Genomic DNA, 141140 nt, shown 5'->3' on the forward strand with positions numbered 1-141140 from the left:
AGGATCCGCCGCCATCAACGCCTCAGGCCTAGGCTCGATCCTGACGCAGCAGGAAGGGGATTAAGATCAAGGAGCTAAGGCGGCTAGCAGCGACAGGTCTCTGCCGCCCGCAGGGTAGCCAAGGACGCGGCCTAGTCCACTAGAGGGCGCGCGCCCCCAGGGGACCTTCCAGCGCTCCCGCGTCCCACGGCGGCGGAGGCAGGCGAGCTGCCCCGTGCTGTCCCAGCTCTAGCCGCAACCCCGGCCGACGCCCCCAGTGGCTCGGGCGGGAAGCGAAGGGTCCGGGGCCCGGCCTTTGGGTCCTGTCTCTGTCATGCCGTTCTTCGTACCTCTCCTGACCTCCTTCAGACCTTCGAGGCTGCAGCCTTGGTCATCGAACAGGGAGTTTGTCCCTGAGGTTAGGGGCGGGAGATAAACTCTGGACAGGTCAGCAGTTCAGTTTGCCCAGGACAAGAGAAAGGTGGCTTGGGTGCCCCTGTCCCGGCAGGCGTCATCTCGCCTACTAGCCCTCGGGCCGGCCCTGCGTCGCCCCCAGCTCCTCACGGGTTAACACCCCTCGCCGCCCGCTCGCTTCCCAGTGCCAAAGTGGGTGTTGCTGGAATTCCTCTCTCCCTCTCCCTTAATGAGGGGGCTGAGCTGTCCCTCCGAGGAGGGGGCACGGTGTGGATAAAAGAGACGAAAAATCGGGGGGAGGTTTCCAAAAATAAAACCCTCCGGTTCCCATTCAGAAGGCTACAGTGACGGGGAGAAGGCGCGGCGGTGCGACAGCGGTGCCCACCCAGCTAGAGACGGAGCGCGGCCGCCGGGCTCATTGCACGCAGCCCCGGGCCGCTCCAGCAGCCTGGCCCTCGCTCCACGGAGAGCCTGGCCCGCAGTCTGATTCGGGGCCCCCTAGACGGGGAGAGGCGGGCCACCGAGAGGGGACCGGAGCGCAGCCAGAGGGCGGCCGGGCGCACAGACTGCGAGCCCCGGGGCAGTTACCCGCGCGCGCCGCTTTCCGGGCGCCCCAGCGCCATGAGGCTCCCAACCACCACCCGCTGCCCCGGGCGCGTCCTTCGGAACCCCTGGAGGAGCTTCTTGCCTCTCACCCTGGCTCTCTTCGTGGGCATGGGTCATGCTCAGAGGGACCCGTTGGGCAGATACGAGCCGGCTGGAAGGGACGCGAGTCGGCTGCGGCGCCCCGGGGGCAGCCACCCCGCAGCGGATACAGCCAAGGTGTACAGTCTGTTCCGGGAGCAGAACGTGCCCGTTCCGGGTTTGCCGCCCGCGGAGCGGCCCCAACCTGCCTGGGGGAGCCCCAGCAGGCCCGCCGAGGCGGAGGCCAGGAGGTCGCCCCGCGCGCAGCAGCCGCGGCGAGTCCAGCCACCTGCGCAGACCTGGAGAAGCCGGCCCCTGAGCCAGCAGCAGTCCGCACCCCGGGCCCAGGCCCCCCCGGCTCTCCCGCGCCTCGGGACCGCGCAGCGGCCGCGGGCTGCGCGAGGGCGGCTAACGGGGTGAGCACTGGAGAGGGAAGCATGGGGGCTGGGGGAGCGAGGGCCGGTCTCCCGTACGCTCGTTCGTGGAGGGATGTGCTGGCTAGAGGACAGGGCGCCGGGCTCTGCCTTTCGTCCCTCTGTCCTCAGTACTGCGGAGGAACAGACCGAGGTCCCGGAGCTGGGGCTCCATCTGACCCACTCTCAAAGAGTTGAGAGGAAAGAGAAGCATCATCCACACCCTTTCGTACCAGCTCGCCCAGACCCGACGTTAATCCTTTCCCAAGGCGCCAGAGCATTCGCCCGCTCTCCTCCCTCCCGCCTCCAACCGGTGCCTGCTGACGCCCGTAGCGGTGCGGGGATCTGAAAGGGATCGGGGAGAGGGCAGCGGGGTGGGCGTTCCACGCGCTTGAGGCCCAGGGGAAGCTGAGCGGGCGTAGAGCGCGGGTAGGTGGAGGACGTCGGGGGCTCCAGAGCGCGAGGGCAGATGCATCTCCAGGAAGGAGGTTGGCAGCAAAGCCTGCGCGGGGGAACGAGTCTGTGGGTTGCGGCAGAGGTCGGCCTGGGCCCGCGGATGGCTGGACGTGGAAGTGGGCATGGGATCGGGGGCACTTTGGGCAGGAAGCCTGCTCGCGATGTGGCTGTGGCACTGTGGGTCCGTGGGGGAGTGGGTCTGTGTGTGCCCCTATGCAGCTAGGTGTCAGCGCGACTCGCGCACTTTGCGGGGCTAAGTCTCCCCCCTACCCTGAGACGACCAGCTGCTTGCCGGGGGCTCCCTCGCAGCGTGGGAGAGGTTCCCCAGTAACCCCCGGCCCCGCTGAAGATCCTCATGGCTGCGGGAGGCTCAGTCTTGCCTGAGTAGGACAGGTATCTCCAGAATGGAGGGCACTGGAGGCCCGGGCAGTGTGGGGATGCGTGGGGACACCATCGGGGAGGCTGGGAAGGAAGCTGGCAGCCCTTCTCGGCTTGGGCCCTATTTGCCAGTTGGGTTCAGTCCCCTGGCTCATAGCGTGAAGGACACTGCAACCCCTGTTCTACTCCCGAGGATATTCTTACTGCCTCTCCACTCACTATTTTCCTAGGCTGCAGCACTCTTCTCCTGTATTTCTCTGCTTAGAGAGACCTTCCTGACTACTCCTGCCCCACCCTCTCTCTTCCTTCACCCTGCTCTACGTTTCTTCATAGCACTTATTCCCATTGGACATATTATGTTTCTGTTTCTGCGTTTATGGTCTGGTCTCCCAGCCCACGCTAATGTAAGCTCTATAAAAAGAGAGGCTTTGTTTTGTGCATTGCTGTGTCACCGGTGCCTAGAACAGTGCTCGTATATAGTTGCTGCTTGTTAAGTATCTGTTGAGTGAGTGAATGAATTCCCCGCTGCCCTTGGAAGGCCCAGCTTAAGGCAGACAGAGTAGACCCGAGCACTGCCAAGTCGCTTACACAGAGGATCAGTCAGAGGGTGGTAATGGCCTGTGCAAGTGAATACATACTTCTTAAGAGCAAGTGTGCAGGGCCTGGGATAGGGGATTGGGCCCCGAGACAAAGACATTGTTCCTGCCAGGAGGGCAACTCAATTACTTCAAATCGAATTGGAGAAATGGACAGATAGGCACTGGTGAACATGCTTTCTAGTAGCAGAAGCTTCATGTTAAGCATAAAGGAATGGACGGCTGTGGCTGACGAGCCTGGAGGAGAAGGAGGCCCTGGGGTTCGATGGGCAGCATGCGGGGAAGCAGAGGGGAAGTGGCAGGAGTGGGGTCCCGAGTTGTAGCACTGCCCAAAGACAAGGGCTTTTCACTGTTGGCACTGGCCTCGGGGCAGGACTGCACCCTGGTGTAGGGGAGCCACAGGGCTGAGGCTGGAGGCATAGGTTGAGCCGGATCATGGAGGAGCTTATACTGTCGGCGTTCGGGTGGGAGTTGGGGGGAGATGGGATAGTGGAGTGGGGGTGGGAGGGTGCACTCTTCGCAGTTGTGAAATGAGGTGGTGATGAGCAAAGCAGATTGTCACCCTGATAAGGCTGGTAGATGTACACAGGTGTGTAAGGACCTGGGCTGGCTGCCACCCACAATCACTTGCCATATACAGGTGCACACATCACATCACATGCTGGGGTGGCTCCTCCCCCAGATTATTTTCTGCAGCTTTGATAAAGGGTGGGTTCCTCTGGCACTGCAGCTAGCCACTCCAAGTCATCTGGGGAGGGGCTGAGTGGCAGTCTTGTCCATCGGCTTCATCTCCCCAAGTCCATTCTAGCTCCTGGCTTCTGGCCAGGCTGGCCTCTCTGGCAGTTGCCTTGTGAATTGCTCAGGGCCAAGGACTAAGTGCCACCTGCTGGTAAAGCTTGGAATTGCATCACCACTACTGGGGATTCTTCATTCAACAAACGTTTGGAAGGTCTCCTATATGCCCGGCACTTTGCTGGACCATGGGGATACAGCAGTGGCCAAGACAGCCTCTGTCTCCGTGGAACTTGCAATGTAGTGGGGTTTTATTGCACATAATGAAGATTTTAAATGTGCGCCAGGCACAGTGCTAGGTGTCTGGGACACAGTGTAACCAGAGCAGAAAATTCTTGCACTATTGAAATTCACAGTCCACAGGGGACTTTTTAAGCCATTGTTCCCCAGCATTCAGTGTTTCTTAAGCTTAGCCTCACAGCATACCACCTTAATAATATTTTCCTCTATCTTTTCCTCCTTGTTCTATTATTTTCTTAAATTTATAAACTTAAATTTATAAACTGTTAAAATAATACTTTATTAAAATAAAATAAAGTATTTTATATTATGAAGTTTTATACAAACCTACAAAAAGTATTGGAAATAATACAACTAACAATCCAGCTTTTTCAAACCTTAATATTTGGGCCTATTTTGCTTCTGATATTTTTAGTCGAAATATCGTCTATAAATTTGTCTCCCTCTCTCCCCAGAGCTAACCACCACCTTGAATTTACCCATGATTCCAATCTAGGTTTTTATAGATGCATGCATCCGTAACATATACAATATTGTTTTGCATATTTTAAACTTAGATAAGTGGTGCTATGCTGCATTATCCCTCTAAAATTTGCTTTTCCAATCCTCATTAGATGTTTGAAATTTAACTACATTAATATAATCAGCTCAAGTTTATTCATTTTAATTGTTGGTCATTATGTCATTGTCTGAATATACCACAGTTTATTTATCCATCCTTCTGTTTTGGGACACTTAGATGAGTTACATATTTTGGTATTACAAACAGTGCTTGGCATTTTTCTACATAAGTAAATCCATTTTCAAGGACACTTTGTATCACTATCATAAGCTGAAAATAGTACCACTTGTCATAAAGAGGAAACTGTAGGAAAACTGAAATGAAAACAAAATGTTCTCAAAGTCTAGTCAAATACAATTATCATAGGAAGTTCAGCCCCGTAGTTCTCCCTACTGGAAATGGCAATTGGCAAGGGCTGGAGAGAGACCCTGGCGTGAAGACCCAACCTCCGACAGAGATTTTTTCCCACTGGTCTAATCACACTAGAACGATCACTAAAAAGGGAATCACTTTCTCGCTGTGTGATTCAGCATTGCTGCATGTTGTGATTATGGAAACGTCACACTTCCTTTCCTACCAGAAGGGTGTTGGGAAACATTGGATTAAGTGAAACAAAGAGGTATTAAAAGTACACCACATGTCAGCCACTGTGTTAGACTCTAGGGGCACAAAGAGGAATAAGAAAGAGCCCTCAAGGTACTCAAGACAGAGACATACACCAACAGCCTGAGGTAATCAGTGCTAAATGGTGTGGCGGCTGGAGAATGGGGAAGGCTGGGTAGATGGCAGGAGAGGTTTCACACAAAGGAGGTGACGTTCGATCTGGAAGTCTTGGAGCGAGCCACGGATCTCAGTCGGCAAAGGAGAGAGGGAAGGCAGTCTACGCAGAGAGAGCAGCTTAAGCAAGGGCATCAAAACGTGCCCACACACAGTGCAGCTGGGGGACAACAAACTTCGTATATCTGGAGGATCATAGTTTTGGTTGTAGGTGGCCATGGAGATAAGGGGGGAAGGGGGGCAATTAGACTCCACAGGCAGAAGGGGTCCGGTTGGCTTTGTAGAGGCCAGTGGAGAGCCTTGAGGCGTCTATAACAAAGGACCAGTATGACCAGATTTGTTCCAGGTGGAACAGCAGCTGTCCTAGGCTGTTAGCCAGATGGGTTGGGCAATGATGTTGGATACTGGGCTAATGTTTGCTGAGTGGTGTGGCCTGGAAGGCTGGGCTTACATAATCTCTGAGTCGTATCTTCCAGAGACTCAGAGCCACTGAGTCTTTGGCCCCAGCTAGTCAGGCTCATTTGCTCTCTCCAGATAGCCAGAGCTCACGGAATGGTCATCTCCCATCGGGCACCTCCCTGAGCCTGTACCCAAGACTCTGGCTGGGCTCCTGTATCCCTCTTGAGTGCCCGCTTTGCCAAGCCCTGCCCCCCTGCTTGGCATCTTTGATTCTGACCAGTTCTCACTGTGGCCCCGACGGCCTTGAGGGCTCTACCGTGGTCAGCAGGGCATGCCGAGCTGCTGCCTTCCTACAGTCAGCTCCGTAGCCATTCTGAAGGCATCTAGGGTACCAGCAGGCTCAGGGGGGCCTCCTTGAGCTGGGCTCCACGCCATGACCTCTCAGCCAAGTGGGCCCCTCAGTCCGTGCTCTCTGGACTCCCACAGACCCTAGTTTTTAGAAAACTCCCAGGGCATGCTGTCTGCTTCCTTCTCAAAGACCTCTCAGGCCTCTAAGAGGCCTTGCCACCACCAGAGGGGGTAATGACTCACCAGTGGGTGGGCAGTCCCCCCTCCCACCAGGGCACACACTCAGAAGCCCTGGCTGTGAGGACCAGCCCCTTCCCCAGAACCTAGTGACTTGGGCCCTGATGGGGAATAGGCAGCGGTGCAGAGGGGCTTCGAGGTGGCTGAAATGGCACAGCCCTTGGGTGGGAGGGCATTCTGGGGCCTCCCTGGGAGGCAGCTCCCCACAGCTTTGGGCCAAAGGGCCAGGAATGGGCCTCAGCTTTTTCAAGCTGAAGGAATTTATTTTGAATGTTTCATAAGGTTTCAAAAACCACACAAGCTTTGGGGGCCACACAAATGTCAAACCAACTCCTAAGTGGGACCAGATGCTCACCACGCCGGCCACGAAGGTCACAGGAAGGGCCCCCTGGTGTGTCCTTCACCCCACTCTTGGGCTCCGTACCTCTGCTGCCCCGCTCACCCTGAGCTTCAGCGAGCGCTGAGTAGAGAATTTCTGATGGTAATGATGGGGTCTGTGAAGCAGAGCCAGGCCCAGCCTGAGCTGAGAAGTCAGGGCCCCAGAGGTCTTCTCCAGATAGAGCCCTTCTCGGGAAGTCACCTCTGTCCGGGCATTTGGGTTTTAGATTGACAGTCAGGGTGGGTGAAGGATACTCCACACCTGAGGGCAGAGTTCGGGTGAGTTAGGTGAGTGGCCCTGGTGGCAACTGCTGGTCAGTGTCTCCTGCAGGTGTCTGGGTGCCAGCCCTAAGGAGTAGCTGGGGGAAGGGCTATCTCCCACCGAGTAAGTTCCATCAGCCTGCCCCAGTAAAAAGCGTGCTCAGCGTGCAGTGCAGCTTATCCCGAGTCCCCAGCCCCACCTTCCTACCAGCTTGCCACTTCCTCAGCTCCTCTTAAAGAGAAATTCTGGAGCTCCGGCTCCTTCTGTCCCAGCCAGTGCTCCGTCTGACCGTGCACCAGCCTGCCAGAGGGCTGAGGCTCCTCCCAGTGTGCATGTGTTGGCAGGTGCTGCACATGTATGTCCTTAAGGCTGTTTTGGGTACGTTTTCCAGCTTCCCTTGGATTATCAGTGTTTGTTGGCAAGGGCCATGGTGATAATTTTTTGGTGAGAGGCCATGCGGAGCTGGAGCGTGACTTAGAGTTGGGTCAACTGAGGTTTGAATCTGGCTCTGACATTTACTTATTGTTTAGTCTTGGAAAGTGACTGAGACACTCTGAACTGGCTTTTTGATCATCTTCGTGATCCCTGTGCCAGTGTGTTGGGGGCTATATATCCTATCTCATTTAATCCTCACAACAACGTTAAGCAGGTATTATTATCTCCATTGTACAGATGAAAAGAATGAGGCTTCCCGAGCTCATGCAGAGAATGGCAGAGTCAGGATTCAATCTTAGATGTGAAGGAGCCCAAAGCGCCCGCCCATGGGCCACGAGGCCTCCCTAGAGAAGGGGGACAGTGCCCAGCCTGGCAGAGATCCCCCAGGCCCTGCCTGTAGAGGGTGGGACCGTCAGTAGGGCTCTGTGAATAGTCGCGCTCTGAGCACCCTACGCTGACCCTGTTTTGGTGACCCCGCAGGAGGAATGTCTGCGGGGGACAGTGCTGCCCAGGATGGACAACAGCAAACAGTACCAACCACTGTATCAAACGTGAGTGCCTCCACTGCATCCACCCTCTCCCTATCTCTGCCTTGAGCTGGGCGGGGCATGGGGACTCCAGAATCTGTGCGGGGAGCACAAGCGTCTTCCCCAATCTGTCTCCTGAGCAGGTAGCCCCTTTCCAGGGGGGAGGCAGTGGAAGAGAGGAGATTGAAAAATGCCTCCAGGGCATTCCCTGGTGGTCTGGTGGTTAGGACTGGCGCTTTCATTGCCAAGGGCCTGGGTTCAATCCCTGGTTGGGGAACTAAGATCCCACAAGCTGCACGGCATGGCGAAAAAAAAAAAGGCTCCAACTGAAGATGACTTTTCAAATAAAATCCCCTCTCTTGTTTGTAAAGTTTCCTGTATTCCCCACCTGCTGCTCCACTGTGTTGGGGCTCCTCCCCAACTTGCCCTGTGGTGCTCACATACCCCTGTGGTCTGCGGAACACACCTGGCCCCAGAGCCTCTGCATCGCACATTCCTGGGGGGACCACTCCCAGCGCCATGCTAGGGGAGTCCACCTCTGCTCTGGCCCCTGGCCCCTGGCGGGCATCCTACCAGGACGGTCAGATGAGGCTTTGATCCTGTGTCTGGAGCAGTCTTCCTTTCAACCACTCCAAAGCCTGGCAGGCTGGCCCAGATGAGAAAAAAGAGGGTAGTCATCTTAGTTATGTGGAGACCAAGGAGTGAGGTAGGAATAGCCGGGCTCTGTGCCCTAGCCTCCACTGATGGTACCCTCGGAGGAGGTGACAGCAACACGAGAGCCAGGAGCTATGCAGCTCTGTGCAAGACTCACTTCACACGTCCTGTGGGGCGGGGAGAGCCACTCACATTTTGGCAGGTGAGGAAACTGGGGCACAGACAAGTCACGTGCTCAAGGTCACATGGCCTAGAAATGGCAGGATATGAACTCAGGTAACCTGACTCTAGGGTCCCTCTTCTTTTTTTTTTTTTTTTGGCGGTACATGGGCCTCTCACTGTTGTGGCCTCTCCCGTTTCGGAGCACAGGCTCCGGACGCGCAGGCTCAGCGGCCATGGCCCACGGGCCCAGCCACTCCGCGGCATGTGGTATCTTCCCAGACCGGGGCACGAACCCGTGTCCCCTGCATTGGCAGGCGGACTCTCAACCACTGCGCCACCAGGGAAGCCCAAGGGTCGCTCTTCTTAATCTCCACACTCTGCTGCCAGATATCTTACCTCATCTTCCTGGACCTCACTTTCTGCATCTGTGAACTGGGGATGGCCGTGTACTGCTGTTTCCTTTTTGACTCCTCCTCTACCTCCTATTACTACTACCACCATCACCTCTACCATTACTACTACTACTGTTACCTCTACTACCATCACTACTGCTACAGCTGCTGCTGCTACCACTACTACCACCATTACTACTATAACAATGACTACTACTGCTAGCTAACAGCCGAGGATTTACTATATGCCCAACACTGCGCTAAGCTCTTCACATACGTCACCTTAGTTGTCTTCCAATCCTATAACATGAGTATTTACTGATCATCTATCCTACTTATAGTCGAGGAAACTGAGGCTCAGTTTGGTTAGGAAATGTGCCCGAGGAGACAGTAGTACTCCGAGTCCTGGAGCTGAGGCCTGGGGTGGGATGTGGGGCTGGAGGTGAAGAGGAGAGCCCCTAAGTTCTATTGAGCTTAGCAGAGAGTGTTGCTGAGGTTTGAGTTGAGGTTGGGGAGGGTGGCTTCAGGGCGGGTGGGCATGGGCCTCGCTCTGGCCCTTCAGCCCTGAAGGTTCTCAGTTTCCTAACTTTCTCATGACTTTCCAGCGTCATTCTCTGCCAATCTGGAGTTTCAACACTGGAAACTCGAGGTTGGGTGAGTCTGCAGCTTGTCAGAACTGACGTGCGTGTGCACCCTCGTGCCCTGATCCGGGGGTGCCGCTCCAGCCTGCTGTCGGTATCCACTCCACCCCGGGGGGCCTCAGCCCCATTGTTTCTCTCCCCGGCCCTCCGCTGCTCCCCTGGTCATACCTGTGGCCCTGGCACACGGGCTGGCAGCGCTCCTGGAGGAATTGCCACTGGGCGTTAGCCTTTCCCACACGAAGCTGGCTCCGCACTGAAGGCCTGTGTGCTAATTAGCTGGGCCCAGCGCTGTTTGCTTGTTGCTGTTTTGCTGCTAATGAGCTTGATGAGAACCACGTGGGCAGTGGGGTGTTGGCCCTGGATGGCTAGGTCCGGAGCTCTGTCAAATATGGGACTCTTGGTCCCACGCCCTGTCAGCTGGCTCTCCTGCTTCCCCCGTGGTTTGCGTCTCCCTATCCCCTCCCCACAGCTGCCCTTCTGGCTGGAGCAGAGGCTGCCAACGCCGGGGAATGCTCATGACTCTGGCCTAGTGGTTTCCCACATGTGGGGTGCCTCTCCTGGCCTGGCCGCGGCAGGGGTGGTGACAGGGAGGGGTGTGTGACATCCCCCCAACTGCCAAGATTAAAGTCTAGTCCCAGAACAGTGTGGGGACTCAATCCATCCCCTGGTCTCTCCCAGATATCTGTAGGTCCAGCCCACTGCCCCTGCATAGCGAGTGATGGCCTTTGTCCCCTGGCCCACCCCCGACTCCCACTTGCTCCCTCTCACAGACTCCTAGGTTGCTGTAACATACCAGCCATCTCCTTGGCAGGCCCCTTTCTTCATCCCTGCGCAGTCACTGGACCTTGGGGACCCACTGTGTCTGCAGGTGTCCACTGCTAGAAGCCCAGCTGCTCTCTGCGCCCTGGAGGGGTCTGGAGCTGTGCCCCCATCTCCTCCTCTGGTCTTGGTATCTGCCTTTCCTTCTGCGGCTTTGCCAGCTCGCCACACAATTTGTGTGTTTACGTATTTGTGGAGGCAGCTGAGTGGGGCCTGCCAGCCCGCTCAGCTGAGGGGAAGCAATGTAGGGTGTGGGGTACCAGGGTCCTGTTTACAGTTAGGGCCTCTGGAAGACTGTCCCGTCTTCCCAGACTGGCTCGCCCCAGTGCACACACAGCCTTTGGGAGGCTTCTGAAGGCTTACACTGGGGAAGAGGATTTGAAGAATTCTTCGGCTTCTTGTTTTATCTCGGCTTAGATGCACGGGGGCTGGGGCTGTTCTGGGGAGAAGTCTATTGAGGAGGGGGCTAGGTGGATTACCATCTTCCCCTCCCCCCAGCAGGAAGGCCCCAAGTTAAGAGCATGTGCTTTAGATTCTGGTGCCCGATTCAAGGCGTCATGGGTTTGAATCCCAGCTCTGTGTCCTCAGGCAAGTGCCTGGCCCTCTTCCAGCCACAGTGCCTCACCTGTTAAGTGGGTATAACAATCTTTATAGAGCTGTTTTTGAGAATGAATAATAATAACACACTGTAGCTCTTACAGTGTGTTCTGTGCGTCAGAACTTTATTATTAATTTTTCATCCTCACAACAGCCCTGTAAACTAGAGTTGATCTTTATCCCCACTTACAGATGAGGTTAACTATTTGTCCAAGTCACGCAGCTGGCAATCAGTAGAGCCTGGGTGTGAATCCAGGTAGCCTGCTCCAGAGGAGAGGGCTTAACACCGTGCTCCTGGGAAACGAGCACGTGTGTGTAGAGAGCCTGGAACATGGTAAGTTTAGTTGTTATTTTAACCTAGATCCAGGAGGCTGTGCTGCCTGCCTGTGTTTCAATGCCGACTCCATCACTTAGCTACAGGACCCTGGGCAAGTTGCTCAAGCTCTCTGTGCCTCAGTTTCTTTTCCTGTGAAACAGGACTAATATTAGTCCCTGCCTCAGAGAATTCTGAGGAACAAATGAGATAACTTAGGGCAAGTGTTTAGTTCAAGGCCTGGCACGTTCTGTGTGTTCTGTACATGTCTGGCCTTGCTGTTGCGAGCAGGGACTGTGTCTGCCAGCCCACACCATGCAGCACAGTGGCAAGTGTTCACCGGATACAAGGTAAAGGCTCAACAAGAATGTACTGAATGACACAGGGCCTTTCCCAGGCCTGTGCAGAGAAGTCCCCTTCTGCTGCCCCAGATTCATCGGCCCTTTTGGAAAACTCCCCACGGTGCTCAGGAGACCCTGGAATGGCCTAGGCATTTGTGCTTGCCTTTTAGTCCCAAGCCTGTGTGCGCATGGGGCCATTAGAACCACATGCCTTCTAGGCCACAACTCAGTGCTGTGAAGACCCTCATCCCTCCTGATCTGGGCTTCTCCTGGGCTTCCCTGAGGGAGTTCCCCTGGCCCACCCATCCCAGCCCTGTAAATGACCCCACCCAAAGGGCAAGACTATAGCCACCCAACTTTGGAGCCAGAATCCCCGAGTTCAAACCCTTGCTCCATCATTTACTAGCATGGTGATCTCAGGCACATTGCTCGACTGCTCTAAGCCTCAGTTTCTCCGTATGTCAAATGAGGATCAGAATAGCACCTGTAGTAGTTATAAGAATCTACAGAGGAGATGTATGCAAAGAAATCGACCTCATAATGGTAAGTGCTGAACAAATGTTGGGGAAAAGGGTCAGGGCAGGGGTGGGATTTGCAGGTTCTTTACTGACTGGTTAGGAGCTGCCAGGAGCCAGAGGCTTGAGTCTACATATGGCTCGTCTCTGGATGAACCATCCGATGAAACTCAGTAGCTGGTGGGAGTGGTGGAGAGGAAAGTGGAAGGGGTTAAGGGGAATAATCACATGACTTCAGTGGAGACCCAACTAACACGAAGGGTACAGACCTAGCAAGAGACACTGCCCCTCTCTCCCCTGACCATGTAGAGGTACCTTAGACCTTTTTGGTAAGCAGGTGTATGCCCCCAAGGCTTTTTGCTTAAAGGAGTATTTAGGAGATGCTTTTATCCCAGGGGCTGTATCCTGTTGATACCAGCAGAGTGCCTATTTGATACGTGTTTGTTAAAGGACTGAGTGGGTGAATGATTTCACAGGTGACCTGGAGGTTTTCTTCTGCCATTCTCAGCTGCCTCTTCTCACCTCCTTGGTTGGCTTCTCCTTTTCTACTTAACATCTTTTTTTTTTTTAAGCCAAGTTCTTTTTTTTTTTTAATTTTATTTAAATTTTATTTATTTATTTATTTTTGGCTGTGTTGGGTCTTTGTTTCTGTGCGTGGGCTTTCTCTAGTTGCGGCGAGCGGGGGCCACTCTTCATCGCGGCACGCGGGCCTCTCACTGTCGCGGCCTCTCTTGCTGCGGAGTACAAGCTCCAGACGCGCAGGCTCAGTAGTTGTGGCTCACGGGCCTAGTCGCTCTGCGGCATGTGGGATCTTCCCAGACCAGGGCTCAAACCCGTGTCCCCTGCATTGGCAGGCAGATTCTCAACCACTGCACCACCAGGGAAGCCCTCTACCTAACATCTTGATGTTGGGCTGCCTCAGGACTTTCCCCAGATCTTCTAAATCCCCCCCACAAAGAGGGGGCCATATGAAGCAAGCAGAGCATTACTGAGTACCAGTAGACGCTGTGCCAGACAATTAACACGCAACAGTAAGAGCGGCCGTGCTCACTCTGTGCCAGGGACCACACTAAACCCTTCACCTCCCTTCCCCCTGTGAGTGGCCATCACATCACGCTCTGTCCTGGCCCCTCCTGTGTCCCTGGCTACTGCTTCTCCTCTACCTGCTACTAAACACTGGGTGTCCCAGGGCCGAGTTCTGGGTCCTCTCCTTTTCTTTCTCACTGCACTGCTCCTGGAATGATCTAATGCATTCCCATGGATGTAAACATCATCTTGGGGCTGATGACACTCAGATTTATATATATCTTCAGCCAGTCCTCTGCTCCAACCTCCAGGCTCCTTTCGTCCCGCCGCCTCCTCAACATCTGCTCTTGATGCCTCCCAGCCACCCCCACCCCAACTTGTCTCAAGCGAGCGCATCGTTTCCCTCCCTCTGAGCCCATATCCCTGCCCAGGTCTTACCCATCCTGTCAGAGGCATCTCCATCTATATGAATGCTTAAGCCAGACCATTCAGGACACCTCCTCTTGCTCAGGCTTCTATCCAGTTCATCCCTGAGCCCTGTTTGCTTTACTTCCTAAATCTCTTGAGAGTCTGTTTGCTTCCCGCCCCCCACACCCCCACCCCCGGCTGCTTCTCTAGTCCCGGGCACCAGCACGCTCTCCTGGGTGACTGCTGCAGCTGGCTGACTGCTCCCACTGTCCCCCTTACTCTCCAGTTCTTTCTCTGTAAATTAGATCATAACACATCCCTATTGAAACCTTCCTGTGGCGGTGTGTCCAGCCTTGTCTGTCAGCCCCTCACTCACCAGATCCAGCCTGGGTTCCTGGAATGTGCTGCCCCCGGGCTGTTGCACATGCTGCTCTCTCTGTTTGCTTTTCCTGTCTCTTTATGTGGCTGCTCCCTGTCTTCGTTTCCAGCTCCCCCTAACCGCTCTGTCTAGAGCTGCCCCCAGCAGCCTTGTTACTCTGGATCCCAGCCCCTGTATTGTTTCTTCCACCATTCATATCCCAATTTCTCTTCCTCTGCTTGTTTTTCTGCTTGTTTTATGAATTTCTCTAAGTTGGAGGCTCCATGAAGAAAAAGACACTGTCTGTCTTGCTTACTATCCTAAGCAAACAGTAAATGTTGGACGCACGACCACTTTCTAGACACTGAGACTTGCAGAGGTGAAGGAACTTGCCTGAGGTCGTGGGGTTGGAATTCAAACGCAGGTCTCTTTGACTATAAGGCTGCTCTCTCCGCCACACTTCTGCCCCCACCTTCTTTGAGTTGTAAATGGCAATGGTGTATTCCTTCCCTCTCAACCTTCATGGGTCCTGGGCACGGAGCTGGTGTGGCTGCAGAAGGGCTTGGATGGCTCCGTGTTAGCCACAGAACTGTCTTGCACGCCCTGGGGCTGCTCCCCTGGAAAAGGCTGGGTCCCCGGGCTTGTCCCTGATGGGGGCTGCTCCAGGACCCCATCTTCTCTCATCTCCCTGGCCTCTCTGGCACTGAGACCTTTAAATCCCTGCCTCCTCCCAGACAAAGCCCTCAGGGCTGTGATGGGGATGGACAGGTGACTCATCTGCTCTAGGGCAGGAGCTAGAGGCAAACCCACGCCTCTGCCCTGGGCCACAAGCCCTGCCCAGTGGTCCCCTCCTCATGCCTGCTGGAGCCAGTGGGAATTGGGGCTGCTCTCTGCCCCAGCCCCTGGCCCCCAACTGGCCCAGTATCTCGGTGTTTGTTAATGCAATTAGCAGGGCGGTCCATGCTGATGGGCCGGGGCCAAGTTCTGACTCACAACCCTCCTTCCTCCCCTCCGGCCGCCAAACGGTAGAGGCCCTCTCGGCCTGCCAGACAGCGTCTGCAGAGCGTGCGCAAGGGGCCAAGAACGGCATCTTTCTCTCATTAAAGGCTTTTATGTGAACACAACTGCAATTTTGGAGCAGGGCGCTTGGCTGGCCCCTGAGCCCCAGTGCTGTTTCCAGCCATCCTGAGCTGTGATCCCAGCACAGCTGTGGTGGGAATGGGCCGAATCCTTGAGGACCTGACTTCTCCCACAGCCTGGGGGCTTGGGGCTGAGGTCGGGGCTTGGGGGACACAGCCCGTGGGCAGAGCTTAGGTGTGGAGAGGATGAGTCCTCGGTGGATTCTGAGGGTGTGTGAAGGCCAGTGAGGGATTTCCTGGCCTCGGGGAGCTCTGACATCAGGGTCCCCTTTCTGTGGAAACCAAAGGTCAAGGCTGTGGAGAAGAAACAGCTCAGGGTCACAGGTAGACCCCCAGTTACGTGAATTCCAAGGGCAACCTGAGGCCTCCAGGTAGGGGTCTAAGGTGAGGGGCGGGCCCAGGGAAGGGCAGCACTGAGGGTGGTGGGTGACCGTCCTGCCTAGAAACGCCTCTGGGTGTGGAAGGGACAGGGCCCCATCCTGAGGGAGGGATCAGGTACTCAGTGGGGAGGTCCTTAGTGTCCCACTGACACAGAGTTTAGGAAAGATGGAGCTTTAATCTGAGGAGCAGCTGAGCCTCAGGTATGGGGGTGCTGGGCCCAGAGTCTAATCTGGAAGGTAGGTTCATCTCCCAGACAGGAGGGCCTGGTACTGGAGGCCTCGGAGGAGGGCACAGGCTCAAGGGGCCCACCCTAAAGTCGGTGCCTCACCTAATGGAATTGACGGAGGGAGAAGGCATCTCTAGATCCCAGGAGAGAGAGCTGATGACAGAAGCCCTACCTGGCTGGGGTGGAAGGAGGTAGAGAGGGGACGGGCTGTATTTAACACCTGAAGAGCAGCCCTGCCTCTGCACCACAGTGTTTGGGGCATCTCTCTAACCAGGGCCTGCCTTGTCATTGCCTTTTCCTGGGGAAAAGGTCATGGCAGAGAAGTTCAGAAGCCCTCTTGCTTCTGCCACTAGGTGTGTGCATTTTTTGTTTTTTAACTTAGCATTGATGCCCAATACAACTTTCTGTGGAAACTTTCTGTGGAAATGTTCTATATCTTGCCATCCAACATGGTAGCCGTGAGCCACATGTGGCTACTGAGCCCTTGAAATGTGTCTAGTGCAACTGAGGAACTGAATTTTAAATTTTATTTAATCAATTTCCATTTCAACAGCCATATAGAGCTCATGGCTACAGCATTGGACAGCACAGCTTTAGAGAGTACAAAGTACTTCCGTGATCTCTGTTGAGACTCACACAACTCTTGGAGGCAGGAATTGTCAGACCCATTTTATGATGAGACAGCTGAGGCACTGGTTGAGGCGTCTCAGTGAGATGAGACGCGCCCAAGGTCACGCAGCTGGGATGTGGCTGAGCGGGGCGGGGGTCAAACCAAATCTTTCTGACTCCCGACCCCATGTTCTTTTTGCTACCAAGTCTCTGGTCTCAAGGGCTCTGAGTGGATGGTGGGAGCAGCCTACACGTTGGGAGCTGTTTCCAGACTCTCCCCCAGGCCTGCCCATTCTTCATTTGGTCTCCTCCCAAAGGCAGGGGTTTTGTTTGGAAAATGTGAGCGAACCTCTGCTTGACTGTTCTGGAGCAGCGTGAAGGTAGAAGGGGCACAGCCAGGAGGGGGGTGTTGGGGAGAACGAAGCCTTCTATTTCTTGTTTCAAAGTAATTTCGGGAGTTTTCTTTTTTATTCCCCTGTCTTTTGGCATACGGCTACCTCCACAGAGCTGAACTCCCAAAGCTGAAACTTTCCACATATCCAATCCTCAGTGAGAAAGAGAGTGCCAGGGGAGTGTGGAGAAGCCAGAGTTCAGGTAGAGCCCAAATTATGAATGGCTAAAGGCTGGCATTGGTGAGCGGGCACAGGGAGGCTGGAAGCAGCATCACCTTCGGGCTCTGAGGATGCCAGCCCCTGACAGGGAGGGGCTGGGTGTGTCCTCGATGGCTAAACACGGACCTCGTGGTATCGTGCTTGATAACCTCTCACCAATCATCAATCACCGAAGACTCACTAAAGCCATATACCCCATCCTGTGCTGATTTCTCAATCATAAGGCATGACCTCTGCCCTTGTGGGAAAATGGGAGGAATGAGTCTCCAAGAGCAAAGCATGAAGACTGCCCAGCCTGCCATGGTTGGGAATTTTCTCTCTTAAAATTCCCACAGCACTGCACGAAATTGCGTCTCCGGGGTGCCTCGGCATTTCCGTCCTTGCTTCATGCAACAGCCCCTACCATGCGGCGATTCTGCGATGGCTGATCCCCTTTCTGACACTTCAGTTTTGAAATCTGTGCTCGTTTGACTTAGGAATATTTTGCTTCAGTTTCCTTTAAATGAAAGGCACATGACCGCTATCACCCCCCTCCTTCCCCAAGGGTTCCAAACTTTTGGATTTCACGCACCAGTAAATATCCCCAAACATCTTAGGTACCAAAGTACAATAGCCAGCTTTTCCTTTTGCTAAGTGAGGATATTAGAAAAACAAACTACCATTTGCCATCACCTTTAATTTTAAAAGAACATTTTAACACCAAAAAAGTAATACAATAATAATCTCAAAATAAAAAACACATTTTAAGTGGGAAAAAATAGCATCACAAGAAACACAGAAAACTGTTTTTATTTTTCTTGTTTCACGGCAGACCAGTGAACACTGTCCTAAGAATGCCGCCTTTCATAGACAGGCACTTGGAGCCACCATTTGGGGCCATTGGCGGGGTGGCTTTTGGGGGAGTGGAGAGAGAGGAGAGGAGTTTATGCTCCAATCCCATAATGCAGATGCTTGGCTCAGAACAAAACGCTTGAACACTGTAGTGAGGAAATCACTTCCTGCTGAGACTTATGGAGACAACTCAGAGGAAGATACAAATGAAGTTGGTGAGAGCTGGCTCTGAAAACATAGCACTTGGAGGACCTTTCTTAGCAGATCTGGCCTCTGTGCAGTTTCATAAACGATTGGTCCAGAAAGGTTATCTTCCCAAACGGGTTTATTTCTGCCAACAAGTCTGGCTGGTTTGGAAGCCTTTTAGAACTTTTATCAACCACAATATTACATGCATATGTAAATGCCAGTTTTATAGTTTCCCCCCAAACACCCACTTTCTGTGAGCTGTTCATCATACCAACCAAAGTCTGCCAACCCTTGTCCTCATTGAGGACCTAAGTGCCTGGGGGCAAGGGGCTTCCATGATTCTGAGAACCCTCCCACCTGGCAGAGCTTCCTCCACCCAGGGACCAGCCTTGTTGTCTTTGTACCCCCCGACACCCAGTCTGACCGAGAGAGGATGCTCACTAAATGTTTGCGGATGTATTGGCGAATAAGGCAGAACCAGAAGTAAGCGAGTCTCAGGAAGACATGGGCTCGGCTTGCAAGATTTGGGGCCTTGGGTTTCTAGACAGAGAAAGATCTTACTGTTGGAGTCAAGGATGGGCCATCCTTGGGGCCCAGGAGGGGAAGGACAGAAGCTAAATTAGTTTTGAAGGCTGTCTTAAGGGCAGGGACCACCCACACAGAGGTAGAAGAGACACGGAGACTGGGAGGGGCTGTGCGACCTTCCCTTCACCCACGCCAGGCTTTGCTGGCAGAGGCGTGTGGATCTGAGGGGCTAGGAGTGATGTAGCATCTGTGGTCCACATGGGAAACCACTCAGGCCCTCCCTTTCTACTCCCTCCCTAAAATAAACCAGGGCTGACACCTGTCCTGGGCAAACCTGCTTCCCCAGTGTTCGCTGGCCCTGGTTTGGCTACAGGGCTGGCCCCAGCAGACCGTGTCTCTGGTGGTGGTGGTGACAGTGGCCTGGCGTGTGGTCAGGTGGGGGCTGACTCTGCTTGGGCAGGTGGAGTGGCAGCCAGGTGATAGGCCAAAATCCTGCCAAGGTGGCAGTTTGTGTTTGGGGAAATGCTCAGGTTTACAATTCTCTCACACAGTCTGCTTACCTGGAGGCCTGGGGCTGCCAGGAAGGGATGCCCAAGCACTGAGGAAAATGCTCTAGCCTCAGGATCTAGCTCATGGTTGGAATCCTGCAGCGAGACCTATGATTTCCCCACTCTCCCCTGAGTAGACAGGCTGCCTTTGTTTGACACGATGCCCAATCTACTCATCCTTGCTGTCTCTGGTCAGCATCACCACCTCCAGGAAGCCTTCCCTGATTTTCCCTTTCTTGCCTCAGCCTGGGTTAGAGGCTCTGGCCGACACTTATCACATGACCTGTGTCCTGGCTTCCATGTGAAACAGGACACTCTTTGAGAGAGGGATCCTCTTTACTACAAGTCTCTCACCTAGTGAGTGCTCGGTTAATGTTCACTGAATGAATGCAGGAGTTGGTAAACATCCTCCCTCAATCTAAGATTGACTGTATGGGCTTTGGAGAGAGATGGGTTTGAGGGTCTGTGGTCTCCACCACCAGAGCCAACCTGGGACGTGCAGCTTCCCAGGCCAAGGGTGCATTCGGTGGCTGACTTGAAGCCAACAGATCCCTTTTGTTTCATCATCACCTCCAGGCCAAGGTTTAGAGATGGTTCAGCCCTGCTGGGAGGCAGTGGGGTGGAAAGAGCTTGGGCTTTGCCATCAAACAGACCTGGACTGGATCCTCGATCCACCATTGCCTGGCTGGGTGACCTCAGGCACATCTTTTAACCTCTCCAAGCTTCAGAGTCATCATTTGTAAAATGAGGATCATAATCACACTTGCTGCATAGGATTGTTTTAAGCTTAAATGAGACAGTGTGTGCAGAGCACAGTTCCTCGCATGTTGTAGCACTGAACAGATAGTAGTTGCCGTAATAAAAATAATATTGATTGTGTCATTGTTAGGCATATGCTAGGAGTTAAGGAGGCAAAGAGGTGTAAGGAACAGTCACTGCGCTTGAGGGCGCTGACCATATTAGTTAGGGAGTTGAGACACATAAATAACAAACCCATCACACTGATGGTGGCCTATAGGGCCTGAGTGCCGTGCAAGGAGAACACTCGTCCTAGCTGTTCGGAGGAGGGAGCAGTTGCTGGAGGCAGGTCATCAGGGATGGGGAGGGGGCCTGGAGGGAACAGTAGCACTTAGGTAAGTGGAGAGGAAAGGGAAACAGCTCCAGGGAGGGGAAGCAGCTCACACAAAGGCAGAGAGAAGAGGAAGCCACACCAGCAGGCCAGGTCCCCAGATGGACAGACAACAAAAAGGGAGCACTTAAGTATATGTACAACCCAATGTTGGGTGTTCTGCCGGGGGTGCTGGTGTGACGGGTCACCCAGTCTTTGATGGGTTGTCCGACGCTGACAGGCGACCCTCACCCTCTCCCTGTCTCTCCAGCTGTGTGCCAGCCGCCCTGCCAGAACAGGGGCTCCTGCAGCCGGCCCCAGCTCTGCGTGTGCCGCTCCGGCTTCCGCGGAGCCCGCTGTGAAGAGGTCATTCCTGAGGAGGAATTCGACCCCCAGAACTCCAGGCTGGCACCCCGACGCTCAGCCCAGGGGTCTCCCAACCTGCGCAGGAGCAGTGCGGCCAGAGAAAGCACCACGGCCAGAGCGCGGCCGCCAGCACCACAGCCGCCGCTGGCCAGGTGAGTCCCCTCCTCAGCGGGGCCTCCGGTCTGGGGGCGCAGCCTCTCTGGAGGGGCTTCTTCCTTCGGCCCGTTTGGTGAAGACCCTGGTGGAGAAGGCCGGAGAGTCCTCCTTTCCCTTCTGCTCCACCAGAGGGGCGGCGAGCAGGGCAGCAGGTACGGGGGTGGCATAGGCTCTGGCAGGGTGCCCAGGGGAGGTGGGAGGGGAAGTCTTTACTCTCCAGGCCCCGGGGAGAGAGCTGAGGAGGGCACATCCCTGGGACCAGGCTCTCTTGTTTCGAATCCTGGTGTTGCCACTTCCTAGGTGGGTGACCTTGGGCAAGTTACTTATCTCTCTGATTCCTCATCAGTAAGTTGGGGGAAATGATGATAATCATAGTCATGGTATTGTAAGGGTTAAGTTAGTGACTATGAGGAAAATGCTTAGAACAGTGCCTGGCACACAGTAAACTCTATAAATGTTTGTTTCCGCCTCCCCCTTCTCTGCCTGTGGTCCCTGTGATGCAGGAAGGACTCCTTGGCCAGAAAAAGCCCCTTCAGTTCAGTCACCACCAGTGCTAACCTGTCTCCTCGGAGGGGCAGCTGGAGCACGTAGTGGAAGCGAGAAGATTAAAAAGTGGGAAGGGGTGTGTTCATGGGCAGGATTCCCTGGCCTGCGTGCCAGCCAACCTGGCTAGACATTTCCTAGCTCAGCTCAGGAAATCTGAACTTTGTAAACTGGTCCATTTCTGGGGGCTGTGTTTTCCTTGTGGTTTTTCAGGTTACTTTTTCCATTCGCTTCCTACTTAGGAACTTCTTTCTGAAATGTTTGAACCTTGTCTTGCTGAATTCAGCGAAAAAAGGATTTGCCCTCCCAGAGGAAGCTGGGAGAATCAGGGAGAAGAGGCTGACCTCGAGGCCAGGTCCCCAGCGGGGAAAGCTCAGGAGAGAAAGGAAAGGAGCTCAAGGTTGTCCAGCAACTCTGAAGGGGGAGGGGCAATGGGGGCCAGGCCAGACCAGGGTCTCAGTAAGGGGGTTTCCAGGGCCCTGGCCACCCAAACAAGCAGGTGGTTTCCGAGAGCAGCCAGGAGCAGAAAAAACAGAAGGATGAACTTGGGTCAAGGCCTAGGGAGCCCCAAAGTTAAAACCAGAAGAGCCAAACTCTTTCACCAAGGCCTTAGGATGCTGGGGCAGAGATGGGGGGCAGAGCTAAGGGCCAGGTGGACAATGCAGGGGGCAGGGCGAACTGCCTGGGATTGGCTGTGACCAGTTGGGCAGGGCCTGAGCCTTGTTCTCATTGGTCCCGGCTCTGGGTCCAAGGTGGGTGGGCCTGGTGTGAAGGCACTTGGAGGAGCCCCAGAGGTGGCAGCTCCAGGGCCAGCCCCGGGGCAGGGTGGGAGCAGAGTCCTTCCAGCCTGGCTTTCCCCCTGCAAGCTCTTTTTTGGCTTGTGGGGTTCATTCATTTTATAATGCATTTATCCCCTGTGTGCATGCACAAGTGAGTGCTGGGGGTGGTTGCTTGGCAGGTCATTCTGTTCCTTGTACCCTTGAGTCAGAAGGCTTTTGACATCCCCTGCCCCATCTTCCCAGCCTATCCCGCTTCTAGTTTTCAAGGCCCAGTCCCACTTCCTCCAAAAAGCACCTACTCCCTCATATCCACCAGGCTCTGACCCCCTGCAGCGCACACGTGGCACACACATCGCTGTGAGTCTGCACCCTGAGCCTGCAATCAGACGGTGTGGCCTGCGCCCTGGAAGGCAGCGCCTGAGTCTCACACTGGATTTCCCCACAGTGCCTCCTGCAGTCCCAGCTTGCAGGAAGTGCTCAATCTGCATTGCTTTCTGTCGCTCGCTCCCAAACGAAGACTTACCTAACCAAGGACCCATTTGGCCCCGAACCCTCACCCTGCCCTGGAACCAAGGGCACCACCGCAGTGGTGTTCAGAGTGCGGGAGGACGGGCGGCTCCATGCTTCCCCAGGGTCACGCTTTTCACTCTGCCTCGGGACAGTCAGTGCATTTGCTCACTGGACCAGGAGCTCCGTGAGAGCAGGGACTACTGTGTCCTCCTCTTTCATGAACATGTCCCTGGCACCTAATACCACACCTGGTACCCTGTAGGTGCTCAGTCAACACAAGTTGAATGAAGAAATGGACGAGGCTCGATGCTGGGCGGGGAGGAGGCTGGGAGGGAAGGAGGACCAGCTCTGTGAGGCTTCGGTCCCCCCGCGAAGGTGTGCGAGAGGCAGGGGAGGGTGAGGGCCTGGGCTGAGGTCTCCGGCCCACAGCAGGGCTGTCCCTTTTGAGCTTCACAGGCTCCCTGGCCAGGGGCTACTGTGATGTTTTTAATGAGCTGCAGCCTCCAGGCCAGCCCAGTCTCTCTCTCTCTCTCTCTCTCCATGTCTCTCTCTCTCTCTCTCTCTCCATGTCTCTCTCTCTCTCTCTCTCTGCCTTGGCGTGTCAATGCCATGAAATCTGGGAAAGTCCGAGCGGCCCACTGTTGGCCCAGCTGTGTTTTGCTTTGGGAGGCCAAATCCCACTTGCCTGGTCGTGTCAGACATTTCCTGTGAACTTGGCCAGCTTTCCCAAGCAGCCGCTGGACTCTCTCCTGATGGCAACTTGGACAGGCCCTTGGTGTCCAGATAAGGGAGTGACATAAACGCAGAGGGCATTCTTGGTGGGGGGTGGGGGACGGTGCAAAATGTCCAGGGAGGAGAGACACTGCAGGGACTGGTGATGGCCAGAGGCCACGTTCAGGAGAGCACTAGACAGAGGCCAAGAGACTTGTGTCTCAGAAAGAAGACGAGAGGGAGGGGTCAGGAGAGTCTCGGGCAGCAGGCAGCACGCCCTGCAGAGAGCCAGACGCGGATTGATGTTGTCCAGCTGCAGCCTGGACTGGCCGCGGGGGGCCTGCAGACTCCCTCCGAGCCCGGGGCTCAGGCTTCTTCCCCAGGCTGGGCAGAGAGCCTACCCCACCTGTGGAGCAAGACCGAGGCAGCTGGGAAGGGCCTTGAGAGACTGGGGGAGGAGGTGGTTACAACAGTCGAGGACCAGCAGGCCTTGGAAAACAGCGCTCCACACCGTGCTTCTCAGACTGAAACAGGCACGTGAATCACCTGGGAACGTGTTAACATGCAGCTTCTGACGCGGCCGGTCTGGGGTGAGCATCTCTAACGTGGTCTCCGGTGACGCTGATGCTGCTGGCCCACGGACCACCCCTGGAGGAGTGAGGTTCTGAGCCTGGGCTTCGGATTCAGGGAATCCTGGAGTCCAATTCTGGACTTACCGGCTGTGTGACATCAGGCAAAATAGCCTAACAGCTCTGAGTCGATAGTCTCCACCTGGTAGGGTTGCAGAGCGGGTGAAATGAGACCCTTTGAGTAGAACACCTAGTAGGGTGCCCGATACGGGTTAGTGGTCAGTACATGTTAGCCATCAGCAGGCTGGTTCTCTTTGCCATGAGGACTTGTGTGGCACAAAGCAGACAGAAAACTGGGGTGCGTGTGTGTGTGTGTGTGTGTGTGTGTGTGTGTGTGCAGACCTGCTCTGGGGAGAAGTTAGAGCCCAGGCCCAGTCTTGGGGGTGGTGTGATCCAGCAGTAGCACCAATAGTGGCTTTTGGCTGGCTTGGGTATTCCACCAAGGCCGTCTCACCAGCCCTATGGGGGCGGGGGGGAGGGAGGTGTCACAACAATTCTCCGAATGGGCGGGACCTCCACTGGGTTTACTCCTTAGTCTGACCGGAGGACCTAGAGGTGGAGCCCTGGGGACATCCTCGGCGGGCTTGATCAGCACTTGGACAACAAGGGGCCTGGAGGACAGTGTTAAGGTAGACAGGCGGGGCTGGCAGGGAGATGCTGGGAAGCTGTGGGCCCCGTGATCGTGGCTCTTAGCGGGCTGTCCCCTGAGAAGGCAGCTGGGGTCAGCCTTCCTTTTATTGTCCCCGTCGGTCTCTCCCTCTTCTTCTCGATCTCCTGCTCCCTGCACACCCCACAAATTTAGCTGCTTAAAACAATGCACATGCATTATCCCACAGTTCTGTAGGTCAAACATCTGACACGGGGCTCACCAGGCTAAAGTCAAGTTATCTGCAGGGCTGAGTTCCCCGAGGCTCTTGGGAGAATCTGTTTTCTTGATCATTCAGGTTGTTTGTTGGCAGAATTCACTTCCTTGCAGTTGTAGGACTGAGGGCCTCACTTCCTTGCTGGCTGTCACTTGAGGGCCATCACATCTAGAAGCCACCCACATTCCTTGGCTTGTGGCCACCTTCCTCTCTTCAAAGCCAGCAACAGAGGGTGAACTCTTCATGTTTTAACTCTGCCCTGTGTCTCCCTCTTCAGCGGAATCTCTCACTGACTCTTCTGCCTCCTTCCACTTTTAAGGGCCCCCTGATAACCCAGGACACTCTCCCCTATTTTAAGGTCAGCTAATTAGCAGCTATAATTCCACCTGCAGCCTTGATTTCCTTTTGCCATTTATATACATATTCAAAGGCATAATACCAGGGAACAAAGATCACGGGGGTCACCCACACACTGCAGCCCACGCCAGTTGGGACCGTCCATCTGCAGTGTAATAGCTCCTCTTATCTAGGGCTTGCCACAAGGACAGCCCTACATGAATCATCTGGCCCGCAAAACCTTTCTGACATCTCCAGCATCAGCTCTCACCACTCGCTCCCCTCATTCACTCTGCTTCTGCCACACTGGCCAACTGGTTTTTCCTCAGATATGCTAGAGATGCTCCCACCTCAGGGCCTTTGTACTTGCTGTCCCCCCTCCCTGGAGCCCTGTGTTCCTTTCCTAGGGCTGCCATAGTGAATGACCACAAACAGGACAGCTTAAAACAACAGAAATGTATTCTCTCACAGTTCAGGAGGGCAGAGCCCAAAATTGAAGTGTTGGTAGGATTGTTCCTTTGGGAAACTCCAAGGGAGAATCTGTCCTATGCCTCTGCCCTGGCATTTGATGACTTCCTGCAGTCCTTGGTGTCCCCTGGCTGGTGGCTGCCTCACCCTAATCTCTGCCTCTGTCGTCACATATTGTGTGTGTGTGTGTGTGTGTGTGTGTGTGTGTTGGCGGGGTATTCTTTTTATAAGGACACCAGTCATTGGATTTAGGGTCCACTGTAATCCAGTATAATCTCCTCTAACCCTAACTAGTTACATCTGCAAAGACCCTACGTCCAAATAAGTTCATATTCATAGGTTGGCAGTTAGGACTTCAAGAAATCTTTTGGGGGGTCGGGGACCCAATTCAACCGACATTAAACCCTCTTCCCAGATACACCCATGGCTTGGTTCCTTCCCCCTTCCAGGTCTGCTCTTCTCAGTGGGAACCCCACCTATGCTCACCTGATTTTACACTGCACACCCGCAAACACTCCCTACTCCTATCCAAGCACTAACGTCTTGTGTATTTTACTTATGTATTTATTTCTTACCTCAGTAAAACGTCAGGCCCAGGAGGACAGGGCTGTTATGTTTTCTTTGCCAGTGTATCTCCAGCACCTCGAACACGACAGGTCCAGAGTAGAGTGGAGTCAACCTGGCTGAGGCAGCTTGGCTGTCTCCCCGGGGTCTCTCCTTCACTCTCACAAGCCCTGCAATGGGTTCCCAATGTCCCCATTCTGCTGACAAGGCTCCGAGGTGGGGGTGGCCGGCCTCTCGGGGGGGCCTTTGTCAGTGGGGAGAGGGAAGAAGGGCAGGGGCACTAGTGCAGCTCCTGCCGCAGGCCTGGCCTCGGGGGTGGGCACTGGGCCACTGGGTACGGGTGGGTGGCATAGGACTCGCCTCCCCAACAGGACCCGGCATTGTTCAGCCCCACGTCGTCGCCACTCGGGCCCTCGTGGGCTTCCCAATGTGTGACCTTTAACCTGCTGTGGTGGAGGGTGAGGCCACAGGTTTCCTGCGGGAGTGCGGCCTCCCCTCACCCCCAGGCCTTGCCAGGCCTCCTGCAGGGGGTGCGGGGACTCTGCCCCAAGGGGTGGTCTCTGCCAGTCTGCACCGAGACCCGCCGCAGGGGGGACCCAGGCATCCTTCCTGACAGAAGGGCAAGGCATTTGCCTAGGAGATGGATGACCCAGAATCAAATGAGGTACCTGGGGAGAGGGCAGCAGGTGCAAGGAGGCGACCCCGGCGTATGTGCCGGGGAAGAGCTGGGCTTTGCAGTCAGGCAGTATTTAAACCCTAGTGTCCTCACAAACTAGTCGTGCAAGTCGCTTCGCCTCACTGAAACTCAGGTTCTCTGAAGTGGGAAAACAGATGCTCATCTCAGAGGGTGGTTTCGAGAATTCACTGAAATAACGCACATAGAGAGGTCAGTAGGGTGTCTGAAAAACGTGAAACGTCTTACCATGCCTGCGTACTCCCCCATGCCCATGGCAAATCAGTCAGATGCCCTGCTCGCCAGAAGGGGTTTTCTTCTCCAACCCACAATCTGGGCTTATAGATGGGGAAACTGAGGCAGGACGAAGGTTGGCAGCTAGATGGTGGGCCTGCCCTGGGAACCCAGGAGATCCTGACTCTGGGCCAGTCTGAAGGCTTGCCAGGGTCCTCTGAGCCTTGCTCCAGCTGCGGCCGCCTCCCTCCCACTCCCTTCCTCCGCTCTGGGCTCCAGCATGCTGCCACACAACTTTGCTCACGCCTCTGGGCCACATAATCCCCTGTAGGTCCTCCCTCCTCCTTATTCCAGTCCCTCGGACCCAAGGCTATTCTCCGATACACCTGGGACCTGATGAGAGACCAACTCATGCTAGGAAATCTTGGAAAAGTCCCTTGTCCTCCCTGGGCCTCAGTTTCTATATTTGTAAATCAGAAGCAACAAGTGGATCTTCTCTGAGGTCGAGAGTTAATGGTCTCAGTCTCTGGCCTCCAGCCTGGTCATTTTCCATCCCCGATGGTGAAATGTGCTTACTCCCCCTTTACCCGCTTCCAAGGTCGTTACAAGGACACGTGATGCCTTTCACCAGGGCAGACCTTAGCTCTCCCTGACGGTAAGCCTCAAGTCCTCGGCAAGGCTGCAGTGGGGTTAATCAGCCTACATCTTTCATCCTGCGTCACCTGCTTCCTCAGGGCCACCAAGTGGTGCCTCTGTGCTGGGTTGACTCAACCCTACAATCCTGACTAAGTCAAGCTTTCAGGACCTCCTGACAGTGGGCTGGGATACTTATTTATGCCTTCTGTACATGCCTGGCTCAGTTTCAGGAGCAGCTCCTCACTGAGGCCCTCCCTGACCACCTTTGTAAGGTTTTAACCTTAGAATTAGCCTAAGCCACTGGACACAACACTAGGGGATGTGCTTCACATCATAGTCTCTGGGACGGGTACGGCGCAGTTGTGCAGTGCACAACCTGTGCCACTGTATGTGGTGACCCTGAAACTGGCTCTTTCCCAGGAGGGAGATGTCTCCTATTTTCCTATCGTTTAATATTATAAACCCCCAACTTGAGGATGCCCTCATCTGGTTCACCTTTTAATTTCCACAGTGCTTTCTATTTTCTGCTTCCTAACATAACATATAATTTAATTATTATGCTTATTGTGTACTGTCTGTTTTTCCCCAAGTACAGTGTGAGCTGTTTTGTTCACTGACATATCCCCAGCTCCTAGAATAGTACTCAATAAATAATGGTAAGCACTCAATAAATAAATAAACAACTATCTACTGAATGAGCATCCCTGTCACCATGTATCCTCTGTTGCTGCCTGGAGCAAAGAAAGTTGGTCTCAGGTCCCTTCCCTTCTGAGCTGACACTCAGCCCATCCCCTGGCATGTTGTTCATCAGGAAGGGGGCTCTCCCAATCCTCCCAGCAGGTGGGTACCTGCTTGCCCTGTGCCCCTTGGTCTTGGGGGTCTGGAGCCAGGCAGGCAGAGAGCAATGCTTCTCTCCTAAGGGTGACTGGAGCACAGCCAGAGCAGGGCTTAGCAAACCCTTAGGAGTTCCAGGAGTCTGTCAGGGGCTGCCACAGCTGTAAAGGGGTCTCCTCCCAGTTTCTTCTATCTCTTGGGCCTTAGAAGAGTCCCATGCCTGCTCTTCCCTGGGGCTGCGGGTTTGGAAGAGGGAGGGCTCAAAGGGGAGTAGTCAGAGGGAGATGCTCACTCATGGGCCTCCAGCCAGAACAAATGGAAAGGCTTTTGTTTTCCCAAATCTGAAATCACAGAAGCCCTGCTGCTGCTTTCTGAAGACAATAGAAGAGAACTGTGTCTCAGCTGAGCGCTTCCTTCACCACCCTGTCCCCCTCCCTGCTGTTTGCAGAGGGTTCTGGAAACACTGCCACTTTAAGGTTTGTGTAAGGTTCCTTGGCACTTAACCCCTGCCAGCCCCACCCATCCCTGCCCAGCAGAGACTGCTTGGAGTAGCGGGGTGGGTCTGAAGCATTCCATTTCCACCCAGGAGGAGAAGGAGGCAGGCTGTGTGTGCTGGACCTTTCAGTCCCTGGACACACACCAGGAGATGTCTGTCACATTCATAGTCTCTATGACAGGTACTCCAAGAATTGTGCAGTGCACAGCCTGTGCAGCTGTATGTGGTGACCCTGGACCTGGCTTCTTCCCAAGAGGGAAATGTCTCCCATTTCCCCCACAAAGCATGTTGCTTCAAAGCAGTCCTCTCCAGCTGGGTTTGGCTGCTGAGGCCCCTCCTAGGTTTCTCCGAAAGGGAGGTGGACCCCTGGACTTTGTAGAGTATTAACATGCACCTCTCTAACCCACACAAATACCCGAGGCCCACGGAGCTCAGGGCCACAGCTGGCCTTAGGGTACTTGAGTGTAGAAACAAAAGGACACAGGCTCTGGATGGACGCAGTCTTGCAATGCTTTCGCTTTCGCTCTAGGCCGAGAGAGCCCGACAGAGGCCGTGAGGAGGGAGGGGCCGGTGTGCCTTCTCTCCAAGCAGTGGAGCCTGCAAATCCTCTTCCTTCCACCATGCTTGGCCCAGGGCAGACACTTCTGGGTCGATGAAGAGGCCAAGCTCAGGCCTCCTTATGCTCAAGGGAGAAAGGGGCCCAGGGCCTTCTAACACCTCTCCGCTCCCCACGCAGTGAAGTGGGCAGATTCCAGGGAAATGGTGTCTGCTTCCTGCATACTTCTCTTCTCTTCCTGCCTCTCGTATTGAAGCTTGAAAGTGGACATCTGGCCCGAGGTGGCCCCGAAGTCTCTGATGGAGGCTGCCTGACTCCCTTTTCTAGGATAATCCCAGAGCTGAGGGTTATCAAGACCCTCCCTAGGGTGGCTTCCAGAGAGGGCCTCCCTCCCAGCCCAGGCCTGGCCCCAGCCCTCTACAGATCTCTGAGATGAGAGCTGTTCACCTCCTGTTTGCCCAGAGCCGGCAGCCAAGTGATGCAGGAGCCAGGAGCACTTCGTCTTCTAATTCTCCTTTCTCATCATCACCACCAACAGGATTTATTGGCGCCTCTGCTCTGTCCCAGGCCTCGTGTAGGTGCTCTGCCCTCCTGGTTCTCCCCACACCAAAGTCACCAGTCAGTTACATGAGGCAAGCGGATGTTGCACAAATGCCTCTGGCCAGTTGTGTCGAGTCCAACGAGGGGCGGACAGATGGAGTGGGATGTGGGATGTTCCTGCCGCTGGGAGGGGGCAAGCTCCCAGGTGCGGAGGGCAGAGAGGCTCCCCATTCTCTCCACAGCCCTGATCTTAGCCTCCCCTGGTGGTTATGCTGAGGAATGTTTGGGTTACGAAGGGTGGGATGAAGACTGTGGTCGAGGTGACTTTCTATTTCACAATAGGGTGGTGGTTCGGTTAGCCTGGAGCGCAACTTTAGTGTGGTATTAGAACGAGGGTTCCACCTTAGGACTGTGGCTAGGGCGGGGCTAGCGTTGCGCTGGAGTAGACTTTAGGACTGTGGGTTTTCTGAGTGCGGTATAGCTGTTATTTTAAGCTACCATGGGTGGGGCTTTATTGAGTCAGCCGGCCCTACTGTGCAAAGCACTTTACAGGCACCACCTCACTTGATACCGGGGACCATACAGCATAGCGGTCATGAGTCAGACCTCGGCTTCATCTGATTCTGTTGCTCCCCAGCTGCTTGACGTTGTGTGAGTCTCTTCACTTCCATGAGTCAAAGTGGATAAAGTGCCGAGTCACATCGCTGAGGGCTCAATACTTGATAGCTGAGACCCTTTCTTTTCTGTATCAGTCAGGGTTCCAGCAGGAAACAGATGGTACACTCAGTGAGGACAATTTGATAAAGGGTCTATTTGCAAAGGTGTGGACAGGGTCAAAGGAAACAACAAGGGAAGCAGAGTATAGGGAAGCCCTTAGCCCTGCAGGTCTAAGAGACAAGGGGTCAGCGGTTACTGGAACCCAGAGTAGCTCCAGCCACAGGAGAGGACCACAACAGGGCTGTGACCTCTGGCAGAGGAATAGAGCCACCACTACCCACAGTGGCCCGTCAGGAGGGAACTGGGGGATCAATACCTCCGCTCCGTCTGCTGCCCTCTGCCCTCTTGCTGGGGTCCCATGTGGGCTGAACAGGACTGGAAGACAGAGGGTGAAGGAGCCTCCTAGGGCCCAGAATGGGACAGAGAAAGGTCCACAGAGACAAGTGGAAGATCTCCAGCACCTTAACCATTCCTCACAAGGATCCTATGAGGAGGATACTCCACCAGGAGGAAACTGACAGGAGGGGCCATTCTAGCCCAGCTCCACTCAGGACTCTGGAACCCGTGCTCGTAGCCATTTGGCTAAGTAGCCCCGAGAGCAGGTGAGCTCAGGCCAGTGCAGAGCAGCAAGCTTGGTGTGGGAGCTGCCGAGGACTGGGTCAGGCAACGCAACTTGTGTCTTTTCAGGAAACTCCAGAAAGCTGGCGAGAGCCTGGAGGAGTTGTTGGGGCATTAAAACGTTAATGTATACAGTTTCCAGCATCCGACCAAAAAAAGTAGTAACGATGAACATTTTGAGCTTGTGGCTGTACTGACCTAAGTCCTCTAGGATTTTCGTTTGAAAGGAAAGGTTAGGGAGAGATGAAGCCACAAGGTAACAGAAAGACAGTCAATGCTCTTTTTCAGATGCCCCAGGGGGATGCCCATCCCATCCGGTTGCTTTGTACGGAACTGGCTGCTCAGTGAATGTAGCCCTCTGGGGTGGGGTGTGTGTGTGTGGAGAGAGAGAGAGAGAGAGAGAGAGAGAGAGAGAGAGAGAGAGAGAGAGAAAGATGTGCAGAGAGAACATGCCTCAAAAATCATAATCATAATGGAGATTTTTCAGGCCCTGTGAATTCTCCTTTTGAGCTCAAGGTTTTCAAATATATATCAGGTTTCACCCCTTGTCTGGGATGCAGAGGAAGTTTCTGATTTATGGGTCCAGTAGTTTTTCCAGTTATGCAATCTGTAAATCTGCCATCAGTTAATTAATTTGCCACTGTCAGAAAAGGCACTGTAAGCTTCCCAGGTGAAAATCACTTTACCAAAGTAAAGTGCTATTATGATAATATTAATAAAAAAGGGACTGTGAAATGTATACTTGTTTCCACTTGTGGAATTAACTGAATCAATGTCTCAGCATTCCTCCTCCAATCACTGGCAGGCACACATGTGCACACACACCCCACCTCCGGAGAGGGGCTAAGGAGGAAGATTTAAGCCTTGCTGTGTAATTTCCCAGAAAAGGATTAGAAAGGGAAAATGGGTGGAATGCAAAGTTATCTGATGACCGAGGTTGTAAGATTGACGGCTTAGGACCCAGAGGCGTGTGTCTGCGCGTCTATTTGTCTGTCTGTCTGCAGATGACATAGTGAAGATTGCTAAATGATTTCCAATAACAAGATATGAAAACACATAGTTCCTTTGTTAGCCACATAGCTGTGGTTTTGTGTCCGTGATTCAATGTGGAAGTGAGTAGCTGTGACAGGCATTTTGTGGGGGATTTTTTCCTTCTTTTTTCTCCTAAAAAAATATTTGTGAAAGGTCTAAAATTCAAGGAAATCCACTGCTTTTTGAAAAGAAAAAAAATCCCCATTCCTTGCAAAATGAAGATCGCAAATCAAAACCTCTGGAGATACCATATTTCTGCTTCCAGCCAGTCGCCCACGCTCGGTTTCCTCCCAGAGCCTGGGCTCCTCACTGCTACCTAATGTGTCCACCCAAGGGTGCACCCAGCCAGCGGGGGTGGGGAGGTGGGGGGGTGGGGGTGGGTAGGGGTTGCATCAGAGGCCTCTGGAGGGAATCTTGTACTCCAAGGGGCGGGGGTATCCTCTTGAGACGCCAGCCAAGCCACACCCTTGAGGAACAAACTGATTCCACATTTCTTTCTTTTTTTTGGAGGTTCTTGGGTCAAGGTCAGAGCCCCTACAGCAGGCAATAGTGTGTGAGGGAGCAACTGTGGCATAATTGATGTCTTATTGTTAGATACGTCTGGGTTTGAATCTCAGCTCTGCCACTTAATAGTTATGCTGCCCAGAGCAAGTGATTTAACCTCACGAGCCTCAGTTTTCTCATCTGTAAGATGGGGATGCCTGCCACTAATAGAATTGTCGGGAAGATTTACTAACATATGTAAATGCATATACGCACCTTTTAGGTGTCCTATGAATGGCACCAACTCTTATTTGTCCCTAGACTCTGGGATTACCTGAGCCCTTTGTTTATAGGGACAGCGGTAACTGGAAACTCTGAGAGTTTCCCCAGACCACTTGAAGGTGTTTCTGGCTCTGGTGAGGTTTCCTATCTTAGCCAAGGGTGAGCAGCATGCTGGGGACTGTCATCCACCAGAGGTACAGAGCTCAAGCCTTGAGAGCCCATCCCAGCACCTCCCTGCCCGGTGGTGATAGTGGGCAAGTAAACAGCTTCTCTGTGCCTCAGTTTTCTCTTCTGTAAAATGGGGAATGATAGTTTTTATAGCATAGGTTTGCACTAATCAAGTAAAGCGTAGAAAAATCACACTCTCAAGCGTAAAGAGCCTAGTAAAAATTTTAAAATGAAGTGTCTGTAGCAGGTATATGGTACATAATTGGTTGGTAGGTTTGGGATGAGCGAAGGCTTCTCAGATTGGGCGCCCAGGTCTTTTAGAAATCTCCTTTTGTTTATGGTCCTGGGGAAGAGTTCCAGGCCCTGGAAGAGCAGGCTGGCTGAAGGCTGCCAAGACTTTGACCAGCCCCTGAGAAGCATATCCTTGACCCAGGCACCAGCTGCCTTTGTCTACAATGGGCCTGTCCGGGTGGGGTAAACTCATCTGAAGTCACAGGCCTGTGTTTGCTGTCCTATAAGGCAGGCCAGCTAAGCTCTGTGTATGTGTGTGTGTGTGTGTGTGTGTGTGCGTGAGCCTGGGCACACGTGCCCGCCAGGGGTTGGGGGAACATACATGGAAGGAAGATGGGTCCCAAAGACCACAGGCTGGGAACTCGGGGTTCAAGAGGTGGGCGTCTCATGGCCCATTTGGTGGTGGCGAGACGTACCAAGTTCTTCATGGCTTTGGGAAGTGGTCCAAACTCAATCCCCTCAGCCTCAAGTTCTCTCCTCTGATCTGTAGCACTTTCCAGGTGCCCATACGCCCTGACTCGTGTTTTCTTTCCCTTCACCTCTTCACCCCTCCAACCACTTCCTTTTTTCACTTGCTTCTCTGTCACTCATGCAGCAGCAGCTTGTGGTGAGAGTGAGGGTGCAGTGCTGGGAGGAGTGTGATAGACCTGGTTTGAATCCTGGGTTTTGCCATTCATGAGACACGTGAGCTAGGGCCAGAGACTGACTGTCTCTGCACCGCAAGTGCTTCACAGGTGCTGTGGGGATCGTGAGAGCCGCCTTGCAGGGCACTGGGGACCTTTCTAAAGTGATGTTTGTTCTGTGCCTGAGTTTCCGTAAACAGAGCAGTTACTTGAACCAGTGGGTGTGTGTGGAGTACTGTGGCTCCACAGACTTCCCTGCCTCACCTCTGCCTCACCCTGGGGACCACAGATGCCCTGAGAAAATGTCTGGGGGGCAGGGGTGGGGGAGGAGAGCACTCTTGGCCAGGCACCTGGGTGGTCAGTGTGGGTGGGAGCTCCAGGGAGGAGTTGTCCATGATCGCCTTCCTAAGAGACCATTTTTAACCTTGTTCCTTCCTGGTAAAAACACCTTCCTTCAAGGCTTCCCTTTTATACATGAGACCCAAAGGATAAGGCTCTAAAGCTCGGACCCAAAGCATAGCTCTCAAGCCACGATATAGTGTAGAGGTTTAGAGTACAGGCTCGGGAACGAGACGCAGATGCAGGCCTCCTGTGTCGGATCCCCAGCTCTGTTAGTCATTGGCTCTGTGACCTTAGGCAAGTTACCTAGCAACTCTGTGCCTCACCTGTAAAATGGGGATAATCATAATACCTACTTCCTCATATAATGACGATTAAATTAGTTGATATACATAAAGTGCTTAGAACAGTACCTGGCAAATAAATGTAGCTATTTGCTGTTATTTGTTGTCATCCTTGGCCCTTCCTTTTTTCCCTTTAACCAGACACACCTCCTTACCCCCTGAGCACCATCACCAGCACATTCTTGCTTTTGTCCCTTTGCACTCGTGGTTCTCTCACCCTTGGGTGGACTCTGTCCTCCCCATGCCTTCCTCCAGCTGACACCACACAACTTCTAGAAAGTCTTCCCCAGGCATCCAGACCCAGGGCTACACCTGCGTAGGGAGGCCTGGAGCATCTTGGCCAGGCAGCTCACCTGACTACCTGCTGCTTTTCCACTCTTGGATTGTAGGAAACACTCATGTGCAGGGTCTTCTCCCAGGACCACTGTGCATGGTGTGGGGCAGGGGGCGCGTTGCACTCTACACAAAGGTCAGGAGATGAATGGGGCTAAACTCTAGCCTACGTTCCGCTTGCCCAGCCCTGGCACCATGCTACGTCAGCCTGAAGGAAGCAGGGCAGCCTCTGTAAACTGGCTGCCCAGGGCCCCTTTTGTAATCCACACAAAGGAACCAGGTGTGCCAGCCCTCCCCTGCCTCCTGCTTCCCTGCCTGCATTGTAAGCCCTCGGTGGGCCAGATGCTTTTCCCTCAGTGCCCATGTGGGACCACGCACCATCCGAGGTGCTCACAAGTGGACCTTGGAAGTGGTTAGATGATGAATTCATGACATCCAGGTTCCCCACAAGCTGACACGTCTTCCTGGGGGAACTTGGAGCCAAAGGCTTCAGACTGTTCATGGGCCCTGGATGGCTGTGGAGTGGGACCTGGCCTGGGCTGGGGAGATGCTCCAGTGAGGCCGGAGTGCTGGGAGCCACAGAGTTCAATGTTCAGTGTGATGACTATCTGGGGGGCGGCAGCTGTCTGCCCAGCGCTGTGATGACTCCATGAAGGATATAAAGAGGGTAAGGGGCTGCCCTGGTGGCGCAGTGGTTGAGAGTCCGCCTGCCAATGCAGGGGACACGGGTTCGTGCCCCGGTCCGGGAAGATCCCACATGCCACGGAGCGGCTGGGCCCGTGAGCCATGGCCGCTGAGCCTGCGCGTCCGGAGCCTGTGCTCCGCAACGCGAGAGGCCACAGCAGTGAGAGACCCGCGTATCGCAAAAAAAAGAAAAAAAAAAAAAAGAGGGTAAGATCCGGTCCCCTCCTTTCCCCTCTCGGGGTCTGTATCCCTGGCCATGCTGCAGCCCTTTGGGTGGTCTTGCTGGGCCCAGAAGGAGGCAGAGGAGCTCCTGGAGGGGTCCTTCCTTTATCTCCTTCCTGGCTGGAGGGAGAGGGCGATCGCTCAGCAGTTTGACACTTGGACAAAATGAAACTTACGTAGAAAATGAGGGGCATTTCCTGGGGCCCTGGGCAGCCCTTCAGGGCACCTCCTCCTCCCCTCTCTGCCCCCTGAGGTGCCCTAGGTGTGATCCCCGGGCCTGGGCAGCCCACTCCAGCTTCCTGCCCAGCACCCTGGCCCATCCAGGAGAGAAGAAAGGCAATGCAGAGTCTCAGGGAGCAAGGGCTTGGCGGCCCGTGAGGCAGGCCGCTCAGTGGCGAAGCGTTCGCAGCTGACCAAGGCATGAGGGGTCTGGAGGGTGGAGGGGCGTGAGGAGGCTCAGAGGGGTCTCTGGACACCTGGGACACTGAGGCAGCACCTACGTAATGCTGCTCTAGAGGTGGGAGCCAGGCCTCAGGCCCGGGCTCGGTGTCCCACAGACGATGCCCCAGACGTGCACAGCTCCACCAGCCTCCGCCTCTTATCCGCCTGCAAGGAAGCAGGGTGCTGTGTTCTCTCCCCAGCTACTGGGCGAGCGGAGCAGGGTGCAGTTCCGAGCAGGTGAGGCTCCCTGGGTTCTGCCCCCTCCCCACCCTCAGCCTGGCAGGGGCATCCCCTGGGGTCTGTGAGCCCGAGCTCCGGACCTCTCAGACCTGGCTGTGGCCACGGAAAAAAGCTAAAGGTGCAGACCCCAGAGCAGGGGGCTATGACTCACAGGCGGCCGGTGGGGGGGCCTCAGGCAGACCGGTGAGGCCGAAGGGGCGGGCAAGTGGGCACAGCAGGACCGGCAGCAGGAGAAGTCTTGAGACATGCAGGGGAGGCCAGCTCTCGGCCCTTCCGGGAGGGCAGCAGGGTATGAGGGTCCCAGTGTTGGGGATGCCGGAACTGTGTGCCAGGCAATGGGAAGGGGCTGGGTCCCCCAGGACTGCCCCACTGAGCGTGCCACCCTACTTGTCTCTCAGATGTCACGGGCCCAGAGCCCCGCCCTGAGCAGGAATGGCTGCTGCTTCCTTTCTGGCACGGGGTTGGGGGGTGGGGGGTTAGAGGCGAGGACCCAGGTCCTCGATCCCAAGGACAAGGTGCTCAGGCCTCTCCAGGGACCACCATGTCGCCAGGCAACCCTGGCTTTTTAGACATCCTTCCTCAGGCCATGCTGAACCCTGCTCCCCCGTGACCTGGTCCTGGGTCCATGTCTTCCGGAAATCCAGTCTCTTTCCTGCCACATCCTCAGGACAGCAAGGTTTAAAAGGGTGCTGATTCCCCTAGGCCAGGACAGTCAGGGAACCCAAGTGCCTGGGGACAAAGAATGCAGTGAGGGTAGCCGGGGAAACTTTTAACCACATAGCCAAGATAGACTTTCCCGGTTCAAATCCAGACTCCTCCATTTTCTATGCTGTGCTGTCCAATGCAGTAGCCATCAGCCACAAAGGGACTACTTAAATTTAATTTAATGTAAACTCAGTCACACCAGCTGCATTTCCAAGTGCTTCAAAGCCACAGTGGCTAGTAGCTAGCACACTGGATGGCACAGACTATAGAGCATTTCCGTCACCACAGGAAGTTCTACTGGACAGTGCAATTCTAGATGAATGACCTTGGACAAGTCCTTAACCTCTCTGTGCCTCAGTTTCACTTTCTGAAAAACTGGGGTTAATAACAGTACCTAGCCCCTTAAGGTGGTTGTGAAGATTCGATAACATATGCAAATAGAACAATTAATACACAGCACAGAGTTAGTGCTCAATAAATGTTCATTATTACTGTCTAGGACAAGAGGGGCAGAGTTCAAGTCTTCCCCTCCTTACAGTGACACCTGGGGACCCACCAACCTGGCACCTCTGATACCCAGAGGCTGGGGAGTGATGGCTGCTGTCTTAGCCCAGCCTGGGCCACACCTGCTCAGGCCCCCAAACTATGCATCACCTAGAATCAGCAGGCTCCTCGCTTTGTGCCAAGGCCGTGGTGTCCCCTCCTCTTCGCCCACCAAGGCTGGGTGCCCCCTTGTTCCCTGCCGGGGCAGGGCAGGTTTGCAGCAGGGGCTAGAGCGTGATGTCTGGAAACACTACCTTGGGTCCCTGGGGATTAGGCACAAGGGCCACCTGACTGTGGCCTGGGCTTGAGGCCTGGACAGCGAGGAGGAGAGAAGGAGCAGAGCTCTGCGAGGGCTTCCCCCTGCCTCTCCAGGACCCAGATTCTCAGGGGAGACTGAGCCACTTGGGAGGCGCCAAGGTGTGTTCGATTGTAACGAGCTGGGCCTGCAGTTACAGGAAGGCCCGGAGCAGGGATAGAGTTCAAGGAGCGCCCTCCTGTCTTGGTGCTCTCTCCCTGTCCCCTCCTACCTCTCTGACATCTCCACAGCCTCTTTCTTGGTCTGCCCCTCAAGCCTTGTTGCTCCCCAGACCCCCTCCTCTGCCCTTATTTATTCTCTCTTTGCTCCTGTATTTCTCAAAGTGTTTCCGTGTCAGAGCATCTGGCAGTCATAAGGGATACCATGAGCTATCAATGTAATTAATTCCATAATTAGAACTGGGAACAGTTTTACTAGCAGAAACTATGATGATCATCTGTGTGTGCAAAATAAAAACCCGCTATAGGCACACGCACGTAGCCATGTAGACAGCAAGCTGTCGAGTGAAGTGTGATGGGCTGTTGCCACATTTTCCCGTCAGTGTTCCTTTTTGGCTTGTCAGTTGCTTTATCGCACGCTAGCAGGCAAGCGGTAGCAGGCACCAAAGGTTGGAGACAAATTTATGGGAGCAAAGCCCAACACGGGGACCAGTCTCTTCATTAACACATTTCCCTTTTTGAAACAGGCAAGTGTAAGCAGAGTCCAGCAGTGGAACTCTGAGTCGTGGTTTGTTATGAATACTCTCCCCGAGTAATATGGTCCCTGCAGCCCCACCTCTCCACCAGGACTCCCTTGACTGTGTCTGCAGTCTGTGTCTGCAGCCTCTCTCCTGAGTGCTGCCTCCTGGGTATTTCCATCTGCTTCTGACATCCATCCTGAGGCACCAGCACTCACCATGTCCCAAACTGAGTCACTTCTTGGATCACTCCTTGAGATCTTGGAATGTCCTCCACCCATTTGTCTAAGCCACAGCTGGGAACTCTCTATGTATTAAATATCCCCTGAATCCCGATCCTCTTCTTGGTCCCATCCTTGGTCCCTGCTAGCCTAGAGCCCAGCCAAAGCCTTCCAGCTGGCCTCCAGCCCTCCCCTCTCTGGTCTATCCACCACCAGGTAATCTTTCATCAAAGTAATAAACATTTGAAAAGGCCCATCCCACCATGTCCTAGACCTGCTTGAAGACCACCTGCACCTCAAGGCTAATGTATGGCTCCCGCTGTACCTCCACACATGTGCTGGGATGCTGGTTCCTTTGCTCAGTCTCCACTGGAGCAGAGAGGGCAAGAGAGTCTTTGCCACCCTTGGACCTGGATACCTGGCACGTGGCAGGCATTCAGTAAGTGCTTCTTGAATGCATGAAAGAGGGTGGGCTTCTCCAAAATCTCTAGGGACTCCCCCTTACCCATTCAGTACAGCCCAGACACCTCCCTGATATTTCAAGCCCTCCACGATATGGACCCGAACCTATTCTTCTTTAATCCCTCACAGCCTCAGTGAAATGGCGATAGAGAAATGACAAATGGTGGGGTGGCTTGAGGATGGACTTACCTGGTTTGGTAACCTGGCTTCCGCACTTAGGAGTTCTGCGACCTTCAGCAAGGTATAGAACCTCCCTACCCTCTGTTTTCTTGACTGTAAAATGGGGGATAATGAGTATCTAACTCTTAGGGTTACGGAGAGGATTTCATGAGATAATGCATGTGACATGCATTGTTGGCATGCAGCCAGGCACAGCACAAGCATTCATCAAATTGTAGCACCAGTTTCTTCCCCATGCATCCACTTCCCACTCCCCCCCAACACACACACACACACACACACACACACACACACACAGGAAACCACTTATTAATTCTCAGGGTATCCTTCCAAGGTTGCTTTATGAATATGCAAATAAATTCATGCTTATTTTCTCTATTTTTACACAAAAGTTTACATGCCCCACACCAGGAGTCAGCAAACTTCTTCCACAAAAAGCCAGATAGTAAATATTTTAGGCTTTGTACAACATATGGTGTCTGCAACTACTCAGCTCTGCCACTGTAGAGCAAAAGCAGTTTTAGACAATGAGTGTGACTGTGTTCCAGTTAAACTGTATTTATGGAAACAAATTTGAATTTCATATCGCTTTCTCATGTCATGAAATATTATTCTTCGTTTGATTTTTTCCAACCATTAAAAAGTATAAAAAACCATTGTTAGGTCACAGTCTGTACAAAAACAGTCGGTGGGCCAGATTTGGGCTGTTTTTTCACTTTTCTATATATCTTGGAGAGCTTTTCTGTGGATGTAAAAGGGCTGCATCTTTCTGTTTTGAGGGCATAGCACTCCATCCCGTGGATGTCTCTTAGTTTGTTTAACCAATCCCCTACTAAGGGACACTTAAATTGTTTCTATTCTTTACAAAATATTTTGCTATTACAAAACAGTGCTACTATGAATAATCTTGTTCATCCATCATTGTGGACGTTTACAAGTGTCTTAGGTCAGTTCCCCCTAGAGGCGGAGCTGGGACGTGAATTCAGGTGTGTGTGTGATTTACTCGGGAAGGGCTAAGGGCGGGAGGGAAGCAGAATGGAAAGGCGGAAAGAGCCAAGCAAGGATTGGTCCCGGGAAAATCAAGCCAAAGCCTAACAGAGGGCGGAGCTTGGACAGCTGTCCCACCTTGAAGCAAGGAGGCGGGGCTTTTAAACTTCCGGTTCAGTCAGTCATTGGCTTCGTGGTCATGATGGTGGGAGGAGCTTGTCAGGTGGTTGTCTTCCGTCCGGAGCACAGCTCAGGGGGAGCCAGTGTGGGGTGCACCGGCCGCAAAGGGGACTGGGCAGGGCGGCAGCAGTGCCTACCACAGCAGGTGTATCTGCAGCACAGCCTCGGAGGTGGACCTGCAGGGGCAAAGCATTGATGCATTGCGGTGTGGATAGACATTGCCAAATTGCTCTCCAAATGGGCTGTGTCGACTTACATTCCTACCAGCAACATCTGAGTGTCTGTTTCTGCACAATCTCACCAAATTAGTCTATTATTAAACTTTTGGATTTTTTGCTAATCTGATGGACTGAAAAATGCTATCTCAAAGTAGTTTTCATTTGCACATCCCTTAGAATGAGAAAAGTTGAGCCTACTTTCATGTGTTTAAGAAACATTTGGGGCGGTGGGAGCACATCCGCTCGCCACCTGGGGACCCGCGCCGCGCTCCCCGACCCCGCCCACCCGACGCCCATTCCCCTGCCCTCCGCTCGCCCGGGTTATAATTGCCTCTCCCCACCCGTAGGGGTTATTTTGGGGGTGGTTGGAGGTGGCGGCGGAGGCGAGGAGGGGAATTGTGTCTCCTTTCCCGGGACGGGGGAGCGGCGTCGGAGGCCACGGTTTCCAGGGTCCCTACCTATGGGAGGAGTACTTCCTTCTTTCCATTGACACCAAGCTTGGCCATGGGACTTGACCAAAGTCAATGGAAGATGAGAAGTGATATAGGTCATGTCTAAGAAGAAGCTTTGGAAGCCAATGCATGAATTTATTTTGCTCATTTTCCTCTGCCACAGGAAAAACAGTTGCCAGATAAAGGCTTTTTCTTTTGCCAGGATTCCAGAATGAAGATACCTGTAACCAACCCAAAGTCAACATAACAAAAATGAGAAATATATTTTTGTTCTAGTAAAACAGTAGTTCTCAAAGTGCTATCTGTTAGCCCAAGACCCTTTAAGGGTTAGAACTATTTTAATAATAATACTAAGTTCCTTTTTCATTGTGTTGACAATTGCACTATGGTTCATAAGCCGTGGTGGGGAAAACGGCTGGTGCCTTAGGAAAAGTCAGTGCAGTTCCTTCAAACTGTGCTCTTTGTCACCATATATTTATAGTAAACAAAAAAAATTATACTTGAGAAGGTACTTGATGAAGCAATGAAACATTAATTTTTAAAAATCTTGATCTTGAAAAAAAGAGAAACGTTTGGGTTTTTTTTTCTGTGAACAGTTCATATTCCTTTGCTGACTTTTCTTCTAGGGCTATTGGTTTGGTCTGTCTTTTCTGTTTCTAGGAGCTCTTTAAATATTATGGAGATTGGTTCTTTATCGTGATATGAATTGCACATATTTTTCCCATTTTGTCTTTTGTCTTTTTACTTTGTTTAAAGTCATTTTGGCCAAGCAGAGGTTTTTGATCATAGGGTTGGTTGTTTGGACAAGTAAATGATATGTTATGTAAAACACCTAGAATGATGTCCACTACTTGGTAGGCACTGAATGGATGTTATTTTCCTTCTCTCCCTTCCCTTCCATTCTATGCTTTATCCAACTGTGCTCATTATCCTTCCTTAAATATGGCCCATGCTTCCCACCTTCACGTGTTTTCTTATGTTACTTTTCTTATCTGGAATGTCTTCCCCCTCATTTTGGACTGTGAAATTCCTACCCTTCTCTTAAGCCCCAGCTCAAATGTCATGGTCCTGCTTACATCTGAACTCCTGTACCTCTGTTAGCCATCAGAGTCCACCTTGGATCCTAGTAATATACACACATTTATCACGCTTTTCCTGAGCCTCAATTTCCTTACCTATAAATTGGAGTTGCTGGGGAAAATAGAGATTTATTTTTATTACAACATAATGCATGTTTACTGTAAAACTGTAAAAAAAATTTTTTTACTGAAAAAACTCTAAAAATATGAAAACATAAAGTTTAAAACAGTAGTTACACATACCTAGGCATTCTCATCCCCAAGGGGCAGCCACTGTTTACAGATCCTTCCAGACCTTTCCTATGCCTATATAAATATCTGTAGGGAAGAGAGAGAGGTTTTTCTTCAAACAAAAACCTGGAAGTATTACTGTCCATATTATTCTGCAACTTACTTTTTTCATTCAATAAAATAACATGAATAAGATGATGCATTTAAAAAAAAAAGATGATGCATTTAAAGTACATCCTTCAGTGCTCTGTCCATGGGAGCTGTAATTATTCTATGTACCTTGCAGTGATGTTTTTAAACTTTCTTTTGGCAGCAGAACACTTAGCAAACAAAATAGTATGTGGAAACCCAGTTATCAATTAGATAGAGTGGAGCCACCAGGCTAAGGTGAAAGTGGGTGGGAAGGAGGGCACGGAGCCCCTCACCCACTCGTCTCCCCATCACTGTTTGAGAACCTTAGTGAGTTGGGCAGAATATGGGGGCAACATGTTCAGCTGAGTGGCATTATCATGGGTATGCACTGTCCAGGGAGTTTCCACGCAGGTCTGAAGATCCCAGCCAGCTGGGATGGAAGGTTTTTTCCCAAGTTAGTTGAAAGAGCCGGAGAGTCCTCAGGCCAGAGCACATCTTGGTGGATCATACCCAGTGGCTCCTCCTTGGCTCCATGACGGTCTGTGATGAGAGTTTTCATTGGTCCATGAAAAAATGAAAAAAATTAAGCGAATGAGGTGAGATTTCCACAAAGTTAAGCTTATTCAAATATTTCTTATTGGCATTGAAATGTCTTTTCTTTCATAAAATTATGGTGGTAATAATTGGGAGTTGTGTGTGTGTGTGTGTGTGTGTGTGTGTGTGTGTGTGTGTGTGTGTTTTAATGTCTTACCTAAATAAAAAGTTGGCAACTTTATCTTGGTCCCCTACATTTGTTTCAAAATTTTACTGATCCGTGAAATCCTGAAGTCTAGAGAGATGGATGTTCCAGTCAATTGTGGCAGCTCTGCCAGGACCTCCTTGGAACAATCCCAGAGAGATAATCTTGGGCCAGGCGAGTCTGAGAACATTTATGCTATCCTTTAACGAAATCAAAGTGGTTCTTCCAAAGCTGAGAGTGGACAGAGCCCCGCTCCGGGGACTTTAGTCAAAGAAAGTCACCTTCCCAGTGCAGCTCTCACTTGCCTCTGTTGCTACCACTCTCTAGGAGCCAGAGCTGAGCTGAGGACCTGAAGCTCTTCACACATGGGGTGGGGGGCCCTCCCTCCCTGTCCACCTCCAAGGACTGGTCTGGGGTTTATGAAGGGAGATAGCTGACTCTTTAGAGGGGTGTTTTCAGTGTAAGACATAGGACCTATCAAAGAACCAAGACTTCCTTCTTTACTTGGCTGTGAGCCTCTCAGAAGGTAGGACTTTTTGATTTGTATCGTTTAACCCGAAATCCCCATCACAGCAGTAGATGACAATGGATTGAGCTCAGAAGGCTGTGGTTGTTAAAAATGTATTGACACCAGATTAGTCCCTTGGCCTTTTATATGTAAGGATGCTTGGGCAGTATAACAAGATATTTGAGGTGTCTTTTATTCCTCTTAGATGAAGAAGAATTTTTAGTGGCTTGGGGAGAGGTATTTTGTCTGAACTATAGCTAGCACTTTCTTTTCTTTGTTCATGTGATTTTAAAGTTCTGGTATAGTTTTCGACTTGTGACCACTTACTCATATTTTCAAAATAATCACATGGTGTCACTGTTCCCCTTGGTCCTCACCATAGCCCGGTGAGGTGGGTGTCACTATTCCTGTTTTATTGATTAGGAATCTGAGTTTCAGGGGATCTCAGTGACTGGTCAAGTAGGAGGCAGAACTGACATCTGCCTGGCCCAACTCCTGTCCTCTCTTCTCTGCAGACAGGTCCTTTCTACAACTAGGGAAGACATTTTTTTCTTCTCTGCAAAGTTAAACCCTTGGCCCTTAAGGGATTTGAACTCAGGAATCTTGGGGCCATTAGCATTGAGTTCCAACTAGAGAAACAAGTGATGGCAACAGTAACAACAGTGACAGCAAACGACCAAGAAAGAACCCTTTGAGTTTCCACCTTGACCAGACTGGAGAGCTCTGTGTCAGCATCAAGTTCAGAAATGTCCCAGGTGATCCGGGCAGAACCTGAACTACTCCCTTTAGCTCCCTGGGTGCTCTGTGACGCTGACACTAAGCTGAGCCATGGCACTGGCTTGGTACCACCAGGAGGAGACTTCCACCGACCCACCAGCTCACTTACCTCTCACTCTTTGGTGAACTCTTGGAAGCCATTGGAAGGATTGTGTTTTCTGCTGCAGCTGGCTGTGCTGACCTTCTCCTCGGAGTTAGGAGCAGGTGCCTGAGGGTGGAGCCCCCAAATCTGGTCCATTACAGCTCCCAGAGCTTCTGGGGTGGCTAACGGGCCCTCTCTCTCACTCCAGCCTTCAAACTCGGGGAGCAGGCTGGGGCATGTTTGGGGCTGTCAGGGTGAGTATTTGCTGCTGGTCGCACTGGAAGAAGCGCAGTGGTGAAGCTCACGGGAGACAAGTCCCAGGCCAACAGGGCTGGGGAAGGGCTGGAAGGTGCCCAACTCTGACACCTGTGCTGCTCTGGCTTCTGCCAGGAAGGGATGAGAGGGAGATTGCTCATGGCCTGGACACCCGGGGCCAACAGAACAGGAGTAGGGACAATGGAGGGAGAGGGTCCCAGGACCCACTTGGGCAAAGAATCCAGTGGAGAGGCTAGGGGTGGGACCTACAGGAGGAAAGAGCACCACCCCAGGCCTGAGCAGAGGCTTCTAGGCTGAGTTTCTGTCATGGTCTGGGCTGCTCTGTTGGGTGGCACAGGAGTCAAGCTCTGCTGGATTGGAGTCCTGGGGCCTGAGTTACCTGTTGTATAACCTTGGGCAAGTAATTACTCTCTCAGCTTCAGTGTCTACAATGTGCTCACACCCACCACAGTCCAGACACTGTCATGTATACAGAGGTTCATATACATTTTGACAGTGACAGAGTATTTGCAACAAGGCTGCCTTGTAGAATGACCTGCCTTATAATAAACACATAAAGAACCGTTCAAGTTTATGAGCAAACAACTCAAATAGTTAAGATATCAAAGGACATGAGCAGAAAATTTTCCCAAGTGGTAAATAGATGTATGAAAAAAATTCAACCTCAGAAATGATTAAAAAAGGTAGCTAAAGCAACATTGAAGTATCATTTATGATGATGAAAAATTAATAATACACTGGCGAGGCTGTGTATAATATAATAATGCTGGCGAGACTGCACTCTGAATGGGACATTTATACAACCTTTTGGAGAGCAGTCCTCCAGTGTATACCTAGAGCCATAAATGTAACCTCTGATATGATCATTCTAGTCCACAGAATTAATCCTAAAATAATAAGCCTTTTCAAAATGTTTCTTATAAATATTTTTCAAATATACAGAATAAAAACAGTTTAATGGATCCCCCTATACTAAAGGAATATTATTTTTATTTATTTATTTTTTTGCGGTACGCGGGCCTCTCACTGCTGTGGCCTCCCCCGCCGTGGAGCACAGGCTCCGGACGCTCAGGCTCAGCGGCCATGGCTCACGGGCCCAGCCGCTCTGCGGCATGTGGGATCCTCCCGGACCGGGGCACGAACCCGCGTCCCCTGCATCGGCAGGCGGACTCTCAACCACTGCGCCACCAGGGACGCCCTAAAGGAATATTTTAACCGAAGAAAAAAATCCATATGAGTCAGGATGTCCACAGTTAAAAATTAAAAAAAAAATCTAAGTATATAACAGGAGAATGTCTGAATAAATTGTGATTCATCTTCAGATAGACTACCTTGTAGCAATTAAGATGATCAATACGAAAATTGTGGAATTGTATAAAGTACGATCTAACGTTAAGTGAAAAATCAGAATTTAGATGGTATCTGCAAGTGACGACAATAGTGTAAGAACACGTACTTGAGCCAAGGTTGAAAGGGGATATGCTGAAGTATTTGCCGTGTGGGGTAGGAGGAGGATGAATTCATTTCTTTCTCCTTGAACATTGTTGTTATATTATTTTTACAATAACATTAATCAGAGGGATATTCAGGGCTCTGCCCCCAAATCAATCTGTTAACGTGTATTTGCTGGGCACGTGTTCCACAAGCAATTTGTATGAAAGGTTGTATTAAGAAGTGGCAAGAAGCAGGCACAGGACTCAGTTTTAGGGCAAGGGCTGGTCCATCAGAGTCTCAAACTCTTCAAATGTCAGAGCTACATGGGACCAATCTAACACCTTTATTTTGCAGTCGAGGGCCCTGAGGCCCAGGGAGGCTCAGTGACTTGCCCAGAATACCCAGCCAAAGCCTGGCAGTTCTACATAGGGGTAGGCACTCCCACCAAACTAGCCAGCTGGCCTTAGCCCTGTTCCCCTGTCTCAGGGCATCTCCGTTTTCCTGGAGTTGGCAAGAAGGCAGCCAGAGAACACTCTACTAGTGCAGAGGCGGGGGTGACGTCCTGAAGAGGAAGGGCACAGAGACACTGTTCCTGGGATGCAAACCCCATGCCCCGGTTGTCTCCACAGGACCCTGAGTGGGCTCAGCCAGACACACGCCACCCAGCAGCACGTGGGGCTGTCCCAGACTGTCCGACTTTATCTGGCCACTGCGGCCAATGGCCAGCTGACCTCCAATGCCCTGCCCATGGGGCCAGGCCCTGAACGGAAGGATGGTGCCCAGCAGGCAACATATCTGGGCCACCCGTCATCCTCCTGGGGTAAGGACACCCTGGCTCCAGGTCCTCGAAGAGCAGGGCATCTAAATCTTGGACCTCCTTCTCCCCATCTTTGCTTCCCCCTTCACCCTCTCAGAAGGGCTGAGTTGTGACCCTGTCTCTTATCTTTTCAGCCAATGATCAAAACAGTTGTCAAGCATCTGCTTTATGTTGGACTCCAGGGGTCCTAAACCAGCTGTTGGAGGCTTTGCCCCTTTGAGACACCTAGACCTTGCTTGCTCCATTTCTGCCCCATCTGTCACCTGTTCTGCCTTTGCTTCCCTCATATCCGTTGTGAACCTCACCTCCCTGGCGCCGGTCCTTCCACCTCATCCTTCCTGTAAACCCCTTGTTACCTACAGCGGGGCCTCTGCTTCCCAGAGGAGAGAGCTGAGCATCCCTGAGGATTCAAGCCTCCACACATTCTTGCTCGTTGCCCAGCCATCCTTCCCGGTGTGCCTGGACACTTTCTCTCATTCCTCAGAGCAGCTACTCCAAGCTGCCGCCACCTTCCCCAGCCCCATCCCATGGCCATGCTTTCCACTCCCCAGAGTCCTCACCTTCCGCCCATTTTAAAGTGTACACATCAGTGATGTTTAGCATATCCACAATTTTGTGCATCCACGATCTAATTACAGAACATTGCCATCACTGCCAGAAGAAGCCCCGTGCCCATTAAGCAGTCACTCCCTTCCCCACTCCCACCCTCGCCTCGGCCCCTGGTCCCACTAATCTACTCCCTGTCCTTATAGATTTGCGTATCCTGGACATTTCATATAAACGGAATCGTGCAATACGTGGCCTTCTGTGTCTGGCTCTTTCACTTAGTGTAATGTTTTTGAGGTTTATCCATGCTGTGGACAGCATGCATCAGTGTCCTTTTTATAGCTGATGACCTTTCTTGCCATCTTGAGAAGGAAGTGCCCCTCTTCCTGTCTAAGGCACATCCCACTGTTTCTTGACTCTTCTGGAACCCTAGGCTGTCACCTGCCCTCCCCCCACCCCGGTTCTCCTCCCCCTTCAACCTGTCCCCCCACTCAGCCCTTTCCCTAGAGCATATACAGTTACTTACAGCTCTCCCATTCACACACACACACACACACACACACACACACACACACACACACACGCATGGCTATTTCTCCACTTCCCTCTGCCTTCCTTTCTATCTCTCCTCCCTTCACAGTCAAGTCTCCATAGACCTTTTATACTTCCCTTCTCAACCCCTCCGCCTCCTGGCTTCCCCGCTGGGCCCCCTATACAGAATGAATACCCCTCTTTGTATTTCCACTTGTGTTAAATGAAGCGACCTCAGCTCACACTGCTACAAAGACCTCCCAACCAGTCACCCTGTCTCTGCATCCACCTGCACACCCCAGCTCAGATGGCATTACCCTCCCCCCACTTCGTCTTTGATCGCTCACTGAAAATTTTCAATGATTTCCCACCACCAACTGAATAAAGTTCCCTATCCTTGTTCTGGCCATTAGGGCCTCCAACACCCGACTCTAAATCATTCTTTCAGGTGTTCTCTTGGAAAACTCTCTTCTCTGGCAAGTCTGAGCTACATTCTGTTCTCTGCCCTTTGGTGCAAAGCCCAGATGCAGCCCTTGCTAGCTGTGTGACTTGGGATGCAACCCATCCTTCTCTGAACCTCAGTTTCCTTAACTGTCAGATGGAAATATTAGGTTAGATATAAGAACGTTGCCAATATTCAACCATTTTAACCTACAAAAATGGCAATTTCTAGTGGCTCAACCTAAAATAATACTCAACAGGGTTGAGAGTTATTGTGCATAAGGCATGAACTCAGTTGCTGGCCTGTCGGCATCCCTCAGTAGATGTTGGCCTGTGAGCTGTTACTCGGCCCCCGCTATGGAACCTCGCATCCAGGAGGTACTTAGCAAATGCCCTTGGGATGGATTCAACCCAGTCCCGTGGGCCTTTCTAACCAGCATCTAGAGGTCACAGCTGTGCCTCTCAGCCTTGCCCCCTGGACCCAAGACCTCTCTCTGCAGGGCTGAATCTCACGGAGAAAATCAAGAAGATCAAGATCGTCTTCACTCCCACCGTCTGCAAGCAGACCTGTGCCCATGGGCGCTGTGCCAGCAGCTGCGAGCGTGGCGACACCACCACCCTGTACAGCCAGAGCGGCCACGGGCATGACCCCAAGTCTGGTTTCCGAATCTGTGAGTCCATTCCCCGCTCACATGGTTCCTGGCTGGCCCTGGGGCTGGGTGCAGGGGTAGCCAGAAGGACAGGCCTGCCTTGGGCTGGATCCCAGCTCTTCTGCAGGAAGGAGGCCGGGTGCCCTCGTACCGTGGCTCCTGTGAATGGTCTCCAACCACACAGTGCTGAGTTCTCACCCAGCTCTGTCACATGTGACTCTGAGCAAGTCTCACAACCTCGCTGAATCCAAGTTTCCTCCACAGAAAAGTGAAGGCGTTAACAGTGCCACTCCCCCCAAGCCCCCCACTCCCGTCCCATCCCCCAGGTTACTGCAGGGTGGAGGAAAGGCAAGGCCTGTTATTATCCATCCTCCTTCACCCTCCCAGGCCTCCTGGAAAGTCCCTGCATTTCAGGGGGTGCCCGGTTCCCAAAGCCATCCAGATTTGGGGGTCTTGCTCCCCCTGCTTCCCTGTTGTCACCCAGCGGCCACATAGTAGGTGCTGCTGTGTTCTTCCACCACGTCACCTTGAGGTCGATGTTGTAGATTTCTGCCAGATCCCCTGCCTGAATGGAGGCCGCTGCATTGGTAGGGACGAATGCTGGTGCCCCACCAACTCCACTGGGAAGTTCTGCCACCTGCCCGCTCCCAATCTGGACAGGGAGCCTCCAGAGAGGGGGGTCCACCACAGGGCCTCGCCACAGGGCCCCTTGAAGCAGTCCACCTTCACGCTGCCTCTCTCCAACCAGATGGGTGAGTGTGGGCCTGGGAGGCGACGTGGGTAACGCGTAGGGTGGGTGCTGGCATCTTCATGGAGGGGACGGGAAGCTGTGTCCAGCCCTTCCTTCTCCTCTACCCTTAGCGCTCAGTTTCATTCCCTAAGTTTTTCTCTGCCCTTCCATCTGAGTTCATCAATTTTTTTTTTTTTTTTTTTTTTTTTTTTGCTCTTATCCCCTATTGGGTGCGATGGGGGAAACAAAAGAGTATAAGGGTAGGGTCCTGATTTCAAGGAACCCATGGCTCTGAACAATAGAGAGAGGATGCATGAGAAAGAATAGCATCATAAAACATTTCCTTTCCTCTGCCTTCCGTTATTAGGTGCCAAATAAAGGGTACAAAAAATACAGAATTTTGTAGGAGATCAGGGGATGGAGAGCCCCAAGCCTGGGGAGTTCAGGGAAGGCTGCATGGGGGAGGTGGACTTCAGTTAGGCCTTAAACAATGCATAGGCTTTGGTTAAGCAGAGGGGAGTGGAGGGCTTCCTGGGCAGAGGGACTGGTGTGAACAAAGGCATATAGTGGGGACGATGCAGGGTCTGTTGGGCTGGAGCTCGAAGGTTGTGCAGGATCATGGGGGGAGGTGGAATCAGGAAGGTAGTTTGGAAATTGGTAATGAAGGTTTTTCAAGAAAAGGTATGGGGCTTCCCTGGTGGCACAGTGGTTGAGAGTCTGCCTGCCGATGCAGGGGACACGGGTTCGGGCCCCGGTCCGGGAAGATCCCACATGCCACGGAGCGGCTGGGCCCGTGAGCCATGGCCGCTGAGCCTGCGCGTCCGGAGCCTGTGCTAAGGTGTGGAGGGAAGGAGCCTGTGCTTGGGCCTGTCCTCCCTGGGGTATTGTTCTGGGTTTTGAGTAGAGAGTGAAGAAATGGAGGCGAGTTTTGGGGAGACACAGCCAGTGGCTTGCCTGGCCCAGGGCTGCTGCACTCCTCAGAGGGTGGGGCCCTGTTTCCCCACCTCTGACCCCAGCCCCTGTGCCCAGCCTCTGTGAACCCCTCCTTGGTGAAGGTGCACATCCACCACCCGCCTGAGGCCTCCGTGCAGGTCCACCAGGTGGCTCGGGTACGGGGCGAGGTCGAGGAGGCCCCAGAGGAGAACAGCGTGGAGACCAGACCCTCGCCCTGGCTCCCCGCCAGCCCCGGCCATGGTCACTGGGACAGCAACAGCATCCCGGCTCGGTCTGGAGTGGTTCCTCGGCCGCCACCCCCGGTGGTGCCCAGGCCTCCGGCACTGCTGGGCCGGTGCTACCTGAGTGCTGTGAATGGACAGGTGAGAAGGCAGCTCCTGCCCCAGCCCCGGGGTCTTCTGGGACCACGACTGCTTCCTGCAGTGCCCCTCCTCCTTCTCTCTCTCCTCCATGTTCTTGAGGAATGTGAACCTACAGGGTCTCCCATTCCCCACATGGGAAAACTCAGGGCATAAAATTGCCCGAGTGTAGAGAGGTTAAGCCTCCTACTTGGTCGCCGCTGGGTACCTGTCAGTGCCGGGCACACAGAAGAGGACCCAAGAGAGGCCCCCTCTGGAGGGGACCAAGCGTCCTTGTGTCCTAGCAAATCCTGGGCTCTCCTGGAGCTGAGTGTGGGACTCCCGGGGCGTGGGTAGTGGGGCTGTTAGGTCTGGCGAGAAGGAGTTGGTCTTTAGTTAAGGGTGGAGTCACAGAGATGTGAAATTAGCAAATGCAGGTTATACCCCACAGCCTTGGCGGTGCAAAGATAAGACACTCCACCCCCCCTACCCCCGGTGGCATCCTCCGTCGGTGATGGGAAATCATGTAAGCTTTTCTGAGTCCAGGCACCTAAGGATAGAGGCTAAGCCAGACCCAGGATGGTTTTCCCTAGGATTGCAGTTTGGCGTTCCCAGAAACCCCTCCTCGGAACTGGGGGAGGTAGTGAGTAGCCAAGGGATAGGGGCTCCGAGTCCGCAGCTCCTCCCCACCTGTCAGCTGTGGTGTCGCTGAGCATGGACCCTGCTCACGGAGGTGGCCCTGGCATACCCTGGAGTTTGATGGAGGAAAGCCCAACCTCTGTGGGCTGGGAACATGGATGGGGGCAGCTTGCAGACTTCACAGACAAGATCTTATCTGGATGTGTTCCTGCCACTCCCCTCCCAAGTTTAGGGTCTGGCAGAGTGGACTCTGGGTTTCACTGCTTCCTTCCGGGACAACTCCTCCCCTCTCCTCCCCTCCCTTTGGGTGGGGGCATTCTCTGCAGGATGTGAGTGGTGAGCTCATGTCTCAGACTTTCCTGCGACATCTCTGTGCACAGCAGGGGAGGGAAGCAGGTGATGAGTGTCCATGGGCTTTTTTCCAGTGTGCCAACCCCCTGCTGGAGCTGACTGCCCAAGAGGACTGCTGTGGCAGTGTGGGAGCCTTCTGGGGAGTGACCTCCTGTGCCCCGTGTCCACCCAGACCAGGTGAGTGCTGGGTGCCAGGGTCCAGGGTTGTCAGCAAAGCTCTCCCAGGGCCTGGCCTCTGCTGCAGGCACCAGCCCCCGCATTTCCCACCAGGGCCTCAGAGGCCAGGCAGGTAGAACAGGCTGGTAAACTAGGAAAGCTTTCCAAATCGACCTTGAGTGTGCTTTTGGCTGGTGGCAGAGGCTACTGACGGCACAGACCCATTGCCAGGTGCAGCGTGGCCTGCCTGCTCGGTCTGATGGCCTGGAATGGGTTACTCTCTTTTGCCAGTTGTTCTTCCTCAGATTTTAGGAATTACATCCCATGCTGGGCCCTCTTTTACCCCTCAACCCCCTTCCACATACCCCCTGCCCAGATACCAGGGGCCCAGAGGTCTTGATTTAGTGACTCAGTGTTTCTCTCACTCTCTCCCTGGAGGGACCCCTAGGCCCCCTCCTCAGCTGTTTCCTGTCTCTCAGCCTTTGAATCAGTGTTGGGCATCTGTCCCCGAATGTCCTCGGCCTTGGGGTATGGGAAACTCAGCTCCCAGCCCTCTTTTTTGTGGTGGGAAAACCTAACATATTCATTTATTCATTCAGCAAATACTCACCAGGTGCCTTGCCTATACTGAGCACTGAGAATTCAGGAGTGAGCAAAATGCCACTCTCATAGGCACTGATCTTAAAGTTGGGAGACAGGTGACGAGGTACCTATGCCTGAGTGTGGCTCCTGCCCGCTTAGCCTGTCTTCCTCTTGCAGGCCTCACTCCTGGGCTTGGGTCCAGGCCTGGCATGTATTTCTTTTGCCTGTCAAAAGTCAACTCGGGGGCTTTCCTGGTGGTGCAGTGGTTGAGAGTCTGCCTGCCAATGCAGGGGACACGGGTTCGTGCCCCGGTCCGGGAAGATCCCACATGCCACGGAGCGGCTGGGCCCGTGAGCCATGGCCGCTGAGCCTGCGCGTCCAGAGCCTGTGCTCCGCAACGGGAGAGGCCACAACAGTGAGCGGCCCGCGTACCGCAAAAAAAAAAAAAAAAAAAAAAGTCAACTCAGTGAGTCAGCTTTGTGGGGGGCCTGGCCCACAGCCCGAAGGGGGGAATGGCAGGGCTGTTCCTAACTTCAGACTCGGCTGTGGAGCAGTGACCATATTCTCCAAACTAAAAATAAATGTGGACAGTTTCACAGTGTGATAGAATTTTTGGTGAAGCACCGAAGGGTAGTATTACGCTTTCAGGCTTGAGCATCCAATACATGGCAGGTACCAGTCCCAGCTCTGCCTGCTGACCTCTCTCTGCCCCATCTCCCATCTGTGAAATGGAGACAGTAATAGGGCCAGCCTCATAAGGCCCCTGTGGAGAGTAAATGAGATGGCACCTGTACTTAGCATTAGGTCAGTAAGTGGTAGCTGTTATAATTACTGTTAGAAGTATCCCTCCAAGAAAGGAAGAGGGACTGGACCCACTGCCCCATGGGGAGGAGTGTGTGGAGCTGCTCAGCATCACCCCCTGCAGGCCAAAGATGTTTTACCACTTTTATTCCTCCTGGTCAGACCCACCCTTGAGACTTCCATATCCCACACTCCACTCAGCCAGCAAATATTTTCATTGATGAAGTACCCATTTGAAGTACCCATAGTGTGTAGGCCTTAACAGTGGAGAATGAGGTAGAAACAGTGCCTCCCCTCTCCAAGCTTACAGGCTGGTGGGGGAGGGGGGCGCAGACAGCAGAACCGGGACCACCTTTGTGCAAATTGGAGAAAGGTGCCCCTTCCATGTGTTCAAAATAGTCTTTATAATTGGACAAATCCAGGATGCCAATGATTCTGTTAGATGTGGAGCTTTTGTGCAGTGCACAACCTGCACATCTGTACACCGTGGGGTAGGAGATCCATTCCCAAACTTGTGGATCAGGGAAAGCTTCTTGTAGAGGTGACATCCAGGATGAGGTCTGAAGAATTATTAGAGTAGGGCTTCCCTGGTGGCGCAGTGGTTAAGAATCCACCTGCCAATGCAGGGGACATGGGTTCAAGCCCCGGTCCGGGAAGATCCCACATGCCGCGGAGCAACTAAGCCCATGCGCCACAACTACTGAGCCTGCACTCTAGAGCCACGAGGCACAACTACTGAGCCTGCGCGCCTAGAGCCCGTGCTCCACAACAACGGAAGCCACTGCAATGAGAAGGCCCTGCTCACTACAACTAAAGAAAGCCCGCGCGACTACAAAGACCCAATGCAGCCAAAAATTAAATAAATAAATAATTTATTTTTAAAAAATAGAATTATTAGAGGGGGCCAAAGAGATGGGAAAGAGCTTAACAACCCAAGGAAATTGCACAGGCAGGTGAGATCAAGAGAGTGAGAACATTTCCTGGAGCATAGCACACCCAAGGCTGAGCACCCACCCCCTCCCTGTCCCCTGCTCGTACCACCCCTCACTGTGTTCAGCACACCTCAGCAAGCTGGGCACAAGGGTGCAGACCCTGGAATGTTAGGCATTCCCCACACTGAGCAAGAAATTGCAAAGGGCAATGTAAACATTTAAAATGCATTAAAGTGCAGCTGGGCATTGTAGAGAGAAGGGGCAAGATGCTGGGGAACCTTGTTTGTGTTGACAGGGTGCCAGATACCTAGCTCCAGTCCCAGGCCTGGGGCCGGGGTGGGGAATGTTTCTTTACGTAGGCAAGACAGGCAAGTTACTGTGCAAGACTCTAGAAAAAAAGGCGAGCTGCTGGGGTAGGTTTGGGAATGGTTGGCAAGACAGGCATACTCCTGAGTTCTGGAACATTCTCAGCCCTGATGGCTCTGCCCCTCTGAACCTCTATTTCTCTTCTGATAAAATAAGGCTGTGCCCCTCAGGGAAGGGCTTTGTCATCCCCAACAAGGTGGTCTAGTAGAATCAGGGGGTGAGGGGAGTGATGGAGCCAACAGCAGGGGGAACTACGTGACTTCATGGCTTCCGCTAAATCAGCTTTGGCTTCTGAGGCTGTACAGGACGATTGAAGAAGGTCCCTGCAGTGTTGCTATTTCTGACATGGGAAAGGACTGCCTTGAAGTCTCAGTTACATGGCACAGACAAATCCCGTTTCTTCCAGAAAAATTCCTCAGTGCCTTCTTAGGGAAACGGCTCAGAGAGTCAATCTAGGTCAGCCTCTGGTCCCCCCACCTTTCTCCCTTCACTCTGAGTGACAGATGCAGCTGACCTGCCAGAACCTGGCCTGAGCCACATCCTCCTGACCCCTGGGGAGTTATCAAAAGTCGCAGCTCAGAGCTTCTGCAGGGTCTGGAGAGCACACGGCTCTCAAAAGCCACTTTGACTGAGACCACATTTTTGAGTTTTCATCTGAGAAAGACAGACATCTGGGTTGACTGGAAAGTTGGCCGCTGCCCCATCTGGCTTGGCACCAGCTGTGTCAACCCCAAGGCCCCTTTGCTGGGGCAGGCTGGGCTGGCACACGGCGCGCAGCCCACAGTGGTGGGCCCCGGCTGTTTGCCACGAGACCATCTCTCCGTCTGCCTGGCGTAGGATGAGTTCACCGCAGAATCCAGGCCCCTCCCTGTGTCTCCAGGGAGAGCTGATTCTCTTGCTCGTCCCCTTCAAGGAATTCTGCGTCTTTCTCTCTTAAAAACAATAAGAGCTGCCAGGTACTGAAGTTTTACGCTATGCCGTGCTTTGCACCTACGTGATCTCATTTCATTGTCACAACCAGTGGCAAGCTAAGGATCTTTATCCCCATTTGACGGAGGAGAAAAATGTAGCTCAGAGAGGGCTGAGGAACTCGTCCAAGGTCACACAGCTAGGATAGGGGAGCTGGGATTCAAATCACAGTGTGTCTGATTCTTAGGGGACAAGGATCTCCCTAATCATTCTGGGGAGGGGGGCGTTGGGGCAACCTGAAGACAATACAAATCAGGATGCTAGACCAGGATTTTACAGTCAAGAGGGTGCATCCCAGGACTGTATTCCACGTATACATGAAGGACAACATCCTGCCAGAAGATTGGATTGAACAGACAGGCAGGGAAGCAACCTGCAGTGCAGGCCTGAATTAACAGAGATGCTTTGAAAGAAACATCCGGGGGTTGGGGGAGTGGGCAGGCTTGTTCCGTGTGGTTTCAGGGCGTGGGCAAAAGCCGATGTGTGGATGTTTCTAGTAGGCAGAACTCAACTGGAAACTGAGCAGTAGGGACAACTTATTAAAAACTGCAGCTGCCCAGCAATATAACGGGATGTTTCCAGAAGTACTGAACTCCCTGCCACGAGGAGTATGCCTACCAAGAACAGGTGTGTGGAAAGGAAATTGATTTTTGAGGGAATATAGGTTTATATATACATCTGAACATTTATTTGAAACTCTCAATAGAAGGAAAGCCTTGGTTTGGCTGGGTTTTGCCATGGCCCTTGCCCACAAGGAGTGTTCCAGGTGTAGGTCTGTGACGCCAGCCCCCGAGGAGAGTGGGCATGTGAAGGTGATGTCTGAGGAGGCTGGAGCAGAGAACCCTAGGGCGAGTCATGGCAGCATCACTCTCATCACGTCCTCATTAGCAGCCCTTTACTCAGAGGATGTAATACGCGCCAAGCCCCACACTAAGTTTGTTCTCATTTCCTTGCCTCTTAACAACATCTCTAGGTGGGTGTTACTATCTCCATTTTGCAGATGAAGAAATTGGGCCTGAAACTCCAGGTCTATGTGACCCCAGAGCCCTGCTTCTAATCGCTCTGTAATTCCCTTCCTCTGCTTCTTGGCTTACGCATTCAATGAGCTAGAGGACCCCGGCTGGGGGGACAGCTGTGCCGGGGTGGGGCTCCTGTTCTCTGTAACTCTGGGTCAGACACCCAGTCTCCTGCCCTAAAGAAATGAGATTTTCAGAATTCCAGTTGTTGGGCTGATAAAAGCCGTGATTCTTTGGCTCGAAGCCTCCTGGGAATTGTGACTCAGCTCCAGTTAGCACCCTCCCTACCCTAGCAGGGGTGTCACTGACACGTGGCATCTCTGGCCTGGAGAGCCCTGGGAGGGATAGGGTTAGGGTGGCGGAAGCGGCGCCTGTCTGAGCCAGGGCTCTGACCAGACCCCTCTCCACCTCACTGGTCATGGTGACCAAGACACCCGCTCTGGCTCCGGAGCCTCCCGAGGAAGCAGTCAGAGCCTGTCTTTGGGTGGCATTTCTACAATCATTGCAGGATCCATTAGGACTTCACCAAGGAGGAAGATCTGGAGTAATGGACATTATTATAATTACCAATATGTGACAAGCATCATGCTCCGGGTTTTGCACGCCTGTTTAGTGTTCACAGTAACCCTCTGAGAAAGGAAAAGTCATCCCCATTTGCTGATAAGAAAGCCAAGGCTCAGAGAGTAACTTGCCCAAGTGTCTCCAGCCAGTGAGGGGCAGCAGGCCACCTTGCTTTCCTCGAAACTGTGTTTCTGGAAGGAAGGAAGGAAAGAAGGAAGGAAGGAAGGAAGGAAGGAAGGAAGGAAGGGAGGGAGGGAGGGAGGAAGGAAGGAAGGAAGGAAGGGGGGGAGGGAGGAAGGGAGGGAGGGAGAAAGGAAGGAAGCAAGGGAGGGAGGGAGGAAGGAAGGAAGGAAGGGGGTAGGGAGGGAGGGAGGGAGAAAGGAAGGAAGGGAGGGAGGGAGGGAGGGAGAGAAGGAGGGAGGGAGGGAGAAAGGAAGGAAGGGAGGGAGGGAGGGAGGGAGACAGGAAGGAAGGAAGGGAGGGAGGGAGGCTTGAGGAATACTTACAGGTACTGTGCCAGGCATTATCATTATGCTAGTTTCAGTCTGACATTGGTTGTTTCAGTAAACAGCCAGTTAATCCTCACAACAACCCACGAACTGAGTTTCTGTCCCCACTTCTACAGGTGAAAAATTTAAGACCGAGGGAGGTTAAGAAGTGTGCCCAGGTCACACGGCTAGTCGGAGTGGAGCCAGGAACCAGGCGCTAGTCTGGCTGCCCCAGCACCCACACTCTTTCCACTGCTCCCGGGGAGTCGAAGTTTCTATCCAGCTTACCCACCTGAAGCTTACAGATCAGGGGTTCAGCTCCAGCCTGCTCACGTGCCCCTGTGCATCAAACTTAGCCTCGTCCAGTGTGTGTGTGTGTGTGTGTGTGTGTGTGTGTATCTGTTCTCTGGGCAGAAGGGTGTGTGGCAAGGGACCCTCCACATCTCCCTGCTGCAGCCATCTGTCATCACAGATTGAGATCAGCATGGCTTGTAAACAGCCCGGTGGCCAGACATATGTCTCCACCGTCTCCTCCCCGAGCTCTGTCTCGGAGTCAGGGCCAAAACTGTCTCCAGCAATCAGTTTGCTCTCATTGAGGCCTCCTTGGGAATTCCAGCAGCCAAGGGTGAGAATCCGCAGGGTGGGGGCAGGCTGCAGCCAGGGGACCCTCTGCTTCCTTCCCCATCTGTGAGCAACCAAGGTGCAGCAGTGAGTGGACAGGGCTGGGGTCCGGGGCCAGAAGACCTGAGTTCCAGGCCCGCATGGTCCAGGTTTCCTGACCAGGAAAGTCATGCATGTCTGTCCTATGTGCTTCACAGGCACTTGGTGATGTTCAGACTCCTTGGAGTTGAGGTTGAGTCCAGCTGACCCCTCACAGCTGTTTTGGCTTCTCAGGTCAAAGTCCAAAAGCTGCAAGACCACTTCCCAAAAGAGCCTCTCTGAAGCACCCACAGGAATCCCAGATCAGCCACTCTCTTTTTCCAGATCCACAAGTCCTCTGCTCTCTGACCCTTGACTTATCCTTGATCTGGCTGAGGGGCCATGGGAGGAGTACATGTTCTTCACTATTTCCTTTACCGATTCTACATGACGCTTTGGTTGTACACATTACGGAGCACCTGCCCAGCATCTGATTACTTCTTCTGACCTCCTTCTGGGTGTCCCTGCCTTTTTTTCCCCACTCACTCTCCTGATTCCTTGTTTTATAAAAGGGAGAGGAGGAGTTCCCAGGAAGGGTCATATGCTTCCTGCTGGGCAGGCATCTCCCTGTGGCCTCTGGACCCTAAGATTCTTGGCCCAGACAACTCCTAAGGCTCGTCATGAATTCGTTCGTTCATTTATTTATTTGTAGGCAGTAGAGGGGAATAGTTCAGAATTTATCCTCTGGAAGCAGGTGCATAATCCCAGCTCAATCCATCAGCTGGCTGACCTTGGGCATGTTTCCTAACCTCTCTGTACCTCAGTTTGCTCATCTGTAAAATGGGGATAATATTAGTATCTCCAAGGCCTGTTATGAGGATTAGATAAGCTATTACCTGTAAAGCCTTTATAATAGGACCTAGCCCATAGTATGAGCTATTTTAGTGTCTGCTATTATTACTCATTCCATTTTGATTGCCTATACTATTCCGTGTGCTGTGCTTGACTCCAGAGACATAGCAATGACAAAGAAGGCAAGGTCCCTGTCCTCACAGAGCTTATGCACTAGCAGGGGAGATGGACAAACAAACAGGCAGCCACAGCACAGTCCATTAAGCATTACAGCAAGGGAAGGCCTACGTGTGCTGGGAGCACTTGGGAGGTGCGTCTGGTGATACCCGCCCTCCCCCATCACTGCCGAAATCTCGCTCAGAGCCGTGGGTGAGTGCTGAATTCTCACCCCAAGCCAAGGTTTCTCCCTTCCGTGTGCTCATCTCAACTTCGACTTTCTTTCCCCCAAAGAGATATAAGCAGATTTTTCTGGATTGGCTGCTGCACTTGGTCTTACAGAAGCTGGGATCCAGCCCCCTATAGGAGGCCTCTGTGAGGTTTGAGGAAGGGGGCTGAGGGCCCTGGTTCAGGGTGGGTGGGGTGCAGGGTGCTGGCAAAAATGGGTGTCTCACGAGGAACGCTGGTTTTGACACTTCTTTCTCTCTAGAAGTCTGCCCTCACCAAGGGCTGTCCAGCCGACAGTTTCTCTTCAGGCCAGTGAGAAGGCAGAGTCCTCTCAGGAGGAAATCACCCTCTAGAAAAAGCGCATGTTTCCAGACTAACGGATGAGCCCCACTCCTCTTAGTTCACACATTGCTCAGCTTCTCGGGGTACCCTGCAGGTGCCACAGCTGGTGCCCAGCCTTGCTGTGATCCCAGCTCTCTGCCACCCCTCTCCTGCTCCGTAAAGAAGCAAGGTCCTTCTGCCTACACCACCGTGCTGCCCTGGCCTCCTGGCTCCCCCCTCCCTTCCTCTCTGGCTGTAGGAGGGACATGCCCTTGGCAGCCAGAAGCTTGGTTGCAACCCCGACTAGGCCCCCTCTGAGCTTCACCTTCCTTCCTAACCTGTGAAACAGACAGGAAACAGACAGGAGAAACAGACAGGACAATACGCACCAAAGGCCTCAGGCCTCCGAAGCCCTGTCCAGATGTCCCCTTGTCTCAGTTCTCCCGGCCCCCGGCATCAGCCTCAAGATATTCCTTCCCACCTTCCGCGCCTGCATCTAATCAGCTTGCTTTCTGAGTTTCTCCAAACAACTTCCCCTCTTTCTTTCTTCCTCCCGGTCTTCAGTTCATGCCACCAGGCCCCGGGCCAGGCGCTCACATTTCCTGGCCTCACCCCATCCTTTTTCTCAATGTCAGCATTTTCAGAATACTCACTTATCGCCACACAGCGGCCTTTTAGGCTGAAGCCTAGTTCCCATGTGGAAGAACATGCAAACCCTGGGGAATACCATCTGTGGCAAAAAAGAAAAAATTACAACTTCAATTTACAGTTCTTTAATCTTAAAAAAAAAAAATGAAGCTTTACTCATTTATGTCCTCACTTGATCTCTATGTCAGACTGTTGCAAGTGTCCTCAGGGAAGTGTGGGGCTTCCAGGGAAACACGGCACCTCCTCATGTTTGTCTTTGGTATCACAACATGTAATGCACGACAATGCTCTGTTTGTGGGGTTCTTCAGTTAGGTTGTCTAGTTTTAAATAAAGCAGCCCTCACCAAGTGGAGAAAGGACTCTAAAAAATTCTTGCAGAGAAACAGGATTTAAAATAATATGAGGGGCTTCCCTGGTGGCTCAGTGGTTAAGAATCCGCCTGCCAATGCAGGGGACATAAGTTCGAGCCCTGGTCCAGGAAGATCCCACATGCCGCGGAGCAACTAAGCCCGTGCGCCACAACTCCTGAGCCTGCGCTCTAGAGCCAGCAAGCCACAACTACTGAGCCTGCGCACCTGGAACCTGTGCTCCACAACAAGAGAAGCCGCCGCAGTGAGAAGCCCGCACACCGCAACAAAGAGTCACCCCCGCTCGCCACAACTAAAGAAGGCCCGCATGCAGCAACGAAGACCCAACGCAGCCAAAACTTAATTAATTATTTAAAAATCCTCTTTTAAAAAATAAGTAAATAAAATAAAATAATATGAATAATCCTAAGCGATCCTTTAAAAATGCAATGCTGACACTTCTCCTCTGACACGTAATCGGCCATATTCCGAGGTAAAAATAATGATGACCTCTCAGATGGGACCCAAAATGGACCCCAGGAGTCAAATGATCAAGAAGTCTATATAAAATACAGCTTAAAAAAAATACAGCTTATATCTACTATCGTTAATACCAGACTTTGCCTTCAGTGTATAATGTGCCCAGAGATAACAGCTAATGACAGAGTAAAAGCTATCTTGATTAGAAAAACATTTTAGAAACTTCCCTGGCAGTCCGGTGGCTAAGACTCCGCTTCCAATGCAAGGGGCCCAGGTTCGATCCCTGGTCAGGGAACTGGATCCCGCATGAATGCCACAACTAAAGATCCTGCATGCCACAACGAATATCTCGCACGTGGCAACAAAGATCCCATGTGCCCCAACTAAGACCCGATGCAGCCAAATAAATAAACAGATAAATGTTCAAAAAAAAAAAAAGAAAACATTTTAAAACACTGAGACACTCACATTTTGCTGTATAACTGGATGAAGGTATAGGTATTATTAACATGTCTCTTGGTATTTGCAAGAATCTATTTCAGCAATAAAATATATGAAGAACTATCTATTGCATAAGCCACTAAAGGTTGAACCTGTTTAGAAGATAGAAGACCTATATTCTCCACAGTAAATGACTTCTTGGATAAAAATAAGGTTTACCCAATAACTCTATAAGTACAGCGGCTGATGTTAGGATCAGCAAGGCAATGGAGCTGGGGAATGCTAACTGGAAAGTCCCCTCCCCGTACCCTTCATAGCCAAGGTTTTGCCACAAAGAAGTCAAAGCTGGGAGAAGACAAGCTGTCACAGGAAGTCATCATGCGGTTAACTTCATAAAACAAGATCTTTAAAGTATAAAGGTATCTTTACGGAGCTTCATAGTGTCTGTGGAAATGCCTGTGCCCCTTGAGAATTACTGGCTATGTCTTGGCAAAGGAATCATCAAACTGAAAAAGCAGTCCTTCTTCATTTTTTTTAAACAAAAAGATGGGTGTTCCACATTTGCTGCCTTTTTCTGTGATCACAGGTAGCTGTCAATAGTATACTACCTGCTAGCACTTTTCAAGAAAAAACATCTTCAAAAAAAAAAACACCTTCAAAGCACTTCTTTGGAGGTTGACATACGAGTCTGTCCCTCCAAGGTAGTGGAGATGTTTTCCCTGTTTTTACTGAACGTCAGTTGTTTTTGTTTCTTTGTTTGTTTTTGTTTTTAAGCACACTTTCTCTCTCTCTCTCTCTCTCTCTCTCTTTAAAGCAAGAGGAATGGTGTGAAATCAAGATAGGACATGTATCAGCACCAAAATACTGACAGTTATTGCATTATTGGCCCGTCTGGACTCAGACCACTGCCCAGTTTTGTTATAAACTTTAAGCGGGGCTGCTTTTCAAGGAAGTTGTGGTGGGACAGAGCCTTTTGAAAATGAATGTTTGGAAAAAATTCCATCATCCTGTAATTTGCTGCTATAAATCCTCTCCACTTGCATACTTGAAAAACTCAAGAACTGGGATATTCTAACTCTTTTTGACTTTGTAAAAACAACTAACTGACCTCAGGGAACGTGAAAATTACTAACCAAATTTCAACAACAACATCCCATGGTTGGTGAATGTGAGTGAATGGATATCATGGATTTATAAGTGCAATCGACGGTGAGCTTCTTCCAGGATCGGGGGGCTTTGTCAGCTAGGGTGGCACTCAAACCAAGTATCAGAATAAACTGAACTTAGAACCAGACTGTGAATTGTCATATTCAGATGTTTAAAAACTAACAAAACAACTAGAGTTGTGTAAGATGCACATTGGGAGAAAGTGGGTGATGGAAGCACAGGACCTCACTGTACTATTTTTTGCAACTTCCTGCAAATCCATAATTACTTCAAAAACAAAAAGTAAAAAAAACAAAACACACAAATTTGTTCAATCACATGTTATATTGTATAACATTGATATCATATAATATATACTGTATCTAATAACTATATGACTATATTATTATAACTATATATACAAGATATATAGTCACTAGGTATCATTTTTAGTAATAGCAAGTGGGCTGAGAGTAGCCTGGTGAGAGCCAGGGAAGGGAGTTCAGCTAAGGAGGTGCAGCCACCCAGGGCAATGGCTTGGGGGGATGGGGCCTCACAGCTGCAGAGTGGGACATCCAGACTGCACCCCACTTCCCAGCATGGGTGACAGAGGAGCCCAAGGGCCCTCCAGTGAAACCTGTCTGTATCCTCAATCCTTAGCCTTCCCAGTGATTGAAAATGGCCAGTTGGAGTGTCCCCAGGGGTACAAGAGACTGAACCTCACTCACTGCCAAGGTAAGAATAACCAGGGACAGGGCTGGGCTTGGGGAGCAGAAATAACAGAGGCTTGATGATGCGGGGAGACTCCCACATCCCCAGATAGAAGGAGCAGCTGCCACTGTCTGAGTGGTCTCCACTGGGCACCTCTAAGCCCCAGCTTGGGGGAGCTATGGGGGCTGCTGCTTCCAGGGGCCCAAGGAAGTCAGAGGATAGTGATGGTGCAGCTGAGAAAGCGCCTGGGAGCCAAGCCCTCCCCTCCTCCCCATCTCTACCCACCCCCACCCAGATCTGGGTGTGTGACTCTGTAGGGCTGTGTTGTGCTCTATCTCAAGGTGCTCCACGGTCCCCGCACATCCACTCACCTCCTGGGCTGCTCTCCCTGGAATGGGAAGACTTTTAACTCCAGGGTGGGAGATCAAGTCAGTCTGAGTTGGTGGGGACCACTATGGACTCTTCCCAGCAAAGCACCTCAGCTGCTCAGGCCTCCTTCCCGCAGCGGAGCGGGGAGGGCACAGGTGGAGGGGATGGAGGGGGAGTGGGGGAGGGGGACCATAAAGCACAGTCCTTGGCCTTGCTGGCCTGGCTGGTAGGCTCTGTAAGGCCAGCTGAGGCCCAGGTGCTCTGCATTAGAGGCCCCCAGAGGGGCAAGGCCCAGGGACACCTCAGGACAGAAGAGTGGGCAGGGGGGAGCTCAGCCATGGCTCTGAGCAGGGAGCCCTTGTTGGCTGTGGACCTGGCAATAGGTGAGATATGAGCTGGGCCTTCCAGCCAGTGGGAGGCTCCTGGGGTTGAGGCAGCTGCCCCTTTGGGGAGCTTTGGGAACTGGACAAATCGCTGTCTGTGCAGTTCACTTTGCTTGAAGCTAGGTTAGAGACGGGATTGACCCAGATGGTCTCCTAGGTCCCCTCCCCGTGGAGGCTTCAGGAGAGAGGAGTCTGGGGCGGCTGAGCTATCTGCCTGTGGGGATTTCTGGCCCATGGATAAGAACAGGGGCTTGGACCCGGAAAAAGGGAAGACCTCTGACCCAGCCGAGCCCAGGCTTAGCCTCCCTCCAGGACAATGAGGCAAGGACCTCACGGACAGTGGGTGTGGGGAGAAGTTGGTATTTTTGCCCTTAGAGAGTGCGATGGGGCTGCTCGTATCTAAACTGTCCTCAGTGGCCTCTCCACCTGGCAGGTTTCCTAGTCTGCAGTGTTAAAGTTATTCCCAGGATCTCGAATGTGCTCTCTGTCCTTCCTCCACCAAGCCCACAGAATTCAGGATGCCAAGGTGCCCTCCCCAGGAGGCCCTGCCCCTGAAACCTCCCCCTTCCCATGTCTGTGGCTGTGGTCTCCCTGTCTGGGATGGGACCCGCTCATCTCTGCACCTGCAGGCACCATCCCTCCTCTCTCCATCCTTCTCTCCTACTTCCACAGGCTAATTTTGGGGTATTGCTATGATCTGCATACACTGTGCTAGGTGTTAGTTCACAGTGATGGATGAGACACAGCTGCTGCCCCAGGTGAAGACAGATGCCTTAACAATTACACGCTATGAGAGAAGTGCTCTCGATAGAAAGAGGCACTGGGTGCTATGGGATCCTATGGTGGGGCCCCTTCCCAGACTGGAGGATCAGGGAAGGTTTCAGGTGATACCTGACCTAGACTTAAAAAATGAATGGAGTTGGCCAGCTAGAAGGGGATGCGGGCATTCCAGGCCGAGGGACGAGTATGAGCGAAGGAGCAGTTTGGGCCGGCTGGAGTACAGCCAGTGCACCCACAGGAGATAACAAGTGCATCCCAGGGTCTCATCAGAGCCACCGGCCCACACACAGGTTTTTGGAAAATGGTGGAGGACATTGGATACCAGGTGAGGGTTTAGAAGCTCCCTCTAGGAGGTGAGGGGGAGCCCAGAAGCTTCTCAAGCAGACAGGAGGCAAGTCAGATTTGAGTTTAGACATCACTCTGGCCATAAACTGGAGGCAAACGGATCAGTTCCCCGTCCCAGCTCTCCCTCCCAATAGAACATCCTGCTAAGTAGTGGTTCCCCTTGGTGCCCAAGCTGAGTCATCCTGCAGCCCCTTTACTCCTGTACTCAGTGCCGATTTCCCCAAAGCCTGTGAATGAGCAGGCGGCCCTGGTGACACTGGGCTGCCATGTGTTATCTCCTGGCACTGGAGGTGGGCGGCCATCACAGATCTTCCATGCTCACCATCAGCAGCAAAGGTGCCATCGCTAAGAGGGCCCCTGACTTCTTGGAGCTCAGAGTGTGAGCACTGTGATTTCCCCTGTCCTCTTAAACCTCTGCTCCACCTCCCAGCACCTGCCTCCATCCTCCCGCCTCCTCGTCCTTGCTGGGGCCCCTCCATCCTGCAGCTTCTCGCTGTGGACATGGTCCCTGGATCTTGGGTCCCGCAGAGATGCTTCAGGGTCTCTCAAGGAAGACTGAATAGGAGGGACTGGGCAGCCTGTTCTCCACCCTCCAGCTCAAACTCTGCCCTCATCTACTCCCCCTGTTACATCCCAGGATGCTGCTTACTAGTTGAGTGACTTTGGGCAAGTTACTCCTCACTTACAAAATGAGGCTGTGTGGACCTACCTGATAAAACTGTGAGAATTAAATAAGGTATCATATGCAATCCACCTGGCATACTACCTGGCACGAGGCACTCAATAAACATTAGCTCTTAATATTATGACCATTATTACCAGTTCCTGGACCCAGCGATTTGCAATTTTTATCTCATTTTATCCCCCTAACAGGACTACATCGTCGTTACTATTATTATCCCCACTTTACAAATAAGAAACTGAGGCCCAGAGAGAGGGATCACACTTAGTAAACGGCAGCTCTCTTATTGCTGTCCTTCTATTTGGAGAATCATAGGAGAACTCTGCCCCGACCCCTCCCCTCCATCAGGCCTGGGTCGGGGGGCGCTTGGTCATCTCCGCCAACCCTGCAGATATCAACGAGTGCCTGACCCTGGGCCTGTGCGAGGACTCGGATTGCGTGAACACCAGGGGCAGCTACCTGTGCACCTGCAGACCCGGCCTCCTGCTGGATCCATCCAGGAGTCGCTGTGTGTGTGAGTGCAGGTGGGACCCAGGGTGGGGACGCTGAGACGCGAGATGGGACCCTCAAGGTCCACGGGCCAGACTGAGAGCAGAAGTGCCCCTAGACCCTATCGCAGGGTCCAGGGGCTGCTCCTCACCTGGAACTGGGCCCTAAGTACCAAACCTGATCCCTCATCCTGCTGGGATGGAGACAGTCACTGCTTCTCTGTTTTCTTTATGTATTTCTTTGAGGGCTTTGCAGTTTGGGATTTTCTACCTCCTCTGTTTTTTCTCTCATCATTACTGTCCCATCTGTTGCCTCATCTGCTTTGGGAGGATGTGTGTTGTCCCTGCTGTGACGTCTGGCTGAGCTGTGGCTGCCTCTTCCAGTGCCTGAGCTTAGCAGCCTGGTCCTTTCACTGCAGACCTTTCTTAAGGAGCCTGCCCATAACAGGAGCAGCACTGCTGCCGGCCCCGGGGCCTTTCCGTAATCCTGCGGTCCCCGTGTGTCCGTGAGCGCGTACATGTCACTAGTCGTATCAGCATCGTGTCCATGTGTGTGCATGTGTGAACACCCAGGCAGCTGTTTCCAGTGACCTCTGTGGTTTCCAGCTGGGAGAGGCCCAGGCTGGCAGTGCCCCCCTCCACCCACCACTCCCCATGGCAGAGCTGACGGCACAGCCAGACCAGGGAGGCCTGACCAGTACTGAATAAAACCAGTCCCGACTGGCCTCTGCAAAGTAGCCACCCAGGTCAGGTGGGCCACCCAGGGCTCAGGAGAGTTCCCTGTGGCCGGCCAAGCCCTCAGTTTGTGAACCGCCAGGTACTGGGTCTGGGGAGGCCACAAGATGAACAGACTCCAGCACCACCCAGAGGGAGCACCCATGTGAGGGAAAGACTGGACCCAGCATCCCCAGGGCAAGGAGGTAGTAAGAGCCTTAGGTAGTAAGAGCCTTAAAGGGACAGCAGAGAACGAGGGGACCCAGAATGGGGAGAACCCATCTGGCCACTCTCAGGAAGAGTTCATGGTGACTTATTTATTAGTTCTGGATAGAGACCCTTCATGCAGGGAGGCAGGGTTGGCCCTTGGTGTTGTTATTTTCTAAACCCAGCATGGCTTACACTCACTGCAGTCCATGGGATTTTGATTCATGGCTCCAGCCAGGCAGCCATCAATCTAGAGAGTATTTACTGAGTATCTACATGCGCCCGACATTGCCCAGGGTGTCTGGGCTGCAAAGACGACCAAGACAGGGCCTGGTCCTCCAAGCTCCCCATCAGGCCTGTGGTTCTCGCCTCGTCTCATCTCCCCAGGGAGACTGTGGCCCTCAGAGCACACTGCTCCTCCCTCGTGCTCCCCAGGATGGGCTTTTGTAAACACGTATAGACTCAGAATCTGGAGACAAGCAGAGACATCCACATTTCCTGCTCTTAGCTTCCCCACATGAGGGTGAGAGTCAAGGGTCGCCTCAAACAGATAACACGAGGAGGTGCTAAAAGCATTCCTGCAGCTCCTCTTCCTAATGTTCTGTGAGCATTTTCAGGGCCCCAACTTCTACACTGAGATGCAGGCCAAGCCAATCTGAACGCACGTGGCCAGTCACTCCTCCACCCACTGCCTTTCCCCTCCCGCTGGCCACCTGCCCATCCCCACCTGCCGTGTCTGTTGCAGCGGACAAGGCCATCTCCATGCAGCAGGGGCTGTGCTACCGGTTGCTGGGGCCCGGCACCTGCACCCTGCCTTTGGCCCAGCAGATCACCAAGCAGATATGCTGCTGCAGCCGAGTGGGCAAAGCCTGGGGCAGCAAGTGTGAGGAGTGCCCCCTGCCTGGCACAGGTAACCCTCTGTCCTCATCTCAGCCCCGGCCGCCGAAGGGCTTCCTCCAAGCCAGTGGCCAGTTTCCCCTACCTGACCTAACGTCAGGCCAGAAGACTCTTAATTTTCCTTCCTGTTCAACTCCTTAACCCAACCTGGGGCCCCTCCCTCCTTGCTGCCACAGTTGCCCTGTCCCTCAAAAGGCAGGGAAAGGAGGGCCCTGGGTTCCTGCGGGAGCAGCACCCCTCAGCTTGTCCACTGACTGTTGAACTTGCAGAGGCCTTCAAAGAGATCTGCCCTGCCGGCCACGGCTACACCTACTCAAGCTCAGACATCCGTCTGTCCATGAGGAAAGCTGAGGAGGAGGAACTGACCAGGCCCTCAAGGCGACAGGGGCAGAAGAGCAATGGGACCCTGCCCAGACCAGCAGAGAGGCAACCACTCCAGGAGGCCACCGGCACCTGGCTGGAGGCCAGGACCATCCCTGACAAAGGTATCTGGGTTGGGGAAGATGCCTGAGAGGTTCCCCCTCCCCTCGGGTTACAGCACCTCAAAGAGCCACTGGACCCATGGCATTCCATCTCTGGGGCATTAGAAAAAGGAGTTCAGAGCAGCAGCACAGCCCTGGGAACGTGCTCTCATGGCCTGGCCTGATGACATGGCCTCACCTCCTCTTTCTCCTATATAGGGTCAAGAGGTACCCATGTCCCAGGGAGCTGCTGCTGGGGGTGGGAGAGGCCCGCCGCATCCTCCACTCCAGCTGACCAGGCCTTTCCATCCCTGGCCCCCGGCCACGCAGCTTCTGGGGCTGGTGCTCGCTGCCAAGCCTGAAGCGTCGGCAGGTGGATCCTGGGGAATCTGGGGGCTTTATATCCCCTCCCATGGCCTTAGAGTCAGAGCACTGGCTCCAGCTCAATCGCCTTGGGCCCAGGAGGCGTGGGGCTGGAAAGAGACTGGACTCTAGGCACCCCGGCAGGTGCCCTGGGAAACCACGCAGAAGGCAAGCCCGGGTTACTGGTAGCACAGGGTGCAGGAGGCCAAGGACATATGAGGACCAGGAGAACTAAGTGATGGCCAAAGTGCTCCAGGAATTGGGAACAGACAGACACGGAAGTCAGGCAGAGCCCCAGTCATCATGGAAACCAGACACTGGCCAGGCCAGGAGCAACTCCTCCCCTTCCTAGAACTGTTGCCCTGGCCTGTAGCCTGGGGCAGGGGCGGAGTGACCCGATGTGGTGGGGAGGGAGGAGGTGGCAGTGCAAGGAGGGTTGCAGCGAGGATGGGGTGGCAGTCCACCCATGGGGTGGACTGGCCCGGAGCGGGTGGGACTCCTGTCACCGGGGGCATCAAAGGAGCCCCGGAGGTTTCCTCTCACCAACTGACCGCTTTGTAGGCCTTCCAGACCTGGGATTCTGGGATCTGGGCTGGCCAGTGCCAGAAGGGTGGCAGGGGCAGAGGCAGGTAAGAAGGGTCTGGGCTCTCTCTACCACTGAGCCTGCGGGGGACGAGGTCAGGAGGTCACGGACTGAACCAGCCCTGGCCGTGGGTGGGAGGGAGAAGGCAGCCAGACCCTCCTCCCTGAGCTCACGCTCTCACCTTTCCTTCCCAGGTGACTCTCAGGCTGGCCAGGTAAGCGAGTCCTCCCACCAGCAAGTCGCGCAAGGGTGGCAGAGAGCAGGACGTGGTAGCACTGAGGCCGCAGGGCAGCGTCCCGTGAGGGAGGGAGGGGAGAAAGATGGGGTGTACGTAGGATTTTACTTGCAGAGAAGCCGTGGTGGGAGAGTTGAGCCAAAGACCCAGTTTTACCCTAAAGGAAGTAATAACAACAGCTCCTGTTTTTCCAGCAGCTGCTGTGCAAGTACTCTCATTCGGGAAGCTCTGGGGCCCCCTTCAGAAAGGAAGCAGGAACGTGTCCTGTTAGTCCTGGCTGTCACTCAGGCTTTCATCACAGCAGATGAGGTCTAGAACTGGTTCCAGATTAATTCCGGATTCAGCACTTTCTGAGCCTGACTTGCTTAAGGTCTCAGGTCTCCTCTGTGAGTGGCTCGTGGGGAAGTAGAAGCAGAGCTGTGAATAGCCTCAAACCACTTCATTGAGAAAGGGGGATCCCACCCCCTCTCCTGAGCCCAGGATTTCCCTGTAACGAACTGAGTGTCCTCCTAGAAAAACATTCCAGAAGAGTGAAGCTGCTTCTTCCCTCATCAGTCTGCCAATCCCTACCCTATCCCTTGGCCCCTCCAACCTGCATCCCTGACTCTCCGCAAATATTGTTTCCCCAGGGAGCTTCTTCTCTCCCTGGAGAAGCATGCATTGTCTCCCAGACCAAAGTTCTTCCGTGTCCTCCCAGCCCCAGCCGTGCTCCTGGCCCTCTGCCATCCCCTGCCCATTTTTCTTTCCCCTGCTCCCCACAGCTCCTCTACCTCTGTCCCTGGGCTATGGTGAGAGACACCAGGTGTGGCCTGGGGTCCCAGCTTCACCACACTGGCCCTGTGACCCTCGGTAGACTGGTTAACGTCTAAAGCTTCTGCTGCTGTCTGAGATGTGGAGATCATAGCACTGATACGATACTTGTTGCTGTAACGCTGAGCTGGCCCATTCCGTACATCGGCTCCTTTGATCATCACAGCCTTCTACCAGAGGATAGTTGAGAAGATTCATTAAGACAGTAGACATAAAGTGCCTGGCAGAATGCCAGGGTGCAGTAAGAACTCATCAACACCTGGAATGAATGAAAGACTGAAAGAGGGAGTTAGTTGGACGGGGAGCCTGGAAGCAGGGGTGAGTGTGGAGGAAGGAAGCACATCATGGGGGTGACAGGGAAGCCAACAGTGACCTCCTCCCGTTTCTGTGCAGGTCACAACCAGTGTTACCCAGCTATCTGCCTGGGTCCCAGGTGAGTGCCTCCTCCTAGTGGTGCCCAGCAAACAAAGGGAGGGAAGGAGAGACCTTAATCTAGGAGTGGAGATAGTACCCGGGAGCTGGTGCAAGGCTCAAATCAGCTGAGGTTATAGATGATGAGACGTGTGATCAGTTTTCCTGGGAGCTCTGTCTGCGGAAGGTGTTATAGGTCAGTGAAAGGCACCGCGATGCCTTACAAATACCTCCGCAGCCACGACACTCTTTCTGCCCTTCATGGTGCTGGTCAGCAAATAAACAAGACCAAAGAGGAAGGTCTGGCTGAAGCAGGGGCGGGTCAGGTACCCAGAGCTCTGCCCCCAGCCTGTCTTCCCTCAGGAAATGATTAGAGCTCCACAGAGCCCAGCTTGCCGGTCCCTGGGGCTGCAGACAGGGCACTGTTCAGAAGTCGGCTTCAGCTTCCTCTACTATGATGTGGACACGAATGCCTGCCTCTTAAGGCAGATGAGACACTGGTGGTCCAGGCAGAGCTCTGTAAACTGTAAAGAACTCTGCAGACAGAAGGAGAGTGCTGAAGTAGGAGTCAGGAGACCCGGGCTACGGCTCCATCCCCAACAAGCTATCGGCCTTGGACAAGTGGCCATTCCCACGAGCCTCCACCTCCTTCCCTGCGGAGTGGAGCCAGGAGACCAGATGTGCTCTAAGCCCCGTCAGGGCTCTCAGATTCTCTGACTCTGTTTGGGGCCAGGTTAAGTTTCAGGAGACTAAGAGGCAGGGGGGATGACCCGCCCTAGGTTCCACCCCTTGTTCTCAGAGCCCGATGGACTGGAGGGCAGGGAGGAGGACAGGGCACTGCACCTCTGCAGGGGATGTTGTCCAGGGGGTGGGAAAGCGGGCAGTCAAGGGGCTGAGGCCCACTCGCTCCCCCCGCCCCTTTCCCCTCCGCAGGAGACGCCACAGAAAGACCAACGCCGCCACTGCCTGGACAGGGGATCCTGGAGGCCCAGGCAGAAGAGCAAGTGACCGCCCCCACCGATGTGCTGGTGACCCCGGCCCCGTCAGGTACCTGCAACAGCCCCATGAGGTGTGGGTGGCCAGAGCCAACTCCAGGGCTCTCCCACCGGATGCACAGTGTCCAGTGAACTCCCGCCGGGGTCAGCGGCCCCGGCCGCATTCCGCAGAGAGCACAGGGTGCCCCTAGTGACCGGGGGAGTCCCGTCTGGAGCAACGGTCAAGCCAGGCAGGAGAAAGAGAAGGGGTGCCTTCCAGGAGAATCCACGGGGCCTTCTCAAGGAAGGCGAGCACATGGGGCCTCCGGGAGCCTGGCTCTTCCAGGCTGTTGACCCTGGGTCAGCTGAGTACCCTGGCGGTGGGCAGTATCCTGCCCACAGGGAGGGCCGACTTTAGGGAAGGAAAATGGTTCTATTTCTCACAGTTGTTTAGCTGCCCTGGAGCCTGCGTTCCCCAGGCTCTGGCCGCTGCAGTGGTTGCGGGGTGGTGTGGGGAGATCCCCGGCACATCCACCTTGCTCTGGAATGCACCCTCCTCAAAGGCTCGTTGTCTGGGGACTTGGTTCAAGAGAAGCCGGTGTTGCTGCAGCTGTTCCCTGCACACGTGCGTGCTCACGTGTGTGTGCTCGTGCGTGTGTTCCCACGAGCGTCCTCATCAGGGCCTTGCTGCTTGTACCCTCATAGACTGAGGTCACTTTGGGGTGAGGGGTATTTCCAGATCTCCTCCAGCAGAGGGAGAGACCCTGCAGGTTGGTGGAACAGTCCAGAGAGTGTGGGTGGGGCTGGGAGCTTGGCCTTCCTAGGCCTGAACCAGGGCGTCCCTGCTGCCCTCCCCCAGGACCCCTCTTCTCTGGGCTCAGTGCGCTGCTCCAACGAGTGTCCTCGGCCCCCCTCCGCTCGGCAGGCAAGATGAGCTGGGTTAAGGGGCTCAGCTGGGGATTCAGCTATGTGGGGACAGAATCCCTCCCACGATCTATAGACTTTCGCCTGATCCCTCTTCCCCCTTGCCATCCCCCAACCCCACCCCTCTGGGAGGACATTTAGAACCTGGCTGGAGGTCCTCCTGAGCCCCCAGGCTGACACAAACTTGGAGCCAGGCCAGGGGCAGGGTAGCCCGACAAACAGGCCGGTGTGCACGTTCAGTTCAGTCCAATTTAGCAAACGTTGTGAAGCCCCGCTGTGCACCACCACAGGCCACATCCTGACCCATTTCCTTGGGTCTCTGGGGTTCCCTCAGTGCTGTGGGGCAGGGCTGGGAGCGTGGGTGTGTGGGCTTCCGGCTGAGACCTGGAGTGAGAGCATCGCTCATTCATTCAGTCATTTGTCCATTCGGCATGTTTTAAGCGCCAGGTACTTTGCTGGTATTATGGACACAGTTCAAAAGACCTATAATCTCTTGCTCTCTATGCAGCCTCAGCCCTGAGTCCTGGCGAGTCTCCAAACTGTTTCTGAATTCAGTTTCCATCTCCCATTTTTACCCATTACCACCACCCAAGGCAGTTCTTGTTTAATTCATTTCAACAGGTTTCTAGGGGCCCTCTGTGCCTCCCCTCCCACCCCAGTCCATCTGCCATCTTGCTGCCTTTCTGAACAAGATGACATGCAAGATGCGTGGTCTTTCTGAGACAGTTCTGATCACACCCCACCTCCCATGACCCCCTTGCTTACAGGCCTGTCTCAACATGGCACTCAAGGCCCTGCTCAGTTAGCCCGCGCCCACCCCTCCCCTCTTCCCCTGGCAGTTGTCCCAAGACCCCCCTCACCAGATCTGTCTGTCTGCCTAAGAAAAACTGGTCAGGAGTTGCCAGGGAAGGGAAGCACTCGCTGTGGATGAGAGCTGTCCCCGTATTCAGGGTGAGGTCAGGCTGGAGGCCTCAGCAGGGGAGCCCCTTTGCTGGGACGCGGGACACAGGTTACTGGAACCCCCTGGGTCTCGGTCAGAGGGATGCAGTGCCTCAAGTTCCATCCTGGTAGGGCTCGGGGCCCTGGGAGGAGGGGCCGTGGGTTCTTACACAGGCCACGCTATACGTGGATGTGGGAGGGCCCAGCTAAGGCTGGGGAGAGGCTTCTGTGGTCCTCTGAGGCCCGTGTGCCCTGCCCCCACCCCACTCCACTGCTTTCACCCATCCGCACCCCACCATAACCTCTGCTTTGCTCCATCACCCACAGGCATTGACAGATGCGCTGCTGGAGCCACCAACATCTGTGGCCCGGGAACCTGTGTGAACCTCCCTGATGGATACAGATGCATCTGCAGCCCCGGCTACCGGCTGCACCCCAGCCAGGCCTACTGCGCAGGTATCCACGTGGGCAGCCTGGGCTCACTCAGTGGCTGGGGTGGGTGGAGGCAGGGCTGGAGGACAGTTCAGAGTCCAGGCAGCCGAAAGCCCGAGCAGTGCTCTGTGGTGGATGGACTGAGGAGAGCAATCCCTATGGACAAAGCTAACCTTAACCTCAGGGAGAGCGGTCTCTGGGAGCACCATCTGATGAGTCCCCAGGACTTCAGGAGGATGGGAAGCCACCCCAGGGTCCCCTGACTGGTACTTGGAGCCTTCAGCTCTGAGATCAGCCCACCCCTCAGTCTGCATAGCAGACTGAAGCCACGGCCATCCCTGGGGGAGAGGTTCGGAGGCATAACACATAAATCATCCAGTGTGGGCCTCATCCACTCCCCCAGTATTCTTATACAAGGGAGACACATCCACTGTGCCTTGAAGGAGAAAGGAAGTTATCACCGGGCCACTGGGGGAGGGGGACACGGGGCAGGGGGGAGGTGCGGGGCCACTGCCCCAGGCCCTTGGTTCTTGAATGGGCCCAATGAACCGACTTCATGGCCCTCAGCCTTAGAGATTTTTCAACTCCCAGCCTCCTCTGCTCCCTCATCCCCTCCTAGCCCCACAGCACCATTCCCTGTCCAGTCCTTAGCATGGCAGGTGGCTGGCAGGTGCCCAAAGGAAGGCCTCCCTGACTGTCCTTCTCACCTCCCTCCATTCAGATGACGATGAGTGTCTGAAGGACCCCTGCAAGGGAAGGGGGCGCTGTGTCAACCACGTGGGCTCCTACTCCTGCTTCTGCTACCCTGGCTACACGCTGGCCACCTCGGGGGCCACACAGGAATGCCAAGGTAAGGTGAGCCACCTTTGCCCCTGGGAGGGGCACAGGACCGCACAGGTAGTGTTGGGGTGGAAGAGGATCCAGGCATTCACAGCACCCAGTGACACAGCTGCAGAGTGTGGGGAATACGGGGGCCGCAGGAACCAAGACCAGGGCTCTAACCTGGACCTGGGAGGAAGCAGACCCTGCGCTGAGGCTGAGGTCGCTGAGACCAGATGGAGGAATAGGAATCTGAAAGGCAGCAACATTCACCAACGCTCCAAGGAACTGTGACTGGAGCCAAGAGTGTGAGGGGTCTGGGGACATGGCTGGAGATGAAGACGAAAAACCAGGTCCCCAAATCCTGAGTGACAAGGAGCTTCTTTCCTATTGGATAAAGAGGGTGACCCGTGAGGACACCAACTGGGATTCCAGGCAGCCTCGGGAGCAGGCTTGCCCTTGCTGGGAAATGCCTGAAGGCTTTAAGCTTCCCTGGGAAGCTCTGCATGGGGCCGCTGGACAAAGACGCTTCCAAGAAAGGCCCTTTAATACGCGGCATTTACACCACATACGAAACACTCCACATACTTTTTTACGAACTACAGAGAATAGGGTGCAGCGCTTTCGAAGCAGTGCTGTAAGATCCGTAACCGAGCTGGGATCCTTCACCTAGAGAATGACACTGCTGTTCTTGGGGCTCACGTTGCTGGTTCTGGCCTGGGCGCTGTGTGAGCTCTAGGGTCACTGCAATGAGTGAGGTGTGAACGTTGGCACTGTGGGATGAGGAAGCACTGGTTCTGTATGGAGGAATGTGGGAAGGTTTCCCAAAGGGGCGTTTGAGTGGGGACAGAATAATAACAACTACCATTTAATGAGCACTTCTCATATGGCAGCACCGTCCTAAGCCCTTTATTTATGAAGCTCATCATCCCAACCCCATGCAGCACAAATCCTTATCCCCATTTTACAGTTCAGCAAACTGAGGCTCAGAGAGGTGAATTGAACCACCCAGAGACCTCACACCTAGAGCCGTGGCAGAGCTGGAAACAGAATCAAAGTCACCCTGGCCCCAAAACATGGTTTGCTTCCAACACCTTCCCTTACACACACGGTGAAGGGAAGGAGGGAGCAGAGGGTATTTCGGGGAAACGGAACCATTTCTGCAGAGGGCAGAGCAATGAACAAGCCTGGCGTGCTCTGGGAATAATGATAAATCCAGTGTGATGGGAGCGCGGGGTATGCAGAGGAAGTGTCAGGAGCCGGCGCCAGTTTGCGAAGTGTCTTGAGTGCCAGGCTGAAGTGCTTGGTCGCTGTCCCGCAGACAGTGGCAGCCAATAGAGGTTTGTAAGCAGAGGGCGGCGATGCGGTCAGCCAGCTTTCAGGGAGATGACTCAGGCAGCAGTGCTCAGAACAGTCTGGAGTTATCAACGGCAGAGGCCGGGAGCAAGGGGCTTCTCTGGGCTTCGCAGCCTTGGCACGTGTTGTGGGCCAGAGGCACTGCTCCCTGCAGGCCCGGCCCGCGATGCTGGCCTGGGACAAGCAGTGACTGCTGCACGGAAGGGTGTCGCCAGGACTGGCCCAGACAAAGGGTCCTGCCTCGTGCCAGCCTGGGCGTCCAGATGTCTCTGCCAACCCGACAGCTGGGGGAGGAGGCAGGAAGGTCAAGGTCAGCTGTCAGAGCTTCTCCCAGTGGGGTCTGGCTGTGGTGTGATGAGGCCTCATCCAGGGTAACATCCACTTTCTAAATTTTGCTGCTCTGGTAAAACAATACCTCCTTATGTTAAATATTTACTTTATTCTTATTTATAAATTATTTAATTAATTTATATAATTAATAGAAGGCATTACAATTTCTAGAATTGAAATTAATATAAATATAAATAATTGATTAAGATAAATTATTTGATTATTAAATATTTAAAATAACGTTTACTTTACTAGTATCTATGAGCATCTTTTCGTATATGAGCCTTTGGGTTTCCTTATCTAGAAACTGCTTGTTCTTATCTTTTTTTTTTTTTTTTTTTTTTTTTTTTGTGGTACGCGGGCCTCTCGCTGTTGTGGCCTCTCCCGTTGCGGAGCACAGGCTCCGGACGCGCAGGCTCAGCGGCCATGGCTCACGGGCCCAGCCGCTCCGCGGCATGTGGGATCTTCCCGGACCGGGGCACGAACCCGTGTCCCCTGCATCGGCAGGCGGACTCTCATCCACTGCGCCACCAGGGAAGCCCTTGTTCTTATCTTTTGCTCTCTTTTCCAGTGGCCTTTGGTTGCTTTTCCTTGTGGCTCCTTAGGAGTTCCTTATAGATTCCAGATACTTGCCTGGGTTTAGATATGACAACTCTTCCACCTTGTCCTCTGTCCATTGACCTTATCCACATGTTCTTTCTTTAACAGAAATCATTAATTCTGATATATTGAAATTCACCTTTTTGCCTTATTTTTTATGCTTTGGGAGCTTTAGTTAACAAGTCCTTCCCCACTCTTAATTCACAAAGATATTCTCCTACACCTTCTTTCATTAAAGTTACAGATTTGCCTTTCACGACATGTTTTAGTCCATCTGGAGTCCATCCTTGCATGGGTGTTAAGATCGGGTCTTTTCCATTTCCATTTTTCTCCATAGAACAAGTCAGCTTTCCCAGGCTTATCTATCAGGCAGTCATCCTGGCCCTACCAGTTTGTGGGTCCTTTATCAGGTTCTCTTTAGCTTCCCAAAGGGAGGACCAGTTATTTCAGAATTGCCTGGAGAGTTATTAAAATGCAGGTTCCTGGGCCCGCCCAGTACTGCTGCATCAGAATCTCTGGACATGGGCCTGGGAGTGTACATTTTATACCATCTGCCAGTGACTCTACTGTGCACTAAAGTGTCATGAAGTATTGCTCATGTCTGTAAACAAATGCTTACTATTCCATTCATGCAATAAGTGCTTTGGGGGGGTCTGGGCTAGGTACTAAGGACACTAGGATAATAAGGCACATTCTCAGCAGTCAGGGAGAAAAAAAAGCAGTTACTATTCAATATAAGGGTTGATTCCTAAGGGAACCCTGGGAAGGGCCATATGGGTTGGAGGGGCGAGGGCAGCCTCACTGAGAGATGAGAAGGAAACAGCCAAGCTGGTGGGTGGGAAGCCACTCCAGGCGAGGGAACAGCATGTGCAGAAGCTCCTTAGGCTAAACTCCTCAGGCTTATCCTGTTGGCCTCAAAAATATCGAGCAGTTGTATTGCCTGTGTACCTCCTCATTACTATAGTAATCATGTGACTACTATATGTGCTCTTATTTGGGATGAACACGATGAGTACCTCTCCACTCAACTCCATTCACGCAATCACAGATAAATATGCCAGAAATCGACAGCAGAAGAATTACCAAGAAGAGGCCATCTCAGCATTAAGAGATATTCCTATTAGTGAAGTAAACCAAGTGTTTTTTCGTGAGGCCAAAGAACTCTACACCAAAAACTGAATTGTATGTGGACTAATACCAAACATTTATAAGTTTTTGACATTAAAATTTTGACCATAAAAGAAAAAGAAGGAGGCATGTGGGAAGCAGCAACCCAGGTGAGAGAACCAGGCGGGGCTAGGTCACAAAAGGTCTCACATGCCAGACTGAGGAGCTTGGATTTTATAGGGTAGGTTTAATGCTAGAATAAAAATAATAATAGCTAACATTTCTTCAGTGCTCACCTTGTGTCAGGCAGGCACTGTGCTAAGCCCTTTACCTGGATTATCTCATTTCATCTGCACAAAGCCTCTGTGAAGTGTTTGAACCATTGCTATGGGTTGGGGCAAGGGTGAGTCCTCCATTAATTTGACTGTGGGGGGCAGGGAATGGGGAGTGGCCAGAGTGACCTGGAGTTGACAAATTGAACCCACCTTTTTTTTTTAAATTTATGTTTATTCTATTTATTTTTGGCTGTTTTGGGTCTTCGTTTCGGTGCACGAGCTTCTCATTGCAGTGGGTTCTCTTGTTGCTGAGCACGGGCTCTAGGCACGCAGGTTTCAGTAGTTGTGGCATGCCGGCTCAGTAGTTGTGGCACACGGGCTTAGTTGCTCCACGGCATGTGGGATCTTCCCGGAACAGGGGTTGAACACGTGTCCACTGCACTGGCAGACGGATTCTTAACCATTGCACCACCAGGGAAGCCCTGAACCCATCCTTGGAATGGGAGTAGGGCTCTGCAGGCCATCAAACCAAGCAGAGGCATTTGTGTGAACAAAGGCTTGGAGGCTGGACCAGTGGGGATCAGCACAAACAGCAAGGCTGGGGTGAGGCCTTGTGAGGCAGGCTGAGCAGCAGGGAACCCAGCAGGGGAGGGGCATGACCAGGCTTGGGCTTTCAAGCCATCACAGGGCACCATTATGCTTTGGGACAATGGCAGAAACCAAAGGGACAGATCCACAGCTGCCTAAGATGCTGTCTCTCACTGGCTACTTAATCCCTAAACTTATTTTTTTGGGGGGTGGGGGGGCATACCACGTGGCTTGTGGGATCTTAGTTCCCCTGACCAGGGATCGAACCAGGGCCCCTGGCAGTGAAAGCACCATCCTGGTCCTAACCACTGGACCGCCAGGGAATTCCAATCCCTAACCTTTAGGAAGGCCCCTAGGAACTCTAGGAGCAGACTTCTGGGGGGTTTATTGGGGTCAAGAGGGGGACTTCGTTGGCTTCCTCAGATACTGCCATAGGCACAGCCACCTGACCTAAAGACCAGCCCTTGCACTGGGGTAAGGAGACAGCTGTGAGAGTCCCCATGGGCCCCCAAAGTAGCCGTCTCCTCCAGGAGAAAGGAACTCAGGAGTTTGCAGGGGCCTGAGCTAGGTCAGTCTCACACCCTGCCATTCATCGCTGCAGCAAGGATGCCTTCCCTGCCTGGGCCTCAGCATGGCTGTCCTTGGCCTTGGCCTCTGAACAGATGTCCCAGGACCCCCTGCAGGGCTGGCCCCAACTCAGGACTTTTCTGTGTGTTCACAGACATAGACGAGTGTGGACAGCCCGAGGTGTGCAGCGGGGGGCGGTGCACCAACACGGAGGGTTCCTACCACTGCGAGTGTGACCAGGGCTACGCGATGGTCAGGAAGGGCCATTGCCAAGGTAAGGAATGGGGTGCCGCTCTTCCCTCTCCTAGCCCCTCCCCGGGCACTGCCCACCACCAGCTCCCCTTCCAGCTTATCCCCGACTGGGCCCCTTGATGCCGAGCCCCCTCCTTCACACAGAGAGACCGATCTGTGGATTCTGGAGCCCTTCTGTCCCCTCAGTGGGATTTTGACATCCTGTCTGTCCCGGCAGCATGGAGCACAGTAACTTTATGTACATGAGATCCCGGGAGCACCCCTCCGTGCACCTCTGCCCCTCACCTTGAGTCATGCGGCAGAGGGAAGGTTGATCTATCTGGGAGGTGCCTGGGGCCTTGGGCTTGGCCTACCTGCTAAAGCTTTAAGGCTGTGAGCTCCTCAGAGCTGGACCATATCCTTAGATGACCATGCATGGACACCTGACAAATGTCCATGTGTTGGACACCCCAACAAATGCTAGTGGAATAAATGAACAAATGAGCCCTCATCCTGGCCCCCTTTCCCAGGCCCTGCCATAAGGTGGCTGTGTCATTGCCAACTGATGTCCTCACAGATTGGCTTGAACCTGCCACCATCATGTCAGCTCCTGGCAGCCCTGCCACTTCCAACCCCCTGCCAGGCTGGGGCTCTCAGTTGCTTGCAAGAGGCCTGGGTCATGTGCTCCCAAGACTGGCTGAGACAGGAAGGGGTGAGGGGGAATCCAGGCTCTCTCTGGAAGGAAGTCCTGCCCTGGATCCAAGGTTAGGCCCAGACGCCTCCCTGCCTCCAGGTTTCCCCGGGCCAGGATTCAGAGGGTCCTAGAGGCGAGAGATGAGCTTCTGTGTCTGGTGAAGGGAGCCCACCCCCTTCCCAATGCCACTACCACAGAAGCAGAGTCCAGAGCCCTGGCAGGTCTTGGCAAAGGGGAGAGGTCACTAGGGATGTAGGACAGACAATACTCTGTCTGCATCCCTGGCGCGTTACTTTCCCCTCTCAATGCCTCCCCGTTTAAACTCAGGCCCACTTATGATCCAAACCTGAACCCACTTCCCTTATCCTCACTAACTTACTGGGGACAGACATCCTGGCATGTTCCGGGAGAAGGGAGAGTGAAGGGAGTTAGCATTTGATGTGTGCCTGCTACGTGCCAGGTGCTGTGCTAGGGATCTGATAGACTGCCTCATTTAAGCATTGAACATTATTAATTTGGCATTAGACTTTGTTAAAAAGTAAAGCAAAACTAAAGGAAATGAACTAAGAAAAATACCAGGACATTAAAAATATCAAATTTATACTAACCAGTCCGTGCAAGAGCACAGGCTCTGGCGGAGACAGGCCTGGGTTTGGCTCTTGTCTCAATGTCTGAAAATAGAAACCATAATGCCCATCTTAGGGGCTCTTGTGAGTACTGAATAACCTGCCACATACAAAGCGCACGTGCAACCCTACAGCGAGTAGGGGGCGGCACTACTGTCTGAGGACCCGTTCTCTCGCACGTCTAATCTCCCCTCAACGCCAGGTTCCAGACACACACCTCGGCTGGGAGGTCAGGCTGAGTTCCTGGCCCAGGGCAGACACTGAGTCTGCTGAGAGAAAAACGGATGTAGCCTGCACACTTCCCCAGGTTTCCATCCATAACCACAGACCCGGCCCATCACCCCGAGAGCCCAGTGAATTTCCTCTCCTTCTTTCTTCTTCTTCCAACTAAGAAATCACTCTCTCCACTTAAACTTCAAGTATCTGGTGAAAGGCCCGAGTGGTCTGGACAGCAGCCCATCCAAAGTCTCGATGGCATTTCCATCGTACCAGGACTCTGGGTTCCCATGGAAAGGGGTCAGATTCCCCTGCAGACTGCCAGGGCTCTGCTGTCCCCACCCACGTCCAAGGTCACCTGAGCGTCTGGCGCCTGAGTGAGCACCCTCCCCACCCTGTGCTCTCACGAGGAACAGAGGCAGCACCCTCACATTTCCTCACGCAGAGGCTGCAGTGCTGGTCAGAGAAGCTCCAGGATCCTCCCAGTGTACAGACAGCAGGCTGGCAAGCTGGTCCCTGGGGTGACTGTTTCCTTGGGTCTTCTGGGATCTCTTCAGCAGCCTCATACCAAGAGGATGGGAAGGTTTAGTTAGTCACATGGTCTCATTCTTCGGTCAGCAAACACTTGTTGAGCGCCAGCTGGGTCCCAGCCATGGGCTAGGAATATAGCAATAAAAAGACAGACAGCTCCTGCCCCCCGAGGACCAGGGTAAAAGCTACCAAAGCATATCATAAGCTTAGATTAAAATTCAAACCCTAGACTAGGCAGGAAAATCTGGCTCCAGGCACCAAGAGGCTGGTGGAACGGCCTCAAGATATCTGGTGACGTCAGAGCCTGTGCCTTTCACATGGAACCCACTTCATCCAGAATCGTTATCTGGCTCCTGTAATCGGCTAGGCTAGTGGCTCTGTTATATCCACCCCCACTTAGAAGAGGCCTGCCCTGGCTCAGGTGGAGACTGTGGGCTGCTCTGACCCTCTGCCCTCCCTCTCTCACCTGCTGACAGACTTCTCGTACATGATCATCGCTGGCTGGGGCTCTGGTCTGAGGAAGGTGTGCCAGGTGTGCCAGTGGTGGGTGTGCCAGGACAGGCCAGGTTACACTACATGAACAACCAACCTCAACCTTAGTGATTTAGGACACCGCAAACTTGATATCTGACCAAGGCCACATGTCCATCATGAGGAAACATCCTGCCCCACGTTTCCTCACCCTAGAACCTGGCTAAAGGAATGGCCGGCATCTTGAATGTGGCCAGTGTTCATGGAAGAAAGAAAGAGCACCCTGCGGGGTTGCACACAAATAAATGTTTGGGCCCATGAATTACACACGTCATAGCTACTGGCCAGCACTAGTCCCCTGGCCCCATCCAACCACAAGGGATGAGGAGGCACAGCCCACCGTGGCCCAGAAGTGGAGAGCTGGAATTCTCAGTGAACAGCATTCGTCCTGCAAGTCTCCTAACGCCCAGTGTGAAACAGTTCGGGCACCACCTCCACAGATGTGCCCAGAACATTCGGGGCAGGGCAGACCTCAGGGCCCTTTGCTCCTGGTAAATCTAATCTCCTTCCTGTCCTGCCTGATCCCTGCAGCAGAGGTCCAAAGACTCCGTTTTTCCTCAGTGTGGTCTTAGAGGAGGATCCTTGCCTCATTCTTTCTCTTCATCCCGGAGTCTCACATCCCTGAAGCAGGAATTGTGGATAATTCCCAATGGCTTTGCCCATTTTCCTTTGGTACCCAGCCAAGGCCAGCGGGCCATGGTGCTGGCCAAAGTTGGTGGCCCTAGGACCTTCATTTCCTCCACCTCTGCCTCATTCTCTCCATCTCTGTCTTTACAGAAGCCCTTAGAATAGTTTAGCCTGGTGTCACCACAGCCCAGCTAGGGGCTCTTGGCTGCCCTCTTTCCAGAGGTGAGCCTTATCTCAGTGTCCCCAAGATTGCCCGGGAGTTCTGGGTATCTCCTTACACACACCACCTGAAAAACCACCCGCCCTGTGTATGTCTTCCTCATGTGGACCCTCAGGGCGAAGTTTTGACCTTGAGAGGTACTGGTTCCCTGGGACAGAGGGCTTTGATGTACCCGGTCTTCTGTAGACCAAACAACCTCAGAGGAGATTCGTATTCACCCTCCACTTCCGGGCCCATGTCCTGTTCTATTATGACAGCTGCTGGCTTGGGTCCCTTTGCAGAAAGCCTGTGTTCTGACCCTTGGCCCTGCTTCCCGCCTTTCTTTCCTCCACGGGTGCTGAGTAGGTCTTCCTCCTGGGCAATAGGGTCTCTGAATCTACATGAACTGGTGGCCTCCCTGCAGGAGAATGACAGTTATCCACATAGGGAGGGTAAATCTGGCACTCGGTCAATCTGTCTGTCATGAATAGTTCTGTCTGTCATGAATAGAGACTGGGAGCCTCGACACTGGGCCAGAGGAGCAGAATGTCCTCCTGCAGTCCTGACCCAGAGTTCAATCCCTGCGTCACAACCTCCCTAACTCAGCCCAGGTCGCCTGGGTGCCTTGGATGGTGGACTCCCCAGTATGCAAGCTTCATGCTGGGAAGAGCCCTGCATGCAGTTCCTGGGAGAGAGCTCACCCTCCCGCTCCCTGTCACTCTCCCAGGACTGGCTGCTCTCTCTCCATGGATCACCCCTTCCCCTACTTGTCCGGTTGGTGCTCAGACTCATCCTTTCTGGCTGACTTTCCTGGATCTCACCAGAGTGGGTGCTGGAGCTCTATGTGGTTCTCAGCTAGAAGAAAAGTCTCCTCTCCAGCTGAGAAGCCTTGCCAGCCTCCACCCTTCACTCTGCATCAGCCTCAGGGCTGGTCTTGGCCACATCTAAGATTGGGGGATCACGCTCAGTCCTCATTTCCTGGTGCAGGGAAGCCCATTTGGCCCTCATTGCCCAGCTGGGATCTATTCTGGGGCCTCTGGGATCTGCCAAGCACGTCCAAACACGTCATTGTCACCCCTTGTAAAGGAACAAGGGAGATACGAAGGCCCTTCCCAAGAGTCCAGCTCATGAATTCAAGCTCTCTCACCCTCCCCTAGCTAGTGGAAGGGCAGCCTCCTTCACCAGGGAGTCTCCCTTCCTAAAGGTCTTCCATCTCTCTTTTGTCCAGGACAGTGGATGGGAGGTGGGGTTGGGAACACAGGACAGCACTCACTTTTTCCTAGTTTCCATCAGTACAGAAACTGACATCCCTCTTTCTCCCCAGCCAAGGGCAGGGTCAAGGATTTGCTTCTTCACAGCCCACCCATGTGCCGTGGTTCGCAGACATGACCAAGGCGGGCGGGGTTGTTATTTTGCAGATATCGACGAATGCCATCACCCCGGCACCTGCCCTGACGGGAGATGCGTCAACTCCCCTGGCTCCTACACTTGCCTGCCCTGCGAGGAGGGCTACAGGGGCCAGAGTGGGAGCTGTGTAGGTGAGGGCTGCTTGCCAAGGCACTGAGGGGGCTGTTTGGCCTTGGGACCCCTGGATGAGCCCACAACAGGAAGGGGAAGGGGTGGGCAGAGGGAAGTGGCTTGGAGGCTATTGTCCTCCATGACCTGGCTGGGTTCCCAGATGACGCTGGGGCTGAGATGGGTGTGCTTCAGTTACGGGTGCTCTGCCCTCTGAATCAGCCGGGGGTGGGGGGTGCCTGTCAGCTCCTTGGCCACATCCATCCTTGGGCTACAGCCCAAGGTCCCAGCGGCTTCTGTGGCTGGATCCTGCTAGGCAGAGTGAGGTACCAAGCGTCTTTGGAAGAGGCTGACACCAGTGGTGTGTTTCCCAGGGAGGAGTGGTCTTCTGCTCTTCTGCATCTCAATGTCTCAGTGTCTAACAGCAACACCTAACTGAACAGCGGGTGCTCTTCTCCCTCCAGGGGGAGGGGTGCTGCATGTCATCTGTAGGAGGAATGCTCTTTCCCCTCAGCCCCTACAGGAAGAAGGACCCAGGGTTCAGAATGCCAGGAGGGACTGAGTTGTGAATAGACGCTTTGAGGCTCTGGAGAGGGCAGACGTTTCCCAGGCCCTTGAGACCGCCACTCAGCCACCCAGGCATAACTTGCCCTCTCTCTACGCTGCCCACTCGCCTATTGAACCTGGTGGGTGGGCTGGGAACATGAGATAATGCCAGTCTGCTTGGCGGGTAGGAGACCAGAGAGGTTCAGACTCACTATAAGGTGAGTCAAGGGTCTTAGACACTTGCCTGCAGGTGTCCTCAGATGGGCCAAACCAGTCCCAGGGCTGCGGGACCCGGCCCCCTTTTCTAGGAATTTGCAGGATGCTCTGTGTCACTAGATAGAGCTGAAGTGAGCTCGGTGGGGGGAAGTGAGCTCAGGGGAGAAGGGTACCCTGTCTAAGTAGGTGGGCCCAGGAACAGGAAGGACCTCATGCCCTTCCCAGGGTGCCTATGGCCCCTCTGAATGCTGATTCCCTGGCCTCATAATTGAGATGCTCTCAGCCTGATGATGGAGGCCGCGTGAGGGAGATGAGGCCAGCCCGCCATCCTGGACTTCTCTCCCGCAGATGTGAATGAGTGTCTGACCCCCGGGGTCTGCACCCGTGGAACGTGCATCAACCTGGAGGGCTCCTTTAGATGCTCTTGTGAGCCGGGCTATGAGGTCACCTCAGACGAGAAGGGCTGCCAAGGTACGAAGAAGATCTGAAGCACGCTTTGTCCGCAGCGAGTCAGCCTGCAGCTCCCTCCCTCTGGCCCCCATCCCTGAGCACGCTGACCCAACGTGTGGCTGCGAGACCCGTCCTTTCCCCCACCCTGCCCCATTCCCGCCCCCCTGGTCTCTGGCTAGCCTGGCGTGTCTGTCCTGCAGAGCCCCACACAGAGCTCAATGGCCTGTTTCAGATGTTGACGAGTGTGCCAGCCGGGCCTCGTGCCCTGCGGGCCTCTGCCTCAACACGGAGGGCTCCTTCACCTGCTCGGCCTGCGAGAGTGGGTACTGGGTGAATGAGGACGGCACCGCCTGCGAAGGTAACCCGGGGGAGGGGGGATGGCAGAGAGGGACCGAGAACACAGGCCCTCTTACCTCTCAAAGAGCACTCCACTTGTCCCCCAGCTTGGGGCTGATGCCGAGGGTCTCCAGGCTAGGCTAGAGGACCCTGTGAATGGACTTGGCCCCAGGGACAGCTTCTATTTCCTCCTCCATGAGGACAGGAGGAAAAGGGAGTCACGGAGGCAAGAGGGAAGCTGACGGTAGAGCTGCCCCAGGAGCATCCCGGGGAGAGGGTACTGGGGTTGCCCTACAGAAGGCTCACAGCCAGGGCCTCCCCTTCCCCAGGGACCCCCAGAAAGTCCTATGAGCTCAGAGAGGGAGCCAGAGGCGTGGGGTGCTTCCTGCCTCACCAGGTGGAGGGAGGCCTCCTAGGCCCCCGGGGACTGGCTGGCTGTCTGCCCCAGAACTAGACGAGTGTGCCCTTCTGGGAGTCTGCCCCACGGGAGTCTGCACCAACACTGCCGGCTCCTTCTCCTGCAGCGACTGCGAGCGGGGCTACCGGCCCAGCACCCTGGGCCACACCTGTGACGTGAGAGGCCCCCCCGCCGTGAGGGAGAAGAGTGCAGACTAACCCATCACCCTTAGAGAAGGGCGCTCACCTCAGATGGTGGGCCAGCTGGGGACACCTATTCTTGCCCCTCCCCCAACAGCAGTTGGAAAGGCGACTGCAGAACTGGGTCTAGGGGACCACTGAGCCACTGGATCACAAGCTTCAGCGCGTGTCAGAATCGCTGGGAGAGTTTGTTCAACAGGCAGCTTCCCGGGGCCTTGTCCCAGACCTACTAAATCCACCTCTGTCGGGGGCCCTTGAGATCTGTCATCTAAGAAGGTCCTCAAGGGTTCCTTGTAAGGGTGGGTGCTGGGACCATATTCTGAAAAACCTTGGCCTGTACCAGGCAATCTGTAGCCAATTTAAATAATCTAGTTTCGGGCTTCCCTGGTGGCGCAGTGGTTGAGAGTCCGCCTGCTGATGCAGGGGACACGGGTTCGTCCCCCGGTCCGGGAAGATCCCGCATGCCGCGGAGCGGCTGGGCCCGTGAGCCATGGCCGCTGAGCCTGCGCATCCAGAGCCTGTGCTCCACAACGGGAGAGGCCACAACAGTGAGAGGCCCGCGTTTCCCCCCCCCCCCAAAAAAATAGTAATAATAATCTAGTTTCTGTTACCTTCTCAGGTTCTCTGTATCTGCTTCCTCGGCTTATTTCTCATTTGCCTTCCCAATTGTTTCTCAGCGAAATCTCAGCCATCTCAGCCATGATGAGGGCAGTGGGGTTCGGCCACCCTAGGCCAGGGTTGCCGGGATAGGCCAACTGTCCCCAAGGTGGGGGAGCTGGGACAGAAGGAGGGAGCTGCAGTTATCCCGCTCCCCAAAGGCTCCCTCGCCAGCTTCTCCCAGCTGTGCTGCTTTACAAGGGAACGATGCCCCTATGGGTCCAGTCTCCTCAGGCAGGTGCCAGGTGCTCTGGAGACCTCCCCGTTGGCTCCTGCCCTTGGGAGGTGCTGCCATCGGCTGCCCTCCTCCCTGTGTGACCCTGCAGATGTGGATGAGTGTGAAGACCCCCAGAGGAGCTGCCTGGGAGGCGAGTGCAAGAACACGGCTGGCTCCTACCAGTGCCTCTGCCCCCCGGGCTTCCAGCTGGCCAATGGCACTGTGTGTGAGGGTGAGTGGCTCAGGTCTCCCCACCGGGGACGGGGGCAGAGTGCGCGGGGAGGCGGGAGCGTCCCCGGGAGACAGCACAGCCCATCTTCTCCCTACAGACGTGGACGAGTGCGTGGGAGAGGAGTACTGCGCACCGCGCGGCGAGTGCCTCAACAGCCACGGGTCCTTTTTCTGTCTCTGCGCCCCCGGCTTTGCCAGTGCAGAGGGGGGCGCCAGCTGCCAGGGTGAGGAGCCAGCAGCAGGGGGCGCTAGAGGCTATCTAGAGTACTGAAATAAAATGCTCACGGTCCCACCCAGGATGGGAAGATAGGAGGCTAGTGATGAGACGGGAGGCAGGTGTCAGGAGGGTCTCAGTCTTCCTCCAGGGCCTCTCCATGGTGTCTATGGCAGGTGCCCTCACCCTCTCTCCCCTTGACACAGCCCCAGTTCCAGGGCTCCACCCCCCAGTCGGGCCTCTGGCTTCCAGCTCTGGACTCTCCCTGGGACCTTCCAGCACTTTCCTACTTCGAGCCACTCCCTGGCCCTCCTATGGGCTCCTCAGGGCCCAGAGGAAGCTGCACAGGGCCCTGGGGACCCATGGCTGGTCCTGCTGACAGATGTCTCTATTCTAGATGTGGACGAGTGTGCAGTCACTGACCGGTGTCTCGGGGGGCAATGTGTCAACACTGAGGGCTCCTTCAACTGTCTGTGCAAGACTGGCTTCCAGACCTCCGCAGAGAGTGGGGAGTGTGTGGGTAAGGGCTCTGGGGGGAGCGAACGGGGCCCCTCCCCACATCTGTCTCCTCCACTCTGCCTCCTCCTCAGCTCCCTGGGACCTGGACCCCCAGCTTCCAGGAAGCAGAGAACTTTCCACAGATTAATCATCCAATGCATTTATTGAGCCTCTGCTGACTCAGGGACTCCTTGTGCTAGCAGAGCACATAATCTAGTTTTTAAAGCCAAACTGATGCAATAGATATTTATTAAACACCACCTGGGTTTAATGTCTTTTGCTGGAACAAATAGACAGTTATGGACAATCTTGAAATTGACCAAGGGAGACAGATATGAAGACGATTCTCCATAATACACTTTGGGGAAGGTTTTCTATAAAGAGAAGTCGAAAGTGCTCTGCTGTAGAGAGCAGGGTGTGGGGGACAGGAGTGTCACAGAGGCTGAGAGCTCGGTGCTCTCCTAAATAGCAGAGCTCTCACCTCCTAGACGCTCAGCCCTGCGGGTCAGGGGAAATGATCCTGAACTTGATGCTTGGGGGTTGACACGAGCACACCAATTTGGAACAGATCAAAGACCCCAGAGATTGTGGGGCATGACCTTTTAATGCCAGAGAGGTGGGGCCAGAGTAGTGACCCGGCCGCTTCTGTCCCCTCTCATGACTCTGGGGACAGACACTGATGAGTGTGAGGACTTCGGAGGCTCGGCGTGTGGGGCCTGGAGGTGTGAGAACAGCCCCGGCTCCTACCGCTGTGTCCCGGGCTGCCAGCCCGGCTTCCATGTGGCCCCGACTGGAGACTGTGCTGGTGAGTCGGGAGCGGGTGTCCAGGGTGAGAAGCCTGAGGACACCTATTTTTCATGTATCCAGCTAGAAACTATTTTTTGCTGCTGTTTGAAGTTTGTGTATTTTCCATACAGCAGTGCTTACACAAAAATTGAAGAGGAATGTCAGTGTTAGAGTTTTCCTTTCCTGTATTCAGAAGTTAGCTTTCAGAAATCTTGGTGTTAGTAGACCAAATAAATAAGAATTCCCAGAGAATAGAGAGCACACCCTACACTGTAGCCTCCCCTGTCCCACAGACATAGACGAGTGTGCCAACGACACCATGTGTGGGAGCCACGGTTTCTGCGACAACACCGAAGGCTCCTTCCGCTGCCTCTGTGACCAGGGCTTCGAGACCTCGCCCTCCGGCTGGGACTGCATTGGTGAGAAGCCTGAGCCAGGGAAGGGAAGGCCCTTGGGCCCTTGATCCCATCTCCGCAGATCTTGGCTGCCCTGCAGAGAGGGGCCCTAGGGCCCTCCTCCTGAAATGTTCAGGGTCTAACAAGGCTCCATAAGGGGTCCTCACAGAGTGGCAAGGGAGGGAGATTTCAGCCCCACCCTACAGGGGCACCTTGGCCAGGTTGGTCAAGGAAGCGAGGCCACCTTCAACCAGCAGGGGAAGCAAGCACGCCAGTGAAGTCACCACCCTTCCCCAGAGACCCTAAGGTCTCAAGGGGCACATGTGGGGACCGTGCGGAGGGAGGAACCCTTCCTCTTTGTCCACTTACGGACTCTTTTCTGCCACCCTTCTCCTTCTTCCTCTTCCTTCCCATGCCCTCTGCTCATCTGTTCCTCCTTCCTGCTAACTCATACCCACTTCCACTCTTGCCCCAAGGCCTAGCCTGTTTCTTTGGGGGGGATGAGACAAGGATCTGCCTGCTGGGCTTGAGGCAGGGGCAGGGGTGCCTGGGCTGCCTCTCCTCTGCCCACGAGTCTGTCCTCCTGCCTGGCAGACGTGAATGAGTGCGAGCTCATGCTGGCGGTATGCGGGGCGGCACTCTGCGAGAACGTGGAGGGCTCCTTCCTGTGCCTCTGCGCCAGCGACCTGGAGGAGTATGACGCTCAGGAGGGGCGCTGCCGACCGCGGGTGGCTGGAGGTGAGCCCCGGACCCCACCCCGTCGTTGTGCACCACCACTCCATGGCTTACAAAGCACTTCCACTGCTCCAGCTCTTAGGGATGTGGGCCGGCCGGGCTGCAGCTCAGGGATGGAGTGCCGAGCGGTGAGGGGTCTGAGAGTGCGGTGCCGAGTCTGCTCCAGGCCAGGGAACTTCCAGGAGGCTGCAGGGTTGTGACGACCCTACAGGAGGCTCAAGAAGCTATAATGCCAATTTAGGGGGGCCTCAGGGATCTCAGACTGAGCCTTGGAGGGACCCTCGATCCAACCCCGGGGAGCTGTTGGCTGAGGGAGACTCTGAAGCTAAGTTCGACGCTCCCCGTCCCACTCCACCGAGGGACGCTGCTGGGCTCAGCCTCTCAGCCCTGGCGGGATGGGACTCAGCTGGACTTCTCTGACTTGGGGAAAAGCAAGCAGGACTTAGGACAAGGAAGGGTGGGAGGGTCAGGGGTACAGTGTGAAGCAGAGGAATGGGCAGAGAGGGCTGCCCATACGGTATGCCAGGGACTGGGGGCGCCCCACTGCAGTGGAGGGAGGCAGGATGGTACGCTGGAAGGAGCGGGGGTTTGGCACCAGAGGAACGGGGGTCAACTCTCTGCTAAGCCACTAGGTGGCTTTGGCAAGTCACCTAGCTTCTCGAAGCCTCGGTTGCCTCTTCTAGGACAGATGGCCTCGGGTGAGCTCTCCGTACGGGTGTGAAGAGCATCAGGCGAGACGATGGAAGCATTTCGCACACTGTAAAGCGCTATATAAATGGTTAAATTTTAAAATAAATTCAAAGGCTAGGGTGCCCCAGGGGGCCATGAACAGACAATAATAAGGGGCTTCTATCGCAAATAGGTCACAGGATCCCTGAGGCCCCGGCAGGGGAACACCCCCCAGGCCCCATCCGCATGGGATGCTACTCTGGGCAAAAGGGCCAGCCGCCCTGCTCCAGTCTTCTGGGCCGGAACACCACGCAGGCCGAGTGCTGCTGCACCCAGGGCACCGGCTGGGGAGATGCCTGTGAGCTGTGCCCAGCCGAGGACTCAGGTAAGGCCCCCAAGGGTCCCAAATCCTCTCAGGGTCAGCTCTGCAGGGTGACACTGAAAGAAGGGGGGAGAGGAAGGGGGGTGGCAGAACCCTTCTCCCTCTGAGCTTGGATGCCTCCCTGCACAGTCGAATTCAGCGAGATCTGCCCTAGTGGGAAAGGCTACATCCCTGTGGAAGGAGCCTGGATGTTTGGACAGACCACATACACAGGTAACCTCCCTACAGACCCTCCTTCCCGAACGCCACTCACCTGACTAGGCCCGGCCTCGTCCTCCAGGAGGCCCCCAGGGAAACTCTGCATGCAGTCCCTGCCTCTCAGGGTGCTTCCAACCAACGTTCCTGTCCCAGGGCTGCAGATTTTTAGCTGGAAGTTCTGACCTGAGCTCCTCCTGAAGTGTCTATACAACCCCATTTTGGTTTCTCTGCTCACTCGAGGCTGAACCCTCCAAGGAACAAACTATGATGCCTTGACTAACCCAGTCACAGGGCATAGGGACACAGGCCAGAGGCAGCTGCTGGTCTCCCTGGCCCCACTTACGAAGCCCAAAACTTTGGGGAACTCACACTCAGGAAGGGTGGTTCAGGAATGGGCTCACACCTGAAACCGGAAAAGGAAATAACAGAAATGGAAGTAGTTCCCCTTGAATGCTTGCTACGTGCCAAGCACCGTGTTAAGCCCCTTACATGTACTAACCTTTTAATCCTCATCATAACTCTAAGAGGTTACGTAGTGGTATCCGTATTTTCTAGGTAGGAAACTGAGGCAAGGAGAACTTAAGCAATTTGCCCGAAGTCACCCACCTAGCAAGTGGCAAGGCCGGGATTCGACCCCAGCCAGTCTGGCTTTGGAACCCCTAGTCCTAAGAACTGCCCCATCCTGCTTCTCGCCTTCCCCTCGCCTCAGCTCTGCCCTCCCACAGATGCCGACGAGTGTGTGATGTTTGGGCCTGGTCTCTGCCAGAACGGCCGGTGCCTCAACACGGTGCCTGGCTACATCTGCCTGTGCGATCCTGGCTACCACTACGACGCTGCCCGCAGGAAGTGTGAGGGTGAGACACCTAGCACCCCTCCCCACCCTGGGGCCCAGAGCTGAGTGCTCACCCACCCCTGCCAGCCAGCCCAATTCTTGCTGGGAGTTCCCCTTCCCAGGGAAGACACCCACTACAGCGGGCAGGTCTGAGGTGAGGGAACCTACCGGAAAGGCATCCCTGGGAAGGGGGTGAGGAGGGGACACAGTTACAAGAAAACCCCCTTCCCTGAAGGTGGCCTGTGGGCAGGCCGCGTTGGCACTGCCCTCGACCTTCCTCCCATCTCCCTGCCTCCCAGATCACGATGAGTGCCAGGACATGGCCTGTGAGAACGGCGGGTGTATGAACACGGAAGGCTCTTTCCACTGCTTCTGCAGCCCGCCCCTCACCCTGGACCTCAGCCAGCAGCGCTGCGTGAACAGCACCAGCAGTGCGGGTCAGTGGGGGGGCCATGGGGCGGTGGGGCAGCCGGGGGAGCGGACCTGGGCTGGGGGGCTCACATGCCTCCGTGCCCTGTGCCGCCAGAGGACCTGCCTGACCATGACATCCACACGGACATCTGCTGGAAAAAAGTCACCAATTACGTGTGCAGCCATCCCCTGCACGGGCGCCACACCACCTACACTGAGTGCTGCTGCCAGGACGGCGAGGCCTGGAGCCAGCAGTGTGCTCTGTGCCCCCCCAGGAGCTCTGGTGAGAAGGGCGGCCTGTGCCTGAAGGAGGGAAGGGGGGACACCTGCAGAGCTGGGCTGGGCCCCAGGGTAGGGGCTGTCCTCACCTTGGAATCCACAGTCAGCCAGGTCTGTGGGTTTAGAATGGAGTAGGGCAAGTCAAGGCCCTGTCTTCTGTCCCTGTTGTTTGGGGACAGAGGACGGCAGTCCCAGCACGCTCCCTCTCTCCGTGGGGCGGTGAGCATGAGCTGGGGAAAGAGCACTCCAGGCTTCAGCTACCAGGAGCCAGGCCCAGCTTCCTCTCTCCCTCCTCCCTGACAGAGGTCTACGCTCAGCTGTGCAACGTGGCCCGCATTGAAGCAGAGCGGGAGGCCGGGGTCCACTTCCGGCCCGGCTATGAGTATGGCCCTGGGCCCGAGGACCTGCACTACAGCCTCTATGGCCCAGACGGGGTCCCCTTCTACAACTACCTGGGCCCCGAGGACACCATCCCTGAGCCGCCCTTCCCCAACACGGCCAGCCGCCCAGAGGACCGCACACCGGTCCTTGAGCCTCCCCTGCAGCCCTCAGAACTCCAGCCCCACTACGTGGCCAGCCATCCAGGTCTGTGTTGCTGCAAAAATGGGGAAGAGGTGGGCTCTGAAGCTGTTTCACTTCCATCTCCTCCATCTGCTCATCACTGTCAGCAGGGTGAGGACAGGGAAGGGAAAAGACCCCCAAGCCTCCTCACGGGTCACTCAAGGGAGAACTCCAAACGCCCGGGTCACACGTTAACACCTCCCTCTGATGGACTAGCACAGGGGACACAGAGAGGTACAGGGCATCATCCCAACCCCAAAAGCTGCCTGTGGGAGTTGAAGAGGGGGACAAAAGCACACTCCCACCACGCCACTTACAGTATGCAGGATACCCTGCTCTACAGGTTCATACTTGTGACCTGAAATGGGAATCAAGGATTTCTAATCACTTTAAAGTTCCACTGTGGTCACCCAGTTTGTAAGTGGCAATGACCCCAGCACTCGGGACTTGGATTCTAATGAGGAAGTCGGACGTGGCATCTGTGCAGTGGATGCAGTACCTGCCATGGGGACAGCCACTGCATCAGACTGATCAAAACTGCACTGAGATTAGGGACAGGGTCGTTTCCAGGGGAGGGGGGTTGCTTAGAGAAAGAAGAGGGTTAGGCAGATCTTGGAGGAGTTTTGCTTTGTGGTGAGTGAGGGTAATTCCCTTTTGCTACCAATCGTGTCCGCCCCAAAAAAACTATGTAAAGATTTTAACAAAATACCCTGCCACCAACCACAACAAAATCAAAACTGTACAGGGACACCCAAGCGCTCAGGAGCCCTGGCGTTGTGAAAGCAATGAGTCCCAACCTCCCCAGAGCACTCATTTAAAGTAAGCGTGCCTCTCCATCTAAAATGACACGTACTTATTTTTAAGAGTATTGCTTTTCGTCTCAGCATCTTTCTGTGAGAGTGTTATGATCCTTCCCACCCCGACCCCAGGAGTTCATTAGGGGAAACCCTCTGAGCGGAGGGCGAGGGCCCCAGGGTGGAGTACAAGGCCTCAGACCCCTTCTCTCTCTGACTCCCTCCTACCAGAGCACCAGGCCGGCTTTGAAGGGCTTCAGGCCGAGGAGTGCGGCATCCTGAACGGCTGTGAGAATGGCCGCTGCGTGCGCGTGCAGGAGGGCTACACCTGTGACTGCTTCGAGGGCTTCCAGCTGGACACGGCCAACATGGCCTGTGTGGGTAGGTTTGGAATCAGAGTGGCAATGCCCAGGGAGCAGGATGGCCCTGCTGGCTCCATGTGGAAAAGTCAGACTGGCCCACTGCTCACTGAGGGTACAGGACGGAGCCTAGCTGGGAGATTCACTGCTGCCCCCTAGCAGGCCTGCCAGGCTCCAGGCCGAGGGGCGAGAGCTCCAAAGGTCTACGCTGTGTTTAGAAAGCCCTTTCCATGGAGGTTCCCAGATAGAAGAAAGGCAGGGACAAGACAGCATGGTCACAGTATGGGCTCACTATCACCGGCTTTGTATCCGTGAGTTGCTTCCTTTCGGGCAGTGGCTTTATCCTCCGGCCACCACACCTAGGATTGCACTGCAGGGCAGGGGTCAGGGCTTAGTGGCCAGAGGGGCAGAGGCAGCAGGCCGGAGGCACGTGGGCTCCCTACAGCTCTCTCTTCCCTCTCCTCCTCTTAGATGTGAATGAATGTGATGACTTGAACGGGCCTGCAGCACTCTGTGTCCAAGGTCACTGCGAGAACACGGAGGGCTCCTACCGCTGCCACTGCCCCCCAGGTTATGTTGCCGAGGCAGGCCCCCCACGTTGCACCGCCAAGGAGTAGCAGCGAGGAGTCAGTGCAGGCGGTTACCTGGAAGTGGGCCCTGGCCACAGGCGGGGCCTTGAGAAAGCTCTCCTGGTTGGGGGGACGACATGAAGACACCGGGCAGGAGGCCCTGCAGCCAGCTCCCAGCCAGCCTCACCTGCTTTTCATCTCCCCCAGCTTCGGCTCTGCCTGTGAGCTTCTGTCACCACCTCCACACCGCCATGCCCTTGCTTGTCTCAACCACCACCAAGTGCTTTAATGCTTCAACCACTGGCCGTGAGGCCCAGTCTGCCATCTGTCCTGGCCTTGCTATGGGATGCTTACCAAAGGATGGCCCTGAACCAGCCCCTCAAGCTGTGCAAACATGCAAGGTCCTTCGGCCTCACACTGCACACACCCTTTTCCAGCCATGATCCACGTATCATCCTGATGATTCCACACCTGGATCAGAGGCTATATCTGCCCTGGGATGGTCCTTCAGAATCTATCAAGCAAAAAAGGATTGGGGGGAGTTTGGGGAGTGACTCCAATGCCTCCTCCCAAGAACCATCACCACCACTCAGCAAATCTGGTCTGGGCCAGTTGTGCCACATCTCCACCTTGTTGCCAGTTCTGTGGCCCCGGGGAGGGGCAGAAGATCCCCTCATCTCAGAGAAGCAAGACTGATACTATATTGCTAGTAAGAGACACAGATGAAGGGGAGCAAGGAGCCTGAGAAAGCAGCAAAAAGGCAATGTAAAAAAATATGGGGAGTTGATAAAAAAAAGGGGGAGCCAGGGCTTTATACAAGTCTAAAGAAAATATTCAGTAGCTTCAGGTAAATAAACATTCAGAATCTACCCAGCAATAGCTCCTGTACACCACAGCAAGGGCTACCACAAAGCAGGGTGCCCACCTCAGAAGACCTCTGTTAAATACATACTGCTTCTTACAGGAAACAAATCTCTCCTGGGCTCTCCTTTTGTGGACACCAGTTTGATGTGCTAAAAATAAAGAGGTCTATTTTCTAGCTTATGAAATACAGTGTAATCTTGTTTAGGGGAAGCGAGATTTCCTACGTTGTTTCTTCTCTCAACTCGAGGCCTCTGTCCTCTTCCCCTTCATAAAACGGCTGGCTGGCATCCCACTGAGTTTACAAGTAGAGACTCACTCCAACCTTGGCTAGCTGGGAGTTTAAAACCACGGTGGAATAAAGAAATGTACATCTGGGCTCTTCTGTTTTTGTTTTTATTTCATATTAAACCAAATTTATAAACCAAATTTCTTGGCTGAGTCTAAATGTTAGAGATGAGGCTGTGCTACCCCCTCGCCAGCTCTGCCGATAGCCTATGATTGGGTTCCAGTAGCCAATAGGAAAAGGTTCTTTCCTCTTCTAAGACAAAGAAAGCTCTGACTTTGCATTTCTGATGAATGGCAATGTAAATGAACAAGGCTCTGTGTGCCTGAAGACATGGAGATGAATGCTCTTTTCTTAATTTAATCTGTCCTGTCCTACCTGCTGCTCTGTCAGCCATCACAAAATAACTTATTGAATGCTTGCTATGTGCCAGGCCTGTGTTGAATACTGTACACAAATTTCATTTAATCATCCAACAATCCTACTTACTACTTTTATTCCCAATTTACAGATGAGGAACTTGGACTTACAAAGCTTAAATAATTTGTTCTATCTGGGTCACTATACTAGTTGAGATGTTCTCAGCAGACAAAAATATATAGTTCTTAAACATATGAAAATATTCTGACCTTCATTCATAATAAAAAGAAATACAAGTTAAAACTACACTGAGACACTTTTTTAAACTGTCAGATTGGCAAAGATTTAAGTTTGTTAAAACTCCTAGTTGGCAAGCACCTGGGGAAAGAGGTACTCACGTACATAGCTGAGAGGAGTATATATTGACACTGCTTCTGAAGAGGATAATATGGCAGTGTCTTTCAAAATTATAAAAGCACTTACTCTTTAAATCAGTAATTCCACTTCTCGGAATTTAACCTTCAGATATATTCTTACCAAATGAAAAATGACGTATGCAAGAGGTTACTTATTATAGCATTATCTGTAATAGCAAAAGGTTAGAAGCAATTAATTGCTATGGAGCCCTAATAAGAAAAAAAAAAGTGGCTCTAAATGCCTGGGTAAGATTTCCAAAATAGATTAAGGGAAAAAGGAAGGTTATACAACAAAGTGAAGCCTACACTGCTATTGCTATTTCTCTAAAACAGAGGGGGAAAAGAATTGGATATAACCTCATCCTTGCCGCTCCACCTCACACGCTGTATTTCAGAGAACTCACCATTCCTCAATATACCCTTCGGGAAGTGCACTTCCTTAAATGCCGTTCCCACCGCTCCTCCTCCCAGCCCTCGCCTTCCTGCTCGCCCTTCCCGCGATAGTTCATGCATATACACATACTTCCTTGTATTAGAAACACAAATGGCATGCCGTTCTGCACCTTTTTTACTTAATACATACTTGCACATAAAGGGCTGTCTCATTCTATTTTATAACTGTATACGTCTCCACTGAACGGATAAATCATAATTTATTTAATCAGTCCCCTATTAATGGATATTTCCATTGTTTCCTATCTTTTGCTATTAAAAATAATGCTGTAATGAACATTCTTGTGCATATGTTATTTCACATTACATCTACGGAATTGTACCTGCGGGCTAAATTCTTAGAAACAAGGGTAGTTGATGGGGAGGGCAACAGAGTGGATGGGCACAGGACTGGGAGACTTTTCACTGTATTCCCTTTTGTGTCTTTTTGAATTTTGTACCATATGTCTTACCTATTCAAAAATAAAATATTTTTAAATACAGCTGCTGGACATAGACTGCTTAAATGCTCCCTCTCTTTATATACTTATCTGACTATATTTTACAATTAAAGCCAGATGATAATTATTTCAAAACTTCTTAAAGCAAACGTCCTTTAAACAGCCCTGCGGCATTTCTGTGGAGAAATGGCAAACAAGGATTTTAAAAGAGCAATCATAAACATCAATGCAAGATATCTAGAAAAGTAGAGGAGTTTCCTGCTTTTGAGACAAACACGCAAGGCCAGGATAATGTTGCAAGGGACAGTGTCAGGCTCTGCCCACTGCAGGGTGTCAGTTCAGGGCCAGAGTTCACGGGAGGGCTACCCCATGACAGTCAGTGCTGCCCACTTCTCTGTACAGGATGCTCCTGCCAAATATCGACCCTCCGCTCACGCTTTATGACAAAAGACCAAAAGAATGGGGCGCAATTCTCAGAAGAAAAGTTAGAGAAAGAAGAGTATCTTCTTGGACACCTACCTTAGTAGTCCTTCCTAATCTCTTACTTCTGAATCCCTTGTAACTGGTCAACATTCCCAAAGAAACTAAGGGTGGGTGGGACACCTATAGTTTATATACCACTGGTCACTATCAATCATGTAACTGAAGAGTATGATTCCGCAACAAGGAAAGATCTGGATGTTGACCAAGAAGCCCCCTCTTTTGAGCCAACAACATAAAGATTCACACATAAAGCAGAGGGAGGGCTCCTGTGCCTTCAGTCCTTACACAATTATGTTTGGCTACGGCAATGGTGGGGCATGTTGCCCCAAGCAGTCACTAGCTTATGAAGTTAAACAAAACCAATTCTGCAATAAATAGCCTCTTGATAACCTCCCCTCAAAGTAATAGGGAGGCAAAAAAATCTTCCAGCTGATACTGGAAGAGTGTAACGTTTTCCTAAATGAACTGCACAGTGAGCAAAATTTGTGAAAACGTGCGCTGGCTTGTACGGCCTGCCAGGAAGAGGGCATCTGGTCAGAAGAGCCTACAGAAGATCCTAAACCTATTTTACCTCCACTTACTATTATTCCAAGCCAACTGCCCTATCCTCTTGATGCTATCAACTCCCCCTGCCCTGTGTTCTTAAAATTTCTACATTGCCCTCCTCCAATGGGGACCTCAGGTTTCCCTATGAAGCTTTTCCAGTGCGATAAGGTGATTCCTCCCTAACCTACCCTTTGTAAACACAAAATTCCAATTCTTCCATTAATATGAGGTATTTACACATGGTCAATCAAAGAGACACTGTTCCTACCTAACTGACCACTGGAATTTAATTGTTTTTTGAACTAAAGCTATTATGCCGGTGCTAAGATCACCATATAAATAAATAACCCACAAAAATATCATGGAAGAAGAGGTTTAACACCTAAAATGTAACAAAATCTCTAACGAGGATGAAAGGCCTTAGTCTGAGCTGAAAATCTTATTAGGCCCAGGTATTGGCAGCAACTTTCAATGGCTTAGTAAAGTTACACACAGACACTTCCACAGTATGCTGCTTTGTGCCCCCTTCCATGGGTATCTGCTAAAAAAAAAACTGCTCAGGTTTCTGAGTGTCCCTTTCTTTCATCTTTGTACAGACTGCACACACGATAGGTTTGTTTTCTCTAAGTCCTAGGTTTTCCCATATTGAAAATGTAAGTATGAAGTTTCCGTCTCAGCTATTTTGTCTCTAAATTCTGTATTTCTATTTTTCTAATGGTAAATTCTTTATTGAATGACCTCAATTCCAATCCAGTCTAGAAAAATTTCAATCCAGTCCAGAAATGCAAGATTTGCCAACATGAACTTTTAGGCTCTCGAGGAAAAGATGGGTTTAACCAATAATCCTTACAGAATCAACTTGGTTGTGGTTTCCCCAGCATTAGCATTCATTAATCATTTGTCATGGTGGTGGTGTTTTTATCTTTTTTTAGTTGTCTGTCCAGGCAGTTCTGGCTGCCCCAGCTCCGTCGCACACACACCAGCTTATTTAAGTGCTTTACCAAACAAGTACTTTAAAATTTATTGGAATTTGTGGCTAAAAAGCTCTTCTTTCAGTGACTCTAAAGTAAGGTTACCAAGTTTAACAAGTAAATATACAGGATACCCGGTGAAATTTGAATCTCAGATAAGCAACAAATAATTTCTAGTATTCACTGAGACACACTTATACTAAAAATTATTTGCTATTTATCTGAAATTCATATTTAAATGGGCATCCTGCATTTTATCTGGTAGTCCAAACTAAAAAAAAAAAAAAAAATCCCCAAGTATCTATTATCTGTGCCAACAAAGGGACCACTTCCTGCTATGCAATGAGATCAGAAACATTTTACACCATAAGGTAAGTGAAGCAACATATTCTAAAAAGATTCAGTCACTAAAGGATCAAAGAAGCTTAAAATGTCTGTGTGAATATGGAGTATGAGGCTATTTTTCAAACAATTCAAGTATCAGTGAGGTTTAGGTCCAAGTTTTCTGGGTGATGGGCAATTGGTTTTGTGAATCTAGCAGATTCATGAGTATCAGAGGAAAATGTATCTGCTGTAACAAATGGGAAGCAGAGAATGGGCTGCATAGAAAATAAGGGTAAGTCAACTAGCACATTCAGGAAGGATGAAATGAAAAAGATAACATTTCATTTGCCTTTTTCATCCTCTCTGGCCTAGTAACCAGTGTTCAACCCACCCAATCTATGACCCTGATCCACAACACAAGTAATTAAGGACTTTCTTTAAAATGAAGCTTTTACACACAGCTATACACCTATGTACAAGTAGCTCTGAAGGCCAGAGAATTCCAAATTCTGGAACCTTGGAGGCTCTACAGAGGATATTGGTTTCGACAAGTTACTAAATCTTACGTAATAGCATCTACAGGCTTGGCCTTACAACTGTGAGGGAGAAATTAACTCAAGAGAAAAAGCTTCACATTCTGAAAATAAATAGTGGTGAAACACAGCATTCCTGGATCGAGGGAAATGAAACTGTGAGAGGGACAGGATTGGAAGGAAACCTCTAGAATTCTTCTAATCCCAGGTTCCTCAAATCCGTACAGATGATGGTCATCTCTGGGTCACCTGTCATCACATCAAAGTTTGACAGAGAAGGATGACCCACAGGAGCAGCCTTGCTGTGCTTGAGGATTGTTCAACACTTGAAATGAGCTTCGGATCAGTTCTTGGCTGAAGTCCACATGGGCCCCTTTCACGAAGGCCAAGCTATCAGAGTCAACCACCACTCTTGCCCCACCCTGTTCAAATACCCTGAAAAGATGGGAGGAAGGCATTAATGTATATCATACACACCAAAAACATAACACCCTCTGAGCCCAGAGATGCACATCCTCTGTTTTCTGAAATACAGAGGAAGCTTCCCTTATTACCTCTAACAGGTGCTGATCTTCTCTGAGGCAAAAAGATTCAATAGAATGAATACTAGGAAATGTTTAGAGGTTTAAGCCTGGAATCTTTCTAGTCCAGCCTGACCCTCTACCAACTACCCTATGCACCTAGACGGGCCAGTTTTCCTCCTATGACTTAGTTATTTTGAATCAAGACAACAAATCTTTACTGTATCCCCACTGTGTGAGAAGGGTGATGTTAAATTATCCTTAGCAAACGTTTTAAATGTGGAATAAAAGTGCACCTTAAACTGGAGACACTTTTATCCCTCCTGCACATTCTCCGGGAACCCACTCCTTTCTCCTTGCCTGTCGTCGGGGTTGATAACTGTATCCAGTGAAAATTTGTACTGGAATCCGGAGCATCCACCTCCCTCCACCTCCAGCCTGAGGAATTCTGACCCTTCGGTGATTTCCAGAAGCCTCTGAAATGCAGGAAGGGGGGTCAAGAATGCCAGGCAAGGGGAGAGAGAAAGGTGGGCCAAGGGGAGATCCCCCCACTCCCAGCCCTCGCCCGCCACCGCTGCCCCGCGTCCGGCCTCTTACCTGGACGCAGCTGTCGGTGAGGTGGATCTGCCCTTCGCCAGCTTCGGGGCTGGAGGACGACAGTTCCCGAAGCGCCCGAGGTCCGCGGGAGGCCGCGAGGAGCCTGCTGTGCAAGGGGGGAGGGTGAGCCTGGGAGCAGAGAGGCACCTGGCGCCCTCCACCTGGACAGCCTCAAGCCAAACCTGAAGTCCCTCCACCTGGACAGCCTCACGCCAAACCTTCACCTCCCCCGCGAGCCTTAGTTTCCCTTTAGTCCTGGACGCGCAGAACCAAACACCCTTCCCAGGTGCTTTTCTAGGCTTGGTACCTGCCCCCTGGCCAGAGAGTGACTGCTCTCAGGGCCACAGCGCTTAGACTCAACCCTCTGACGGCCGCCATTTTCTTCCACAAGCACCGCCCCTCGCATTGTCCCAATCCCCTTCTGCGTCTGGGCCTCGGGAAGCGGGATCCACAGAGACCCCGCCTCTGAGCACACCTATTGGGTGGTGCAGGAGGAGGGGGGATTTGATTGGCTAGAAATGCTCCCGTTGCGGAAGCATTTGTGGGACTCACCCACAAAGCCCGGACGGAGCATTGGAGAGAGGAGCTGGGCCGGAGGGAGGTGAAAGCCAGCTGGCCCGGCAGCAAAGCGGACCGGATGGGCGGGGTTTGCGAATGTCTGGGACCCTGTGTCTGGCTCCCTGGAGCCGGGGGCGGGGCGCGGGTAGGCCTCGGACCCGGTTGCTGGTGACCGGTCGCCTGACTGGACTCCTCCCCCGGCCCGCCCCTGAAGGTTTATCTTGTGACCGCGGAATCTAGTTCTTCGTTCCTTGAGCTTGTAATCTCAGCTGCGATGCGTTTCTTGGGCGCCGCGTTCCTGTTCCTGGCACTCAGCGCCTCCGCCCTGGCCGAGCCGGTGCATTTCAAGGACTGCGGTGAGCCCCGGGGCCAGCCTGAGGTTCCCGCACCCTCTGCGGGGAGACCCCGACAGAACCCGGTGCTAAGATCTCCGAGCTAGGTTGGGTGGGTCCCCCGGGCCGCCAGGCTCAGCCTCGGACCCCTCGTGGAGTGGGCTGGAGTGGGTTGGGGTAGGGGACAGGGTGCTGGCCTGGATGAAACCCGACCACTCACAACTTTTCTCCTTCCTTGGAACGCGTGTTTGGGATCCCAGCACATTCCTGGAGGTGGGCCTTTTGCTGAAGTTTCCTAAAGATTGTAGGGCAAACAACCGAAGGTCCATGTGCAGCGTTGGGCGTAAGGGGTGCGGCGCAAAACTGCTTTTTATTTATGCCTTGTGCCTTGGATGTCCTCTGCCTCTCCACTCCTTTTGCTTTTTTAAATTTCCGTTTTGCTGATAAGTGGAAAGTCAGTTCTCCTTTTCATGAGTTATTCCGTTAGGGCGTCCTTTGGGCTATGGAATTTTGTGATTCTTACCAGTTTTCCTCTCATTTATAAAACTCATGTTGCTGGTCACAACTTGTGATGCATAACCCTGTCATGCAGTTATGGTTGGAATCTTTGTTGAGAAGCACAACAGGGGGTAGAAATTGTGAGCTCCTTCAGTCAAGTCTATCAAATTGTTTGAGCAGAACTTTTCTGAAGTGGAGAGGTGTAATAATAAATGAAAGAGGCATGAAACTGATTTTATAAAATTTATGAGCTGGAAGGAAGCTTGGAGATCCTATAGTCAATCATTGAATTCCAGAGATGTTAGGTTACTTACCCAGTCACACAGCAGAATGGCAACCAGAATAAATTTGCTCCTTCATATCCAGTGCCCAGGTAATAGTAACTGCTTAATAAATATTTGTTGGAAAAGTAAATGAGGGAAGAAATACTCTTTCCACTATATCTCCAAAATTCATGTTGAGGCAAAAACAAAGTTGGGGGCTAGGAGACAGGAGTGATTAAGGAATAAAAATTGCTGGCCTGTTTATACCTAACAAATGCGGTTCCACTGAACTAGGAGACTGGCATTTGAAAGATCCTATTATCACCTCAAATTACTGCCTTTCTCTCCACTAAACTTAGTGGCCAACATTTGGATGAAGACACTGTTAACTTTATTGTCACTCAACTCTCACAATCTATTTTACAGATGAGGAAACAGGCACATTAAGGTACTTGCTCAAGTTCTTACAGCAGTAAGGAACCAGGTTCCTAGTAAGCAGTAGGAAACTAGTGGGTGTTTGTGAGTCACTTTGGGTTTCAACAGTAACATTAACATTAAAAAAAAGGTGGGAGGGACTCGCCTGTTCTGTCCAGTGGTTAGGGCTCCCCGCTTATACTGCAGGGGGCAGGGGTTTCATCCCTGGTCAGGAAACTAAGATCCTGCAAGCCGCGGCACGGCCAAAAAAATTAAAAATTAAAAAAAGAAAAACAACTAAGGAAACTAAATCCTGACATTGTTCTGCTCATGTGAATAAAGCAGGTGTTAGACCTATGGCAAAAACCTCTTAAGGGAAGGAGAGTTTCAGTTACAGACTTTCAATTTACTTTTGAATTGGGAAATACAGTGTAAAAACTTCAGTGCCCACATCAAAAGGTTTTTTGAGTCCCACTCTATGCCCCCTTTCCCTGAAGTGGTATTTCCTCAAGTGAGAAATGGGGCCAAGCGAACTAGTTTTGCAATTTTTGCAGGTTAGGACTGAGAAGTTTGCTCTATTGACACTGGAAGTCCAGGAACGTCTTGTCAGCAATAATAAAACTGGATGAAGGAGCTACAAGTACTGCCCTCTACTCAGTTCCTACTAGATCATGTGACCCAGCCTTGAAAGAAACTAGAAGTTGAAACTAGAAGTTCAGCATAAGCACTGATTTTCAATAAGTTGTTGACTAAAATTCCAGATATTTTCTTTCCTGGCCATAGACGATAGGACAGAGTGGAAGAGAGTGCTTAAAGAAGAGAATCTTGTATTTATTGTTTGAGAACTTTGCCATGATGGAGAAGCAAGTTGGTGATAGGGAACTGCTAAGTATGATTTACAGACCTAGCTGAAGCAGTGTTAGTCAATACGATGCAACTCTTCCACCCAAGAGCAGGCAGATAATGTGCTCTCAACCTGCCTTTTCCTTTCTGTCTTCATGCATTCTACTTTTGAGACAGAGTCCATTCTATTGTCTAGATCCATAATTTCTACCCACAAAGTAAATTTGAGGTGAGAGGCTCACCCTTTGTATGAAAGGGAAACTTGCTAACCCACCCAGGAGCAGCTACTCTAGATTGAATTCATGGACTAAATCCCAATATGATAGTAACAGTGAATACCTATATAGCATTACTATGTTCCAAGCACTTATTTCAGAGCTATATGTGTATTAGCTCACCTACCCTATGAGGTAGGTACCATTATTAGCCCCCAGAGAGGCTAAGTATCTTGCCTTAAGGTTCCATAGTAAGTAATGGAGCCAGTGAGATTTCAAAGCCAGGTGTCGGATCCCAGAGTCTAGCTGTCAGCAGTGGTATATGAGTGGCGGAGCTTAGGCTTACCCTGTCGTTTACTTGCGTTCTCTCCCATTCAGCTGTCTGGTTTCAGGGGCCTGGATGAAGTAAGGAGATTCTTAAAGATTTGTACTTAACCTTTTTTGGTCAAGGTATTTTTGTCCTTGTTTAGACTGAAAAAAAAGGACACACACCCTGCCTCAAAGACACTTATTTTGAAGAACACAGGTTCCAGAGTAGAGTGTACTACAGATGCATGCTTAAGATTGTTCTCATCGGTAGGAGTGTACAAAGCTCAGAGACCACTGATTTGGAGAGCTACCAGGACAGGATTGAAAGATGGTAGGGAAAGGCAGTTAGGGAGCAGCCAGTCTCAAGATTCCAAATGGAAACAGTAGCGGTGCAACCTGAGCCATCGCTTATGCCGAGTGTGCTGCTTTAAAATCCTGTGTCAGGATGGAAGGAAGGGTGGGGATGATTTCCCCTGGAATAGCCCTCCCAGGATATAGAGCAGGGGAGCTGACTAGATATACTCAATAATTTCTTTAATTCCCTTTCGCCTGTCAAATGTGAACAGTTTCCCGGGGACCACGGATGGTCGGAGAAAGAACTCGCCCCCATTGGGAAGGCAGAGCACCTTCCCGTTAGGTAAGAGACAGCCTAGGAGGTTTGTTTTCCCACCCATTTCAATAAATTTTTCTTCTTTTGCAGGTTCTGGGGTCGGAGTTATAAAGGAAGTGAATGTGAACCCGTGCTCCACCGAACCCTGCCAACTGCACAAAGGACAGTCTTACAGTGTCAATGTCACATTCACCAGTAGTGAGTAAAAGTGGCTCTTACCTTCAAATTCATCTTAAAGCGTAACATCAATCTCAAGTATTGGAATAATTGTGGGAATATGAGGGAGGGGAATTGCAGTCAGGAATTCTGTGACCTCCCTCTCAATGGGCAAAGCTTGGACTCACTATGCTTCCTTCTCATACTGGGTTCCCATATGCCTGTTTCTCAGAATCCATAGTTGCCAGACTCCCTTCGAGCAAACAGGGGGATTTCCATGTTTTCACAGGTCAAAGAAGACAGCTTGGCTTCTCCGTGCCCTATTTTTGGTTCACATTTCATGGGAGTGTCAACTCTGTTTAGCTACTGACTGCAGAGTGTTAGTACAGACCCCAACCCTGTAGACTCTGGAACGCCTCCAAAGTGTTATTTCAAGCAATATATCTTCTGGCTGTTAAGTCTATTTTCTGCCTGAAAATATAGGAACAATTAATATTTAGCCTCTGTAAGGTTTGGGGAACTCACTGGTGACCCAAGAAACAATCAAGAAGCTTTCTTCTTCAACTTGAAGGCATGTTATTGGAACTTGTTTCTTTCTGGTACCACATTCATTTCCTTCAGATTCCCAGGAATCTAGACAATGTGAAAATCTCTGTTTCTAGAAAGAGCATCTACCTTGAATCTTTCCCTCATTTTCTATCCTATGGAACTAGACTAGACAGACTAATTAGGAACTTTGAGATTTCTGTCATCTCTTGTTTGTAAGCCTAAAGACAGCTCTTAAGTCCTAGAGTTGTTCTCTCTCCTGGACAATACGCTGTCCCCTCTAGTGTTCCAAACCAAAAAAATACCTTCTAAACAAAAGTAATTCCCAACCCAGACAGAAAGAAAGAAGCAGAGCCAATGCTCTGGATCTCCAGAAAAACCTAATAGTGCATAACTCCAGTTGCCCTAATTTTAGTATATTTATTCCTCTGCCCAACTTGCAATATGGAGGGTAGAGGTTAGCAAGAAATGTTCCTCTTTCTTTTACCCAGTTTCTAAAGGGTTACCGCTTTCACTGCTGTTACAGCCCGTGGCATTTCTAAGGAGACTCCTGTTCCCTCTTTCCATATTGTCTTCCATTTTATTCTTAATTTCTATCGGAATCCTTTGGACAGGGTATTTGAGAATTCAGAGACCAGTCTCCCCAAACCCTTTAAGATACGCAATACACTTTGACAGAACCTGATGTAAATAGTAAACAGAAAGTTTACCACCAAAAATCAGTTAGCTTGTTCGATAAAGTTATTTATCCATCCAGGTGGCTCTGATTCTCCTGAGAAACTATGAAGGCAGTGAAGAGCAAGGTGGGGTCAACAGCAAAAAAAACAGCCCCCACTGACTGCTTTTTTTTTTTTTGTATAATTCAGTAGTTTTTCAAGTTTCAGAGTGAATGCTTACTGTATAGCATTCACGGAGGTACTAAGTATAACTCCAAAGAGAAATAGACCCTAGGAATTAAGAGGTACAGAATTTGGTTTGCTATCCCAGCAGTGCCGTTGCTTGAGAATATGTCTGAATTTTTTATTTACAGTTTGGAAATAGGCTGTTTCCATCACCATCTTATTCTCTTTTTTTTTCTCTTAGGCACTCAGTCTCAAAGTAGCAAAGCCGTGGTGCATGGCATTGTGATGGGCGTCGCAATTCCCTTTCCTATTCCTGAGCCTGACGGTTGTAAGAGTGGAATCAGCTGCCCCATTGAAAAAGACAAGACCTATAGCTACTTGAATAAACTACCGGTGAAGAGTGAATACCCCTCTGTAAGTGACATTGTAGTTGAGGACACCAAAGGTCCTGTGACTAGATTGGAAATATGAGGAGAGGGGGCAGGAAGAAAAGATTAGAATAAGAATCCTTTATCTCTATGAGGAAGAGTTGGACACCTGGGAGAAAGGAGTGTAGGAATCTTGAGCTGGGGTGGAGAGTTTTCACTGTGTCCCTTTTTTCTTTGTCTCTTGCTTAATGGTCAGCCTGGGCCTAACGATGCCTTTTTTATATACAGTATTTCACTGGATTCTTGTGACCACCTGTGTAGAGGTCATACTATCCCCATTTTACAGATGAAGAGATGTTAGCCTCCAATGCTATGCAATATGAACAGAGTCCATTCTGCCAAGAATTACAGCCTAGATTGAGACCCAGGTCTCGTGATTCCAAAACCTGTGCAATGTTATAAGATTTTAGCTAGGTACCAAATAGTTCAAGATTTCAAGTAGTCAGAGCATTGTCATCAGAAAAACTTGGTTTCTCCATTAATCTCTTAACAAGAAAGCAGTAATTTACTAGGTCCGTAGCAGAGCGGTGGCTTTTTCCTCTGCTTTCTCTCCTCCGCCACCACCACCACCCCCAACCTTCACCTCTGACTCGCCCTGCTGTACCTACTTCTTTTTCTACCAAACACTTGTGAGATAGAGCCTGCTGGAATGAGCCTGTGTTAACAATATGAATCTTGATAAGAATGGAGGAAGTAAAGGGATTACTTTTTTTCCATGAAGAAAAAGAGCTGTATTTCTTTGTTGTTTTTTTTAAAAATTTATTTAATTTTTGGCTGCGTTGGGTTTTTTTTGTTGCTGTGCACGGGCCTTCTCCAGTTGTGGCAAGCAGGGGCTGCTCTTCGCTAAGGTGCGCAGCTTCTCCCTGCAGTGGCCTCTCCCGTTGCGGAGCATGGGCTCTAGGCGCACAGGCCTCAGCAGCTGTGGCACGTGGACTCAGTAGTTGTAGCGCCCGGGCCCAGCCGCTCCACGGCATGTGGGATCTTCCCGGACCAGGGCTCGAACCCGCGTCCCCTGCATCGGCAGGCGGACTCTCAACCACTCGCCACCAGGGAAGTCCTTAGAGCTGTGTTTCTTAAAAGGCGATCAAGTAGAACCAGGAGCAATCTGGCCATTTATTTCCTAGAAACAGCAAGTAATTAAAGGACATTCTAAAAAGACTCAAATATAGGGAGTCTGTGCTTAAGCGGTATCAGAGACCCTAAAGGTCAGGAAGAGATTTGTAGATTAATTTGCAGAGCAGCCAGGTAATCATGGGCATATCTGAGCCTCAATAACTTAGAGTGTCTAGTTAGGGCCTGATACCGAGTAGGCACTTAATATATGGTAGCTATTGTTAAGTGACATTTCATTTGTTTTTTGTTTGTTGGTTGTTGTTTTTGTTGGTTTTGCCATGCCACGCAGCTTAAGTGACATTTCATTTGAAAACCAGCTTAAACTATGTTAATGTGTGCACTAAGTGAAACAGTAGTTGATGTGTACTAGTCTTGAAAAATTTATCAAACAAGTTTCAAGAAGCTGGGTATCACTGTCACTCAAATGTTGCATTCTGAAGAAACATTTTGAGTACAAAAGAGAGGTTGTAACTAAAAGCAAGTAAGCTTAAGAAAGGACTGGCAGAGTGCCAGTGCCTTATTAAGAATTAGAAGAGAGAGCTCATAGTATGAGTGTTAACAAGTCAAGGCAGAGATCTCTAAGGGGGTATATTATTGAAGAAAGAAAAAACAGTTTGGGCTTCCCTGGTGGCGCAGTGGTTGAGAGTCCGCCTGCCGATGCAGGGGTCACGGGTTCGTGCCCCGGTCTGGGAAGATCCCACATGCCGCGGAGCGGCTGGGCCTGTGAGCCATGGCCGCTGGGCCTGCGCATCCGGAGCCTGTGCTCCGCAATGGGAGAGGCCACAACAGTGAGAGGCCTGCATACCGCAAAAAAACAAAACAAAACAAAAACAGTTTAAGGGCATTAATCAAAACTATATTGCCACAAAGGTCATTGTCCCTGAAAGTATTCATACAACCCTAAACTTCTTTGAACATCCTTTGTGCTTTGACATTTCATTTTCCAACTAACAAGTAAGTTTCCTGAGACCTAGGAATCTAACTTTTTACTCTTCATACTTCATAGTTAAAGTTGGAAAAAGCTGGATCAGGTTGTCAAAATGCATGTGAAATTGTTTAAATGTAAAATTATTTTTCATGGATGGCTTTATTTTTTTTTAATTAATTAATTCATTCATTTATTTATTTTGGCTGCGTTGGGTCTTCTTTGCTGCGTGTGGACTTTCTCTAGTTGAGCGAGCAGGGGCTACTCTTCGTTGTGGTGTGCGGGCTTCTCACTGCGGTAGCTTCTCTTGTTGTGAAGCATGGGCTCTAGGCACACGGGGTTCAGTAGTTGTGGCTCACGGGCTCTAGAGCACAGGCTCAGTAGTTGTGACACACGGGCTTAGTTGCTCCGCGGCATGTGGGATCTTCCCCATCCAGAGCTCAAACCTGTGTCCCCTGCATTGGCAGACAGATTCTTAACCACTGCGCCACCAGGGAAGTCCTGGCTTCATTTATGTACCATTGATCTCAGAGGGAAAAAATGCTTTAGAAATTGTATTTGAGAAGCTAACTGCTAACACCAAATCCTAGGTGTAACTTGGTTTGCCCTTCTAAGCTAAAGGACACGGGCTGTGCCCACATCCCAAGCAGCCTTCATGGTGGCATGACTTGAAGAAAAGGATGAGGAATTAGGCAGTTTGTTACAATTTACATTTAGGATTCATAGTTAAACCCATTCTGGATTGAGGTGAGGTTCTAGTTTCATTTTTCCCAATTCTTTTTCTCTTTCTCCAGATAAAACTGGTGGTGGAGTGGGAACTTACGGATGACAACGACCAACGTCTCTTCTGCTGGCAAATCCCAGTACAGATTGAAAGCTAGAGCTATTTGATGCCAATATGTCCGTCTGGGGGTGAGAGAGCACGGGTGGAGGGAGAGGAGGAGAGATCAAGTCTAAACTAAATCAGTGCCATAAGATGAAAGGAATTTCTAGACTGCCGTTCTAGCCTCTCAACCTCCAAAAGCATCTAAGACCCTATTTCCTGAGAGCTCAGAACTGTCGCCCCTGTATTATCCTTTGTAAAAGGGTTGAAGGAAGGAAGAGAAAGTGAGACTGTAGGGATTGATTTAATTGTCTTCAGGGAGAGTTTTTTGTTTGTTTGTTTTGGTTTGGTTTTTGCTTTTGGGATAAGGAGGGTCTAACCAGACATGATCCAAATGAGGCTGCTTGGGGGATATTGGATAACTTGCCCTAGGGTAACTAGCCCTTGCAGCAAAGCACGGGTTCCAAACCACATCCATCTAAGTGGGATATTACATCTGCAAGTTCCTCATCTCCACGTGCCTCGTTGAGTTCAGTGCATCTGGCCAATGAGCTTCCTCACCTCCAGCTCCGCTGCTTCACTGGCCATGACTTGCTGTGCAGTGGTGTCCAGCGTGGTAGTGGAGGGGAGGTCTTCTACAACAGAAATTCTCTGCAGTTAGCTCATGTCTCCTTTACTATCTTAGGTGGTTTTCATTAAATGCATCACTTGATTAGCAGATGTTTGATTTTTTTTTTTTTAACAACACTAACTTGTGGCTTCTTTATGCACCTGGAAATGTCCCTTTGAATAAATAAAAACTCGTCAATCTTTTCTTCTGGGCTGTGGACACCTGCTTCTTTCACAGAGTATGTTCCCCCAGATCCATGGTAGGTGGACACCTGGTCCCGTGGTCCCAGAGTGCAGTACTGTAAAGACATGACTTTCAGAAACTGCCACTTCTCCCTTTCACACAGTGAGGCCTCACCTCTCTATCTTACACAAAACGACCTTGTTTGCTTCACTTTGCACAGTCTTATACCACCAAGTGTGCTTGAAAGAAACAGTGAAAGCAAACATCACCTAGTTGAATAACAACATCTGCAGGGTCAGGGGAACTGAATTTGGGGTTGAGGCGGGGAGTAGGAAGTTACAAGTTGGCATAAGTGCAGCAATCTTTGGGAACCTCCTGCCTTGAAGAAAGCCTAGAAGCTTAAAGATGAAATGTGAAACCGCAGGAAGCAATGGCTAGGTTATTTAAACCTTGGAGTGCCCTGCTCTTGAAGTACAAGTATAATCATGGGGCATGTATTTTGCTGTTTTGAATCAATGTACTATCAGTCAGGTTTTAGCTGTCACAGAGATTGCAGCCCTATTCACAAAGGAGTTGGTAATGTGGAAGGTCATCTCTTTCAGTCTGGGGTGCTTACGCAGCAAATAAGTCACTTGGTCCAGTTCTTTTCATCCTGCTGATTTCACTAGACTTCTTGGATTTCTTTGGCTTGTGAGTTTCCCAGGAAAACCACCAGGGGACAGCAATAGATGGGGAATAATGTTATCAACGGCCGAGATTTCCTAGTTAATTCCTGGAGCCATTCAACCACTGTACTCTAGCTAAGATGTTTTGTGTATCCTGTCACACTGTGTCTAGAGGGACAGCCCACTCTCTCCACATGCTGAACCCTGGGTATATCAAACTTAAATGGATTCCAGAGGTGGTTAACTGCTGCAGTTTCTGGCTTCAGACTGCCGGTAGTTGGATCCTGGCTTCACCAATCAGTAGGATAACCAGTATGATCTTTAAATCCCTTAACTTTTCTGTGTGTCAGTTTCCTTATCTGTTAACTAGGGTTAATAACAGTAGAGCTGTGAGGATTAAATGAAGCGATGCATGTAAAGCATTTAGAATGACCCCTGGCACATAGTACATAATCAGTAAATGTTAGCTGCATTCCAAGAGACAGACATTGTCCCTCATCTAGGTATAGCAGGAAAATCAGAAGGTTCAATCTGATGTGTGATGATACGTCACCTCAAAAGTGAGGCAATGCTCTATGCACAGGAACTTTCTCATGTGCCTGGAAAACCTCAGTTCTCATATGCGTCTGCTCTCGCCCTAATCCCAGAAGACTCTCATGTCATTGAGCTCCTTTGAGGCTAACAACTGCCTGCCCTGCATTTTGTACTTCTGCCCTCATATGTTGAAGGAAGACAGAAAAAAAGCAGTCCCACTAGTATATACCCTTCTGTTAGAGCAGAAGGGTCATGCGACAGCTTAGAACTGTTTACCAGCCATTGTGAGGCTACGTGGAGCCTGCAGCAGTGAGCTGGGTAGGGCTCCCACGGAGGGATTAGTTTGAAAGGTCGTCTTCTGTACAGAGGGTTTGCGGGCAGCCCCCTCAAAAAGGTCATGCTCTTTCCTGTGACGCTCTTACGCTTTTCTAGTCCACTGAGCAAGCCATGGAGGCTTAGACAGCTCCTCTCTTGCGTGAGTTCCAGAGTAGAGAAACCCCAGACTCCAGTGGTTAAAAAAACATGATGCAGACCCCTGTTTACAGCATAAAGGGAATCCAATACCCAGTATGCCCAGTTTGGGAGAGCGTTAGATGGGAGGGCTGGCATTTCGTCAAATCTTCAGGCTAATGAAAAGCAATGAGCATGGAGTAATTTCTAATCCCCTATGTTTGGTTTGAAATTTTAGTTGACTTTTTAAAAGCAACAGATTAATCTTAATTATGCTTTGCGAAGGTTGATAAAACAGTCTGTTCTCTGAGAACACCCACGGACATAGAAAAGTGGCTTGACATAGGTGGGGTCCAGGCTAAGGGAAGGTGATCTGGGATTAGCCATTTACATCAGACAATCCAAGAAGCAAATATTGCTTAAATGACTGGGTTGTTGTGAGGACAGGGTCATGGTACGTAGGGAGAGCACTGACACAGAGGAAAGGGTTATGTGTGAAAAATGTCGCCAAGGTGATAGTTACCTTGAACAAGTCTTTTCCCAGGAACCCTTGGGAAAGAGATCAGGAAATAGAAGCTGGGGGATTTAAAGGCCTGAGATACTCAGCTGAGGAGGGTGAGGGTGTGTGTGTGTGTGTTGGGAATGGGAGCTGCAGTCTTGTGTGACCTACGGTAGAAAGTGGCACAGGATCTCCACAGATGTTGCCTAAAAAAGTCTTTAGAAGAGTTGAGTCATTTTGGGTTGTTGTGTTTCCTTCTATGAAGAGAATCCCCTGGCCTATCCCTCAGATTCTAAACTGAATCCTATTCAGTTACAGCTGTCAGTTGACTAGCAACTAAATGGTCTGGGTGTTGGTTGCCATGGAAACAGCTAAAAGGCCCATCGCTATGGGAACCTACCATGCTCTCCAAACCAGGGATTTGGTTTCTAAAAAGAAGTGGAGGGGAGGGTGGTGGATGGGGCCCAGGAGATGGGCTGCAGAGGTGGCTTGAGGGTCCTTGGAGAAGGTGGCAAAGTGGTGAGCACACATGGCTAGCTCCTTAGTGACTGGGGTGGAAGAGGGGCAGTGGTGTCTCCCACTTGCTGCAGGCATTCCCTGCCTGTTCTCGGCTCCTTGCCCCATGACGCCAGAGTGCAGATGTTTGCTGTCCCAAATAGAGGAAAGGCATGAGACCCTGGGGCAGACCTAGCCCGTCAGCGCTGCTCCCCTCATCTGCTGGGGCTCTGAGAGGAAAAGTCGTGGCTCCTATCTGCCTGGCAGGCTGTTCTCCACACGTCGTGTGTCCCAGATAAGCAGCCAGCAGTGAAAGGATGAGCTTAGCTCTGCCTGCCGGTCGGCTAAGCTGATAAGGAGCCTGGCAGACAAAATGAATGACTGCTGGCCTTGAATATGGCAGAGATGCTGGGAGTTGGAAGATGCCAGGTGAGGAACAGTAGGGCTTCTGTTCTTAGCGTTAGAGAAATGCATTACTCTGCTCTCCCCTACCCACCCACAGGCCTCTACCACAAAAAAAGGAGTACTGCAGGTGGAGCAAAATATTAAAGATGAGGTTTTGCGGAGGTTCTCGATGGACGCGCACAACCGTTATGAGTTTCTTTTCTGGGTTTTGCAATCAAGGGAAATAGCTTACATCAGTGTTTAGTGGTAAGCTGACCTTTTACTGAAACAAAGACGAAACATCCTAGTGGCTCTGCCATGAATTACTGTCAATGTGTAATATAAAAATGGAAGGGATTGGGCTAGATAATCTCTAATGTCTCTGTCAGAGCTAACAGCTTATGATTCATCAAGACACTGAAGGGAAGGTCAAGCACCACGGGCAAGCGGATGCAGACTAGTCACACCTGTGAGAGCAAGGACACTTCCCGGTGCCCAGAGGGCCTTAGGACAGAGACTAAGGCCAAGATATTTGATTCAGAGACCATCTCAGATAGGTTTGTCCCTGGGGACTTTCACCCGATTCTCCACAATTCTGAGATGGGTGGTCTTGATCTTCTCTCCTCATCTCGCCTTCTCCTGCCTGCAGGCGCTGGTCTTGGCCCCTCCTGGGGAGCTTTAGAGTCTAGGAGCCTGGCACCAGAGACAGATGCCGTCTGCAATCTGAACCACTCCACAGGACCATTGAGCATTTCCCCAGGCTCATAGGGAGGTTTTCACTTTTGGAACACAGCAGTTGTTCAGATTTCTATACTGTTTAAATTTTTAAATACATACTGGGTTTCTATCCCAGCTCCAACTCTTTCCCCAGCTGATTGACGTTGGATGAGTTATTTAACTTACGTTTAAGGCTTCAATTTCCTCAGCTGTAAAACAGGAGGATAAGAGTGTCCACCCGGCGGTGGTTCTAATGATGACCCGAAGTGGTGTATGCAAAGCATTCAGCTCAATGCCTGACTCTAATAAGTACCTGATTATTATTATCCTTCTAGATAAGAAAAGAAGGTTGCATCCATGGAAACTGCTCAGTGGCCTAGAATCACAGGCATTTGCCATGAATTTGTCTTCTAGGCTCCATTTCAGGTGCCATTCAAGACCAGTGGCCTCCTGATGGCCACCCTGTGGTTTGCCTTCATTAAGGCCGATTCTAATCCTCTCTTTATGACACTTAACCACATTCTTTTTCATGTGTAATTTGTAATTATTGTGTCAGCTTACCTTCCTACTAGACTGTAAACATCTTGAGAATAGAGACTGCCCTTTCCTCTCTAAGTAAATGCCTAAAACTCAGCACTCAGCAATTATTTAGCAATTTTTTTCTCTTTTGTTTTTTATTTTTTTGCCGCTCCACAGGTCTTGCGGGATCTTAGTTCCCCGATCTGGGCTTGAACCCGGATCAGTGCTGTGAAAGCGCCAAGTCCTAGCCACGGACCCCCAGGGAATTCCCATTTAGCAAATTTTTTTTAATGTGGAAAAAAATGTCATGATTCTTTAAGTGTTGAATCCGACCATTTAACCCTACAGTAGCCTTGGTCTCCAAAGGGCTGGGAAGAGTCACAGTCGATTTGGTTTCATCCACAGAAAGAAGGGCATGGTAGTGCCCTATCCTGGGTGGGTAGCTCTAGAGCAGGACTCGGGCTCCCATCCTGTAGAAGTCAGTTGTCATCTGTGTCCGGGGCTCATGGACAACACTAGCTTGTCTCCAGCCTGCAGGCTCCCTGGCCTTGGGCTCAGGAGGAAATGTCTCCCCCTCCCTTCCTGGCAGCTGTCTGTCTTCAGTTCTGTTCTCCCAGCCTCCTGGCTGCTCTTGGCTGCCCCTGTCTGGGTCACGATGCCAGTTCTGTAGCTGCATGTTGTATCAGGTTGCCTCTGAGAGTTCGAGAGAAAGTGGATCTGGCTTATCCAACTCTATCCCCTCTCTGGTACGCTGAATCGCTGCAGCCTTTCGGCTTCCCTCCAGAGCCTGCCGGTGCTTGGCTCAGCAGGAGCAAGGCCCATAGAGCTATCCAGAGCATCTCCAAGAGTGTGGCTGCTGAGAACCATCTCCTTTCAAGGTGGGTAAAGGAAAGGGCTGGGGTAGGGAGTAAGGCAGCAGAATGGATGTAAGAGAAAAGACTCTAGGCTGGACCGATTTGCCGTAGGATCTTTGGACGAATCATTTAACCTCTTTTAGTTAAATACATCACAGAGGTGTTGTATGGACAAAAGGAAACGACGGATGTGCACATATAGCTTGGAAATACAAAGGCTCCTCATACTCAGAATATTGATATCATAGGCTAGTGGAGAGGACGGGCAATTCACCCTGTAGATTTTCCGGCTTAGTTACTGATGACTTGATGAGCTGGACATACCCACAGAAAAACCCACAAGAAAAACAGCGTCCTGGATTTGATCACTCTAAGAGCAAGTTTAAGATTTCACCACAAAACGGATGTCTAAGGCAGCTGACTCTTCTGAAATGTTTGCTGTTAGTCCTGAGGGTATATGCAGCTAAGGCAACTGCTCATTTCCATCATCCTCATTCCCTTGCAGAATTTATGTGGGCAGGACACTGTGCATTACTTCAACCAACGCTTACTGAGCACCTGTTGTGTGCCAGGCACTCTGCTCGGCCCGAGGGATGAAAAAAATGAGTAGGGCAAGGTCCCTGCCTTCAAGGAGCTCAGAGTCTAGTGGTAGAGGCAAGTGGCAACCCATCACGGCGATACAATGGGACAATGCTGTGACAGTCACATGTACAGGAGTCCATGGCATCCAGAGGGCAGAGCACTGAAGGCAATTTGGCCTGGAAGCGGCAGAGCCAGGTCAGTCTTCTGCTGGGAGCGTGGCTGCAAATGGAGATGTCTAATATGGTACTAGATCTTTATTCATCCATCATTTATCCTTCCTTCCGTCATTCAACAAACATGTCCCTGCTCTTTGTCTTCTGAGGTTTTTGGGAATATTTATTGTAGTGAATTTACCTTCTCCTGAACTTCTCGTCTTGGTTAATTTGTTTTCACTTAAAGTTCTTCCTCCTCCGTTTACTCTGGAACTAAGTAAACATACTTCGTTATGTCCTATGTACCTAGTACACATATGTGTATCTCCAGCTAAAGTTACCAATTTGGATTTTAGACTTCTGGCCCCCATCTGACCCACTTCTCCTTTCTCTGTCTATGTTCCAGCCACACTGGTCTTTCAGTTCCTCAAGTTGGCTGTGCTCCCCTCCCCCAGGCACGGGACACTTACACATGCTGTTCCCTCTGGCTGGAATGCTCCCCCTCACTCAGTTAACATTCATTTAGTTAACTCTTAGTCATCCTCCACATTTCTGCTGAAATACCTCTTCCTCCCGGAAGCCTTCCCAGACCACCTCCCCCAGATCAGAGCAAGTCCGTACTTTGCTCTACGTTCTCATGGCACCCTAGTTCCTCCCTTCCAGGCACGGTTCAAAGTTACATGCTGGTAGGATTATTTGATTAATGTCATTTCTCTCAATAACTTGTAACCATCATCAGGAGAGAAAACATTTCTATTTTGCTCATCACTATATGCACAGTGTCTAGCACAGCTCAACCTGAGGAGCAGGTGGCCAATCAATATTTTTGGAAGAATTAATTAATGGAGTGATTAATGACTTTTTTGCCACTATTTGCCTTGGGCCTAAATGGCTGTGTGTCCAAAACCAAAAACAATCCCAAACATAAAATCAAGGACCAGAACTGAACAGGGAACATCCTCTAAGAGAGGCACAAAAAGAAGGTAACCAGGGGCGAGATGTCCCAGAAATAGGGGGCTACTGGCTTGTAGGAGTGGAGGGCCAAGGTAGGAAAAATAGGAAGTCTGGAGCCCCCGGCAAGGTCAGACCTAGGAGGTGGGTTGGGAAGGAGGGAGAATCAATAGGTAGGTGTTGAGCTATTACCCTGATTTTCTCACAGGGTACTTGTGTTCCTTGGGTGTAAGATAATGTACGGGGGTCCAAAAGACAGGATAAGTGTCCCATTCTCCTACTGCTTCGGTTATAACTAGACTTTGAGGAGTGTGGGATTGAGGGGGAGGAAGATCAGTTTATATTAAAACCAGTACTGATATAAAGTGGAGTATAAATTTCATATGATGATAAAAACACAAGATTTCAAAGACATTGATGCTATGACTTCAGTGGTAGATCAGTGAAAGAGTCTGAAAAGCATTAATACCTCAAAGTACTATATTCCAAAGGATTCCATATGATTGAAGTTTTATAAAGCAAATATTAGATATACATGAAGAACATGCTCTTTTTTTTTTTTTTTTTTTTTTGCTGTACGTGGGCCTCTCACTGCTGTGGCCTCTCCCGTTGCAGAGCACAGGCTCCGGACGCGCAGGCTCAGCGGCCATGGCTCACGGGCCCAGCCGCTCCGCGGCATGTGGGATCTTCCCGAACCGGGGCACGAACCTGTGTCCCCTGCAACGGCAGGCGGACTCTCAACCACTGCGCCACCAGGGAAGCCCAAGAATACGCTCCTTTGAGGCAAGATTTTTCTTGTTCATTTTTGTACCGCTCACCCCTCCCTCGAAGACATAACACAACAGTAGTTGTGCATGCAGTGTTGAACGGAATCCACAGCAAACCACTCACTGTTAGTCTGGTCAGTAAATTGTTCACTGGATTTTATTATCAAGGTTGCTCTGCCTACCCACTCCTCCAGAGAGAGTTGGGGTCACTTCTGTGTCTCTCTGGAGAGGAGCTAAATAAAGAGGCTCCGTGGGGTGTTGTGTCCAAACTATTCCAGGACGGAATTGTGTGGGAGACAATGGAGAGGAAGCAAGAGTGAGATGCAAAGCAGAAAAGTTTGAAGAGGATTCAACTTCCTGCCATTGCCTATAAGGAAATTATTCTCTAGTTTCTCTGCATGTTTCCTCGGTTTTCTGTGTTTACCTTGACTCCAGGAGGAACTGTGAGCTTTTTGAAGTCAGGGCTGTGTCTGTTTTTCACACAAAGCACCTGAAAACCATGCACCATAAATACTTGTCCACAGTCTGGCCCAGGGAATCCCCAGGATCAGAGTCGATAGAATCTTGGCAAAGATAACCATCCAGATTGCAAAGCCACGAAGAGCAGAGTTCTCAGAGGTAGGTGGTAGGAAGCAGGAAGTTGATAGAGTAGGTGTGTGAGCAAGGCTGGTGGGTCCTTACGAGTGAGCTGAGCCTTGGCGAGCAGCAGTGGGGATGCGGGTAGCGATTACTGGGATTGATTCTCAGTAGGCTCTGAGATGAAGGAGACAATGTTCTCAGACTTAAATCATTGCTTTTAACTCCCCCAGCGTAGTCTCTAATGGTCCCTGGCTGGTGCCACTCAGAGCATCCACCCCCAGACACCCCACTCTGCCTACCTGAGCAAATTCTTCCCAGCTTCTCAGCAACTCTGTATCTCAAATCCATGGCTGCCACCTCCCTTTCCAATGCAACGCATCCCTGTCCCTATTCATTCAGCGTTTAGGGAAGGCGAGGGAGTTTGCAACTCCGCAGTCTGGATACTGTTTCCAGCGTGTATCAAATCAACTACCCCCAGAAGCAGCTCTCTCATGAAGGGACCAGACCCTCCTGTAAAATGTAGCAGGCTGAAGGTCTTGGATGGTGAATGCGCGGGAGGTGCCCGCAGCCAGTGATGGGGTTTGAAAGCAGGGCGCCAGGCTGCACCCTTGTCAGGAGAGGGTTGGAAATAAGCCAAATAGAACAGAATGGAAAAAGAAAAATCATCTGCAGTTCTTAAAAAAAATAAAACTAAAAACGGGAAGGTAGAGTCAAGGACACGAGACTTGTTGCCAGAGAAGTTGGGGATGAGGGCAAGAGATGCGCCACACTTTTCTCCTCTCCTTCCTGACTGCGTTTTCTCCTTTTCTCATAACCTCCCCGATAAATCACCTGTAAATTGTAACCGCGCGAGCTGCAGCCACTTGAAATTGCAGTCTGGCAGCCCTAAGACTGGCATTCAGGGACTGTCTTTGTCACGAAAAGCAGAATTTTTGTTTATTTTGGTAAATTAATTGCTGGCAGAGAGAGCTTTTCATTTTCCAACCCAAACGATACAAAAGAACACTGCAGGGTTGGAAAGCACCTAAAGGGTATTCTGGGTTAAATCACCAGCCTGAGCAGCAGACACGGACTGTCCTTGGCATCCCTGGATATAAAACCACAAAATAGGCCAGGACTGTGTGCTGAGCCCAACGTGTGCACATAAGCAGCCCCTGAGCCTTTACCCTTTCGCAATGTGCAGGCAACCAAAACAAACAGCCTGCCATCCTGGGGCTGGGTGACAATGTCTGTGCCTCATCTACAATTCCTGCCACAGGTGACGAGTGCTTCAGGTGGCATTAGAGGAGGACACCTGTGGCCATGTCTTAGGGAAAAAGCTGGGACTTCCCTGGTGGTCCAGTGGTTAAGACCTCACCTTCCAACGAAGGGAGTGCAGATTCGATCCCTGGTCAGGGAGCTAAGATCCCACATGCCTCAGGGCCAGAAAACCAAAACAGAAAACAGAAGTAATATTGTAACAAATTCAATAAAGACTTTATTTATTTATTTATTAAAATTTATTTATTTTATTTTATTTATTTTTGGCTGTGTTGGGTCTTCGTTGCTGTGCGTGGGCTTTCTCTAGTTGCGGCGAGTTGGGGCTACTCTTCGACGTGGTGCGAGGGCTTCTCATTGCGGTGGCTTCTCTTGTTGCGGAGCACGGGCTCTAGGTGCGCAGGCTTCAGTAGTTGTGGCGCGCAGGCTCAGTAGTTGTGGCTCACGGGCTCTAGAGCACAGGCTCAGTAGCTGTGGTACATGGGCTTGGTTGCTCCGCGACATATGGGATCTTCCCAGACCAGGGATCAAACCCATGTCCCCTGCATTGCCAGACAGATTCTTAACCACTGCGCCATCAGGGAAGTCTCAATAAAGACTTTAAAAATGGTCCACATCAAAAAAAAAAAATCTTAAAGTAAAAAGGAAAAGGCTCTGGGAAGTCTCATTGTCATAAAGGTCACTGTGGCCTCTGCACGTGATGCTGTCCTGCCATCTTCCCCAACGTCAGACCTGGCCTGGTCATCTTCCTACATAATGAGTCTTACCAGTTGGTCGGCCGTCTGTACCAATCCCACCACGGGGAACAAGTGGGTGTGGTGACTTGGGAAAGATGACTGCCACAGGACTTAGCAGAACCCACAGACACATACCTCACAGGTACACACACTACAGAGATGCCAATCCTGTTCTATTCTAGAAAGTATTCAAATGACGGAAAGGCAAGATTTCAGTGAGGTTATTCGGGAAAGGTTTCCTGGAGGGGAGGAGATGTTCGACCACTTATTCAAGGGGTATTTTCTTGATTTAGCAGAAAGAAAGGGGAGGGCCTTCCAGATGGTGGTTGAGGATATGGTTTGGAGCAGGAGGAAGTAGGAAGCTGAGTGTCTGCAGGGGGCCATGCCAGGTGGTGTTTGGCGGGGGTGGGCTCGGGTCAGTAAGAAGTGAGTGGCCCAGGCGACTCGCTTGATGAGTAACTGGGGCTCGGTGTGGGTTGCACACTGAACACGCAGCAGATTTCCAAGCAGGGGGAGGGGATAATGAGGCCAGCCGAGTGTGTGGGATGAGCTGGAATTGGGAGGCTGGAGCAAGGGGTCCAAACAGGAACTTTGCCTTATTGGGAGCTCAGCATCAGAGGCTGGACCAGGGTAAGGGCTGGGGAAAGAAAGGGGATGGCAGGAGAATGTCTTTGAGGAGGAAGGCGGAAGGAAGTTCAAAGGAGAAAGAGAAGTAGGCCCTGGGCCTACTTGCTGTCTCACTGGAGCAAGTTTATAAGAACAGGAGGAAGAAGAGCCTGGAAGAAACAGAGTCCTGCCAGCTAGACTCCAGCCCTCTGGCCATTGAGTAATACCTGCAAAGCAGTTTCAATATGTAGTAAGAAAGACTGTCACATCTATAATGTGTTTTGATCAGAATACCTCTGTGATATAGGCAGGGTCAGAGGTCATCTCCCTATAACAAGGGAAGAAAGGGAGGCACAAATGATTAAAATAACTTGCCCGAGGTCCCGGTCACACCTCATTCCTTTCGTGAGGCAGACGAAGAGGAAAGGCGAGGAGTTCCCTGGGCCAGGCTTCCCTTTCCCTGCAGGCCTTCCTGCCTTGCTGGTAACCACATTCCCTGGGCTCCACGGGGTCAGCACCCAAGCTGGCATCCAGGTCCCAGCACACCAGGCTGCTGGATCCCCCTCTTGGGACCTCAAGTGTCTGCTGAGCCTTCCCACCTCAGGACAGTCGGGGGTGGCTGGATGCTGGCTTCAAGTCCCTCTTCTGGCTCTCTCCTCGGAACTCCTGCTGCCTCAAGCCTCCTTGCCATCTCCACGGACGCTTGCTTCTTCTCAAGGTCTAGCTGTGGGTTTGGATCAACCCCTCGTCTGCCCCTTCCAATACACCCTCCTACTGCCCTGCAAGGGTCTCTCCTTGACCCCTCCTCATCCTTTCTTGGGCACTTCACATTTTTTATTGCTCAGATAAGGGGTTTTCATATCAGTCCTGAAGAGAGACAGTGGAGGGGCTATTCTTGCTACCTGCTCCAAGAGGCAATTTCATTCCGGCTCCTCAAGTCTGGATGTGTTTGGGGAACAGAGCTGCTCTTTGTCTAAGAGAATTCTTGGACTTCCCTGGTGGTGCAGTGGTTAAGAATCCACCTGCCAACGCAGGGGACACGGGTTCGAGCCCTGGTTCGGGAAGATCCCACATGCTGAGGAGCAACTAAGCCTGTGCGCCACAACTACTGAGCCTGCGCTCTAGAGCCCGCGAGCCACAACTACTGAAGCCCGTGTGCCTAGAGCCCGTGCTCCGCAATAAGAGAAGCCACTGCAATGAGAAGCCTGCACACCACAACCAAGAGAGCCCCCACTCACTGCAACTAGAGAAAGCCCGCGCACAGCAACGAAGACCCAACGCAGCCAAAAACAAATAAATAAATAAATTTATGTTTAAAAAAAAAAAAAAAACAGTCTCTGCTTCCCAAACCAAAACATCCACTACTCTGGATAGTGTAAGTAATTATTTAAAAAATAAATAAATAAAAATAAAAGAATTCTTTCCAGGAAGCTCAATATTCAGAATTGATAAAAGTGACTCAATCCCGACGGAAGAGGTAGGAGAGCGTTGTAGTCCGTCATTTCCCTTCCTTCCAACTCAAGCGCCCAGCAGCAGCACCTTGTTTATGGAGGTGGGGTGGGGGATTAGAGGTGGAGGTGGTCCACAGAGGTGGTCTGAAAACTGCTTATCTAGTCCCCTTTTACAAATGAAGAAACTGAGGCCAGGAGGGGAAGTCACTCGCCCAAGACCACACAGAGTTCCTTCCGGGACCGTGACTTGTTCTGTGGACCAGATGGCCCTGCTCTCATCCTCTCCTCTGGGGTCCTCTGCTCCATCCATGCTTGGCTGCATCCACCCATCCATTCAACCAGTATTGGGGGAGCTCCGTGCCTACCACCGCGCCAGCCACAGATGCAGCAATGAACACCACACAGGCCCTGCTCCTTGCAATCGTGCCACCTCAGCAAACCAGGTAGCTGCAAATTTTTCCCACCCCGGCACAAGCCCCCAGCCTGCCTGTCACTCAGGCTCCCAGCAGCCAGAGCTAAAGATAAAATTGAGGGCAGCGTTTTAAGTCAGCAGCGGCAGACCTGGCTGGCGCAGTGTGGAAGGGGAGCTAGGCTGAGCTAGGAGACCTCCTCTGAGCAGGCGGCTGCATTTCTGGTAGTGGCCCATTCCCGCAAGACTGGTAACAACCACTGCTGGTCTTCCTCCCCCTGTGGACACAGCCCTGGGCGGGGCTGGCAGAGCCCCCGTCTGACACCTCACTCCAGATGCCAGCCTTCCCTGGACCTCAGATGTATTCTTCTGGCTTTCTTTCTTTCGTATCCACAGTTTTGCTGACCCTAGGCTTTGATTATTTGCAAAGCCAGTGAAGACCCCACTTCTACAGATCTGCTCTGCCCTCGTGCTGATGTTCACAGGTTATAGTATGGCCAGGGGAAACTGGGAGATGAGGCCCAGGGGAGGTCAGGTGTTCTGCCTGGAGCCCTCAGGGCTTACCTCCTGGGGGATCCTGCTGGCTGGCAGGACCTGGATGTCATCTCCAGAACTTTCTGGAGGATGAGGTCACCATCAGACCCCACCCATCTGGATTTCCTCTCCCCATCTTGGGGCCACCTACTTCTCTTTGCTGCTCCCTAGGAATGGGCCAGCTGATGCTAGCAAGCATCACACTTGCTCAGCAGGAAAGTGAATAATGTGGGGGAGGAGAAAACCCTGGGTTTGTTCCCACTCCCGGCCACTCCACTCTGCAGGCAAGGTGGGCCGCAGGCAGCTGAACAGTCCTGGGAAGAAGAGCAGGAAGAGAGAAAGGACCAGCCACCTGGAGCAGCTCATGCCTCCCCAAAAACGCAGAAGACGAGTGGAAGCTGCTTCCCCTTGTACCTGGGCCTGACTGGGCCTGACCTCAGCACCTCAGCATCAAAGTGACAGAGACAAGATGCCGCCTGCCATCCTCCAGATGGCTGGTGTGCTGGTGTCGGCCATTCTTTCTAAATCAAAGGGTTTGGTGAGAACCCCCAAGGAGGGGCAGGCTGGAGAGCTGGGGGGGCGGGCGTCTCTGCCTGACATTCACCCCCTTCCCGCACAGTGGCAGAATGGGGACTCCCATTCCAAGAACCTGCTTTCCAGGGACAGAAATAGTATGGAAGGGTGGGGTGCGGGGGCTGGAGCTGCCACAGACTGCTTCTCCATGGGCATTCTGGGTAAGAATATTAATGAGACTATTAATAACTTCTTACCTCTGTATAAGTCTTAAAGACTTTTCTCTAGATGTTTTCACCACCTCCACACCCATTATCTCATTTGATTTGCAAAGCAACTCTGTGAATCTGTGGGGTCATCAGCCCCATTTCATAGATGAGGAGACTGAGGCATGGGGAAGGGATTGTCATGTGCTAAGCAGGTCATTCTGCTAATAAGTGGCTGAGCAGGTACCAGAACCCAGATTTCCTTGGGTCATCTCTTCAGTTGTCCCATTGGAATGGGGTTTTGAAAAGCCAGGGCTTTCTGCTGGGCTATACTGAAGTTACCTCTGGGGATGATGTGATACAAAGTCCTCCAAGGCCTTTGTTCCCTAGGTTAATTAGTGAAGACTGATTTACCCAGCACTTTGCATGGTCCACATGCTGTGCCAGGTCCCAGAGACAGCCGTCAACAGCACATGGTTCTTGCCATCAAAGAGCTCATGGCTTGATGAGTATAAAGACAACCCCTTAGACCATCTCAGTGCCACAGTGTCCATTTGAGGACCAAGGGAGCACAGGGCATTGTGAGAGCACAGAGCTGAAGCCAGTCTGGTGGTATCAGGGGGGGCTTCCTGGAGGAGGTGATGCACCAACCAGCTCCTCAGCCAAGGTTATTCTCTCTGGTTGTGCTCCTCGTCTCAATACCAATTCATGCTTGTCTTCACACCACTCCTCCCTACCTATAACCCCAGGCTCTGGCCAGTTTCAGGACTGATGCAGCCAAACAGCAGTGGCTAGACTGCCCTGACCCTGCAGACCACAATGAACCCATTCTGCAGCCCAGTGGCTTCTCCTGTTGCGGAGCACGGGCTCTAGGTGCGCGGGCTCCATAGTTGTGACTTGAGGGCTGTACAGCACAGGCTCAGCAGTTGCGGCGCATGGGCCTAGTTGTTCCACGCCATGTGGGATCCTCCCAGACCAGGGCTCGAACTCATGTCCCCTGCATTGGCAGGCAGATTCTCAACCACTGCTTCACCAGGGAAGTCCCTTTTGGTTTTTTTAATTATTTAATTTATTTATTTTTGGCTGCGTTGGGTCTTCGTTGCTGAGCACGGGCTTTCTCACACTCCACTGCTGGAAATGGACAAGAGATTGTGTTCTGAGCTCAGTGCCACCCTGGAGTTCCCCTCACGCGGCCACGGAAGATGTGGTGAGTTACCCAATCCACCTGCCCACCCTTAGCTCAATCTACCCAGGAATCATCTCAAATGTGCAAAAACTTAACCTACTTTAAAAAATTTGCTGATCAGACTCCACATTGCTCTAGCTAATTCCTGGCACTTAACGCTTCTCTATTTTAACCTGGATCTGTCATTACTAAAACTTTACCTTTCCCTATTTGGTTTTTGGAAGAGATAGGGCAATTGGTCATATTTCTCAAAGCAAGGGGCCTCTGTAGACTTGAAAACAATAATCAAACCACCCCGCAGGCTTCTCCATCTGAGGTTGATGAATTTCGGTTACTCCCTGCATTAATTTATGCCATTATCCTTACTTCCTTCAGGCCTCTTCCCTCTTCCTCTAGTTGAGGAATTCATGACTGGACAAAGAGTAGCCCCAAGGTGCTGATCTGAACTGATGACAGTGGGAGGAGGGCAGGAGCCAGGAGACATCCTGCAGGGGTGCAGGGAGGGCCAGGAGATCAGGTTAGCAGAGGCCAAGATGATGTTCACAGAAGGGAACCCTGAGATGGGAACCCTGAGATCAGAACCCTGAGGTGCAGCAACCCTCAGAGATAGACAGATGGGAGGAAAGAAGCTTGTGACTGAAACCAAGGAGGGGCCGAAAGGTGAAGGAAATCCAGGAGCCTGTGATGTCACAAGAACCAGGGAAGGAAATGTTTGTGAAGGAGGGACTCAACAGGATGGAATGCTGCGGAGAGGCCACCTGAGATAAGGACTGAGAAGTAGCATTTGGATTTCAAAGTAAGGAAGTCACTGGGGACTCAGTGAGAGCAGTCTGAATGAAGAGCAAAACCTGGAGACACCCAAGGTGAACACCTCTTTGAACAGGTCTGGCTACAAAGTGGGTTGTGGTAGCCAGCCTCCGAGGTGACCCCTGATGACCCCCACCTCCTGGGGTTCTCACCTCCCACATCATATCAGGGCTGTTCTGTGTGACCAAAGAAATATAGCCGAAGTGAGGACATTTCAAAAGGGTCAAACAATAATCAGTATCGAGGCTGCAAAGAACAAAGAGCTTTATTTGGGGTCTTAAGAATTGTAATTCAGGAGATAACCGATTCAGGTAAAACCAAAAGCGTGTTCCAGGGAAGAGAAAGAGTCAGGGGCTCATAGAAAGGCAAAAGCCATGAGGCTGTACTATGATACAAGAAAAGAATTATTTGTCCTTAAGGAATAGGCTCTCAAGAGTGGTTTTAAGGGTTTTAAGGGTCCGATAAGTACACAGATTGTCGCGAGTTATTTTAAGGTAAGAGTCCGATAAGTATCTTGAGTTTCCGGCAGATTCCTGGATGTCTTTGTTAAGACAATAAGTGGTCAAAAGCTCAGATTTCTTCCAAGCTGAGATGTGTATGAGTCACACTTCCTCACTGGCCTCTCGGCTCCATTTTAGACAGCTCTGTGAGCAATACCAACTCCATTTTGATTTTCCTTTAACAAAAGATATTGCAACTTCCATTTTAGCCACTTTCTCTCGGATCACCCACTCTAGGGGAAGACGGCTGCCACATCATGAGGCCGACGTGATGAGAAACAGAGGCCACTGACCAACAGCCATATTTGAGCCATACCGGGAGCAGGTCCTCCAGCCTTGGTCTAACCTTCACATAATTACTGTCCCATCTTGACTGCAGCCTCAGGAGACACGCAAGCCATCTTGCTTAGCTGAATCGAGGTTCCGGACCCTCAGAAACTGAATGAGGTAATGTTTATTGTTTTGTGTTGGTTGTTTTAAGCTTCACAATATTGGGGTGAAACTGTTATATGAGCAATAATGAACACAGAGGTATTGAGATAAGAAGGTGGATTTAAGGGAGAGGATCGTTTTGTTTTGTTTTGTTTTGAAACAGTTCTCAAACATGTTTAAATGCTAATGAGAAGAAGCAGGTAGAGAGGAAGAAACACAAGATGGGAGTAATGCACGGAAAACCAACCAAAGGAGATTTCAAAAGGAGGTGGAAAGGGAGAGGGTCCAAAGCACTTGAAGGGATTAGCCTAAATTCTTAGGAGGGTTATTTGGACCCCTACCTCATCCATTGTGACCAGAGAGCAAAGAAGGGAAGAATAAAGTCTGTTTGATGGCAGGATGCTGATGGAATTTCTGCCAAATGATTCTTACTTTCTCTGAAGGTTATCTGCTGGGAATGTGTAGGGAGATGCTGGGAAAGGTGGTGTCTTGAAGAGAGTGGAGAAGGTCAGAAATCGCTGACCATGAGCTCTAGAGAGAACTGACTAAGGAAAAGAAAGAAAATTCCGGGCCACTTTGAAGGCCTGGTTGTGATGCTGGCTGTGGTCGTGTAGTCCCCTCACTCTGTGCAGCCGTGTGATTTTTCTACCACAGAACCCAGTATCCTAGGTAGAGGTGCAGAAAAGGCAAGTAATTGAATTAACTTTACACTGGGGTTTTGCCAAAAGGATGTCATGAAAAGACAAGGGGACAACAGAGGTAAGAGCAACTAGAAAAAAAAAAAGGAATACGGACCCCAGCCTGGCTCAGGATGGAAGGGAAAACAGGTGGGGCTGATACGAGAAGGAAATTAAAAGCCAGGGAACTGGAGGGCCAATGACATCACAGGTCAGGTATAGGAAAGGCTGTGGAGAGCACAAAGGGTGTGGGATTATGGTCTGCCCACAGGGCATTTGTGTTTAACACTCCAGAAGTGGGGTAGTTCCAAGATGACTAGGTCCAGGCAGTGGCCATAAAGTAGGGGCTGCAACAGAGAGACGAAGCTGTCGAGGAAGCAGCCCATGGAGATGCGATATCATCCCACATGATGGTGACGTTTAGGCTTGCAGCTGATAAAGTCGTCCCCAGAAGAGGAAGGGCAATGTCTTCCTTGAATGAGGTGGCCTCAGGGCAGCACCAAGGAAGAGTGGAGTGCAAAGCAGGCGGCGGGAACCCACTGGGGCCGGTTTTCACCGTAGAGGGCTGGGTTTAATGGTTTGTTGAAGCAGAGACACCATCCCACCCCCTGAGCCCAGGGGCTGAGAGAGAAGGGCAGCTTCCACCTGAGACGGCCCAAAGGGAAACCGCGCTCTGAGGGGAGAGCCACAGCGCATCAGTCCATGGAGGCGCAGGGAAGGGAGAACCCAGAAGCCCAAAGAAAATTTTGGAGGAGAGAGGGCCTTGGAAGGTGAAAAAAGGAAGCTCAGAAGGATTCGGGGGTGAGTGTAAGGAAGAGCCTAGCTGGCAGAAGGGGCTGCATCTTTGGGCTCGGTGGCTTTAACTGGCTGCAATTTTTTTTTTTTTTTTTTTTTCCCGGTACGCGGGCCTCTCACTGTTGTGGCCTCTCCCGTTGCGGAGCACAGGCTCCGGACGCGCAGGCGCAGCGGCCATGGCTCAGGGGCCCAGCCGCCCCGCGGCATGTGGGATCCTCCCGGACCGGGGCACGAACCCGTGTTCCCTGCAACGGCAGGTGGACTCTCAACCACTGCGCCACCAGGGAAGCCCTGGCTGCAATTTTTAAAGGAATCTGCCCAGGCAGTGAGTTATTGGGGTTGGGAGCACTGGAGCCTCTCTGAAAGGGTCAGCAGCAGCCCTGATTATTCTTCATGGTTCTGAGGGAGCCCTGGTCTGCGTGTGCCGGCTAGCGCCATGACTCAGCCTGTGTGGGAATGAGCTGTGGCCTTTGGTGGCTGGGGGTAAAGTGGTAGTCAAGGCCTGGATAATTACACTGGCTGCCTGGAAGGGACTGCAGGTTCGGACACAAGTTCCTGGACCAGAGTCTGGTCCCATGGCCTGAGGATGTGGGGTACCAGGTATATGTGGGAGGTGATCTGATTGGCCCAAGGTTAGCAGAGAATAAGAACAAGTCCTTGCTAGACTTTTGGGCTCGGAGCCCCATGTTCAGGATCTTAGTCACGTGACACACCATGCCTTCTCTTAGGCAGCCCCGTTTCCTGCTGGTTTCTGGTCCCACCATGCCCTTTCGCTCTGGAGACAGCACCGCATGTGCCACCTCAGCCCCCCGGGCACTCTGCCACTCTCAGAGCTCCACCCTGCCTGTTCCAAATAGCTCCTCTGCCTGGCACGTCACTGCTTCTTTCTAGCTGTTGCCCATGCCCAGGCACACTCATACATTGCCCCCCACCTTCCATCAGATGAGATGGAACAGGTATACTTCCCAGCCCACTGCAGGGGGATGGAGGGCAGGGAGGACAGGAGGGCACAGGGGGAAGTGGAGAAAACAGGCAGAATTCCCCAGACTCCATTTTCTGGGTCTTGGCCTCCTTATCTATAGGGTGGAGCCGATCATATTTGCTTACTGACTACAGAGCAGCCACGTGAAGCTCAATGAGATGATGTACGTATGAAATTTTGTAACAGAACTGGTCAAAAGTACCCATTGAATTATTTTCTGGGTACAAAGGAGAGCCATGTAGATGCCAATAGCGGCTTTCTGCTTTCCTTTAATAACAGGCATTTGCACAGCACTTTCTAATTTACAAAGCACTTTCACAAACATGCTTAAATGCAATCCTATTCGAAAGTGCCTAGCATGGAGCCTGACATAGAGAATTTACTCAGTAAATGTTAGCTGTGATTTTCTCACTCAGTCATCACGGCTCCGTTTTATAAATGAGAGAACTGAGGCTTAGAGAGTTTAAGGAACCTACCCAAAGTTCTCTCAGAATTAGCTCCCAAACTAGAGTCCCCTGATTCCAAATCTTTGGCCCTTTAAATGGCATCGTGTGCCTCTGCGGGAGACTGTAGCCTTCTTTCCTCGAAGATCCTCAACTTTGGAGAGGAGAGAGAGTCACCTGGAAGGGGACGTGAGTGCACTGCTTTGAGCATCTTTTCTGCCCCCGTCTGCAGGACAGCCCTGAAAAGCAACGCATAGCAAACCCAAATCCAGGAACAAGTGGAGGAAAAGGGAGTGGGAGGAGGGGAGAGAGAGAAAATAAACAACCAAGCTGAAGACAGCCAGCGAAAGTAACTGTGACCAGCGAGGCAGACAGCTGATGGATAGCAGTGTCTCTGGAGGAGGAGAAGCAGGGCCCATAGGATGGAGGGAGCGCACCAGAGGCCCAGGGAGGGGCTGGGAGAGCAGCTCTTGGTGAATCAGGCATGCAAGGGGCTGTGTGTTCCTTCTCAGCATGGGATGTTGATGGCTATTGACCCGGAACATGGGAGAAGGGTGGCTGCAGGAAGAACTCTGCTCAGGGCTGACTGGGGGGAATAGGGAAACGGGGCTACGGGCAAGGGTGGGAAGGGAGGCCCGGGGAGAGAGGAGAGCGAGGACCGATGTGAAAGAGGGAGGGGTGGAGAAGGTGGGTGGAGCAAGGGAGGGCATTGACCCAACACCCAGCTTGGTGGCCTGAAGTCAGCGGGGCGTTTTCAGGCAACTAGAAACGACCAGCAACTCTGCCCTGCCCTCCCCATGCCACGTCTCTCCCTCGGACACCCTGGCCCCACTCACACACCCACGCTGGTCCTAGATGCTCAGCATGCGTCGGACATCATGCAAATGATTGCGACAAAATTAGTCGATTTCCCAAACCCATTAAATATGCCTCCTGATAGCATCTCTCTCAGGGCCATTTTCAAAAGCGTGAAATGCCTGGGGAGGCTTCACAATGACTGGTTCTGGGCTGTTCTCTTCTCCCCCTCGGCCTGTTTCCATGAACTGAGTGATCTCTCTTGGTGGCTTTTGCAGGGGCGCTGCCCCAGCTGCTGGAATCCTCGCAGGCACTCTCAGTGCCTCCCTGGGAAGTCTAATTGCATGCATCCAGCCCCGACTGATGGCCACTGCAGTGTGCCAGGCTGCTGGACTGTGGGTGCCAGCTCCGACTTTGCAGGATTGACTGCGTGACCCTCCCCCGAGGGTCACGACCCTTCTTTTAAGATGGAAACAAAATAAATATATAACTGACTGGGAAAAGGAAATGCAATCAAGAAAATCATAGAGTTGAAAAAGATCTTTAAAATTACCTACTCTTATCTCCCTCACTTTATATGTAAAAAAAGAAAAAAACCAAGACCCAGAGAGGGAATGTGACTGCCCAGTGTCACACAGCTCGTTAGCAGTAAAGCCAGGGCAAGAAGCCAAACCCCCAGCTCCAGGGTTTCTGCTCTCCCCATGGCTCAATACGGTGAAGAGCACTGGGTCAGTTATGGAATAACCATCAGACTCCTAGAAAGTGCTGGAACTAGAGTCCAAAGACCTGGGTCCAAACCCTGACCTTGTCCCTTAAGATCTATATAACCTTTGGCAAGTTATTTAACCTTGTTTGCCTCAGTATCCTCAACTATATAATGGGGAAAACAGTACCTTTTAATTGGAGTTTGCCCATAAAACTCCATATAAAATGGAGAAGGCATTTGCCCGGCACATAACAGGTACTAATATTCATTTTTCCCCATACCCCTCTCCTGTCCTCCTTTCTCCCCTGTTCCATAAAAAATTCTACCTTTTATTTAATTATAAATTCCTTGAGGGAAAGGACTGCTTTATTCATCTTTTGTAATCCTGGCACCTGGCACATAGCAGGGCCTCAAGAGAAGATTCTGCAGAACTGGGAAAACACCGCAAAGCAGTCCTTTGTCTTTCTCGACAGCTCTTGCTGCAGTTTTCTCATCAGGAATTTTCTCAGGCAGCACAGAGAGGGAAGAGAAAAGGGTATGAGGCAGACACACTCCCTGCTTGCAGCCTGAAGTCAACTATACGGCCGCAAGGGACATCTGGGAGGCATTCCCTGCAGACGTGGGGTTAGGGCAGCCAGGGCATCTGCTGCAGGGAGGCACACCCCTCTCCTGGAAAAAGGCACCACAGAGGGACTCAAATTAGCCACGGTTGCAGGAGAGAGAACAGCAGGTGTGGGGAGGAAGGTAGCCAAGAAGGGGGCTCAGAACTTCTGGTAAAGAAGGACTGAAAAAGGAAAGGGGGTTGGAAGTCCGAGGGGAGGAGAGGCTGAAGAGAGAACAGGAAGTCTCAGAGGTCATGTCAGATTGGGGAAGAGAGAGGGATACTAGTATTTTCTGCTTTGGTGGGGCAGCAGCTCCGGATGGGATGGCACTGAGCGGGGTGAGGTGTGCCAAACTCCAGGGCAGCACAGGGACAGAGAAAGTGTTCCCGGCCAGGCCAGCCTCCTCCCTGGTTCTCCCCTTCTAGGCAGATCACCAAAAATAGTAAGAATGGACAGCCCCCCAGTAGGGACGGAGGGGAGTAAAATGTGAGGTAAAAAACGGGATGTGAAATGCAGCAGTTCAGCCCAGCTGCACATTAGAATCACCTGGGAGCACTTTCAAAAAGCATTGGCGCTCAAGCTCGTCCCCCCAGAGATCCTGATAGAAGTGGTTTGGGGTAGACCTCAGATACTAGAACTTCTAAAAAAACTCCCCAGAGGATGCTAATGTGCTGCCGGAGTCGAGAGAGGATGTGGGGGACAGATGGGTCCTTTGTGTCTCGGTCCCTGGTGTGGCTTTCCACAGAGACCACAGAGTGGGTGGAGTGTCACCATGGACAGCTCCAGGATCCCTGATAGGAGCACAGAGGAGATTCACAGCTAAACTGGGAATCAAGTGGCTCTGCCCCTCACCTGCTGTGTCCTTAGGCAAGAGACTTTGTTGCTCAGGCTTCATCTACTTAAAAAGAGGGTGGACCGGTGGGGTGGGAGTGATTCCCAATGGCCTTGGACAGTTCTTGGGCTATGATGCTAAGAACGACGTACCTTGTGGGGACTGCATTCCTTTCCTTTCTTGTTCCCACCGCTCCAAGGTGATAGGTGAGTCCCAGAGAGGTGGGGAGGCTTGCCCATGCTGCTTCCTGCATTTCCATTCCCCACGTCACGAAGGGAGGGTTCTTCGTCTGGCCCCACTTGGCCCACCACCTCTCACTCCCCTCCTCCCTACCCACTTATTTCCTTCTCACCTTGCTTTAAGAAGAAGAGTGGAAGAAATGAGTGATACGTGGGTGTATCCGTCAGGGTCCTCCAGAGAAGCAGAACAGGAGGATACATGTGTGTTAAGAGATTTATTTCAAGGAATCGGCTTATGCGGTGGTGGAAACTGACAAGTCTGAAATCTGTAGGGAAGGTCCACAGTCTGGAAAATCTCAGGCAGGAGGTGATGCTGCAGTCTTGAGACAGAATTTCTTCCTCCTCAGGGAAACCTCAGTTTTGTTTTTAAGGCCTTCCTACTCATTCGATGAGTCTTACCCACATTATCAAAGATAATCTTCTTAAAGTCAGCTGGTGGTAGATGTTGATCACAAATACAAAATACCTTCACAGAAACAGGTTAGTAGTGTTTGATTGAGTTACTAGATACTATAGCCTAGACACGTTGACACAAAACCAACCATCACAACGGGTAAATTTTTTTCCTTTGAATTGATATGTATTTATTTTAATGTGTAGCAGGAAAATTCCAACCTATTCACAGCTATTATTACCTAGAATGAGGCTAAGTTTAAAAAGTGAGTCAATTTAAAGAAAAATATTAAGTTAACGATAGTAGGTGGTACTTGACAAAAATCTTGACGGTGATACCGCATGACCAAAATTGGGAAAATAGGGCTTCCCTGGTGGCAGTGGTTGAGAGTCCACCTGCCGATGCAGGGGACACGGGTTCGTGCCCCGGTGGGAGGATCCCACATGCCGCGGAGCGGCTGGGCCCGTGAGCCGCGTCCGGAGCCTGTGCTCCGCAACGGGAGAGGCCACAACAGTGAGAGGCCTGAAAGAAAAAATTGGGAAAACAATGATGATGTTTTACTTATGTTAAGAAAACAGGTTTTGGAGTCAGACAAATCTGAATTTGGACCAATTCTGCCATTCTCTAACTGTGTGAACTTGGATAAGTTACTTATTTTATTTTATTATTTGTCATTTCCTTCTTTCTTTGTGTTTTTTATTCAGTTCTCTTTCTAACTTCTTTTTTTTTCAAAAGAAACAAGAAATACTTTATTCATTAAAAATCCCTTTTATATATCTTTCAAATGTAAATAATTGGCACACTAATATGATTATATAGCTTTGTATCGAGTTGAAAAACTCAAACTGACAAAACAGTCACAAACGTTACCAAGCTTATAAATGCAGATAAAGTATCAGTAATGAAACCGATCCTTACAGTTAAGAGTCATCATCCAAGTAAATTAAATTAAGCTGTTCTGAAATTTTAAGAGATCAGTGCAAAATTATGAGCATTTAAAAATGTTGTCAATGAATATCTTAGAATATTATAAGATACATTATTTTTGCACTGAACAATGAAAAAATGAACTGATGGATAATCAGTTCTATCACTTCCCTCCAAAAGGACTTTTTTTTTTTAACATCTTTATTGGAGTATAATTGCTTTACAATGGTGTGTTAGTTTCTGCTTTATAACAAAGTGAATCAGTTATACATATACATATGTTCCCATATCTCTTCCCTCTTGTGTCTCCCTTCTAACTTCTTTTTAAATGAGTTTTATCGAGATATAACTGACATACAATAAAATGCATATATTTAAAGTGTACCATTTGATATTTTTTGATATATATATCCATGAAACAATCACCATATTCACAATAGCGAACATACCCATCACTACTAAAAGTTTCCTCCTATTCCTTTGTAAACCTTTCTTTCTGTTTTTCCCCACCTTTCCCTCTCCACTCAGGCAACAACTGATCTGCTTCCTGTCACTATAGTTTTCGTTATCTAGAGTTTTACATAAATGGAGTAATACAGTGTATAGTCTTTTTTCATCTGGTTCTTTCACTCAGCATAATTATTTTGAAATTCATCCATGTGTATCTATGCTTAATTCCATCTTATTGCTGGGTAGTTTTCCACTGCATGGATAGATCACATTTCACTCATCCATTCATTAGTTGATGGATTTTAGGTCGTTTCTGGTTTGGGGCTATTACAAATAAAGTTGCTTTGAACATTAATGTACAAGTCTTTGTGTGGGCTTATGCTTTTTTTTCTCATGGGTAAATACCTAGAAGTAGAATGGCTACTGATTTCTACAAAAAAAAAAAAGGGCAGGGATTTTCATTGGAAAGCCAATGAATCTACAGACAGATTTGCAGACAATTGGCATGTAAACAGTCTGTGATCCATGATCTAGGAATAACTTTCCATTTTTTTACGTCCTCTTTAATTTCCCTAAGTAACATTTTGTAGTTTCCAGTGTACAGGTCTTGTACACTTTTGGTCAGATTTACCCTTAAGAACTTCATTTTTTTGGTGCTATTATAATTGGTAAAGGTTTTTAAAATTTCGGTTTCTAATTTTCATTGATGGTAATAAAAATACTATTGTTTTTTGTATCTTCTATCTTATAATCTTGCTAAGACCACTTGAATGTACATTTTTGTAGATTCCATCAAGATTTTTTACCAGCCATCTTCTCAGTAAATAAAGATAGTTTTACTTCTTCTTTTCCAATATAAATAAATGTCTCTTATATCTTTTTTCTTGCTATATTTCACTGGCTAGAAGCTTATACAATGTTGAACAGAAGTGGTGAGAGCAGACATTTTCCTCTTACCCTGATCTTTGGGGGGAAATGTTCAGTCTTTGATTAAGAGTGATGTTGCCATAGATTTTCCATGGATGCTTTTTTTCTTTTTCCTAGTTGAGGGAGTTCCGCTCTATTCCTACGTAGTTTGCTGAGAGTTTTTATCAGAAATGGGTGTTGGATTTTGTTAAATATTTTTTCTGCATCTATTAAGAACATCTTACGGTTTTTCTTTTTTAGATTATTAATAAGATGGATTGCATTGGTTGATTTTTGAAAGCTAAACCAATTTTGTATTCCTGGATAAACTCTACTTGGTCCATGATGTATTATCCTGTTTATATATTATTGGATTTGATTTGCTAAAATTTTATTTAGAGTTTTTTTGTATGTTATTGGCCTTTTCTTTTATTTTTTAATTTATTTTATTTATTTATTTTTGTCTGCATTGGGTCTTCATTGCTGCCCACGGGCTTTCTCTAGTTGTGGTGAGTGAGGACTACTCTTTGTTGTGGTGTGCGGGCTCCTCATTACGGTGGCTTCTCTTGTTTCAGAGCAGCGGCTCTAGGCACGCAGGCTTCAGTAGTTGCGGCTCGTGGGCTCAGTAGTTGTAGCTCATGGGCTTAGTTGCTCTGCAGCATGTGGGACCTTCCCAGACCAGGGCTTGAACCCATGTCCCCTGCAATGGCAAGCAGATTCTTAACCACTGCACCACCAGGGAAGCCCTTGGGGTTTTTGTTTGCTTGTTTGTTTTGTTTTGTTTTTGTCTAATCTGACAATCTCTGACTTTTAATTGGAATGATTAGATCATTTACATTTTATATGATTATTGATATGATTAGGTTTGACCTATTATCTTAGTATTTATTTTCTATTTGTCCCATCTCTTCTATGTTTCCAGAAGATCTCCAGAAACTCTTTTCTGTCTTTTTATGGATTAATTGATTATTTTTTTGATTCTGTTTTGTCTCTTTGTTAGCTGTAAGTATTTGTTTTGTTACTTTAGTGCTTGCTGTAGGATTTATACTTCACATTTTAAAATTATCATAGTCTACCTCCAAGTGATATTATACCACTTCACATAGAGTATAAGAACCTTACAATATGTAGTATACATAAGTATACTTGTATTTTCCAACTCCTGGCCTTTATACTATTATTGTCATGCATTTTACTTGTACATATGTTATAAATCACACAAAATATTTTTATTGTGGTTTCATTCTCCACTTTTGGATGAAATCTTCTATATTTTACCAATAGACCAAGCTGGTTATTTGTGTTTCTCAAACTTCCTATATTCTTCTGACCTTTTTGTCTGCTTAATTTATTAAATAATTATTGAAAGAAGTGTTAAAATCTCCCACTA

At 51.5% G+C, this 141140-nt stretch overlaps 3 protein-coding genes across 4 annotated transcripts; 2 read left to right on the forward strand and 1 right to left on the reverse strand.

The window, feature by feature from the left end:
* Nucleotides 1-999: 999 nt before the first annotated feature.
* Nucleotides 1000-97817, forward strand: LTBP2 (latent transforming growth factor beta binding protein 2). The gene is made up of 35 exons (XM_082647337.1): nucleotides 1000-1493; nucleotides 7831-7901; nucleotides 20542-20788; nucleotides 47809-47999; nucleotides 50015-50185; nucleotides 50710-50916; nucleotides 51924-52210; nucleotides 53251-53353; nucleotides 64966-65040; nucleotides 67967-68089; nucleotides 69730-69894; nucleotides 70151-70366; nucleotides 71483-71502; nucleotides 72727-72766; nucleotides 73678-73791; nucleotides 75909-76037; nucleotides 76735-76863; nucleotides 81810-81929; nucleotides 86729-86848; nucleotides 87936-88058; nucleotides 88270-88395; nucleotides 89954-90076; nucleotides 90174-90299; nucleotides 90687-90809; nucleotides 91461-91592; nucleotides 91867-91992; nucleotides 92563-92706; nucleotides 93566-93757; nucleotides 93884-93967; nucleotides 94678-94806; nucleotides 95084-95221; nucleotides 95311-95478; nucleotides 95778-96059; nucleotides 97061-97210; nucleotides 97660-97817. Exons 1-35 carry the CDS (start codon nucleotides 1015-1017, stop codon nucleotides 97803-97805), a joined length of 5319 nt encoding a protein of 1772 aa, XP_082503463.1. The 5' UTR covers nucleotides 1000-1014; the 3' UTR covers nucleotides 97806-97817.
* A 5862-nt stretch (nucleotides 97818-103679) lies between these two features.
* On the reverse strand, nucleotides 103680-104940 carry ISCA2 (iron-sulfur cluster assembly 2; the record flags this gene model as incomplete). Of its 2 annotated transcripts, none has more annotated exons than XM_082647335.1 (4): nucleotides 103680-103865; nucleotides 104312-104427; nucleotides 104549-104654; nucleotides 104856-104940. In XM_082647335.1, 4 exons carry the CDS (start codon nucleotides 104924-104926, stop codon nucleotides 103691-103693), a joined length of 468 nt encoding a protein of 155 aa, XP_082503461.1. In that variant the 3' UTR covers nucleotides 103680-103690. The 2 variants fall into 2 exon arrangements, with proteins under 2 accessions (XP_082503461.1, XP_082503462.1); XM_082647336.1 differs by having other exon boundaries at nucleotides 104549-104651; nucleotides 104856-104926.
* Nucleotides 104941-105109: 169 nt separating this feature from the next.
* On the forward strand, nucleotides 105110-114237 carry NPC2 (NPC intracellular cholesterol transporter 2). The gene is made up of 4 exons (XM_082648005.1): nucleotides 105110-105462; nucleotides 108681-108788; nucleotides 110376-110548; nucleotides 113395-114237. Exons 1-4 carry the CDS (start codon nucleotides 105381-105383, stop codon nucleotides 113479-113481), a joined length of 450 nt encoding a protein of 149 aa, XP_082504131.1. The 5' UTR covers nucleotides 105110-105380; the 3' UTR covers nucleotides 113482-114237.
* Nucleotides 114238-141140: the final 26903 nt, after the last annotated feature.

The sequence above is a fragment of the Grampus griseus genome (assembly GCF_964374135.1).
Source record: "Grampus griseus genome assembly, chromosome: 2".
In the NCBI taxonomy this organism is placed as follows: domain Eukaryota; kingdom Metazoa; phylum Chordata; class Mammalia; order Artiodactyla; family Delphinidae; genus Grampus; species Grampus griseus.

Coding starts and splice junctions, on each gene's coding strand:
- LTBP2 (XM_082647337.1), top strand. CDS start 1,015: ATGAGGCTCCCAACCACCACCCGCTGCCCCGGGCGCGTCCTTCGGAAC. Junction 91,593..91,866: donor CCCGACTGGAGACTGTGCTG/GTGAGTCGGGAG, acceptor CCTGTCCCACAG/ACATAGACGAGTGTGCCAAC. Junction 95,222..95,310: donor GAACAGCACCAGCAGTGCGG/GTCAGTGGGGGG, acceptor CTGTGCCGCCAG/AGGACCTGCCTGACCATGAC.
- NPC2 (XM_082648005.1), top strand. CDS start 105,381: ATGCGTTTCTTGGGCGCCGCGTTCCTGTTCCTGGCACTCAGCGCCTCC. Junction 105,463..108,680: donor GGTGCATTTCAAGGACTGCG/GTGAGCCCCGGG, acceptor CTTCTTTTGCAG/GTTCTGGGGTCGGAGTTATA. Junction 110,549..113,394: donor TGAAGAGTGAATACCCCTCT/GTAAGTGACATT, acceptor CTCTTTCTCCAG/ATAAAACTGGTGGTGGAGTG.